This window comes from Heterocephalus glaber, unplaced genomic scaffold (assembly GCF_053883595.1).
Source record: "Heterocephalus glaber isolate CG9 unplaced genomic scaffold, H.glaber_assembly_v1.0 deba00000122, whole genome shotgun sequence".
In the NCBI taxonomy this organism is placed as follows: Eukaryota; Metazoa; Chordata; class Mammalia; order Rodentia; family Bathyergidae; genus Heterocephalus; species Heterocephalus glaber.
In genome coordinates, this window is record NW_028258138.1 from 17,772,217 (window position 1) to 17,916,395 (window position 144,179).

Genomic DNA, 144,179 nt, shown 5'->3' on the forward strand with positions numbered 1-144,179 from the left:
CCCCAAAGACTACCAGAATTTCAGTTAGAATTACACTATTTAGGGATATTTGACATTTATGTTTACATTTTGTAGTATGAAATTTTCAAAATTGAGTCTACCAGTCTACCATTATATCATCTCTCCACTTACATTTTCATTTAACAAGTTCTGATTTTCATTGGATAGGCACAAATTTCATTATATTTCTCCATTATTTCATGTGAATACTATTTTTAGTGGCTTTAAAATTTTATTTCCAATTATAGGTTGCTAGTATGTACAAATAAAATTGAGTTTTATAGACTGACTTTGCTAAACTCAGCGTTTTAATTCATTCTTTAGGATTTTTGACATTTATGATCATCATCCTTTGCAGTCTTATTTCTTACAGTATATATTTTTCCCCTTGTTGCCTTATTTCAACAGGCTAGGATCTTCAGTTCAAGGGTGGATGAAAATGGTGAGAACAGGTATCTCATTGCCTTTTCCCAAATCTTGTTTGGGAGAGAAGACAAACTATGATGTAAAAAGCTGCAGGCTTGTTCCAAATCGAGGAAATTCTGATAGTAGTTTGCTGAGAATTTTTATCATAAATGGTTGCTGAATTTTACTGTATATTTTTCTGCAGCTGTTGAGCATATTCCCTCCCCACTTTAATCTGGTGCACTGTATTTTTAAATTTAGCAATCATTTTAAAAGTTTAATTCAGTTTTACTTTACTTAGAAATAAGTGACTTAGAAATAAGTGTTCCTTCACAGAAAACTTTAAAAGCAATGAGTTTATTAGTAAAAAGCATTTTTAGAAAGTGCCAGTCTTATAAACTAAACTTCAAAGCCATATACAAAAAAACTGAAGTCTTGGGACCACAAATACAGTATCCTAGCTGATGATTTTCATCATTTCAAACTAGAAAATATTAGATTGCATACTTTTAAAGCAATCTATTTCACATAAACATTTCATTTATTTAATCATGTCCAAGTGTGATCACTGCTGATACACAATGGGAAAGGTGTTATCTTCTGCAGAACCATTTCATTCTTCTATACTCTTGTACTGTCTGAAGCACCCTGTGATACTCACCCAACATGGACCCCGCTCCCCCAAAAGGACTGGGCTAAGGAGTTACAGTTTAACAGTCATCAGCCTTTTGAGAAGTATTCAATCTTACCAGGTCACCAGTTACTCTTACGAAACAGTTTAGGTCTGTGGATGGAAGTTCACTAGATTTTTTAGACTAACCTCTCTACGAAGTGTGTAGGGACTGTCAAACTGATAGTTTTTAAGTAAAGAAATAATACAGAAATCAAATGTACACTACATTAAAAGTAGACAGATTTTTACTTAACCAAAAAGCCCAGGAATTTGAGACTTTTCAGGAAAAAACATTCAACACAGGAACATATTGTATAATAATTTTATTTTTCTCATTTTACTATTTTTACATTTTATGCACAAATATTTTTATCTGAATAAAAATAGAAAATAACTGTTTCATGTAAAATTACAAAAAAACCACAAAGAAATACACAGTTTTTGTGATAGTATAAGTGTCTTTATTTAAAGAGTAAAAATGTATGCAAAAATCCTCCTCCCTTTTACAAAAGATTGAGAATGTTTTTTCTGGCAATAAGTGAAACATTGAAGTATTAATATTTTATACCCTTTAGATCTGAAGACATAAAGTCAGAGGTTTGTTTTGCAATCATGAATTTTAAAACATTTTTGTGCTATATCAAAGATATACTAGTTCTTTATAAAAGGCAGTAGCATAAAATAATGAATGCAGAAAACAGACAACCTCAACAAAAGTATTTGGAGGCACAACCCTTTAAAAGAAATACTGTATTTGAGTATTACCATTAATCTGGGGAGAAAACAACTAAACATTTTTTCCTTATTAACTGACATGGATTGATACTAAAATCAATGTGATTTAGTTGGCTCATATGAAGATGAACCATATATTACAATTCTGCCTAATTTGTTTGATTTTTCCAATCCCAACATAAATTTTCAGACTTCAGGCTAGCAAGATAACATATGAAAGTTGGCTCAATGCAAAATTCAGATGGAAAAAACGTTGTAAAACAAAAGTGGGTATTTCATAGTTCTTGTCCTCTAAGGTACAAAAAGATCAATAACTTTGTATTCCTTTAAATATATCCTACATTGTCTTATGAAAAATTCACAACACAGCAAATGAACAGTATGAATTATATTTTCTTTCATAACACAGGTTATTTTTCAATAAAAGAAAAGACTACCTAGCAAACTATCCTCATTAAGAACAAATATTTAAAGGTGAGACAAACTAATGAAATCTTTTTGAATCAATTGGAGAAATTAGTCACATTACCTGTGTTATAGTGCATAAAATGATGGTGAAAGAGATGAAGAAAAATGAAATAGCATCTGATCATGTATGAGAACTGTTTGTTCAAATTATGGAGAATAAAATTTAAAATATTCAAGGAAGAAAACGGATAAAATGTAGTTTTAAAAAAATCTGGGGAATGCTTAAGAGAAAAAAAAAGTTTGATTTTTAGAAACTCAAAAGAAACGTGGGTCTTCCTGCCTTAAAAACATATACACATGTAGAAGACAAAGTCTGTCTTCTTGGCTAAAACTTTTAACATATAAGTATTTTCAATCTAAAAGGCAAGATACTTGAGTGCCTGATAAACCAGAAATTTTAAGTCAACTCCTCAGGCTGTCAGAAGATGGTGCAAAACCTTATTTATAGATACCTATATTTCTTATCTGAAATTAGGACTTCTAAAATATATTATTTCATATTGTTATTCTACTCAGATATTCTTAAAATCAGTGTCCAAACTGTATTAGTAATCTGTCAGTCTACTGTCTGTTTATAAAAAAGTAAAAATGAAAGATATAAACGTTATTCTTGTTAAGTATTTATAGCAGATTAAAGAATTTAATACAGTAAAAATGAACAATACATGCTTATAGTCCTTTAGCCCAGCATTTAAAATTATGACTTCAATTACCAGAAAGAGAGACCAGAGAGCCTTCTTCCTTGTCCTTAGGATCCCTGCCCTCCTCGGACTCACTCCAGATCCTAATATTGGTAGTGCCACCTGGCCTGTACCACTATGGTTCTTTCCTCCTAATAGTCAACAGCATTAACTAAGCTCTTGGAAAGCTGAGCTCTTATAAAGCTGTTCTGGGGAATGAATTTAAAGGAAATGATGAGGGAGAAGATGTATATAGTATTTGAGGAACAACCTTCTGCTAGAAAAGCTATTTGCCAGTCTCTCATATCATGATTCATGTATAATGCCTTGAAACAAACAACAAAAAGAGAAAAGACAAGACATACCTTGTAACTATCTTTGTTTAGTGTTAGCTCATAGTAAGGAATTTTATATAAGAATTACTTAATTTTAAAGATTTTTAAAAATAAATTAATACCCTTTTGAATATCTATGTCTTCACACATAATGTGTATGTGTAAAGTGGTCAATCGGACATGTATACATTTGTATATACATCATATATAATATTCAAAAGGAAAAGTGGGAAGTTTTGTTTTAAAGAGCAGACTGCTTAAAATGGAGGTCAAGTTTTTCCTTTTATAATTATTTGGAAGTAATTTACTAACATCTTGAAAGGTAAAGTATTGCTGTCTGATTTAGTCTTCATCTCATCAGGTCCATGGGAATATATAAGTTGTTCTGCACAATAAACAGATACTACAGACTAGTTAAAGAATAAAAGGAAGTCATACCAAACCAAACAACTTTTATTTTATAGCTGAGGTAAACTTTTTTCAAAAATTTTTAAATCTCTGACAGGAAAAACAGAGATCATTTTAGAATTTTTGTAATACCTGGTTTATTAGAATTAAATGCCTCTCTCAAAATAATTTAAGTCCTTGGCCTGACATAATGAATAATCTATGCAGACAACCCTTAACATGGGCTTGAGTTAAGCCAGATTTAAACCTGGATCTCCTTCTTTAGCACTGCTCCTTTGTTAGTCAACTTCTTATTGTCCTTTACTTGCAAATATATAAATTACTTTAATAACCTGATACTTAGTTTAGTAGTTTATTAATATTATAACTGTATTTGATATGACATTTTAGCTCTGCTTGATTAGATGCAACAGGCACACATGCTTTAGCTGAGAAATTCCATTTTCTGGTTCTATGTAAAGCAACATCTAAAGTAGCAGAGAGGGGAAACAGTTACAGTTTAAAAATAGTTAAACCAGACTGTTTCCTGGGATACTTCATTTATTTTTCATCTTCAGATGCTAATGGCTGTTTTTGGTAGGTCTAGACATTAATACTGACCAGTTTAGCTTTCCTGACTGTTTAACAAACTATCCCACAGTGAAGCTGCTTTCACAGTGCAGACACTGTGCTGATCCTTTAACATACACATATGCTAAAATATATGCTCAAAGTAAAAAGATCCAAGTTCACAAGAGTATGAAATATCTATAAAAAAATCATGCATCAGATTGTACAGTTTAGAAATAAAAGAAGATTCAAATTCAGTAACAAAGGTAAGAGCAATGCTTGCTCTAATGTTTAAGAAAGACCTTAGATTCTCAGAAGCTCCTGAGCTTCAATTATCCTTTTCAGTTTGCAGAGAAGCAGTGGCCAGGGCTACTGCCGTGACGGGCTGGGCAATTCCATGCAGCTGCATCTTTGCAAGTTTCTTCTGTTCACATTCTGTGACCAAGCGGTTGAGTTCTGCAGCACTGTATCCAATAAGAGTCTTCAAGTCACAGACAAACTTGTACACAAATCTCTTGCCTTGAACCTTACAAATCATGTCCCCATCGTAATAATACCTTTAAAAATAGAAAAATACATTAAGGGTATATAAAAAAAATGAAGAATCTGGACTTCTTACATTTCATGGACTATTTCATAAGCAAAAGCCTCGTAGAGTACTGTATCCACCACAGCTGCAGATAACAAACTTACCGAGAATATGAGTATTTAGTGGTACAATCCAAGGAAACTCCAAAACATTATTTGCTAAATTTCAATGCTAAGTACTCCAAAATCTTACTACTTAGGCTTCAAAGAAAATTCTCAACAACTGTAATAAAACACTGACTTAAAAACAGACCTGGTAAATAAAGACAAAATGGAAATCTTGGGAGAGGCACTAGAACCTAACAAGGACTTCTGGGTCAGAAAATCAAGACTCAAAACCTAGCACTTGGACTTCTTACCTTTTAGAGATCATAGGAAAAAATCCCACTTCCTCTAAGCTTTTATTCCTTATCTATAAAATGATGTTAAAACAGTACTTACCCTAACAGATTTACTAAAGATTAAGGGGATAATCTTTGTAAAGTACTTAGCACACAATGACTGGCACAAAATTAGCCCTCTATAAAATATAAGCTATATTAACAAATAATCCAGATAATAAAAATATTTAATATGCATATCCCATAGATTGAAAGATCCACTTTTCTGTCTTGTATAAAATCCTACATGATGTAGATATGCCTTTATCTTTATCGTTGTACCATATACATGCTTTCCAAATTTCAGAGAAACAATCCAAACCCAACAGGGGCTTCAGAAGAGTAAACGGGTTAAAAGAACAAGATACAGAGTAACAGGAAAAGGGCCTTATAAAGAAACAATGTATCTAAACCTTCATAAGCATAGTTGAGAAAAGCACTGTAGAAGGTTTATGTTAACTGCAAAACACTTTATTTACCACTATGCACTAACAGTTCCAACATGGGAAAAAACGTAAGTCAAGCTCTTTTCTAGGCTGGCATATTGTGAAGTATTTATTTCAAAATTGCATTGTCTACTGAAAGAGCTGTTATTAAGCAATGACTATTTGCAAAAGTACCTGTATGTAAATTACCACATTTACCAAGGTTTTATTCTGAAATTCACTCAGCTTAATTATCTATTAATGAACTCTGACTTATAAGCAGGAAATTATGTTATCTTTCTTTAATTCCAGAACAGCAAATTGCAATAGTCATGTTTGATTTCCCAGTCAGAGGCACTTTATACATTGGGTGGTCTTGCGTTTTAATATGGAATTTGAATCTCAGCCCACAAACCAATTGCTTGTCATGCAAATGCTGCAGGGACTCCCAATTTCTCAAGAAAATTTCTATATTAACATACAAGGGTTTAATAAATAAGTTGGTTGGGAGAAAAGGAAAATAGAGAAGGAAAGTAGTTTTACCTTCCTAGGAGGAAAATGGAATTGGTATAATCATGTTTCTTAGTAATAGGTAAAGGAATACACACACAAATTTTAATGTTACTTAATACTTTTCTTCAATTTAGTGGATGCATCTCAGAAGTATATATAGGAGCATTCACTGCATCTGCTCTGTCCCTAAAATGAAGAAAGTAAGCTGGGTGTGGTGGTGCATGCAAGTAATTCCAGAGCAGGAGGATTATAAATTCAAGGCCAGCCTGGCAACTTAGTGAGGCCCTCTCTTACAATAAAAAGGGCTTGGAATGTAGGTCAGTGGCAAAGTGCCATGGATTCAATAATCAATCCCCAGTATCAAACCAACCAACCCCAAACCGAAAGAAAAACAGTAAAAAAGGTACACAGTACTTGTATTTTTATAGATATGATTTCCCTTTCTTCTTCCCTCATTTTTTTTAAACTTGAACTTTTTACATCTTTTTAATTATGAAATATATCACAACCTTCTGAAAAGGCACACATGTTAATTCAGCAACTTACCCCACACCAAACATTCACCTGTTTAAACAGAACAGTGCACAGCACCTAGAATCTCTTCTATGTGCCCTGTCCTGCGAAACAGGTAAACACAAGCTTGCTTCATAACAGTAATTTCACTGTTGCTTTATATTTATCAACCAAATATGTATCCCCAAGTGCTGTAATTTACCTTTCCTGTTTTTTAAAGCTTTATTAAATAAATACACTGATATGCTATGTGGTCTTTTGGATCCCTTCCCTTCCACATCAGTTTGCAGCAGTTCATTTTTATGGATGCACAGCATTGTACTGTATAAATATACCACAACTAATTTACTCCCTGTACTGCTGATAGATATTTGGATGGTTTCTGATTTTTGGATGTCATCAACAAGCTGCTATGTGTGTCGCCATTCATGGATATTTCTGTTTGGTATCTACTTAGCAAAGCAACTGCTGGATTACAGGTTACACACTTCTACTGAAAGTATGGAAGCATTCCCACTGCTCCATGTCCTGGCTAACACTTGGGACTGGCGATCTTTTTCATACTGCAGTTCTGGGAGGTGCGTTGTACCCACGTCATTAAGGTTTCAAACTGCATTTCCCTGATTTCTATGAGATTGTGCACCTTTACATATTTAGCCATCTGGATATCCTCGTACCTGAAGTGTCTCTGCAAGTCTTCTGCCCATTAAAAAATTGTTTTCCTGTCGATTACAAAAGTTCTTCAGATATTTCACATACAATTTTTGTCAGATATGTATGGCTTGCTCTTTACTCTCTTAATGACGGCTTCTGATGACCAGAAGTTCTTAATTTAAATGTGGTCAAATTTATTGATCTTTTCCCTTAGAATTAGTCCTTTTAATTTTGTTTAAATGTATTTACCCATTGTCTGAAGTCTTGAAGTCTCTACGTGTATTACTATTTTTTAGCAGTGGGAGCTAGCTCACAGAACTGATTTTTGGTACAGTACGAGGAAGTGGTCAGTCTCAACCCCCACCTCAGCCTCCAAGACAGACAAGACCCCAGTGCTGCTGATGGAAAAATAAGTCTTTCCCTTGTGCTTTTTTTTTTTTCTCTTGAGACAGGGTCTTACTACATAGTTCAGGCTGGCCTTGACTCACTATGTAGCCCAGGCTGGCCTCAAACTCACGACCATGCTCAGGCCCGGTCATTTCTTTAAGTCAAATGCTTCTACTTTCTTGGTTATACCTGTACTTCCTTTTCAACTCTATTATCTATCTTTAAACAAACAGCATACTATCTTATTATGGACACAGTGACAATTATGAATTTTAAGGGAAACAAAAGGTCATTCAGGAAAAGAAAAATGGTCACAGTAAATTACCTAATGGTCATAATTTTGTAACAGTGAATACCAATCTGCAAAATCTCCATATAATCAAGTTGCAATGAAGGGATGGAAGTAGTATGTATGTACAGTGAAGACAGCAAAATCATCTTGTGTCAAATTTATGTACAATGTTCGGGTGAAATGTGAAGGAGCAATAAAAGCATGTTATTTAGAAATACAGAGATAAAACTGCACAACTATTTCATCATATTCATTCTCCCAAAAGGTTATGAATAATTCTATGAGGTTCTCCCTTCCCAGATACTATGAATTCCCATCACTGTAAGTATAATTTCTGATGGTAAGTTATATCAAAATAAGTTCACATTACTTATGAAAAATTACAATTTTATTCTATCCCACTTTTACTAATGTAAACCCTGGAGATTCAGACTTACGTAGACTGCAGGAGGAGAAAAAAATGCATCAATATTTTGGATCTAATTGTGAAAACAGAAAATAGTATCCACACAGTTGTTAAAACTTACATTCACTCAACTTACCCACGCAAATGACACACACATACACACACTTTCTTTTTTTGTGGTATTGGAGGCTGAACCTAGGGCGTGTGCACTGAGCTACATTCCCGGTATATTTTTTATTTTGAGGCAGGGTCTCACTAACATCACTAAGTTGCCCAAGCTGGGTTTGACCTTGAGATCCTCCTGCCTCAGCCTCCCAGAATCGTGGGATTATAGGAATGTTCCACCTCACCCAGCTAAATAAAGAGTATCTTTATCTGACATGTAAATGATAAAAATCTCAAAGATGAAACATGTTGGTAAAGGCAAATAATCTTTTTTAAAAGCTTAATACCTTGAGATTATTAATAAGATCTTTTGTAAAAGGTAATTTTTAATATATATGTATAAAATTTTACTTTTTTAATATATAAAGAAAACATCTATGAACAAATTGAGTATTTGAGTATGTTATATAACAATGTTTATAACTAGAATAAGAAGTTACTTTTTAGAAAGCTGATAGAAAAAAATCCCCAAAAAAACCCCAAATCCTTACCTTAAAGCACGACTGAGCTTCTCATAGTTCATTGTAGGCTTATTTTTGCGTTGTCCCCATTTTTGTGCAACCAGTTCAGGCTGATTTAGCTTAAACTCGCCTTCATCACCAACCCAAGAAATACAGTCTCGAGCATCCTTGTCAGTAAGAAGTTCTAACAAAAACTGCCATAGTTGGATTTGACCATTGTTTCCTAAATTAACAACAGGGACAAATATTGGCCATAAAGTTATAAACTAACACAGGGCAAAGGCAACACACAGATGCCTTGGTTAAAATCTCAGCCATGGCAAAGATAAACTTCTGTTTTCACAAATCTTGTTTAAATATGGACAGAGGAACAGTCCACATTCACATTTGCATATGGTGAAATAATAATATATGCCTAATTTGACAAATTTTTAAAACACAGTACCAGTTAATACAAAAATACCTGTTCTGTTCCCAGGAGAGCTTCTATCTTCTCCTGAAATCCTTGGAGCTCTTTGTACTTTAGCTGCTTTTGCACTACTATTTATAACTTTGATGGTAGTTGGTGTAGCAGACTGCACCGATGCTGGAATAATTTGCACAGCTACAGGAGAAGAAAAGGGGAATATTTTTTTCTCCTAATACAAGCACTAGAAAAACATTTTGAAAGACATTAAATGCAATCAATTTACACTGGAAATGACTTCTTTATAAAGGTATGGCGTTCCACTGCAACATCTTGCATTGCTAATTCAGATTTATGTCTCAATCTTGGTGAGTAAGAGTTTTCTTGTTTTAAAAATGGCATCTTAGTACTGCATAAATGTTAGACAAAGAATTATAAAAACATGTTCTAAAAACATTTATTTTTAAAAATGGTTTAACAAGTGTTAAGAGAAAAATGTGGTTCAGTAAGAACTCACATCCCATTGCTAATGACAATATGAACTCATTCATCTACTTAAGAAAAATTTTGGCACTACCTACTGAGGTTGAAAGTGCAGAAACCTTATGACACTATCTTATAAATACTCTTTCAATGATGTTCATAGCATTTAAAAAAATACTATTTAGCAGTAAAAATGAATAAAACCAAGTTACATCTGTAAGTCTCACAAATGTTGAATAAAATAAGTTATAAAAGGAAATGCACAATATAGTATAATTTTACCCAAACCTATACCTAGTGCAGAACAATGTCATGTATTTATGGTTACATAGTTGGTAGAAATACAAAATAGGCAGAGAATAATAAACATCAAGTTGAGGTCAGTCAGTTCTCTAGTCAGAGAATGAAAACTGGGATCTATAATAGGTAAATCTGATATGTAAAGTTACTTTTTATGGTGTACACAGCTGTTAGTTATACTTTATTTTTCTGTATATCTAAAATCATGAAGATTTTAAGTTTTTCTTTTTATTATTTTATAGTATCAAATGAAAACATTTCTGATTGATAAATGGACAAATATCATGGGCATGAATACTCACGTTGATCGATTGTAACTATTTCATTCATCTGTTGTTCTTGGCTTGCCAACACATCTGAAGAACACACAAAAAAATTTTGTTTTCACTTAAAACCAGAAATAAAAATCTCAACCCAATAAACTTCAACTTAATAAACATGATCTTTTAAAAGGGAGCTTCACAATTAAAAGTAAACTAATAAACCAAACAAAAACAAACTTATTAAACAACTGAAATTTACTGAGACAAATACTCAAAAATACATGATGACTAATCTTTATGGCAAATATTGCATCTTTAAGAGAAGTGACACTAGGAAAACTCTTAACTAAATGTTCAGAAAAGTTACTCAAAGAACATTTTTTTTTTCCTGGTACCAAGAATCAAACTCAGGACCTTGGACTTCCCAGGCAGGTATGGCACCACTGAGCTATATCCCAGGCCCAAGAACATGGTTTTTCTGAAATATAAATACCTATTAAATCTGTGAGTTATACTATCCAAGGTCCTAATGTAAACCTTTACACAACAACAATATATTTTAAGTCTTTATCTGTCAAATGATAACTGCACATCCCAGCCACTATTATTTCAACCCATTTAGTGTCCATCATAAACTATGTTTCTCTCAAAATTGAACTTATCAGTAATAATTCTGGGTTCTAAAAAGTCCTGGAAACCCTAGAAGACTCTACTAAGGTTGCGATGTCAGGACCCAGTTCCAGACACAGGGCTATAAATGGTTGGGGGACAAAGAAGAATCCTATATTTCAGATGAAAGTTTTCTTTGGTAGAATGGAGTTTGGAGAGTGTAAAGCAACTATATGGGAGTAGCTTCAGACAGATCTGAGTTCCGATTTTAGCTCCCACTATAATTTTGGTAAACTATTGTGCGAATTAAAGGAAAATTTTAAGAGGCACCATGCAAAATTAACTTTTCTGTGAAATGAACATGTTACTATTTTATGCAGATTTCTAGTTCTCAGCATTCACCCCCAGAACTGTTACCTTTTTTGAAGAGCCTTCCATGTCTTATGTTTGCAGTAGATTTTCCCCAGAATTTTGTAAAAGCACCTCAAAGATGAAAAGTGCTAATTAAATTAAAATTGTCCCAACTGTAACTAAATGAATGGAGGTGCCCCAGCCCCAAAGAGGCAAAAGAGAAAATACCCCAGCAATGGTCAAACTAGAAAATCAACTCTGAAGCTTTTCTGGGACAGTTTGGTCTGTTTTCTGGAAATCCCCAAGACAGAAGGCAAAACACAGAAAGAGGGGTTCTGAATGTTTTAGGCCAAGAGCACACAGGTACTCTGAATACCATGTTCCCACACAACTCCTGTTATCTTGGCTATGGCACAGAAGCAGTTTTTAAAGGCAAAGCTGGGGCATGGGGAGTCATTTTGTGAAGAAATATTAGGCACTAAAGGTACAAAGCAATTCTCTTCCCTAAAGAACACCCTTAATAAACTGAGCTTTGCCTTTGGTGACAGAAGGCAGATATTTGTATCAAGAAACATGCTGTAGAACTGACAGTATGGAAAAATTTCCTAATTATCCTCCCCCAGTATACTGGGAATTTCAACATATAAGTGAAGTTTCAACATATGGGGAACTGCAGGCAGGTGATGGCTCAGAAAGTAACTGATCATACATAACTGCAGAAAGAGCTTTACCTCTCCAGTACTGCTTCCCCTGGATCGGTAACAGGATCAACAGATAACAAGCTGGGTCACTAACAGTTCTGGCTCAGCAAAAATTCAGAATTATTCTGCATATTTCTCTTTACAAAAGGGACTGGAGTACTGGACTACTCAAAGCACCCTGTTGTGAAAAGTGAGATTTACAAACTGGGGAAAGAAAGTCTGCTAGAAATAGCCTTACACATCATCCTACCATTCTACAAATTTTGAACTGAGCATGAGATTTCTAAACCAGATGGGATTTCCTGCCAGAAAGGAATGAAGAACCATGGGTAGACAAATAAGGAATTATGTGAGAGCCTTTTGTAGAATGTGGGGCTTTGTTGAAAACAAAGCAACAATTCCAGAGCAGAGCTTTTCTGAGTAAGACTCATTCTACTGCATGGAAATGGAAAAGTACAGATTCTTTCCTTACTAGAAAAGTCTATGAACGAACTTTACAGCTTGAGAAGCATTAGGAGAACCAGAAAGAGACAACCACAACAGAGTTGATCTGGGAGATACTGGAAATAAATTCGGGAAAAGAAGCACTATCTTTGTTGTGTTTTTCAGAATTCCTTTAAGAAAATGTTTCAATAAACATGATTCAATGTAAGAAACTGGAACAATACAGAATTTACCTTATTTGTTTGAAGAGCTCTGCAAAGAAGAAAATGTAAAACCAGTAAAAACAAGAGAATGAACTCATTTATCTATAAGAATTAAAACTAGAAATAAACCCTGTAAATGCGATGAATATAATCAGTTTTCCAGTGTGAGACTTTAATAAAAGTATCTAAATGAATCAATACAAGATTAAAACTATGGATAAACAGTGTAAAATATCCAGAGCTCATTTCTTATTTATTCAACAGCAGAGAAAGCACTTTGGCTGAAAATACTGCACATTAGATTACTGTGGAAAGTCCTTCCACCACAGGTCTCCCTTACTGGAGGTACTGTCGAACAAAATATTAACCATTTTATTTTCATCCGTAAATGTTACATATTTTACCCAAATATCCAAAAAACTGTAGGTCTGGCTTGCATCTCTCATACACAAAACAGTGTTAGGAAATGGGTTGCTGCTAAGAAGTCTTAACAGGTGTCTATGTCTTAATTTAAAGTCACCGAAATATAGGATGAATTAAAATTATAAAAAATAATTTTTATGTTTTATTTGAGCTTGCTTTTTGGGCAGCCAATCTGTTTCTAATTTTTCTACATCATCAGAGAACATAAGTTGTAAGTGGAACATAAGTTGTAATTTTTCTACATAATCAATAGCCAGAGAACCTAAGTTGTAAGTGGAAATACTTATAACCAGTGGCTTCTAATTGAAAAGGGTGAGTTTTAAGATTTCTCTTCTTTCTCAAGACTTTCAATTATTGGTAAAGAAATTAAAAAACATTTCATCCCATTAAGAAAATGGGAGGAAAGCCACCTATCAATAGTCAATCTTAAATTTCCAGAAAATGAACAGTAAAGTGAAGAACAGACTGAAGAAACAGAAGGCAACAAATGGAATACATGAAAAAAAATAGGGTAGAGCACAAGATTTGATTTAAGAATTTGGATTCCAGTGTAAGCCTGGGTTAGGATCCTGGCCCTGTCACTCCCTAGCTCTGTCACTTTGTTGGGGCTATCAAAGACTCACTTTCCTATCTGAAAAATAAAGAAAGTAATAATCTGTGGATTACTACATGGATTAAGAATATATAGAAGAGATCTCACCACTGCCTTATATTATTACTTAATTGCTTGTTATTTAACTGCTTGTTATCAATGAACAATTAAGATAAAAAATTATAAAGAAATAAAATTAAGCTTAAGTTACAAGATAAACAGATAATAACTCTAATTTTATACATTTTCGAAGAAGTTCCAGATGACTCCAGAGAATTTCTCCCCGAGGCACTCGTTGAAAAAAATCTTCTTGGTTGAGACTACATAATTCTCTTCCCGAAATGTTGAGTGTGGTGAGGTCTATATCAGTCATGCTGAACTCCTTCATTACCCAAACCACCCAGTGCAGGACTTGGTCTGTGGACCACTGGATAGGATCTAGAAAGAAAAACAATACCTTGAATTCAATTTTTTTTTTTTTTGGGTATTTGGAATCAAACTCAGGACGACCTTGCACCTTCGAGGCGGGCGCCGGAACCACTGAGCTAAATCCCTGGGCCTAGAAAAACAGTATCTTTAGCCTCATTCCATTGTAGATATTTGTAATTAATTTGTCAATATACATACACAAACACAAAATACCGACAGAATTTTTCCTCAAATTAAGTAAACTCATTATGAAATGGAAAATATTTTTCTGCTGCATTTTCTCCTTAGCTCTTTTTCAATCTCTCATTCTAAATTTCTGATGGAGTCACTTGGTTCTACAGACTGGAATTTTATCAAGGAAAACAAAATGAAAAATTGTTCTCCAGTGGGCCAAGTAGGAAAATATGTGTTTATCTTGGAGAGAACAAATTATCCAAGTTCAAAATATTTTATAGCTTTGTCTGATTTGTTGCACCAAAATAAATTATAATGGGATTTTTTTTTTGGTACCGGAGATCGAACTCGGGACCTTGTACTTGCGAAGCACGGGGTGGAACCACTGAGCTAAATCCCCAGCTATAATGGGATTTTAAGAGCTAGAATTTTTTCTCCAAATGTGAACCATGTACTCTTTCCTCCCTTTGCCTTCCTGTAAAAGGCTTGTTGGTCCTGCATTTACTGTTATCATGGCACTTAAAATGCAATCTGTTAATTACCTCTTTACTCAGATGTGCTGTGACAAGACATTAAGGTCTTAAATATATGGACTGCATTTGTAAACTTTTAGAACCCATCATCGTGCCTTGTACATATGTTAAATCCATAAAGAGTATATTCAAATAATTTCATTTTCTCTATCATTTTTTAGTACCTAATTGAATTCATAAATGGAAGACATATGTATATATATATATATATATAAAAAACATCACTATTTTTCTGGCCTCTACCTGTGAAACTCTTAATAAATTTGAGCTGAATTAAATGCCTTAAAAAGACGATTATCCAAATAGTACTGATTAGGGCCGGGGATTTAGCTCAGTGGGTTTGCCGCCTGCTACGCAAGCACAAGGACCCATGTTCAATCTCTGGTACCAAAAAAAAAAAAAGATTGCTATACAAATAGTATTGATTATACACCCAATGTTATTCAATAAGAAAATAAGTGGAAAAATAGTATTTAGCTATTTATCAAGAGCCAATTTATAGTGAAATGTGAATGAAACATACAAATATAGCATTGATAGCCACAGAGTATTTTTTAAAAAAAATATTTCCACAAAGCAGCAAAGGATTTTAGGAAGACAGTAGTAAAGCTCAATTTCTCTGAATGCACACAGAAAAATAGAAAAAGTAGGGGCCAAAACAAAAAACCTACAGAGGTTTACAATGAAATGAAGTGACATCTCAAGGACCCTACAATGCACAGGGATGAAGACAAAGACAAAAAAAAAAAAAAAAAAAAACCGAGGAAGTAAACACATCTGATCCATTCTGAGCATAGGAAAATCTGAACATGGTTAAGTATCGTTAAACCTACGCATAGTAGCATATGCCTAAATCCCATGAATCTTAGCTACTCGGGAGGACAAGGTGAGAGGATTACAAGTGTGAGGCCAACCTTGGGCAATTTAGTAAAATTCTGTCTCAAAATAAAATAAACAGGCCAGATGCAGCGGTGCATACCTGTGAGGCCAGCTTTTGGGAGGCTGAGGCAGGAAGATTGCCATGAGTTCAAAGCCAGCTTGGACTACATAGCAAGACCCTGTCTCAAAAACAAACAAACAGAAAAACCAGGGCCGGAGACCTAGCTCAGTAGTGGAACACTTGCCCAGCAAGTGTGAGGCTCTGACTTCACTCTCCAGCACTGTGAGGGTGGGGGAAAGGGGAGGGCGCACAAAAGGCCAAGCTGAAAGTAATGGCTGAAAAACAGTTTTGCCTTATTCAACAGCTAAGTACAAGGATCCGTAGTAAGGTTTAAAGGACTGCAGAAGGGTAGCTCTTGAGAGGTTTTCAAACTCAGCCAAGAATTACTTCCAGGAGAGGTGCACATAAATAAGGAAAGCAAGCTGTCTTATTCCAGAATACAGTACTTGAAAACAGGAAGAGGTTCTGTCAAGTTTGAAAAGATACCCAAAAGTACACCTTTCTTAAAAGCCCACGAAATACTGGGCAAGGTGGTGCACACTTGTTTTTTTTTTTTTTTTTGGTACCGGGGATCGAACTCAGGTCCTTGCGCATGCGCAGCAGGCGGTGAAACCACTGAGCTAAATCCCCGGCGGTGCACACTTGTAATACCAGCACTCTGAGAGGCTGAGGCAAGAGGACTGCAAATTTGGTCACAGCCTGGACAACTTCGTGAGATCTTGTCTCAGGAAAAAAAGTGTGTGGGGTAGGCTGGGAGTTCCGCTCAGTGCAGAATCCTGGGTGTAGTCCCCAGCGTCACAAAGAAAAAACCCAAGAAAAAATTTTATATCAAAATGAACAAAAAACTATCAAGATCAAGAAACTCAGGGAAAAACATTTGTTTTTGGATTTGTTTTTTCAATAATGAGGACTTCTGATTTAACACACCAAATTTGTCAGGCATGTTCTGCCTATTTGCTCTAAGACCCTAGTAGAAGAATTTTCTAAACATAAAATCATAGGAACGCGAGTGAAGTGACAGAAATGGGTAGGAAACTTCAACTAGTCTACTGGAGACTACCGTAAAATGAAGTCAGTAGTGACTCACCTCAGTAAAGAAAAGCACACGTGCTGGGCAACAGGACCGAAGTCAGGTCAGCTATTAAGAGAACTGCTTTTTCCTAAGACTTTTCCTTTCTCTGAACTTAAAAGATGTACAATAAATACTAGAGCTTACTCTGGGGGCCAAGGGAGAACTGGATAACTAGTTAAGATATAAATCAAGTATATCTGTAATAGTCTATTTTTTGTGTGAATATAAAGTATTTTAAAATGTTAGTATCTGACAATTCTGAAGTTCAAAAAAGGAGTTGCTTTTTAAAGGAACTAGAAGACAATCTCAGCATGTCTATCTTTTCAAGTCTTAATAAGGGATATGAATATATATTTTGCATTTTAGTCAGTCATTTTAATACTGCTCAGAGTTAGCAAATTAACCAAAGAACAACCCTTAGGTACAGAAAAAGAAACCTGAAACAATACTTTCCTATGAAAATATTAATCATTTCTGAAACTTTCTATTGGGTAATAACAACATGACAAAAAAAGTCACCAGTGATTTTTAAAATATCTTCTTATACCTCCATAAATCTCAAATGGTTTAAAATTAAGAGTTCCACTCTCAAAGAATCACCTCATTTAGGCTAACCTGGACATTATCACTGTTGAATAAAGTACAATAATATGCTCTTGCTTTCTCTCCACCCACTCCATTTGCTGCTCCAACTTACAGCATACATCACTGTCACATTTAGTTTTCAATTATCACTTCCACTGATCCAAAGTAGTTTTATAAAGTTAACAGAACAACTTCTCAGCCACTCAATGTTATCATGACTCATGCAACCTTCTAGCTTAACACTTTGTACCTAATGGTTCCTGTCTGCAGCGTCCACTGCATAATAGTTTTTTCTTTGTCATAAACTCTCCTCCAGTTTTCTCTCAGGCCACTAGGATCCCTCTGAGATTCTAACAGCATATTTCAGTTATACAAATTACTGACATCTTCAATGTTACCTTTATGATTATTTTTGCTTTTCATCTATCTTCTTCTTCAAATTTTGTTTTACACTTCTTTGTATACCTAGCCTCTAGGTACTCATCATATGTGCTTAAGTGTGTCACAGTTTAAAAAAAGAGATAAACATTCTTCCTAAAAATTTTACATTTAAAACAGATTGTAACTCACTCTCTTAGTGCTTTCTATTCAAACTTAATTATTATTCTACCTAATAAATAATCACATCTTTTATTACCATAGGGTATCCCGAGGCGTTCTTGTTCTTTCCTATAACCTTCCAGTGCGGCAGCCCATCTTGTCACTTGCTCTGAAGTTTCGTCTGAAATGGTTGTGATGTGTTTTGTGCCATCAAGAGTTATCACTTGAGCTTCTTCCACAAGATGTGCTTCTGCTTCAGCATGATGAGCATCTGGATCAATAACTACTTCAACAGTTTCCGCAGTTTTCACAATTTCAAGGATGTTTAGCTTCGGCTCAATTCCTTCACAGGGAATTAAATATATATATATATACACACACACACACACACACACACACACATATATATATATAAATTCAACTGAAAACACAAGTCTCAAAAAAAACAATGTTCCCAGATGGTAGAGAAAAACTACCTATTAAATATTTTACCATTATATATAGAAAAGTTAACACCAGCCTATGACAATGAATAAAATTTGATAGAATGTCTGTAACAATATTGCATCAATATTAATTTCCTGATTTTGGTAACTGTATTGTGTTCATATGAAATAATCTTTTTTTTCAAAGAAATACTGATGATACCAAAATTAGTTTAGTTGAGAGCTTAATTCCTTAACTTTAAAAACTGTTCTCTTCTTGGTCAATTCTCTAAATTATCTGGGATTGGGACACTTTCCAATTTGTACCTAAAGATTTTGGTTAAATACACTTGGTAATGGGCCAGGGATTTAGCTCAGTGGTTCCACTGCCTGCCTCGCAAGCACAAGGTCCCGAGTTCAATCCCTGGTACCAAAAAAAAGAAAGAAAAATACACTTGATAATGGTAATCCTACTTACCATTTTTCATCTCTTTTTGATCTGTTGTAAATTAGGGGCAAATGTCTTTATGTTCTACATATAATCTAAGGGACTCTAATTACTTAAAAGCATTTAGATCATAATTAAAATTATTTTCCCCATAAAATACTATGATTGCACACTCATTGTCTGAATTTATGTAAGAGGTATAGCTTGCTTAAAATACATATATACATAAAGTTATATTTTCTTAGAAACATGGATGTTTGCAACCATTACTTTCAAAGAGATTATTGTTGTGTATTCTCATTTTACAGTATGTTTTCATGAAGACTGTCATACCAGAGGCTTCTGATTATCAGTGATAACCAGTTTTAACTGCCTGTATGTACCAGATTTGTGAATTTTTTAAAAAACCACACAAATTATGAATAAAAGGGAGTCTGCAAAAAAACAAACAAAAGAAATACTGATGATATATTTAGAGACAGAAAGGGATGGTGCCTGCAACTTGTCCTTAAAAAGTGGAACAAAATACTGTGTGGCAGAACAAAAGCAAATATATATATATTTTCCCACCCCAGTACTGGGGATTGAATCCAGGGCTTCATTCATGCAAGCCAAGTGTTCTCCCACTGAGCTATATCCACAGGGCCTTTTATTTTTAAGACAGGGCCTAAGTTACCCAGGCTGTCCTCAAACATGCAATCCTCTTGCCTCAGCCTCCCAATTGTTGTAGAGGCATGTGTCACCACACACCATGTTCCAAGAATTCTTTACCTAGTTTTGAAACTTTTCTACGATTATTAAACACACACATATAAACCCTGCCTAAAAAAAGTATTAGGGGGGGAAAAAAGCAGTTTCTATCACAAATAAAAGTACTAACATAGAATAAAAAATAAAATCTAGACAAGGGAGAATATAAATGAGGAGCTACCTATCCTTAAGATTTAAAAAAAAATGAATAAAGAAACTCAATGCCTATTTACCCAGCATCAAAACATTTAAGATATACCATTCAAATAGAATAAACTAGCCCCCTTTATGAAATAATTTCAGATACTAATGACAAAATAACAGCTCTAAGAAAAGCAATAGCTTACTGAATCTGTCACAATCTGTATCAAATCTAATAAATGAAAATTGGAAAGAAAAAGTAACAATTTCATTCTCTCATGAAAACTAGTACAAGAAAATGTACTAATATTCATTAGGTGGTATAATGTTACTTTTTCAAATATACAATGACGAAAAAAATTAAAAACCAGTATTTTCCTAGCATTTATTCCCTGATCCTCCATCCAAATTTCATACTTTTATGGCTTCAAGTCAACTCTACACAACTTGCACTGAGAGGTCACTGGGCTTTTAAAGATAAAACCAATGAATTTCTTTCCTATCTGCAACAATAATCATGGGGGAATTAAGGATCTGAAGCAGATAAATATGGTTTTCAAGGTCCAAAGAAAACTTTGGTTTATTCGTTTCAGCAATACAGTATCTTCAGAGATTAAATTATTTTAAAACTTACTAGAAATCTTAAACAACTGCACTATTTAAAAACTAAAATTCAACCCACCAAAATGGCTTTCTAAATTTATTTTCTGACTTGAGCACTTACATAGGAACAGTAAAACACTGATGGATATACTGACTGGATCACTACATCCTCTGCAAATTCTTCTCTCTGTGCTAACGGATAGACACTCATTTTCCTTGCAGCTGGGGTTCTGCATGTGATTTAGGCTCTAGATTCACTGGTATAAGACTTCTGTTCGGAAATGATTTAAGAGGTGCCAAGCAGGAACATGACATCTATTTTTTGACTAGTGTGGCTCAATGTAAAGGCAGCACAGTGCCAAGTCGACACCTATAGTGGTAGTTTCCAGACGCTGCTTCCTGGATCATGGGAGAGCACCAGCTTTCTCGGGAGTGTAGCTCTGCAGTGTGGCCAAGGCATTCTTAGGAAGTTAGCAAGAACCTGTTCTTCTGGACCACTTTGTGATTCTGTTATTTACTATTGTATAATATATCCCTTTGTTTTAAATTGGGTGGAATACGTTACACTCTGCTTCCTGACATTCAATAACTAAACCAAAAAACATGATTATTTAGCTACACAGCATCTCATTAAATCATTTAACCAAACCTCTAAAATGCTACAACTTAGAAAACTGAATGACTATATCAGAAAAACATGAGCTGAACTTTTAAATAACTCACTAAAAGGAACTTACCTTGGTAAGAAATTACCTGTACACTAAGCTGTACAGTTCCATCTGTCTTTACTCCTTGGTCAAATAAACTTCTTTCTGGATCCAGCTAGACCAGGGCAAAATATAACATAATTTTATCTCAATCATAGTTAAGGCTCTTGTCTCTGGTTTAATGTTAAGTGGATGCACTAAATAAGACTTAATTTTTGTGCATAATAACTAAATTATAAGAACAAATTTAATTATCTAAATTGTCATATATTTTAATTCTTTGCCAAAAATGAAATTAGTTTAACTACTGAGTTAGTAATTTGAGGGGGGCATAAACTACGAAATTGATTTAAAGTGGCAGTTTTCTCTAGCTTTGGAGTCTGGGTTGGACTCTTCACACCAAAAGGCAATTATTCACCCTGTAAATGTATTTAAAGGTGGTAATGTCTATCATCAATAAGTAAGGGTGTTTAATTAGTGGTGACAATTTATCTAAATTCATTAACATATTCAAGTCATTTCTCACTTGTACCCAATGCCACATACTGAAGATCAGGGTTCACTCTAAGTCTCTGATCACAAAGTTAATAAAATTAAAGGATTTATGATCGCTATTACTTTATCTGGCTATGAATATCATTAATTACAATTCTATATTCTTTGAACATTAGAGCTCTTTTTCCTTCAAATCTTCATACTGTGAATGCATTTCACACAATGGCAAATGATAAGAAAAAATAATTCTGACTTCCAGATAGTTTCTGTCACCACCTTGAAAACAAGCTCCCATTATAATTATCTTGAAAAATGTGTATCGGTGTATGTCTGTATATCATATCGATGAAGGTGCAAACCTCTCGCTCTCACTCCCAGGGATTCAGCTGTAGTTTTACTAGTCATGATACAAACACATTTTCTAACATCTAAAATACCATATACAGAGTCTGCCAAAAAAGTTGCGCACACACTTCAGCAGGTCACCATCCTAATAAAATGTCCCTAAACCAATGGCCACCACTTTGAGCAATTACCTCTTGTAATTGTAGAGGCCAAAGGTAACTTGTATTAATCTCATGATGTCTCATGAATTTAGCATTAAAATATTTACACAAATTTTTCTTTTCCTGCTGTATACATTTTTTTGGTAACTCTGTATTTAATCTATAATCTTAAGTGACTATAAACCTAACTTAAGACAGACAAGAAAAACTGTGGGATCTGGTAAGACAAGTCAAATATGGCAGTGCTACTCTTTAATGTAACAGTCTTTGCCTGAAATTTTGTTAAAAATTCTCATAATATCATGTTTTTTCTCCCTGTCTAGTAGACTCTGGTATTAATTCACTAGAAGCTATGGCATGTGTAACTCTGGAACTAAGGTCTCAGCTACTAAATAACATAGTTGACTAAGAGCTGGCACAAGGACAAAATTCAAGCCTGGTATTTAATCTCATGTCACATTTTTCACAGAATGCCAACTCCATGATTGTTGCATCAGCTTTCAAGTTGGCACTCATCTGAAAATACAAAAAGCATTACCAGAAACAGCAAGCTTTCTGACTTCAAAGTGTGTTTGCACTAACTGATATGAAGGACAGAAGTTGTCACCCTTATATTCTTTTTGAAGAGAGAAAGAACAACAGGGAGGAATGCATTATGCCCTCAGATTCAAGGACATAATGAATTCTACAACATTATGACATATACTTACTTCCATTTATCCAACTATGTATTAACAACCTATGACAGGTTGAGTACTTTGCAGGCTGCATTTTCATTACAGATAGGTCAGGTATTAAAAAAAAAAACAAACTAAAACTAAACAAATCAAAATAAAACAACAACCCTGAAAGACAACTAAGAGGTTAAGCCCAGATTCCGCACTATTTTACAATATGAGAAAAATCTATCAGGTAACATTCAGTGCCATTGAGTTATTCCCTACAAACTTTCTTCTTTTTTTTTCTTTTTTGTCTTTCTGTTCTTGTCCTAGCTCTTATTTACTTTTATTTTGAAACCAGGCCTTTCTATATTGCCCTGGCTGGTCTACAATTTATGATCCTCCTGCCTCAACTTCCTGAATAGCTGGGATTGTGGATGTAAGCCAGCACATCCAGCACAAACCTTTAAAATGTCTGCCTCAAACAAGTAAAGAGATATGTGCAGTCACACTGGCCTGGGTTCAAATTCCAGTGCACCCCAACGTAGCTAAAAATTGGGCAAATTATTTAACTCTTTAAATTTCAGTTTCTACACCTGCAAAATGTGATTTAATAATGTTGATTTGAAAGAACAATATAAAGATTAGGTATGATAACTTGGAAGTGTTTTGCAAATATATTTTTTTTTACTCAATACATCTGTCCTTATAAACTGTAGCTTACCAATATTTTTCTTTTTGAGACAGGGTCTCCTAGTTCAGGCTGGCCCTGAACTGACTATATAGCCAAAGCTGGTCTCAAACTCACAGTGATCCTCTTGCTTCAACCTCCCCAGTGGTGAGATTATAGGTATGCACCACCATGACTCACTGGCTAGTTCAGCAATTTTTAATGTCAGTCTTAATTCTGATCTATTTATTGATGGATTTTATTTATTGACACTCCAGATTTTGGAACATTTAAATTGTTTCCAGTCTTGGCAGAACCATGAATAAGCATTTTCATACACATACCTTTGCCCATGCAGGTGAGCATATCTACAAGAACAATTCACACTAACGTTAACAGATACTAAATGCCAGGCTGCCTTCCAAAAAGATGGTGTTAATCTCACTGTTAAGAGGAAACACTTTAAGCACACAAATTTTAGCTTAGCTAGACTCAACCATATCCCCTAGTTTTGTCAGAGCAATAGTCTCTCATCACCACCATTTATGATACATACAACAAGAGGAAAAATTTCACTAACACATTTCAACTTATTGTACAGAAAAATCTTAAAAACAGCAGCATATGATTCAGACTTTTTAAAAAACTAAGCCAAAGTTCTGTAATACATGGAATAACTATATTATGAAGGCTACAATATACATTCATATGTCAGTATAAAAACATAAAATTCTAATACTTACTCTGTTTAACGACGGTCATGGAGAAACTATATAAGCAATTCTATTTAGGCTACTATTTTTTAAACATGAAAATACTATCTTTCTTGAAAGAGTCTCATAAAACATAACTGTGAATATGCTTTAAACATATTACTTTAACACAATGGGTAAAATCCTATTGAAATAAATACCAAGAAACATCAGTTGATATTTACATTCTTATTCAGAGAAAATAGAAGAGAATATGAAAAAGTGTTTACCACATTTTAACTGTAACTGACACACAAAGAAGTTAAAAGCCAGTTAGAAATAATATACTTCTTCAGTCTTCAAGGTCAATGTGCTTCCCACTACCCTACACTGTATATTTAAGCTCTGATTTAATTTAATTTCTCTTTTTTTATTAGTGAAAGTAAAAAGCAAATATCTGACTTAGTACTCAATGTTTTTTTTTTTTTTTTTTTTTTTTGAGCCAGGGTCTAATTATGTAGTCCAGGCTGGCCTGGAACACAGCAAGTAACCTAGGCTGGCCTCAAAGTTGTAACAATCCTCCTGCCTCAGCCTCCCGAGTACTGAGATTACAGGCATGCACCACCATGCCCAGCTCAATCTTTTTTTTGGTACCGGAGATCGAACTTGGGACCTTGTGCTTGTGAGGCAGGTGGCGGAACCACTGAGCTAAATCCCGGGCCCCTACAGCTCAATCTTTTAATTTTAAAGAGAAAAAATTTCCTAAAAGACTTTGATAAAGCATTTTAAATAAATGTTTAAATTTTACCATAATACAGGGAAAATCCATTTATAGAAACAAAAGCCAGAGCTATATATATAAAAGGCTAACAAAAAATAGTCTATGCAGATTGAAATGCTGAAATATGAATCTGAAAAAAAAAATTACCTGGATATCTTGCAGGCAAATTTCATGAGCATCCAAAGAACACTGCAGTCTTGGTTCTAGTAGTTTTTTTAAATTGCCAATTGGTTCATTGATGTCTATGGCCTGGCTTACACATTCAGCTGGGGTGTAAGTTTGTTCTACAATGCTAAATGTTAAAGGGCACAAAGGTTAATAATTCAATCATTTCCTTGGATTTTAAAGTGATAATATGCTCAACACAAAATTTAAAACCAAAGCACATTTATGGTCTTTGAAAACATATTTCTTCTTAGATACTGTGGCAGGTTCATCACTAACCTGCATTGCCAAACTGAATTCTAAATTTCACAGCTAACTTCAAATTTAAAGCATCCATGAAAATATACCTCATTGAACATATATATTAAATGTGTGTGTACACATATACATACTGCCTGTACAATATTTAAGGAAAAATATTTACATTTATTTTATACATAAGTATAAAATAAGATACGAAAGTGTACCTTTCATTTAATCTTAACACTACTCGTTATAATTACCACAGCTCCACATTTAAAAAAAAGTATATTCTTCCTTAAAACTTTCTTAGAGTTCTTTTGTGTTCTTATTTTACACTTTGAATCTAAAGAGATTAAAATGCTTGGTAAGCAATTCTACATATTTCTTGTTAATGTTTATGAGCCTGAACAGAAGCCAGAAACTGCTGGTTATGGGGGTACTTGCCTGTAATCTCAGCTACCTGGGAGGCTGAAGCAAGAGGATCCTAAGGTCAAGACCAGCCTGGGCCAATCTTAAGTGAGACTCTGCCCCCAAACAAAAAATAAAAAGTGCGAGGGGATGTAGCTCAGTAGAACTCCCCTAGGTTCACTTCCCTGCACAACAGGAACAAAGACACCAAGTAACTGCTGAATTGGTGAATGTGAAATTCAATTAAATTCCATAGCATGGTTAATTTGATTTAAATCTTATTTGCAATTGTCAAAAACAGTATGTACTGAAAAAAATTGCCAACTTTCATTCATGTAATTTCTAAGGATAATGAGATATTTCATTCTAAAAATAATGAGATATTTAATAAATGTATGTAGCTCAAATTTTTCCTGAAACATTGAAAATTTATAAAACAGAACACTCATGACTAAAAATACAAACTTATTTTAAAATAATAGTACAATATTTTCATTGTTAAGATGGAAAAATATTCACTCTTTTTTTGGGCTAGGTAAACATTTCTGCCAGAATTTTCAGCTATAGCACAAGAGGTCATCATTTTGTGTTTTTTATAACAATGATTTTTAAAAGATTCTAATGTTGAGCTGGGAATTTAGCTCAGTGGTTTCGCCGCCAGCTGTGCAAGCGCAAGGACCCGAGTTCGATCTCCGGTACCAAAAAAAAAAAAAAAAAAAGATTCTAATGTTGCTTTGAGACAGGTTTTTGAAAGTCCTATATTCTGTATATATTCTGAATATTAAAACTCTTTTGCTATGATTTAAACCATGGGAAATTAAAAAATTTGAATTATCAACTTCTCTTGAAAAAAATATTGGTGATCTCATAACACTAGCCCTCAATTCCTAGAAAGTAACAATCTGCTATAGCTGAAAAGCAACTACTGATTCCTCACACAAGTTACCACAGTAACCACTAATTTTTCTACCTAGACATATGTAAAGGGCCAGTGAGTAAATATTTTAGGCTTTATAGACCAAATGGAGGTATGTGTATTAAACATATTCATGGTAGGCTCCAAGAAAGCTCCCAATGACTGTTATTTCTTAATATTCACACCCTTTTATAGTTGCCTCCCACATTGCACCAGGGTTGGAGTATGTGGCCAAAAAATGAAGGCAAGTGTGATATATGACTTTGTAGATTAGGTTAATCACCTAAAAAGATTGTGGCTTCCATCTTGGTAGCCCCTCTTAGACGATTTACATTAGGGGAAGCCAGTTATCACGCCATGAGCAGCCCTGGAGAGAGGCCCATGTAGTAAGGCAATGAGGGATCCTGCCAAGAGGCTCATGAGTGAGTTTAGAACCAGATACTCTAGTTCCAGTCAAGTTTTTGGATGACTGTGGCCCAGAATGACAACTTAACTGCAAACTCATGCATTATCTGCAAGAGTCAGAACCACCCAGCTAAGCTGTTTCCAGGCTGCTGATCTTATGAGAACAATGCTCGGTATTAATTAAATGTTGGGGGCCAGGGATATAGCTCAATGGTAGAGTGCTTGCCCAGCATGCTTGAAACCCTGAGTTTGCCCCCCAGTACTGCAAAAATGAAATGAAACAAAACAAAACAAAACATGGCAGGTGTTTTAACCTACTAAGTTTTTGGATAATTTGTTACACATATAAATGTTAAATGGAAATCAAGAGAACCTTGCACTGTATTTTCTGCTAAAAAACATAACATAATCAGACATGCTGAAAGCTCTGTTAGACACAAGGTTTTAAACTGCAGCTATACCCTTAACTCAGTACTGGAATTAATCTTTGTTATCCCGTCTTGTCCTTTGCTACTCTATAGTCCCTTTTAATACCAACCTTTCTTCTGTGCACTCCGCTTTCTCAGTTCCATCAATCTCAATTTCTATCAACTCTTCTGCTTCTCTTTTAGTCATGGTTGAAGTATTTTCAGAGCTCAGTCCTGAAAGAGTTAAATTTTCAGTTTTGAAATTATCTGCATAAACAGAAATGATACATAAGATATGCAGAATTCAAATAAAGCAGAAGAGGGGGAAATATTCTTCACATATAAAAGAAAATCCACAATGATGTTCATAAGCTAGTTTTTGTTTAAACTGGTGTTTATTAGCCTTAGTCAAAAAATTAATTGAAGGGACTTCAAAATCCAGTGAAGGTTAACTACATTAAAGCATCCTAGATTCAAACCAGAAGCTTAACATGGAGATGAACTACAACTGATTAGCTAAAAAGTTGTACTTATTAGCAATACTTACTGCAAAGTATAATACTGATAAGTGATATAAATTAACCTAATCACATCTAGAATTTAAAATTATAAATGCAAACACAATGTTTCAAAATAGTAAAATAAAGAAATATGCACACTATTGCCCCATTATATACTAAAAATTTTTAAAGATTTTTTTCAGATGTAGTTGTATTTTAAACAAACTACTTAGTTTTTAATTATCTCACATAAATTACTTACTGTCTTAAAAGACCAAGACAAAAATACAATTTAAAAAATGTCAAATAAAGCATGAAATAGTTAAAAATGTTCGCATTCCTTTGCAAACCAATTCATTTTCAAGATGTTAATGCTACAAGTTTCAGGCTCTGTTATTAACTGCCTTATTGTAGGTCAATGCACATCTTTGGATTCATGTTATCTTAATGCACAGCACCTTCAGACTAGAGTTTCTTAAGTTTATCCCCACATCTAAAACAGATGTATCTCCCTAAATTTGCCCAGTAGTCTTTGCTCCTTACAAGGTTTGACAAAATGAATTCAAATATTCATTATTATTAACCATTACCATTTGTGGTCCAGAGCCAGGTGCTGCCTTTAAATATTTTATACAGAAAAGTCTTAGTTTGAGCCACTGTCATATGAACATTATTCAAAAGTAATGTTCTAGACTAAACTGCCTCTAACTCTACGTTGTCACTGTAAATGTATTATAGATAGGCAAGGTGGCATATGCCTGTAATCACAGTACTTGGGAGGCTGAGGCAGGATGGCTCCAGGTTCAAGCCCTGGAAGACGGCCTTTCGCCTAATCCCTTCTCCCTTTCTCCTCCATAGATTAGAGTCATCCTGGATGGCACAGCCCCAGGACACAGTTACATTATACATCCATGTTCATTTTCTGCACATTTCCCAATCACGAGACAATCACGTTCAGCCTAGGCCACACGTGGCACTAGTTACCCCGCCTTCCTACACTATAAATAAAGAGCACACTGGACGCCAGGCAGCCATTAGCTCATCCCTCCCAGTCCCAGCTATAAAGCTTAATTTTGGAATGTATCTTTCCTTCTTATTAGGCTTCACGTTTCTTCATCTCCCACTGCTCTCCCCGGCTTCGGACTCTACACTGTGCAAGTCTTGGCAAAGTCCCACCTGGGCAATTTAGTGAGATCCTTATTTCAAAATAAAAAATAAAAAGGGCAGGGGAGGTAGCACGGTGTGAAGTCCCTGGATTCAATTCCCAGTACTCCAAAAAGAGCAGGGCGGCAATGGCACATGCCTGTAACCCCACTTTAGAAGGCTTAGGCAGAAGGATCACAAGTTCCAGCCCAGCCTGGGCGACTTAGTGAGACCTTGTCTAGAAGCAAAACAACAACACAACAAGATTAGGGATGTAGCTCAGTGTCAAAGCCCTGGGTCCAACTTTCAGTACTACCAAGAAAAAACAAAAAACAGCAATAGAAAAAGAACAGATGTATCTACCTAAATACACAAGCAGAGCCAACTATGGTTTGTTCAGAGACAGGCTGTATTGCATGTACTAGTACAAAAGTCATCTCTTCCCTGGAACACAGTATCCTAACAGGGTTCAGTGTCTGCCTTGGCTTGAGTCTGTACACTTTCAGTGCAACAGCCAGTGTGATCTTTGTAAAAGCACTTAGATCACAGCACTTCCCTGATGGATTCTAGTCATAGTAAAATCTGAAGACTTTCCAACGGTCAGTAAGGCGCTGCATGATCTTTCCCATCTGTATCCCACTATTGCTGATTCCCTCTCCCACATTAGCTTCTTCGCATCTTCCTGCCCTATGTTCTTTGCTTCTGCCTGAAATTGAGCTGCTCCAAACGTCCTGCCTGAAGCTCAGCTTCTCAGCGAAATTAAATTTACCCTGGCTATCTCTATTTAATTTTGTCTCTTTATGTTTTTTTCCACAGTACTTACCCTTTAATACACTATGTCATTAATTTATTGTCTTTCTTCCTCTGTTGGATCTTCACCAAAGTGCAAAGACTAAAACTGCCTAAAAGTGATGAGCTGGATTTGCCTGGACTAGAACTTCCCCTACTTTTTGCAGTGGGAGGGGCCTTACCAGGTCTTAATTTTTCAAGAGATTGAGGCCTTTGTGGTAGGAATAATAATCCAGAACCAATGAATCTGTAAAATTACATGGCAACGGTGATTCAAGGGGCAGAGGGAATTAGTTATTAATCAGTTTGACTTCAAATTAGAGATTAACTGGGCATGATGGTGCAAACCTGTGAATTCAGCAGTAGAGAGGCTGAGGCAGGAGGACCAGTACGACCAGTAGTTCAGGGCAGCCTGAACTACATAACAAGACCTTGAACCAAAAACAAAAATCAAACCAAATGAAACCAAAACTCAGTCAAACATACACAAAAATAGAGATTATACTAGATTATCCTGATGGACCCAGTGAAATCACAGGCTCCTTAAAAGTAGAAGAGGGAATTGGAAAAGACAGCTAGAGTGATTCAATGTGCAAAAGGACTCAACTGGTCATCTGTGACTGGCTTTGAGAATGGAGAACAGTGGTCAAAGCCAAGGGATGGGGTTCTCCTTTGGAGGCTCCAGGAGAAATGCAGCCTGCCCATACCTGACTCAAACTTAGAGACCTACTTCAGATTTACACCTTCCAGAACTGTAAGATATGAAGTTAGTGGGGCTTACTAGTTACTAGATTTGCAGAAATTTATTATAATCAGAGTAGAAAACTAACAGTCTCCCTTCCAGTTTAGAAAGGGCTGCACCTCTTCTCAGGTCCTATTATCGCTAACTGGTTTTCTGACCGCTTCAGTCTGTAAATAGCTGGCACCTGAATCTAGCCCACCTGGTACAAAACCGCCCTAATTTCTCCCCACATTATTAAAGCCGCACCCAAAGGAGAAAGAATACTAAGGAGTTCGATCCCAGGTACAAAAAAATATACTAAGGAGGCAGAGCTCTACACTGGAGAACACAGGTACCACACATATCGAGCACATACATAGGCTCTAGCACACATCTCTTGGGGATGATGAAAAGATGAGGAACCTTTGTTTTCTGACTGATACTAGACCAGAAAGTCTTCTCTTCCCAATCAACTCTCCTTAACTGGTGCTACGTGAAAAACGGGATTCATCTAATTAATATCATAAAAGCAAGGCTATGTAGTCAGATCTATACAAAGTAAATAGTGTTTCACCCTTGGTACTCCATTAATTTGTGAAGAAAATTAACTTATGTTGAATTTTACGGGGACTATTTCACACCATATACAAAATTCAAAATGCCTGAAGGCTTAAGGGCAAGAGTATAAAGCTAATAAAACACAGGGCATTTCTTTTCTGTAGTCCAAGGACACAAAAGGATTTTTTATAAATTCTCAAAACATAAACATAAAATATTAATCTAATTACACAAAGATTAAGATTTATGTTCAATATATAAATTACAGAGTGAAAAAGATATCTCTAACACCGAAAAGTGACATGGGACTAAAAAATAGAATAGACAAAAATCTCTTGGGAAAAAAAAGCTGAGACAGACTAAGAAAGCAGGAAAAGCATAGGATAAGGAAATTCATGCAAAGGGAAACCTAAATGACTCAGGATACAAGGAAATGCTTAAATTCAAAACTGCAATTTAAAACAAGAAACCAGCACTTTCAGTGTATGGATGCGCACCCACACACGTGTGTGGCCAGTGTTAGAAAGGTGAATAGCAAAAAAAGTAGCAGGCGCATGAAGACATACAACTCTTATCTCAGTTTAGATAGAAGTAGATACTCCAGAGAAAAATCTTGCTGTTCTCAAATCAAGCATACTTATACCTATGACACAGCAATCTCACTGCCAGATAAGCATTCCAGAGAAGTTCTCAAATTAGTTGAGGTTATGTTCCCGGCAGATTCACTGGTGGTAACTGAAAGCTGACACCAAACCAAGCATTAATGGTAGAAAAGTACTCATAAAAGAAAAACACAGAAAAAGGACATAAAACTAACTGTTAGCACCTGTCAAAAATATGGAAAGAATGTCTGCAAAAAATAAATACATTTTATTTCTTTGTCTTTGAGACAGGTTCGCATTATGTTGCCCAAGCTGATCTGGTACTCCCGGGCTAAGAAAATACTCCTGCCTCAGCCTCCTGATTATCTGGTAGTTCTGGGGGTTACTCCACTCCTCCCAGATAATCTTAAAAAAACTGTTATATTCAGAAAAAGTTCAAAACAAAGCTTATAACTGAATAGCACTTAAGATTATCTGCTTTATTTTCAGAGCCTTACATGGAGATTGTTCCTATCACCAGTTTTTTTTAAAAGATTAGAAAATAAGAGGATTTTCTAGGAGTTCTGGAAAAACAGAAAAGTACAGTATATGAAGTGATGGAGGCTGAGAAATGGCCTTAATTGGCTTATCAGCAGGGGTACCAGGGGTTCCCTTTAGCGCAAGCACTAGAAGTTGTTAGAAGAAATTTATCTCTGATCTACCAAAAATATTACAGGAAGAAGCTTTTTTTTTTTTGGTACCGTGGATTGAACTCGGGAACCTGCGCTTGTTAGGCAGGCACTGGAACCACTGAGCTAAATCCCCGGCCCCAAAAATATTACAGAATAGTTCCTAGAAGGTGCAAAGTAACAGGGAAAAAATGACCCTCATTCACTTGTAGAAAAATCATTATCAGTCTCTGAATTGATCTTTCTTGCTCTCAGTTCTACAAACTTAAGCCTAGAAAAGTAATGTAGAGATTTGAGAAACTGTGCAATTCTTTGGAGCGAGACTGTCTTAGCTCTTTTTTTGGAACCTATTCCTCTGAATTTCATGTCATTACTTAAAACGGAGATGAGAACATTACTTGGTGCATCTTCCCCTGACATAAAACAGCTTTACACACGTTGACACTTTAGTTCTCCAAGAGCTTAGGACCTTTTTTTCCGAGTACTGGATAAATAAGTGCAGTCTGGAAGTACCTGCATCATTAACTACACATTTTTCCAAGCTTAACAAGCACTTTTAAGTATCAGAGGAAATGAAAAGACAATTTTTATTTTAAGAAATTAAAGTTGCTGGGCCGGGGATGCAGCTCAATGGCGCCGTCCCTGCCTCATGAGCGCAAGTTCCTGAGTTCGATCTCCAGTACAAAAAAAAAAAAAATTAAAGTTGCTACCTTAACAAAAAGCATTTATATGTGCACGTGGGCGCAAATATGATGAAAAGTGAACAGCTGATGACCCCCAGGTGAAAGATATGTGGATGCTCACTGTGACTTTTTTCAATTTTCCTGTAGATTTAGGGTTTTATAAACATAGAAGACCAAAGTCGTCAGTCTTAATTTAGTTCTCAACCTGTGCATTCTCTAATGACTTGCTTCAACTTAACATGTAGCTCATTATTTGTTACTTCAGGAGTATCAACCTCTCGTGACACACGCTCCTGTATATACAATCCACCCGGGATCGGCATGAAAAGTTTGGATCAAACTGAGGGAGAATCTATTCCCATGAAGTAGGTTCTGAAGCGCTGACCCGTTTCTTGTGACTAAGAATGTTACTACAAACTCTTGTAGATCTGTGCTCCTCCCATCAGACTACTAATAGCAGAAACTACTTATGAAGTGGATTGAATTCTAAATTACTACCCGTCATCTCGCAATGCAACATTGGGCACTGTCCTCCCTGCCAAACTGGGATCCCTACATCCAAATATGTACACCGTAGACCCAGAAAACAAGAAGTTGGCAAACTGCATTAACCCACTGCGGTCTCCGTGGCTGACTTCCTCGTTTAATAAAAGGAATCATATTAATAACTGGGTTTGGAGCAACTGTGAGCCCATTCTACGTAGGACACATGGATTTACAATGAGTGAAGCGTTGAGTCCGCTGGGTTTTGCGTCCTCCTATGAAATCCTGGGGCATCAGGACAATGCCGACCGCGGAGAGAGAAGCTCAACGTGGACGACCCTAGGCGAGGACGGGCCGGGGAGAGAAGGGAGCGGCCCCCGGGCCCGCGCCGCTCGCGCCGCCGCCCTCCCCTCCGCTCCCCACTCAGCCTCTCCCGCCCCTCCCCACCCGGCTCCCTCAAGTCTCCACGAACGGAAATGGGAGTCGCAACGTCGGGGACCAGCGGAAACAAAACACAGAGGCGGCAGCGGGGGGGCCGCTTGGGGGGAAAAGGCCCCGAACGAGGCCGCCGCGCGGGCCCGCGCTCCCCTCCTCCCGCGCGGCCACACTCACCCGCTCCGGATTCGGCCCCGTCGCCCTGGCCCGCGCTCCAGAGCCCCCTGAGAACGGCAGCGGCGCCGACTCCACGTGCAGCGGCTCTCCAGGTAAGACCCGCAGCTGCCCCGACTCCAAGTGTAAGGCCCCCGGTCCCTTCCCGCGGAATCGGCGCCGAGAAACCCCAAGCCCTCTCCCGCCTCCCAGGCACCCCGGGTCCAGGACTACAACTCCCAGCAGGGTGCGCGGCACGAACGCCCGGGGCGACGGAGGCTCACGAGGCACAACGCAATCGGCTTTGCTTGAACTCTCACTTTCCCTGGACCGTACACACTCAACATCCTCAAGAAACCGGACATTGAACCCGAGTGGAGCTTGAACTAGGAGACAGTCCAACGTGCGCATGCATACAAAGCAAAGTGTCCAAGAGGAAAAAGAGTGAGTCAAATTAGGCGAAGGAAAGATGGCGGAATCTTCGCCGGGGACCCGGAAGCACTTACCCTCCACTTCCTCCTCCTCTTTGCCTTCTGTCTCACCTAGAACTGTCCGGTCGCAGACAGTCTCCGAGACGCTTCCTGTCCGGTAAGCGTCGAACGACTGAAACGGTGGCCCACAATGCATTGCGATGGCCGGCTGGCGTGTGGGGGCGGAGCTAGGGCCGGAAGTAGAACGGTAGCGGCGGCGGTGGCTCTGGGAACTCGGGACTGAGTGCAAGGTGACTGGGAGGGTAGTGAGGCCAGCGTGGCCTCTTGGGACTACGATTCTGGGTTTCTTCACAGGGTTCAGGCTGCCTCTCACCCTTGCCCTACTAGGGAGAGCGGCCCAGTGTCCTTGACGCCTTCACGTTCTGTCCCGGGGTTACAGCTGACTTCGGCCTTGGAGTTTGTCGTAGAAGCGATGACTACAACACTGTGTGGGCAAAGGGGGGAGGCAGGGAGGCCGAGGGGTCGTGGCTTGCAGCCCGCCCGGGCAGCCCAAGGTCGGGCCTGCCCAGCCAGAACACTCGGGAATCTTTCGAGCTGGGGGCGCGGGGCGGGGGCAGGTCATGGGTCCTAGAGGGACCAGGGCTGTTTACGCCCCGCTTAGAAGTGATCGTGGTGCTCGGACTTAGATAGTTCCTTGGTTAAGTTTAAGGTCGTGTTCCGAAGAGCCAGCAAGTTGGTTTGGCTGTTCGTTACTGCAGATAGCAGAACCATGCTGTGTCCCACCACATGGACTTTGTCCTTGTTAATGTCGTCCCGTCTTTCTTTTTTTTTTGACAAATTCCTAACAAAGTCTCCTAGAACCTGATTGTATTTGAATAGAGTATTTGTCACAGATGGCATTTTAGTGTGTGCTGATGTGTCTTCTGTGTGATAGTGGATAATCCACACTTTATCTTTGACAAAATGAAAGGGAATACAGGAGAAGCAACAACTTTCGATAAGAAATCATGTGTTCATTGTGTGGATGAGTTTGTAGAATTTAGGATATGAGAGCTGTTAGGGAAAAGAACGGGTTCAGGAAAAAGGCCAAAGTACTGATCTGTTTTTGGGAATTGTTAATATTTAGGTGGTAGATAGTTGAAAACCGAAAATGGATTTTTCCTAAGTTATAGTAGGAATAACATGATCTTTGCAGTCAACTTTAGAGCACTTTAACTTTAGGTATGTGGGCAATTTAATGACCTTTCTGAGACATAATGTTATTATCTGTTTTACAGATAAGAACTTTAACTTCTTAATATTGTTTTAAGGATGCAAGGGGGCTACATTCAGCGCTGAAAAAATGTTAGGTTGGCTTACTGCTGGGTGTTAAGCCTGTCCTTACATTGCCAGAACATTGAGTTGGGCGATATTTTTATGTATTTGTGTTGAGTCAGATTCTACTATGTAATCTTGGACCAGGTATTTATCCTCTAAGCCTGAGTTTCTCTATGTTTAAAAATAGAAAAGGTAAGCTTGGCATGGTGGCGCATGCCTGTAACCCTGTAATCCAGCACTTGGGAGGCTGAGGCAGAAGGATCACTGTACGTTCAAGGCCAATCCGGGCCACACACAGTGAGTTCAAGGCCAGCCTGAACTGCATAGTGAGAGCTTGTCTCAACAAACCAAAGGAAAAAAAAAAGGAAGTTGATAAGGTCATTTGTTGTTTTCTTGTAATCTTTTCTCAAGTATTATTCTCTGATAGGGTGTACAAGGAATATGTGAATTCTGTAATATTTTCAAATGGTTACTTTCTCCCTTGGCCAGTGGAGGATCTCTTGTTGATTGGTTTCCTTTCTAGTTTTTGTACGTTACTCCAGGGTTTGTGATAGTTTGGACAATTGGGCCATGGGTATTTCTTAAAAGCATCCCTGGCCTCTGCCCACTAGAGGCCAGTAGCACTCAACCTAATCAGGACAGCCAAAATGTTTTCAGACACTGCCAAATATTTTCTGGGAAATAAGAATCTCCCCTCTTCCATCTTCTCCCCTATTTGAGAATCATTATGGAATTGCACTGTCTTATAGGTGATGCTTCCCAAGCCTGCAGTGGTAGAAGGCCAGTCTGCCCTCCTCTGTGGATACTTTTGAAGAATATAAAAGTGAATTACCAGAAAAGTGAGGAAAGAAAACAAACTAGGCACACATAATACAAATTCTCATTTTTTATTATTAAGTTCAAGGAAAAAATTACTTTGTTGAATTGCCATAAAAGTTTCTAAATGCTTATCCCCAATTTCTCTATTACTATAGACCAGTAACAGTTTGTATACTTTCACTGGTCCATTCTGATAACTTAATAGAAGTGGAAGGCTGGTGTGATGCTCTTGATGGTAATTTGTGAAGGGATGTGGGAAGCATATTAACATATCTGGTTTTGACTTTAAGGTTCAGAAATGCTCCCAGGCTACACTGAGTGCAGTGGTATGTGCCTGTAATCCCAGCTACTCAGGAAGCTGAGGCAGAGCTATCACTTGAATCTGGGACTTGGAAGTCAACTTGGGCAACATAATGAGACTCTAATTTAAAAAGGGGGGGGGGGAACGGTATTACCAGCTGTATTGAGTTATAAATCTTTTATTGCCATCCGATTTAGGGTTCAATAAGCCCTTTTCATTTATAGACTAATTTTTTAGCTGAGGAACATTTTCTACTAGTAATTATTTATGGCCCCATCTATTTCTTTTTTAAATTTCTATTTTCATGTTTTTGTTGTAGTTCGGAATATTTTATATTTGATCTCTAAATCACTAAATCAGGTCTTAACAGGGATCTTCCCCTTTTGATGTATCTATATTTTACTGACATTTTATAAGTTAGAAAATAATGTATTTCCCCGGGCATGGTGGCTCATGCCTGTAATCCCAGCACTCAGGAGGCTGAGGCAGGAGGAGCAGCAAGAGTTCATGGCCATCCTGGCCTATGTAGTGAGTTCAGGGCCAGCCTGAACTACAAAGCAAGACCCTGTCTCAAAAATAAATAAATAAATAAATAAAGTATTTTAGCTCTAGAAAGTCTTTTAAGTCCATATTTTTAAAATTTGGACTTTCAGGGTTGGGGATGTAGCTCAGTGGTAGAGTACTTACCTAGCATGTATGAAGCCCTGAGTTGGATATCCCAAGCACCAGGGGAAAAAATGGATTTTTATCTTCTTTACAGGTTCTTCTTTTTCATGGATGAGATAGGTGTATTTTCTAATCTTCCCCTGTTTCTGCAGGTGCAGGGTTGGGGTGAGCTGGTGCTATTCTTTTTTTTTTGGTACCAGGGATTGAACTCAGGACCTTGCGCTTGCGACACAGGCACCAGAACCACTGGGCTAAATCCCTGGCCCTTGGTGCTATTCTTTTTCGGTCTTTCTTTTGGATGTTGATTGTAGTTACAATGTTCTTGAATGGCTGGAGTCCTGCAGTTGGAACAGGTGAAGCATTCTTTCTGCTGTGTGTCTCTGAAATGCAAACTTCCAGGGTATCATTCCTGGCTGAAGTAGCTGTCTCTAGTCTGTGCCCTTTGGCCTTTTGAGGGGTCAGAGAAACCTAGCACATTGATTTGGGGGCAAGTTTTCCTTTCCTACTAGGGGTGGACATTGTTCTGCCCTCTACTGTTTCCTCAGGTCCAAGACTAAGTTCGTGGAAAACAAAACTCATCCCAGATTTTGTTCTTTCACGCTTGAGTTTTTCCTAACTGCTCCTAGTTCCTAGGGCCCATAGGTAAGAAGCAGAAAACTTGCAGTAGGGAATGAGAGGAAAGAGGTCTGGTACAGACTCAGTTCCAGTATTATTTAGTTATTCTGTAGCAATTAGAATTAGATTCCCACACTGTGATCTATTGAGAGTGTTTTACAAAAGTATGCTAGCCTTCTGACGCTGTTTTTACTACTATAGAATCACCATGATTCTTCAGAGGCTCTTCAGGTTCTCCGCTGTTGTTCGGTCGGCGGTCTCTGTCCATTTTCGAAGGAACATTGGTGTTACAGCAGTGGCATTTAATAAGCACCTTGATCCTATTCAGAAACTCTTCGTGGACAAGATTAGAGAATACAAGTCAAAGCGACAGTAAGTGGACAACCAACCACAGTATAAATATAAATATTGATAGTATGTGAGCTTCATGATTGAAGTACAAACTTCTTCATAAGGAATCCAAGGGAGAAGTCCATTAAATCTGTTATCATTTAAATACACATCCTTCCTATAAGATCATTATCTTGGAAATCATTTTAGCAGCTATTTTTGAGGAAAGTAAGGCCCTTGACCATGATTAGCCTAAGACCATAAGAACTAATAGGGAGAAAACATAAAGTGTTCTGATTCTCACAATGCCCTTTCTGTGACATCCTGCTTTGGGAGAAGTATGAACAGCATTATTTTTTTCCTTTAAGGCTGTTTTCATAAGAGCAAAAGACTCTAAATGGCATGTATTAACACCAGGAGTATGATGATTACAGAGCCGTACTGTTTTAGAGATGAATGACCACCTTTGTGATCATTAGGTCCATCCTGCAAATCTTAGGAAAAGTAGAGTATGTCAATTTAGAGTTCCATTTTCTTTTCATTTAGCTGTCTACCTTGTACACAGTACTGGGCTGTTAAGTGTGGTGGGCCACACTGTATTTTTATAATCTTAAAATCTGATCAGGGTAGAAAGCTTGTAGATAAGATAAGGTAAATGGTTTAGGGGGTAAGAGAGCGATATACAGTAGTGTGTAGAGAATTCATAGGACAGAATGTACCTATCTGGTTGAAGGCTTAGGCTTCTTGGAACAGTTAATGTTTTATCATGCCTTTGAGGGCAGTGTTTGGGGTTATTCATCCCTCTTGAAAATCTGATAGTGTATGAGTCATCTTCCTAGTTGAAAAAGAAAAAAAAAAAAATTGCAGAATTTGCTTCCATGACTTTGCTTTTAGCTTGAAAAGATTCTCAAACATGCAGTAGACCATTAGCATCACAAACATGTAGAACACACAACTAGGGGTCTACCTCAGGATAAGAATAGTTGATAGGAAGGTTGGACAGGTAAATTAGTGCAGGATTTCTTTTCGGAGGAAAAAAAAATGATGTGAGCTAAAGGATGAAAATTAGGAAGCACAAAATATATTGAAGGACTTGCATAATTCTGTTTCTCTGGAGAATAGGGCATATGAGGAATGGAGTGAGCAGTAAGGATGGATTAAGAATAGGAGAAAGCTGTTAGTGTTAGATTGGCAGTTAGGATAATAAGAATTCAGTTCTTCAGTCACCTTAGCCGTATTTCTAGTTGTCAGTATGCAGATATGGCTAGGTAGAGTGTTTCTGTCACTACAGGAATTTCTGTTGGACAGTGCTGACCAAAAAGAAAGGACCCATAACAAACATGTACTGGTCAACCAGGTGTGGCATGTGCCTATAATCCCAGCTAACCTGGAAGCTGAGGCAGGAGGGTTGCAAGTTTGAGCCCAGTCTAGGCAACTCAATGACTTGGCAACACCTTTTCTTAGAGAAAGAAAAATAAAAAGGACTGGGGATGTAGCTGAGTGCAAAGGCTCTGAGTTTAATCCCCACTACCACACGGACACACACACACACACACACAAAGTTCTTAAGCCAGGCATTGTGGCACATGCCTGTAATCCCTAAACTTGGGAGGCTAAGGCAGGAGGATCACCACAAGGTCAAGGCCAGCCTGAACTGCATAGCGAGACCCCGCCTCAAAAAAACATTTTTCTTAAATTGGAGTGGTCTGTATCTTTTGGTAGAAATTCTCTAACAAATTCTCCAAAGCTTTGATTATAGGCATGTGGGAAAAGAAGGAATTTTCACTTATAAATTTGTTTGGTTTATGATATTCATTGATAGGAAGGCAGTAACATTTATGACACACATGTTCTTCAGTGAATTACTAGATTACTCTTTGGTCCTGCTGCTGCTCCGTGATGCTGTGTTTCTCTTTCCCAAACACAACTTTAATTTTGTCATTTTATTGCTTAGCAAATAAAATACAAACTCTTAGGCTTAACATTCCAGGCATGATCTGGGTTCTGCTGGTTTTTCTGTCAGCATTAGTAGCGTTCCCCATACAGATCCAGTGCTTTACCCCCACCGTGTCTTTGTTTTTTCAGTCTCAAATTGAGATTTGGCCAAATTGCATGGCTTGTCTCAAATCCCACCTTTGCTAAATGAAGTTTTCTTGATTAGCTCAGCAAAGTGGTCTTTCCTCTTCAACTTGGATTTTTATTAAGCTATGTCTTTAAAGCTTAACGTTTAATTCCCTTGCAGCATAAGTGTTTGTAAATGTCATTTTTTCCCTTCTAAATTACAAAATTTCTGAGGGTTTAAAATAATTTACTTCTTTGATAGACTTATAGAGACATAAAACTACAATATTTTTTTCTTATTACTTTTAGATTTTAATTTGTTGCATTTTGAGATGGGGTCTCACTGTAGTTCAGACTGCCCAGGAACTCTTAGTCTCCCAAATGTTGGGACTACCAGCTTGTTTTCTTTTTTTTGGTGCTGGGGATCAACAAAGGGCCTGGAGCATACTAAGCGTGTGCGGTGCCACTGAGCCCTAGGTCTTTTTAAGGCCACTTTGAAGGCTGATATAATAATCTCAGATGATAATAATAGATAACACTGACTGTTCACTGACTCAATTTTTTTTTTTTTTTAGATCTGAAAGCTAAAGTTTGGACTGCTTCACCCCTTGCTCTGGGTTGCAGGTTTTTGGGGGTTTTTTTGGTACCGGGGTTCGAACTCCGGTCCTTGCGCTTGCACAGTAGGTGACGAAACCACTGAGCTAAATCCTCGGCCCTGGGTTGCAGTTTTACTAAATGGTAGCACTGACATTCAAATAGACCCAGCCCTTTATGCCAGATCCCACAGATACCTCATTAAACTCAAGACCCTGAGAAACTCGAAGTATGTATCTTTGACACTAACAAACCTTATGTGTTAGAGATTTGTTTAAAGTTAGCTTATTTATGTGACACCTCATCATGTTAAAATAATCTAATTGAAATTCAAGTGGAAATAACATTTTTGTTCTGAAAGTCTACTTTTCCCTACATGAATACCTTTAAAAGGTCTGTTGACATTTGATGGTGAAGAGTAATTTTGCTTTTTTAAACTAGTGCATGAAATTAGCTTTTATTTGCTCCTTTACCCAACAGGACGTCTGGAGGACCTGTAGACACTGGTCCAGAGTATCAGCAAGATATGGAGAGAGAGCTTTTTAAGCTTAAGCAAATGTATGGTAAAGCAGACATGAACACATTCCCTAGCTTCAAATTTGAAGGTACGTTTCTGATCAGATTCATTCTTACAGGGAACTATTTTAAATGGTGGTGAATATTCTTTTTTTTGATTATTTAGAGGATTAAATGACAATTACATGTGAAATTTATTAGGAGCACAATATGTACAAGATATGAGATAAAAATATCATAAATAATAGATATTAGATAAATGTTTGCCATTAGTATAGGAAATTATGTAACACATAGGTTGAATGGTAGGATTCTGAAGTCCACATGCTTGACCTTGAATCCTGACACTTACTAGCTGTGTGATCTTCATCTGACACTTGGGGAGAGTTTCTTTCTCATGTAATACTTGTAGTTAAAACACATTTGATATGAAGTCAATAGAGCCTCACTCATATAAAGTGTTGAATAAGTGTTTAGCTATTGTATTTCTGTGTGGATGTTTAGAAACAAATGTTCACTAAAAAAAATTCAGAACATCGATGAGTTAAACCTTCATGCTAGATAATGTATTTTGTTGCAGTATGGCTAACCTTAATTGGAGATTTTTTTTTCCCTCTTAGATCCCAAATTTGAAGTCATCGATAAACCTCAGTCCTGAAGAAATAATGTAAAATTAATCTGGTAGTTTGCTATGGATTTGTTGTACAACTAATGAGAAGTATCAGAATAAACATACATTTTACAACTGTCCAATGTTCTTTTAATTCTGATTGCAAATAAATTATTTGATGATGCTGAACCTACACTTGACTGTATTGACCTCTGTGTTTTAGGGTTGTTTTTAAATCCTTTTGCTTGGTTTTAATGAAGCAGATGAAGACATTGAGTAAATTGGGTACCGCTTCCCCATAGCCCTACCACACTCTTCTCAGTGTGCAGCAAATCTTGCTTCAGTAGTGCAAACTTACTACCTATGGTGAGCCGCCGTATCTAAGGGAATGCTTGCTGTGGAGAGATGTTACGTCCTTACCCAGAATATGAAGAAACGATTGATTGATTGATTGATTTTTTTCTGGTACTTGGTATTGAACTTAGGACCTTGCACTTGCAAGGCAAGTGCAGTGCCACTGAGCTAAATCCCTGGCCCTGAAATGATTTATTTTTATTTACTTATTTTAAACATTTTTTGTTTTGCATTTTTGAAATGGGCTCATTATGTAGTTTAGGCTGGCTTTGAACTTGTGATACTCTTGCCTTAGCTTCCCAAATGCTGGAAGAAATGATAAATTTTTTTGTCATAGCTTTCTCAGAAACTCAAGTGTAGTTTTATAGTTCTGTCTGGATTGAAGAAAAGTTTTGGGATGAGGCTACGAGTAGGGCTCTATAAAGCCACTTTTAAAAGATTAAGGGCTGAGGGTATAGTTTAAAACAGTTCTCTGTCTCCCTCCTCTTCTTCCTTTTCTTCTTTGTCTCTCCCTCTCCCCCCCCCCCCCCCCTCTGTCTCTCAGAAGTTGGCAGGCCTCCAAACTGAGATGTGATGAGATTCTAATAAGCAGCTAAAGAGCTAGCCTTGTACCTACGGATGGTAAGGGTGTAGTTTCCTGGGTTTTATTGAACAATAGGTGAGTGACTCTTACTGTGTACTGTTAAATGGATCTAAAAAGTTTAACCAGTTCAGCTATTTTTATTAATGTAGATTTTTAACAAAGCCAGCTGTTGGATGAAGGAAGTTCTTAGCAAAGTTATATTGAAAAACAGTCATTCCAGATTTAGGTTAAAATCCCAAGTAAAAATAAATCGAATCTGGTTACAAACACCAATGATATTAAAACAGAACTTGTTATTAAAGATTCTTGAGCCTTAATCTTTATACAACACAATTTCACTGCAGGAAAATAAAATCAAAATCCTCAAAGAATTACAATGGGATTTTACCAATTGTTATTCAAGTGCTTCGAATAAAAGAGCAAATGGAAACACGTTATCTGGACACCAGTGACCCACAGATAGATACAGTTTTAATAATTGGAACATTAGTGTTCATACTTTATGTAGAAGAAAGCATTCTTTACACAATGATTTTCTTACTTGGGTGTATACAATATTTTAAGATGGATGTATGATATATATTTGGCACAAAAACTGTTAGATGTTTATACTGTGTAAAATAAATCCTCTAGACTTTGATGTCTTAAGCTGTTAGTGAAATTAAGGCACCGCATCATTTTCCTCTTAAAATAGATTCCTGTAAATTGAAGCAGTTGATCTTATGTGATATGTATGCCAGAAGAGGCATCCTTGAGAGTCATAAGCAAGAAGAAAACATTGCTCAAATCAAAGCAAAGTCTGTCAGTTAAACCATAGGCAACATTTAGTGAGATTTTTACAAAAGCTTCTAGATGGGTGTTTTTTTATGTCATTTGCTGTCGGCTTGAGAAACTGCCTGTGAGCTAAATCCTGACTCTGCCTGCTGTTTGTGTAAATAAAGTTTTATTGGAAAACATGTACATTTGCTTTCTTGTCTGTGGCTCCTTTTGCAATGACAGACTCAAGTAGTTACAGGAACCATATCGCTTAAAATACTAGTATCTTGCTCTTTACAGAAAGTGCCGACCTGTGACTAATAGAGTGATAATTTGCCTTTTGGGATGGAGCCATGTTACAGAAGCCAGACTTCCAGGAAGGAGTCCTGTTGAGAAGCAGTGAATGACAGAGACAAGTCAAAGGGGAACAGGCTGACAACATGCATCTTCCTAGGGACGTGAAGCCAGGCGCACGCTAGGCGTTCAGTTTGTTCTGGGAATTCTGGGGATCTGCTTTGCCTACTGGGTAAAAGAGCAGATTCCTCTGAAAGCAAATTAACTGTTCTTGATGTTGTCAAAGATAGTAAGTGACCTTTTCATTCAGATTTGTCCAGAACCGGGAGTGCCTTTGGTATTTTGTTTTTAGTATTGACTGAATAATCAAAATCAGTTCTAAAAGATAATGCTTTTAAAACATAGCTTTAGGCTGGATGTGGTGGCACATGCCAGTGGTCCCAGCACTCAGGAGTCAGGAGGATGAAATGAGCTTAAACTGAGCCTGGACTGCATAGTGAGTTCAAGGCCAGTCTGAACTACATAGGGAGACCCTGTTTCAAAAAACAAAAAGCAAAAAAAGCATAGCCTTATTATTATTGCTTTTATTATTAAATGAACCATTGGAATTTCTCATAACATTAGCCAGAGGCTTCTTTAAATCAGAAAATACATGATTAGACCTTTTTTAAAAAAAATTTCAGGCATAGTGTCTCATGGGCCTCTTTTGTATCAAGCAGGTGTCGGATGTAGGGAGTCACAGTGAGCTCATTTATCCATATTTTATTCATCAGACAAACATTTCTCCTCTCCATAATCCTTACCATAAGGATTGGCAACCTCTTGACCATAACCATGCAGGCAGGACAGCTTAGAATTTCTTTGACTGGTTTTTAAGGTCCGAATTGTGAAGTCAGCACTCAGGCAGAGAAAGGTATCTGCAAAGGTGGGCAGGCTCTAGGGCAAATTCTGATGTCAAGCTCACTGAGCCCCTTCAGAGATGACTTGGGGAAAGCGGAGAGGGGTGAGTAAGTCACATGGGTTTGTGTTTGACTCTCAGAATTACATCATCCTGTGAGTAGCTGTGTGAGCTCCAATCAGTAGCTATTTCTCTTCATGTTCTTGGTTCTCAGATATAAAAGTAAACAAAGTGCAAATCCAGCCCTACTGCCCCTCTTCTGTGGATACATTAGTGACAAATGAGCAATGCAGTAAGGATTATATTAGGGGAGGCCAGGATTCTGGTAGGAATGAAGGAGGTTTCCTTTTGCAGGTCTGAACCTCTTTCTGAAGCCTCCTAAATCAGACTCTTGCACAGAGCATATGTGCAGTTCATAATTCCTGGATTAACTTCACAAGCAGTATGCAGCAGTGCTTCCTCCAGAAGTTAGGACATGTGTTAATATTTCACAGACCCCATGTTACTACAAAGTATTTTGGCTATTTTTCTTTAGTCCAGACACAAGAAGTCAGATTGTATTTTAGGTGATGACAGAACCATTTGCTTAAAATAATTTCTGGTGAGTTAAAGTTCATAAAAATTACAGTAAAATGCCAATTTCACTTCCTCATGTACATCTTCCCAAATGTAAGACCACAAAGGATTTTATAATACTTTAATAACTTGGGTAACAGCTGTAGTTTTGGTGGTATCTCAAAAGTGGAATTCTTAAATTATAAAGGATTTTGTGTGCTTGAAATCCTAGGTAAAGAAAGAAAAAACAAGTTCAAAAAACAAATACTAATTCATATTTAAAGAAACATGTTAAGTCATATCAAAATATATCCACTATAAAAATCTTAGAGGTACAAACCAGTATGTAATTAAATCTGTTTTATTGGGAATTAAATAGGTAAATACTGGAAGACATGATACTTGAAATTAAGTTGAGAGAATAAAAAGGCCAACAGGTAGTTAGAGCAAGGGAAGTGCTGTTTATTAGGGATATGGTAGTGCACACCCTACAGTGCATGGGACAGCCCCCCACGACAGTGTGGCTCAAAATTAGGGTGACAAGCTCTGCTGTAAGGCGGAACAGAACTGAAGGCGACGTAGCTCTGAGCTGTTGAATCAGCTGAGAGGAAGGCAAAGAAAAAGGCCTTTTTTCTTTCAATTTCGACGCAAAGTGCCTCTTACTATTTGGTGGTGGGATTATTTTATTCCATGCACAAGGAGTTCTTTCTATAAATTCTAAGAATAAATATGACTTACAGTAGTAACACATTGCCTGTTCCCCAGCCTAAGAACAGGATGCTCTCAGTGTAGTAAGCTACAAAACTTGGTGGCTTCTGCGATAGGTTTTAAAAACCAGATTTTTACAGAAAAAACTTCATGTTAACTACTAGTTCATTAGAATCATTCCAGTATTAAAAATACTAATGTCCACTGATGTACCATGCTCTACTGAAGGGAAATCTGAGACTCTGCTCTAAAGCACTAAGGAAACAACTTCATTTCTCAAGAAAGGATTTAGGCCTCTAAAACACTGGAAACTTCTCTCATCATATTCCTGAAAAAATAATTCAGAAGGTTGAATATCCACCAAGCGATGGTGTTATTTACAGCTTCCTCGTAGTATTTACAAATATAAGCATTCATAAAGGCCCAAATATCTTTCTAAACCATCGGAGTTACATGACTATTGCTTTTCCGGCATTTTGGAAATATTCTTTTGAGCAACAGCAGAGGATATTTCATATTCTTAAAATCTCCAAGTGCTTTGAATAACCAAAGGTAAGTCTTAGAACCACAGATCCGAATGGTCAGCTTGCCAGGAAGCAAGGTACCTGGCTGGGTTTTGGCTCCACAACTGTTATCCTGTGAGAATTTGTGACTTAATCTCCTCATCTATCAAATGGAGCTAAAAATGACAGTCCCGCTGATACTAAAGAAGTAGACTAGTAATAGAATATGCCATTAGAGAAAAAAAACGCTATAAAGATCACTTCCTGTAATTGTTCTACAAATGACAGGTATAGTACCTTTATCATGCCATCCCAGGCAGGGGAAGGAAGTTAACATTTATTTGGATCCTTCTGAATACCAGTAGTTGACACTAATACAAAGTTTATTAAAAGTGAAATACTATATCCCATATATTTGTGTCATTGCCCTGCCTTATTCCCTAAACACACCTATTTTATAAACCTGCTTTAGTAATACTCACATTTTCACTCACTGTAGTGGCTTTTGATGTAGCACTCCCCTTCCTGTTTGTGGAAGACAAAAGATAGTATTTACTACATTGTCACCTCCAATTCTGAAACACTCTCATTTAGGGTATTCCATATCTCAGCTGGAAGATATATATTTATCATAGCCAGGTTAAAAAAAAAGCCAACAATCTTAACTGAACTTCATAGATTTATAGACAGTATTCACAGAGAAGACCATGCAAGAGAATAATACAATGGGCCCTCAAATTACAACTGGCTTGACATAAGGACAACTTGGGTTAATTAGGTCAATGGAAGATTCATCTGCCTCTTGTTATACATAGCATGTTCCCAGGTAAACATCCAGATCTCAGCTGTATTGACTTACAACCAACTTGAGTTACACCAGCCTTCAGGAACTAATTGAATTCGTAAGTCAAAGGTCGATTGTATTAGGGTATGTGAAGATTTGTGCCCCTAAATGTAGCCTAAAGCTAATATACTAACAATTTTTGTGGAATACACAAACCAGAGACTAACTTTGAACATACTAACATTAAATATTTTGTTTTGTTATTTTTTGAGACAGGCTCTCACTTTGTAGAGCTCAGGCTGGCCTTGACCTCATTTTGTAGTCCAGGCTGTTCCTGAACTCACAATGATATGGGACTATGGGCATGCACCAGCATTCCTGGCAACATTAAACATTTTGAAAGTTTAATTATTTGCACAATTCATTTCGGTCCATGGAAAGTTTCATGTGGTAATTAGAATTCAGTAGAAGTTGAACAAATTTTGAAGGCTATAGATTTAACAAATGAGAGGAAAGTTATCGAAGAATAAAAACACTCCTTTCCAGGTTACTACCTAGTTTGATAAGGTATTAATGGGAGGAAGCATAAGCCTTCATCACTTATGTAAGATGATAACTTTCCTCTGCTCAAAACCCTCCAGTTACCACGGTACTCAATAAAAGTGGAAGTCTCGCAATTGCCGGGGGTCTAGGGCTGGGTTGAGTTGAGGTGGTGGCTACATATCTAGCTGCCCTGCTCTTCTGAATGCATCTCTTTTGCTACTGTTAATCTTGATAACTGAAACTTCACTCTGCTTTTGTACTGAGATTATTAGAGGACTGAGAGACCAATGTTGAACAGGAAATCCATATAGGAACGGGGGGCAGGGGGTTTGGCTCAGTGGTTCTGCCGCCTGCCTTGCAAGTGCAGGGTCCTGAGTTTGATCCCCGGTACCCCCCCACACACCCCCAAAAAACAATGTTCCTTTGGGCCTGGGATTTAGCTCAGTGGTTTTGCCACCTGCTGCGCAAGCGCAAGGACCCGAGTTCAATCCCCGGTACCAAAAAATAAATAAATTAATTAATTAAATAAACAACAAGAACAACAACAAACAAACATATAGGAACAGGAAATCAATGACAGCTAAGTCTTCAAAGGATTTAGATGACAAAGTGTCTGATGCCGTGGCAGCTGGAGTAGAGGCAAATGCCCTTAGGCCCACAGCTCGGTCTGCGCGGTCCATTTGTACAGCAAGGACTGTCTTAAATTAATGCACATAATCTTGGGTTTGGTGAGCTCATCCATATCTTATGCACCATTGACTCCCACATTTCTACTTCCTGCTGTTTCCCCCAACTCCAGATGCATCCATTCAGATGCTTGTTGGTTGTCCCTACTTGAAAGTCTAATAAGCTCACTGACTATGAAAATTCCAAACACTGCAGACCTCGCCGCCTTCCCCCTTCTCTGTTCCCAAGCCTGCTCCTTCTGAAATCTTCCATGCTTTTGCAAATGGAATTTCTGGTTTTAACCCATCTGTCTTAGAACCTTGGAGGCACCTTCCATTTCTTGCTTCTTCTCACAGCACGCATCCAGCAGATCAGCAAACTGTTAAAATTACATCCAGAACCCTATCACTCCTCAACATCTCCAATTTACACTTTGATACCAGCCATTTGATACCATTTTCTCTTGTCTCAATCATTGCAGTAGTTTCCTAACTGGTCTGCCTGTTTCCACCCTTTGCATCTCCATTACTCCTATTAGAGCAGCCAGCTTGAGCTTTGAAGAATTAAGGTGATGCTACTTCTCCACTTAGAGCCCTCCAGTGTCTTCCTACTTAACTCGGACCCAAGGCCAAATGCTGCGAAGCTGCCTAGCACAATCTGCATGTAATCTGGCCCTTCAACTTTTGTGTGCTCATCTCTTCTTTCTTTCCTACACTGTCCCTGTTACCCCTTTTTGTCCTTCAGATATTCTAGGCATCCTGCCCCTGAGCGATTTCCATTTGTTCTCACCCCACTGCGTGAACACTCTTCTCATGGATGTCTGCGTAACTTGCTTCATGATTTCCTCCAGGTACTTCTCAGTGAAGCTCCTCTCCACCATCTATTTAAAAATGATAAGCTAGGGCCGGGGATTTAGCTCAGTGGTTTCTCTGCCTGCTGCTCAAGCGCAGGGACCCGAGTTCAATCCCCGGTACCTAAAAAGGATAAGCTCCACTCCAACTCTGCAGGTTCCTTCTCTTACTTACTTTGTTTTTTTCCCCATAGCACTCCCCCTCCCCTTTCCTCTTTTCTCCTCTCCCTTCTTCCTTTCCCTCTCCGTCTCTCGATCTCGGTCTCTATCTCTGTCTGGGGATGGGGGGGGTCGTCTCACTATGTTGCCAAGGCTGGCCTTGAACTTGAAATCCTCCTGCCTCAGCTTTCTGAGTAGCTGGTCTCCGTAGAACTTATCACAATCTGACATCTCTATAGTATACGTATTTGTGTATTTTCTGACTTTTTTGACTAGACTATAAGTTGTAAAAAGCAGCATTCTGTGATTTTTTTTTTTTTAGCTTGTTGTGTTCACCGCTGTATTACCAATCCCTATAATAGTGTTGGGCACAAAATCATCATTCAATTAAATGTAAAAAATGACTAAAATTTCTTCAAATTTTTAGGTTTATACAAATACAATTACTACATATTTTAAAGTCAGAACTATGGAAAGACCTACAAAGTAAAAATAGAGGCCATGTTTCTTCTCTAGTTAATCATCATTTACACATAGGCCTGAGGCATGAGGCATGTGGTAGGATGTATTTCATGATGAATTGAGAACTTCCCACAGTATTAAATCTACATTAAAACCTTATATTCTACTTTTGACTTTAAATATGTGATAGCCAACCTGACTCCATTTGTGTAAAGTCGGGTGATTCAGGGGGTCACCTTCCCCTTCCCCCTTGGGAGTCCCCTCAGTTAATGCATAACAGACCACTGCATCCTGTGTGAGTCTGCAGCTATGTTATCTTTACTACCTTGTAAACAGAAGACTCCAGTACCTATGTGATACTTTGTTTTAACTAAACTGTGTAAAACTTTCCCAAACCCCACTAGTTTAGCAAATTCTGCTCCTCCAAAGTTCTGTTTGTCCTCCCCCACTCCCTGAGCCCTCCTCAAATAAAAGAGCCCTTAAAAGGACCCTACAAACTGCCTTTCCTTTGTCCAGAGTCTTTTTGGCATGAACCACTCTGGATCAGCCGGCTATGACAATAAAGATTCCATTTAATTCAGAGTGTGGCGCATCTCTATAGTTCCAACTCGCCTGGCCCTATTACAAATGGACAATTATCAGAATATTAGGTGATATGATAAAAAACAGCATTCTTTTAAAAGTGTATACTTACTTGTAGGAGGTTTCTTCTACAAAAGAAAAAGTGCATATCATTATTGCAAGAATTAATACGATGTGACAGATTCATTTAAAAATGAATTTTGGCTTAATTTCTTTTTAATCTTCAACCTTACTTGCTGACATCTGTACCTTCTAAATGAAGGGTTGGTAAACATTTTCTATAAAAAGCCACACAGCAAGTATTTTCAGTTTTGTGGACACCGAGGCAAAATCAAGGATACTACATAAGCACTTAACTAGAGAGAAAACAAATTTATAAAATTATATAGATAAAATTCAAAATATAATCAAACATTTATAATGCAAGTTTACTAATTAGAAGAATGGAATTCTTTTTTGTTGAGCTAGCACTTATTTTAGTTGGGCTTCAAAGTTAGTATTCCCTATCATCAATAACTACAATTTCTCCTGTGTACAAATGATTCTTAGCTTTTGAACCATATAAAATCAGGTAGGACATTGGGTTTGGGCCATTGGTTATTGTTTGCCAACCCATGTCCCAAACCAAAGTTCAAAACTATGGTTCTCTTGGATAGATTTTCTGCCAGATGAAAATGAGAGCAGTATTCTTAGTGAATTGCTAACATCTGACAAGTCATCTCTTTAACTCAATATTTTAAGAAAAATGTGTTTAGCCTTCATTAAAAATAGGTATTCTTGGGGTTGGGGATTTAGCTCAGTGGTTTCGCCACCTACTGCGAAGCGCAAGGACCCCAGTTCGATACCCGGTACCAAAAAAAAAAAAAGGTATTCTTTGCAACTATAGATAAGAATGACAAAAATTTTGGAGTATAATCTTATTTGTCTGTACTTTCACTGGTGACCAGCAGGGGGACACAGCTAGATTCCATTCATCAAATTATGTCGCCTTGGTCTAAATACAACTCTATACTGTATACCCGTGATGGCAAACCTTTTAGAGGTTTCAATGATAACAAACAGCCAGCTGTGGCATGAGTGCTACAGGTTCACCACCACTGCCAGAACAATACTATTACTGTGATTCACAGAACAGTTATTCTTTTTTTTATTCATTAAGTTTCTTGGTACATTTTAGATATACAATATGATGACATTCATCACTGGGAACTTGTACCTTTACACGATGTATCTTGGTTCTTATTTTCCCCATTCCCCTGCCCTCCCTTCAATTCCTCCACCCCTCCCTATTTACAAAGACTTTGTTTCCATTTTTTCCTTTTCTCACATTTATTCTTTTCCCTTCTTTTCTTTCCTATTGTAGGGAATCTCCTTGAATCTATGTTCATGGAAACATTTTATGATATGTAAGGTCTATTTATAGATATTATCATAAACTCCTTTTAAATTCATTTTATTTTGTTATATTTTAAAACCTAAATTCCAAAGTTAATACCCATTATAAAACAATGGGTTTAAAATTTTTTATGCTATAAATTTATTCATTGCTCCATGTAAAAACTCAACTTTATACATTATTGCCAATGGACTTAATGGAGTTCTGTGGCTTTGTGCTCTCAGAATATTTAAAAACCGGAAATGAAAAAATGCATTAAAAGGATGAAATATTTTAAAATATCAACATTTACATCAAACTTATTATTACCTCATAAGATGGAGTTTGAAGTTATGAAAGGCCTAAACTTCAAGAACTAAAACCCTTGCTTAGAAGTATTTCTAATAAAATTATTTATTTATTAGTACTGGGGATTGAATCCAGGGCATTTGCACTGAGCTCCATGGCAACCGTTCTCATGTGTTTTGAATCTTATTTTGATCCTCCTGCCTCAGCCTCCCAGAGCACTGGGATTACAGACAGGCACTACCATGCTTGGCTGGTTTCTGGCTTTGATTAAACAATTCCCTTCTATAGTTATGCTAAATTTGACATTCAACATTCCACTCCTCACTAATAAAACATTTCCCAGGTAGATTTCAATGAAATTGTTCCTAAAACTAGAAAGCAATATATATCCTTTTTTTTTTTTTTTGGAATACATATCTTGAGGCATAAAAATTCCTGGGTTGGGCATGTAGCTCAATGGTAGAGCCCTTGCCCTGAGTGCATGGCCCCAGATTTGACCTCAGCACCTCCAAAACAGAAAACAAAGAAGGGAAGGAATGGAGAGAAGGAGGGAATAAACAATCCCTAACTTTAAAGGATCTTATGTATATATATATACGTGATTACGCTATAAATATCTGTCTACTTTGAATATCTGCCTTTTACAAATCGTATGGTGTTGTTTGGAATTCTGCAGCTAAGGCACTCGTTTTTCTCTATGGCTACCTAGGTGCTTTATAACCTACTTGCACGCTATCTTGGACATTATCTTTTTTTTTTTTTTTTTGTACCGGGGATCGAATTCGGGTCCTTGCACTTGCACAGCAGGCGGCGAAACCACTGAGCTAAATCCCCAGCCCGATCTTGGACATTATCTATAACAGAAAAATCAGTGAAAAATCACACTCCAAAGTTTGTTAGAAGCTGTTAGGGGAAACAGTGTCTCGCAAGAAAATTCTATCTACAGGAGATCATGTATCAAAGAAAAGTGAAATTCACTTACTTGAAAAGTAGCCCTTTCTCTGAGCGTAGCACACACCGAGACCACAGGCACAGATCACTAAGGCCACAACTGCCACAGCTGCTATGATGCCACTTAGGCTGAGGTCATCTGTGAAGTGAGATAAATTGTGCACAAATTCACATCTAATAAATGGACAGATGCTGTCCTTAAATGGAAATTGCTCAAAAGGGCTCCCCTTTGTAGCTATGCCAAAAAGTATAGTTTTGTGCTTTTGCAGCCTGTTCAATTAACTTAATTCCAAGACATGGCATAAAATTGATTGAAAGTATTAACAGAACTAAGCTGAGCAAGAACCTTAGATTTAAAAACCTTTGTAAGAATCTTGTATTTTAAAAAGTTCTGTGATCCAGAAATAAAATGTATAGTATTTTCTTGCATTTGTTTGAAGATGTATTAACTCACAGATTTAAATATTAGGTTGGAAGACGTCTTTTGAAGTTCAGTGAATTCAAGTATTCTATCACCTTCCTTCTGTCCTAGATTTTACTTAAAATTATTCTACCTTATTATCTGTGTCAGTTCCATAAATACCGGGCACAGCCTCAAAGAAAGAATACGCCACTGTTATTCTATAAAACTAAATGTCAGAAACATCTTTCTCTTTGAATTTATATAGGTTGTGTGTGTGTGTATCTATCTATCTATCTATCTATCTATCTATCTATCTATATATCACTAAACTTTAACCCCATTGAGTTTTCTTTGTTTTTTGGTACCGGGGATTGAACTCAGGACCTTGCACTTGCCAGGCAGGCAGTGGAACCACTGAGCTAAATCCTAGGCCCTAACCCCACTGAGTTTTAAATGAATTTCAATTAATTAAGCAAGCTTTTCCTCATTTCTATTAAGTTATTTCTCCTTTAAGTAATGCATCTAGATTTTTTGGACCCAAGTTTAGAATGACTATCATGTTTTTAACCTATGAGATATTTTTCCTGGATTGATTCTATTGCTTAATAATTACATTATTAACTTTTCAGGGTGAATATTTCTGCAAATTGGGAACTGTATCAATGATACCTTCATTCAAGTCATTAATAAAATGAGGAACATGACTTTGCTAAAGAAAGAACCATGTGACAGTCTACTAGGCACCTCCACTCATGACACAATCTGTTAGCATGACCTGAAGGTGCAACTCAACTACGCGTAATTCCATCTAAACGTTACTTGGGGTCACATTTCTCCACCTCGTACACAGAGGTTTCATGAGCTACACTCTGTTTCCATTTAGATAATTATATATTAAAGGAGCAATTCCTCAAAGGGTTCCCCTCTCCCTTGTGGTGGTAGGGCTTGAACTCATGGCCATACTGAACGACACCCTTGGCCTTGGGGTCTATGTATGTATGTATATATGCTCTGTGGCTCCTAAGGCCTTATGCATGTAGGCAAGCATTGTGCTACGTTCCCAGCCTTTTTAAAAAAAATATTAAAAATGTGTTTATTTTGAGATAGGCTCTAAGTTGCCCAGGTTAATCTCAAAGTTTGGGTCCTCCTGCCTTAGTCAGAGTAGCTGGGACTACAGGCATGCATGACCACACCTGGCCTGGGTTCCCCTTTTTTCAAAGCAGGTATTAATTAATAATGATTAAATAACTTGGAGAAAATATTAGCATTTTTCTTTTCTTTTCTTTTCTTTTTGGTATGGGGGTGGGGATTGAACTTGGGACCTTGCACTTTCGAGGCAGGAGCCGGAACCACTGAGCTAAATCCCCAGCCTGGGGAAGACTTTTTCTTTATGAAACTGGGTATTGAACCCTAGGAGCACTGAGTTACATCCCTGACTCATTTTTTTGTTTTGTTTTGTTTTGTTTTCTTGAGAACAGGTTTCACTACTTTGCTCAAACTAGCCTTGAACTGGCAATGATTCTCCTGCCTCAGCCTCCTGAGTACCTTGGATTACAGCCATGTGCCATCATACCCAATATTTTTGAAAGGCCTTTTAAAAAGTATTGTTTAGGTCTGCTTACTATAGAAAGTTCTGGCCTTAAAATTCTTCCCTAATGCTAAGTGTGTGGTTAATTTTCTCAGATACTTCTGAAATATTAACTGATTTTTTTTTTTTTTGTAAAAGAAGGCATGGTTAAGGAAAGGCTGAGTAATTTGACTAGAGTTAAAAAATGAATTAATTCATTAATGCTTAGTATAAAATCAATTCATAGTGGCTTGAACACTGAAATTGAGAAGCCAATGAGATTTTTTGCTATTTCCTTGGATAAGAAAGAGCAGAGATGCAAAAATCCCCACAGTAATCATACTCCAGGATAAAATTAAATCCATAGCTGAATGAAAACTCCTGAGAACCAAACTGTGCCTACTATTTTTTCTGTGGGAGTCAACAAATGACATCTAGATTGTGTTTAATCTAAGTGTTATTGTTGACAAAAAAAACCTGTCCTATAGATGGCAATGAATTTGACATCTATAAGTCATGGAATAAAATTTGTTATTTTCTTCAATGGAATGAAAGAGTAGTTTGAGGTAAGTTTTATCTATCCACTCGCCATTTTCTGTAAGATGCTGAGCAAGTCACACAATCATGCTTCAGTGAAGAGACAATGTAGCAATATGAAAATGGTTTTTATTCTTTCTTTGAATCAAAATTTAAAAAGAAGGCTGCTATGAAGGGAAGTTATAACTGGAAGGAAAAGAATCAGACTGTTAAAAGGCTAAGTAGGATTGGCATCTGCTGCAGTCTCATAAGGTACACTGGGAATCCACCAACCCATACTTTATTTTGTATATTTAAAAAATGAATGTCTTTTGGATGGTTAACAGATTCTAATTTTTGTTGCAAGTTATCAGTGATAATTTACAAAGAATATGAATTCATGAATTTTTATTTATTTCAAAAGATGTAAATTTCTTTTTTTAAAATTTTATCTTATTGCTACATTTTAGGTATACAATACAGTGACATTCATCATTGGAGATTTGCACCTTTACATACTCTCTCTTGGTTCCTATTTTCCCCCCTTCCCCTGCCCTCCCTTCAACCCCTCCATCCCTCTCTATTTATAAAGACTTTGTTCTCATTTTTTTCATTTTCTCATATTAATTCCATTCCCTTCTTTCTTTTCCCTACCCCTCCCAGTTCCCCTTCCCCTTTGCCCCTTTTCTTCCTACTTCACATTATTATACCTTTTAGTCCTTATTGACACTTTCAGTTTCTCATGTCAGAGAAACTATTCAGTATTTACACGTGTGTCCTATTTATTTCACTTAAGAGTATTGCCTCGATGTGCATCCATTTAGCTATAAATGTCTCTAATTTCTCATTTTTTATGGCTGAGTAGTACTCCATTTTATAAACAAACCACATTTCTTTATCCAGTCTCCAGTTGATGGGCATTTGGGCTGTTTCCAAATTTTAGCTATTACAAACTGTGCTGCTATGAACATGGGTGCACATATATCACTGTGGTGTGTTCTTTTAATTCTTTGGGGAAGATACCCAGCAGGGGAGTAGCTGGGTCAAATGGGACTTCCAGTCCTAGTTTTTTGAGGTATCTCCATATTGATTTCCACAATGGTTGCACCAGTCTACACTCCCACCAGCAGTGGAGCAGGGTTCCTCTTTCCCCACAGCCCCACCAGCATTTGTTATTGATTTCAAGATAGCAGCCAATCTTTCTGGGGTGAGGTGGAATCTCAGAAAAGATGTAAATTTCTAACCAAGGTCATGAAACACCTAGGTTCTGTGGGTGAATGAATGAGCATGAAACTAATTTTAACTTTTAAACTAGTTTAGAAAGAGTAGATACATAGAAATTATGTTCAAATTAAAGTGGTCTCACTAGGGTAACAAACTGATCCATTTTATAAATACATGACTGGGGGTTTAGCTCAGCGGTTCCGCTGCCTGCCTCACAAGTGCAAGGTCCCAAGTTCGATCCCCAGTACCAAAAAAAAAAAAAAAAAAAAAAGAAAGAAAAATATATTTGGGCCGGGGATTTAGCTCAGTGGTTTCACCACCTGCTGCGCAAGTGCAAGGTCCCGAGTTCGATCCCTGGTACCAAAAAAAAAAACCAAAAAAACATTTTATAAATACAAGTATACAAACTTACACATTTTATTTGGTGTGGTTTATTTAGTGTGATGTACTAGGAAAAAAAGAAACTGTTACATCAAAACTATGAGCTCAGGGCTGGGGATTTAGTTCAGTGGTGCTGGGCCTGCCTTGCAAGCACAAGGTCCTGAGATCGATCCCTGGTACTGGAAAAAACAAAAACAAAAATAAAAACAAAAAACTATGACCTCACAGATACGATTTCTTAAGATGAAATTAAAGTAGGCATTTAAATTTAGCAGAACAATTAAAACAGAAAGGGAATTAGAAATACTGCAGTGGTATAAGATTAGCTGAAAATCATGAAGATAGTATGTAAATAAATGAAGTTGGAAAAACACTTCATTAATGCATACATGTTCAGACATGTGCTAATACATTTTAAAAATGATAATTTGAAAGCAGTATTGAGAGGGATTTTTTGTTTTGTTTTGATTTCGGTTTTGTTTTGTTTTCTTTTTTTTTTTTTCGTACCAGGGATTGAACTCAGGTCCTTGCGCTTGTGCAGCAGGTGGTGGAACCACTGAGCTAAATCCCCAGCCCTGGTTTTGTTTTCTTTGCTGTAAGGAACAAGTTTATTCAATTCACTGGAGGTCCATTTTGACATGAAAGGAAGCCCCAAACCATAATGTAAGCAATTACACAAACCATTTTGAGATTGCAAGATCCTATACTAAATGATTTATTATTTTTTAAAAAAATTTCATTTTGATTAGTACATGTTTGCTGTACCTAGTAATTGCATTCATTGTGGGGAACTGGCACATGTACATAACACATCTCAGTCTTTTTTTTCCCCTTCCCCTCCATCCACCCTTTAAAAAATATTTTTTGCCACCATCAGATTCGCTAATTTGTTGTTGTTGATATTTATTTATTTATTTATTTATTTATTTATTTTGGTACTGAGGATCAAGCTCGGGTCTGTGGGCTTGCGAGGCAGGTGGCGAAACCACTGAGCTAAATGCCCGGCCCCAGATTCACTAATTTATAAGTCCTTATCAAGTTAGTTACAACAATACAGATTAATATCCAGATTAATAGGCCAAAAACATATAAAATGCATAAGATAATTATATTAAATCAAGGTATTCTTTTAGATACATTGACCATGCTTGATTACAATAACTTTTTTCCTCTTTTTTTTCCTATTGTCTATCTTTTAGTTTGCACTTTGTTTATATATTGTGTTTCTCATACAAGAGAAAACATGATATTTAAGCTTGTGTGTCCCATCTACTTCATTTAGCGTTATGGTCTCAAGGTACATCCATTTTCCTACAAATGACTTGAGTTTATCTTGTATTTTTTTCTTTTGGAGATGGTGTTGCTATTCCAGGCTGGCCTTGAACTCACTATGTAATTTAGGCTTGCCTCAAACTCACTGCAATCCTCCTCCCTCAACCTCCCAGGAGCTGGGATTACAGGCATGCACCATCATGCCCAGCTTTAAGTTTGTCCTTTATGGCAAAGTAGTACTTCATTATGTATAAATACCACATTTTCATTATCCATTCATCTGTTGAGGGACATATAGGCTGCTTCCAAGATTTAGCTGCTATGAATTGTGCCATTATAAACATGGGTATACATACATCACTATAAGATAATGTCTTTACCTTTTTTGGAAAAAATACCAAGAAGTGGAGTAGTTAAGTCAAATAAAATTTCTAGTTTTAGTTTTTTTAGGGCATTTCCATACTGATTTCCATAGTGGTTATATCAGTTTACACTCCCACCAACAATGAAGAAAGGTTCCTCTCCCTGCCCCACACCCTCTCCAGCATTTGTTATTGTTTGATTTCTTGATAGTAGCCATTCTTTGTGGAGATGGAATTTCAATGTTGTTTTAATTTGCGTTTCTTGAATGGCCAGTGATGTTTATCTGAGGAGTAGCTGGTAAATTTTTTTCCCTATTCTGTAGGTAATCTCTTCACTCTGTTGGTGGTTCCCTTTGCTGTGCAAAAATATTTTTAATTTGATGTGATCCCATTTGTTGATTCTTGGTATTATTTTTTGTGTAACTGAGGTTCTGTTCAGAAAGCTGTGCCTATGCCTATCCCTTCAAGAGTTTTGCCTAATTTGTCTTCCAGTAGATTAAGTGTTTCTGTTTTAATACTTAGATCTGAGAGGAATACTTTTTGGTTATTTAATTAACTGCTTATATGTGAGTATAAATGTCAGCAGGTTTGGTGGACAATATCAATTGTCCTGTATACCTGAATTTTTAAAAGAAAAGACCAGAAACTCAAACTTATGCATGGAAATTAGAATATATATTGAGAGGGGCCGGGGATTTAGCTCAGTGGTTCCAGTGCCTGCCTTGCAAGCACAAGGTCCCAAGTTTGATCCCCGGTACCAAAAAAAAAAAAAAAAAAAGAATATATATTGAGTATCTCATACTATAGGATATCTTGACATTTAATACAATTGTATTTTTAAAAAAATAATCCTAAAATAGAAATAGATATGGCATATTTGTGCACCTATATCCATAGTCCTCTAAGTGCATTGAAAATATGAATTTCTGACCCCACAAAGCTGAAGACGGGCTCCCGAAACGAAGAGCATCCTCAGAATTCTGTTTTGGGGTACAGTGACATTAGCCCCTCAGGTGCCATTTCCATCGCATCTCTCTCATTCTACAACTATATTCAAAACACATGGCTTTGCACCAAAAGGAATAATGAAGTCAAATTATTAAAAATGAATTTTGAAAAAGAAATAATATGAAATGGATATAACCTAGAAAATCCTCTTAAACTCTGATTTTGTTGGATTCTAAGAAGCTCATTTTGTGAAATAAATATAATACATGGCAGATATGTTTTATAGCAACCTAGACAAATAACTATTCCACATGTCTTTTTTCAGGATAAGTATAGGTTTATTATTTCAGAATATTGAAAAAGCTGTCAGTAACAACTGGATAACAACAACTGAGATAGCTAATAGGTGTATAATGCTCATAAATGTAACGGTGCAGTTCTGACACTTGCAAAAATTGATTATTTTAACCTTTGAAGCAACTCTAGGAGGGAGGTATATTATTACTTGCAGTTTGGGGTTACTGAGACATAGAAGTTGAATAGCTTGCCTAAGGGGATGTAGCTAGTAAATGGCAGAGATGTAAATGAAATGTCCACTCAGACTCCTGGACCCTCAGCAATTTACACATTATAAGGTATTTAGTTTTTGTTTGAAAGATTACTCAGAATTTCATATTGTAAAAATCCTAATTTAAAAAATTTAAAAATGTGTTAACCGTGATGCTAAATATTCTTAGGTTCATTGGAAAATGGATTAAAAGCATAATAGCTGCTCCTTCACACTATCGAGCTAATTTAAAATATTCTTTTCTATTTATCCTTCAAATTACTCAAACTTTTCCTTTCCACTGCTTCTTCCAAATACATGCACACTCTAATTGAAAACCATTTGTTCTTCCAATATTTCATGCTTACCTACTTGCATTCGTTTCTGGGGGCACCTGCGAGATCCAACAGAGTTACGGGCTTCACAGGAATATTCTCCACTGTCCAGCCTGGACACAGTGTTAAATTTCTATTTGTAGAAGAAACAGTAAAAGCATTTTAAAATAATAAACCTCTGAGTAAGCTGCTAAAATTACCATGTCCTTTGAAATTTATCAATTAGTTGGTTTTTACTTTTTAACAAGTCAGGACTTCTTTATTGTGAACTCAAAAATCTACCATGACTTTAACTAGTAAAGAGCTAGACCTCCTGTTTAATTTGACAGAAAAGATATAAATAAGGGGAAGTTTCTTTTCCCCTCCCCCTAATCCTACCCAGTCCCGGTATTTCTCATTCCTAGAGAAGCTCTGTTTATAAATGAAAGCCTCCTGATGGCAAGGGTTAACGTACTTTGGTAAGTCAAAAACAAGTTCACTACAGCAGCAAATAATACTTTCTCTAGGAGATCTTAATCGGTATCATTTATAGGATTATAAATTGTATCAAGGCCAGAATTTTTTTAAATTCTGAAAAGATAAAGTCCAGCACTTGCTCCTTCTACTCCCTGCCAAAGCAAATTAAAGGTAAAACCTCGATATAATAGAATTCCTCACTGGTACCACTACTTTTGTCCCCTTGGAGAATTTCTGGAAAGAGTGAATTCAGATAGAAAGGGAAGAAAGAAGGAAAGGGAGGGAGGGAGGAGGGAAAGAAAGAGGAGAGGAATGGAGGGAGGGAATTCAGGCCTGGCCACCTTGAAGGTTCCTGCCACAACCAGAGGCTGAGAGGGATGCTCAGGGACCTTCTTTCACTTCTCTCCTGGTCACGTTCTCAGTTCCACAGCAGTCACAGCTGACCTCATCCGTGCCAGCCATGAACTTCTGAGGAGCATGTCCTCATTGCATTGGATCCCCCCAAACATATGTTTCTAAAATAGTCAGGGCTTTGATCTAACTAACTTCTTTTCCTCTTTCACTTTTCTTTGCCCTCTACCTACCTCCCCCACCTTTCTGTGTACTTCAGCATGGTTTGGTAGAAAACCTTTCCTGGTTGTTTTCGCTCTGTGAAACCATCTCTCCTTCCCCACAAAGCCAGAGTACTATTACAGTATCCACCATAAACTCAGGGCTGAGGTAACAGATAAACAGCAAGTTGGACCAAAACCCTAGACGATCTTCCAGCCCATTACAACTGGCAAGTAAGAAGTCCCTGGCATCCATACACTGGAGCCCTCACCAAGGAACCTATGCTCCTTCGCCTCAGTGCACACCTTTGACCTTACAAGGCGTTTCAAGGCGGAGGCTCGCTGAGGGAAGTGAATCTGTACCATCTCAGATGTGCCTTAGGCTTTTATCACCTACTCTGAGAAAAAAAAAAAAGGAAAAGTAAATATAGCAGAGTGTGACGGCAGGTTTTCTGCCCAGTTTCTCAGTGTAAAATCACTCGGACCTGCTGACTGCTGCTGCTGACTGCTGAAGGGCCAATGCATGGCCTTATTCCAGGTAGCCCTATCTTCCGGAAGCTGTCTTATTCTGCTACTGCATCAATGGACTTATTATGTATCAGAAGATCTAATTTTTTATTGGAAATTTGAACCTTTACATATTCTCTTGGTTCTTATTTTTTCGCCATTCTCCTGCCCTCCCTTCAACCCCTCCATCCTTCCCTATTTACAAAGACTTTGTTTCCACTCAGAAGATCACATTTTTAAATTTTTTGTGGGGGTTCTGCGGTACTGGGGATGGAACCCAATGAAATCACACTGACCTACATCATCAGACCTTTTTATTTCTTTGAAAAAGGGTCTTGATTGTGCAGTCTTCCTGCCTCAGCCTCTCTGAGTGCTGGGATCACAGCTGTGCACCACCATGTCTGATTAGGAGGTCTAGTTTTTAATGTTATTTTACATTAATAAAGGGAATGAAAGGACCCATTACTCACTCCTTTCAAAAATCCATTAAAATTGTTATTCCAGTATTGCTTTACCTTTAAATAATGGTTGTAGCAGTGGTTCTCCCACATTAGTTTTCTTCTTGCTGGAAATTAGATATTTTTAAATTGACCCAAAAGCTTCAAACTCAATGGCCTCTTTTTTCACACCCACCTCTACCCCCAAAAAGTCGCAAAAGAAAAAAAATAAAAATAGTTTTTTAATCTTAAAATATCATTAGCTTTAAAGAGCTGATGTAAGCCAGGTGTAGTGGTTCACACCAGTAATCCTAGCGCTCTGGGTGTCTGACGCAGGAGGATCCCATGTTTAGACTCGGTTTGGGCAATTTAGTGAGACCCTATCTCAAAAACTAAAAAGGGCTGGGATATAGATCAGTATAAAGGCCCTGGGTACAAGCTTCAGTACTGAAGGGAAAAAAAGGGCTGATTTATAGGCTCCCATAAGTAATATTTTCAAGGAGGAAATAATAAGAAAATCTAGACTAAATTTAAATCACAGAAGCAACTGCTGACAATCTAGAGTCATGGAAAAATGTAATGACAGAGGCATCCTACCATGGCCCATAGGTTTGCTGGTCACTATTGTCACCTGGTGAGCACTGGGCTCCAGTATCCTCGAGTGAGCTTTCATGTGTCTCCCTGGTGTTGTTGAGATGGCACTTACTACTTTGCCAAGCCAGAAAGGTAGCTGTAGAGACCTTCTTGATCCATCATCATAAACCAGGTGCGGCCTGCCTCTGATGCCCGGCTGGACCCCTGCACATTCAGCTCTGTGGTTTCCTGTCCTGTCTTCCACCTCACATTGCAGCCCTTCCCATCACATCTCTGTACCAGTACCAACATCTTTCCTTCTATTCCTCCTCTCTCCACTTAGCACACAATGGCATCAGTACCCTGTTCTCCACCATTTCAAGCTCTAATAATCTTTTCATCCAAATGCCAGTTATTAGGCCAAAACTTGAAATGAACTTACCAGAGTACCAGACTTTGTATTCATTGTGTATGAACTGTTGGTGCTCCGGGAGTCAAGTTTTCGATTCTCTAGCAAACGACTGCCATCCTTAAACCATATGTATTCAGGAGCTGGATTACCTTCCTTATCTTGACATAGTAGCTCAACCACACTTCCACTCAGAGCAAAAGAAGGTATTTCACATGATGGAACTGCTGGAGCCACTGGACAAAGGAAGTCAAATAGTCGGTTACTGGAAAGCTAAATATGAGTTTTAATATCCAGTAAAGATGTGCTTACAGGACACCTGCAATAGAGACGGCACCAGTTCAACAGATCCATTTCCCTCCTTCTTAGGGACATAGTAGACCACAATAGCCCCTTGCTGCTGAGTGGGGGTCATATGCATGAATACTGGGCAACAGAACTGGGTAAATGTGATATAGCCATTCCCAAGCCTGACCTATAAAAAGTCCCTTCATGATTGTCCATTCATTCATTCCCCTGTCCCTTCCCACTACCAAGTAGCTGTTAACACCCACAGTAATCTTGGAAGGCCATGGATTGAAATATCAGACCTACATTAGGCTGAGTCTGTAATAATCTCATGAAGTAGAGTAATATTGCTCCACTACCAGCCCTGTCCCAGCTATTTAGGCTTTACTTAATTGAAAATGAAACTTCTATCATATGAAGCCATTCACTGAGAGTTCAAGGCTTATCTGCTGTAATAGCAAACATTATCTTACCCAGTACAACTGTTATTCTTTTTCTTTTATCTCAACTGTTTTCTTCACCAATAGTTTTAATGGTTCTTGTCAACTGCGTTCAAAAGAAGTCAAATGTGAGGATACTTTTAGGGATGGTACCAAACCAAAATCCTATTCTGTCTATACCTGACCAAGTTGGAAAGTATTGACTCCAGGAATTAATTATTCTGCTCTCAGGGACTTGAAAAGTAAAGCAAAGTGGTAAGGTACATGTGAGTGGCCTCTAAGAACTGATTGTGCCCACCAGCTGGTAAACAGCATGGAATGGGATCTCAGTCCTACAAACACAAGGAAGTAAAATCTCCCAATACCAAGAATGAGCCTAGAAATGGATTTTCCCCAGAGCCTTGGGCCAAGAATTCAGCCCATCCAACACCTGACTTCAACTCTGTGATGTCCTGAGTAGAACCCGGCCTGATTGCTGGACTTCTGATATGTAGAACAGTAAGTTAGCAAGCAAGTGTTCTTTCAAGCTGCTGAACTTGTAATACTTTGTTACACAGCAACAGAAAATGAATGTACCAGCTGAATCTGCTGCTAAGTTTCCTGAATTATATTTTGTTTATACTAGTGCTTTACTAGTATTTCAAGGAATGTCTGGACAACATGAACAAGGGAAAAGGAATTATTTTCTTTCCTTTACTTGGCAGTTTATGCTAATGCTAATGAAGGAGAAGAGATCATGTTCCTCTACTGATTACCCAATCCTCTCTGTCGCGATTCTTGTAGCAATTACACATACCAGGTTTGCAGCTACCCCATCCGGATCCATATAATTTAATGTCTATTTCTTCATCTATGAAAATCAGGTTGTCGGTGAAAATGAAGTAAAGTTATACAGGTAAAGGTCCTAACACACACTAGCTGCAAAATAAATGCTAATTTTTTAAACAAATACCTTTTAATCCTTCCCATGGTCTACTCTGTAGGTTTGTTTTGTTTTCCTATCATGCGATACCATTTTAGATGATAGGAGAAAAAGTATGTTATACTGAAAGCTATTAAAAAGTGAAATATTGAGGAAAATGCTCCTATGGACACAGTAAGACCACTAGGAATTACATCAATCTTAAGGAAAGGTTTTCTGATAATGAGTTAGCAAGAATAACATTTCAGCACACATAATAAGATGGTAGGAAGAAACACTCTAGATCTTGTTCCTGCAGCTTTATTGGCTGGGGTCCTAGTTAGTGCTGGTGTGTCCACGGGCTGGGGGTGAAGACAGGGCGGGGGCAGTGGCACCACATATACATGTACTTTACCTAATACTTCCAGAATGAGTGTATCCTCTGCCAGGTTTTGGCCTTGCTCAGACGGGGCACTAATTTCACAACGATATTTCCCAGCATCCTTTCTTGTGACATTTTTGATCCGGATACTGAAATCTATTATCTCAGCTCGATCTTTCAAATCACCTTCAGAAAAAGAAGATAATAATAGAAATAACTTTCCATGGAATATCTCCCACAAGGCGTTCTAATAACTAAGCATTCGTTTTCCTCCTGGTAAACTCAATTTTAAACCTTCAATTGCTGAGCATGGTGATGTATGCTTGTGATTACAGCACTCAGAGGCTGAGGCAGGAGGAATGCAAGATCCAGCCCAGCCTGGATAACTTAGTGATTAGAGAGATTCTGTTTTTAAAAAACAGCAAAGGGATGAGGCAGTGCACATGTCTACCTATCTATATCTATATAATTACTTTAAAAAGTCTTTTTAAAAGAATAATTTCACATTCCCATATCTATTTTTTAAAAACTCAACCCAATTGTGTGTCTTATCATTTTCTTCAGACCTAGCAATATTCTTGCTTTCAAAAAGCACTGGCAAGCCCGGTTTAACCGGCCAGAGTGGTAACTTTGTGTGTGGTGGTCTCCATGACAATACTAGAGAGGAAAAGGGTTAGGAGTGGAGAGGGGCTGTCTTAAAAACATTCTTCTAGGGCCGGGTTAGCTCAGTGGTTTCGCTACCTGCTGCGCAAGCGCAAGGACCCAAGTTTGATCCCCAGTACCCCCCCCCAAACATTCTTCTGGTTTTAGTTTTTATAATAATGTGTATGGAATTAAAGTACAGTTGTGTAACATGCACATGCTAAGATTGGAAACTACAGAAAATTCAAGTGAAGAGGACTGTGCTATTAGCACTTTACAGCCTATAGTCTTATCTTGAGACATAAGAACCTGAATGGATATTTTAAATTTTCTATGGACTGTAAAGATATTTCCCTTTAGTTCTTTAAAGTAAATAATATATAGTATTTTAAAATAACATGCTTATTATCCTTGTTAAATTGTATTTACATAAAAATATTTATAATGGAAAAATTCAAACATCTAATAAGAGAATAGATGCACATAAACCTCAGTATACTCATTTTCAAGCTGTCAACAGTAATCACTGTATGTTCTATCTTATTTTATTGGTACCCTTAACCACTGGATAATTTTTAAGCACACTAATATTGTAACATTTCATCCACTGTTATCACATTTGTAATTGAAACCACACTGCATATTCAACAGGAAGAGTAGAAAGTGGAAAGAAATGTATAATAAATATAAAACCCTTGCTAATGGTCACTGTAATTACTTGTCCTTAGGTCCTAACTCCCTGAGCATCTCAGTGGTGGCAGCAATCTTCCATCTCAAACTCACCATTTTCCCCTCCTTTTTCTCAAGAGTTTAATCTATCAGGCCAGTGAAAACAATTGCATTTTGCATCTTTTAGGCCTGAGCCGAGACATGAAGGGTCCAGAGGCCCAATGGGATGCACTTACTTCTCTTCTCTGGCCTCTGTTTCTGTGGCTGTTGTGTTTTAGTTCAGATACTGTTGGTTTCACCTCACACTTACAAAAACACTTTTTCAGTAACCAATCATGTCTTGTTCTTATCTATTAAATGACCGAGGAGGCTGTACTTGGAATTCTCTTGTTTTCATCCCATCAAGTCTTCAGCTTCTTACCTTGGAAAGCCTGCTGATAGTAGACAAAGGAGACACTCCGTCCCAGTTTCTTCCACTCCAATCTGGAGGAAATGGGCTTCTTAGGGTTTTTACAGGCTAAAATCGCCTCTAAGAACAACAACAAAAATATTTGTTTTCTATCTGTCCCTTTTAATTTATATTGTGCTAAATTAATAAATTTTAAACATCTTTAAGTTGCTCCTTTACGTGTCTACTCATTCAACTCACTTATTCATTCATTCATAACTTACATCAAGTGGTACCATGTTGGCTCAGCCCAAAAAAGAACTAGAAGTATCACAACTTTTCCATATCATAATTATGTGACACTGTTCTGCTTTCTCTAGTTATTGAGCCTGACTTTCCATCAGTAAAATGGCATGGTGCCTCTTAGAGTTGTGAGTCTTCAAACACAATAATATATGTAGAGCACACAGGCCTAAATATAATGACTCAACAATTGGGAGCTACAATTAATTTTTTATTATTCCCAGTATCAGCCTTGAAGGAGTCACAGTCTGGTATAAGAGGCAAATAAGGTAATATCATTTCAGTCCAACACTGATGAGTACCAGGACAGAGGCCTGGGGAGGTAGGTGGGCACCACACAAAAGGCGCTTAGTCCAGGCCAAGCCATGCTACTAGGGGAACCCAGAGAAATTTCCCCAGCAGGCTCACTGTCACTTGGATACCTTCTTTGCTGATTTTCTCTACAATTATATTAATATAAACCCAATGTGGGCCTCTAACAGATAGTTGATTTGTACATTCAGATGACTCCCTATAACCTTGCCTCAAAGCAAATAAACTATTAAAAGATTTAATCTTGGCATCAAACTTAACAATCTCAATGAGGTTCAGTTCATTTAATTATAGGAAATCTACTGCAATTGCATCATTGAAGAATTCATGGAGCCTCTTAAGGAGCCATGTCTTTCAACTGATCAAACAAGATGACTGAGAGGAGGAAAATTTAGTGCTGGTCTGCAAACAGCTTAGTTGATAAAAGAAACCTACAGTTGGAAATATTTTCAAGGTATGTTTCAACCAGGCTCTCTAAATGTCAAATTCATAATTCTGAGAGATTTTGTTCCCACAGGGCAAATTATTTGACTGTAAAAAAGCAAGTTGTCTTTGATTAGAAGACAAATTACATTAAGATCTTTTCCATAACTTTGATTTTGACAGTAAGCGAATTTAGCGCTGTTTAAAAATATTATCCTAGGGGCCGGGGATTTAGCTCAGTGGTGCCGCCACCTGCCTTGCAAGTGCAAGGACCCGAGTTTGATCCCAGGTACCAAAACCAAAATAGAACAAAATAAAAATATATCCCAGACTTTATTAAAGATACACACATTGATCAGTTGCCAAAAGCCTGGAAGTATTTGTATGCCTGAAAATTGTAACCCGGTCACGATTTCTCTGGGAGAGAACTGTGATTGTTTTCTTTTTTTTATACATAGTTTCTATTATTTTTAAATACACTCATTACTAGAAATAAAGAAATAGAATAAAAAGTAGTAGAAAATAGGGCAGAGAAAAGAAAGGCAAGAAAAAAAAGAATCAAAAGTCATTTTGAAGGATGTTTAAAGTTTCTAAAACAGGTTTTACATCACAAAGAAATATCATCTTACAGAGGTGTTTACAGCTACGCTACAAAGACAAATGTGTGCTAAGGGACCTGTCTGAGGAAACACAGTTCTGCTCTGTTGATTAAGGAGAATGGGTGGTGACCTTCCGGATCTTGAGTTTTAGATAGGTTTCCTTCCCGTATTTTGTTGACTTTCCCAACAATTAAACCCACACCCACACTCATTTTTTGCTCATTCTCCATGTCTTATTCCTACATCTTAGGAATGATTTTATACTCAATCACATTGTTTCATGTATGTTTTGACACACATACACACACACACACAAGCAAATGCACATGCACAAACACACCTACCCCACACACCCATCTTGGTAAATTCTTCATGATTTGTGTCCTTACTGTTCTGTGGGGAAAACTCTGAGGAAATTATATTAGAAATTGTAACCAACGATTTTCCTCCACCCAGTAACTTTAGTCCAGCCCTTCTTCTCTCTCACTCGGACCATGTGAAATGTGGAGAAATGGCCTACCTAATTTTTCCAAAGTATGTTAAATATTTACCATATGTCTGACATTGTTCTAGCGCTATACCAATGAACATAGCAAAGAACTCCTGCCCTTTGGGATTTTACAATCTAACTGGGGAAGTCAGGCAAACAGCGACACCATAAAGTGAACCCTACAGTACCTTAGAAGGTGATGAGGGCTGTGGGGGTGAGGACAGTACAGCAGAGAGTGTGAGATTGGGCAGTGCTGGGAACGAGGGTGTAATTTAAAAAAACAGGGTAGTATGTCATATGGTTCTTTGAGAGTGTCCACAGTAAGGGAACAGCCAGAACCTAGAACTGAGGGTGCCAGTATCTTGAACTTTTTGCCTCCAGAACTGTGAGAGAATAAATCTTTGTTATTTTAATCTACCTAGTTTGCAGTATTTTGTTATGGCAACCATAGGAAATGAATACAGATAATAAAAATACTGGAATCATGGGGGCAACATGAGGATAAAAGAGTCAAGTGAACCAAGAAGTGAACTCTCACGGACTTCTTTATCTCTTTAGCCAAAATTCAACACTCACAGCCAGCATAGTATCCTGATCTAGCTTCATGGGTATTATGACATAACATGGCAATCCACAGCACGGGGTTTGGAGTCAGGCCTCTGCCATACACTGGGTATGTGATAAAGGGAAAATTACTTTCCTTTTTTAAACATTATATCCAAATTCAAACAATGGTAAAATAATAGTACTCATCCTACACAGTTGTTATAAAGATTAAATGAGATGATGAACAATTTTGGTGCACATGCTATCTTGTACACAGTATATGCTCCAGAAATGGTTATTAGTATTTTCACCCATGGGGAACTTCTCTTTGATTACAAATTTGATAGAAACCTGTACTTTACACTACCACAAATTTACTTATAAATCTCAAATTTGAATTAAAATGTTACCTGTTTTAAACATCAAAGAAAATATCAACTCAGTTCATTATGTTCTCAACACAGGCATATTAAAACAAAAATGTGCCAAGTTTTTTCGATTAAGGTGATTAATTCATTGAGAAAACATCTGTGTCATTTAGACTGCGAGAAGATAATCATTTAGAAAAAGCATAAGTAGGAGCATGTAGCAAAATAATCCCTTGTAGGAATAAGAGAATCATTCTGAATTTTAATCTTTCTAGGATTCTGTACTGCTATCTTTTGATTTTAGTCTCTGTGTGCAAGTTAAAAATGCTGCATAACAGGAAAAGAATTGATCCTACCAAAGCAGTTCTGAAGAATTAGCAGAAATTACTTCTGGAAAGAAATGCTTGCTATTAAGCAAACTCTGATGAACAGTTTTCGGGGTTGGACACCCTGTGCCGGGCTGTTCATGTCATTTGCAAGCCTGGCAGAGCTGTCCTGAAGCCTTTGCTCCCCCCGGGAGGTGATACAGACCAGCAGCACTGAAATGAAGGAATTAATTCACACAGTTTTGACCTCGGAGAAACAAGAGACTAACAACTGCATGAAACGAGTAGAACACATGTACGTAAATATACAAATCACAAAATATTATACACTTTAAGCAGAATTAAGTTACTGTGAAAAATATCCTAAAAGTAAAATACGAAAGAAGGTAAAAATTTATTTTTGCTTTATGGAGAGTCAAGTTGGAATAGGTGGGCACAAATAAATTGGAATTAAACTGAAATTTTCAATTAAAAAGCAGAGAGATTAAACAAGAAAATAGCAAACACTTATTTTGGAGGGGGACCAACTTTTTTTTTGAAGTGACTGGGGATTAGACCCAGGTCCTTGAACGTGCTAAGCATGTACTCTACTATTGAGCTATATCCCCAGCCCTGAGACTAAGATTTGATTGCAATAAATTACAGAGAACTTTCTACATTAAAAATAAAACGTGTTTAAAAGTAATGTAACTAGGTAGAAGGTTTCATTTTGGAGTGGTAGAAATGTTCTGGAAGTAGGTAGAAGTGCCGGTTGCATAATGTGGTGAATACACTGAATGCCGCTAAATTGTTCATTTTAAAATGATAGATTTTATGTAATGTGAATTTTACCTCAATATGTTTTTAAAGTAATGTGAGACTAAAGAATATCATTTTGATATCCTAATTCAGACCTGACGGTGCAGAGGGATGTACACCCAGCCGGACCCAGCTACTGAACCTCCAGTGAAAAGTAGGAAAGTTCTTCACTTCCTGTGTCCCTCAGGGACATTCTGTTCCATTTTCCTCTCCTACTGTGCTCATTCTTTTAGCCTTTCCAGGCTCCTTTCTGGGATCTGGCCCAGCCCTGTTTATCCTCCCGTTAAGTACTTCACAGTCCAAATTACTCCCAAATGTTAATCTCCTCTTCCCACCTCTCCTCATTGAAAGCTAACCCACAATAGAATGTGTCTCATTAGCTAAATCATATAAACTATCAGAACTTCAAAGGACCTAGTTAACCTAAATAATGATTTAAGTGATTTATTATGCAGTGATTTGTCATTTTTGAGTGATGGACTCATTCTTATTTTAACATAGATTTACCTAAGGAACACACGTAGCACTTACTGTGTACTAGGCCCAACTGTAAGAACTGTATGAATATTAACTTGTTTAATTCCCTGCATCAGTCTTCTTTAATCTTTGTCTCTTTCTTTCAAACCTATTAGCCTAACTCTGGGAACTGAAAACATATTTGAAGATGAAAACTCAGACGTTTGTTTGTCCTGGCTGAGCTTGAACTTTGGCCTCAGACTCCCAGAGTGTGCCACCATCCCCAGCCATGGGACCTGGTTATTAAAAATTTACAATCTCCAGCCTAAATAAGCATTATATTTAAGGAATGACAATTATCCTGGTAACTATGTATTATTAATTGTAGTCTAAGTAAAGGATCTTTTGGAAAAGGATGTCAATATTTGAAGTAAACTCGTAAGAGCCTTTAAGCACTACTTTTTTGTTCATTAGTTTCCTTCAATAATTTTTTTGGTTGCTTCTGTTTTTTGAGACAGGATCTTGCTGGCCTTGAACTCATTGTGTAGCCCAAGCTGGCCTCAAACTTGTGGTGATCCTCCTGCCTCAGCCTCCCCAGTGCTGAGATTACAGGCATGTGCCACCGTGCCCAGCTACTTTTATTAACTGTGGCAAAATATATATAACTAAAATTTATCATCTTAATCATTTTTAAATAATGTTAAGTATATTCACACTGTTGTGCATTTAACAATTTCCAGAATTGTTTCAGCTTACAAAACTTAAAGTTTATACTCATTAACAAACCTTCTTAAAAGTATTTTTAAGGTGCTACAACTGCCAGTTCAAATTAGGATACATTAATGTCACCTCAAATGCTTAGAGTGGGGTTGAGGTATTATTTCTATTTACCATCTTTAACTAACTAGAAACTTTTTAAGATCTCTATCTCCCTGTTTCACAAATTAGATTTTCTTCATGGCAGATACTTTACATAAGAGGAGACCGGTGTATATTTAGTCTTTTATTGATTGTCCAAAATTTCTACTGATATGAAGAAAGAGTTGTCAAGATGGAATCAGCATAGAGGATTTCAGGCAAAAGAATTAATGTGAATAATGTGGGGTGAGGCAGAAGATCCCAACAAACAGAAATATAGTTTCACATATGTCACTCTCATGAGGTATTTAAACAATGCAGCCCATAAAAATCATAGGACACTGTACCTTGGTACTCTATTGCTGTGACCACTTGATGGCGTTTGGGGGCAGATAATCCATAATAGGCCTTATGATCTGAAAGATTAAAAGAGACAGGATCATTAAAATAGCACAAGAGTCTATCTTAAAATATTTGTATGGGATGCAATATTCAGGAAAACTAGCCTAAGTTGGGGAACAGGTTTATGCACTTCATAACACATAGGTTTTAAAGTACCAAAATAGGAAAATCAAACTTGGTGTGTCACTACCGTTTTATGTATCACGGCTTGGGTCTTTAAGCACTTCCCAAAGAAAAACCAATGCATGTTTTCTGGCCCCACCACAGATAACACACTCTCACCAGCCCTACTGAAAACAAGAACTTACATCCTTAATTCACTTTAATATGCAACATTGGTGTCTGTCCATATGTTCGTCCATCCATCCATCCAGAAACTGCTTTTCTGATTTAACTGTTCCTTTCTATATAGTATTTTATCCAGACACTGACTCAATTACCATTTGTTTTCCAAAAGGTAATAAATCTGTATCTTCAGCTCTAGTTTCTCCTCTGAGATTAAATCCATACCCACGCACACAGACATACACACGCCCGTGATGTATCCATCCTCTCATCCATTCACTTATCAGTTTCTAATCTATGGATGGAGAATTATGTGTCATCCAGGAAAATGTCTTGAAATATTTGTCCTTTTTTACATTGTCCTCTTGTACCTTCCTAAGCACTCTTTCCTCAAGGAGGGCATCTAGACAGCCAAAACCCTTGCCATATTTTAAAACTCTGGTCACTGGGAAATGGGAAAATTTATGGCTTAGGTTAAGATTTATGACAAACCATTTTGACTAAAATATACCTGTTCCTCAGATCTGAGGTAGTGAGGAGAAGGGAGGTGGAGAATGCAGATCTTGGCAGGCTACTGAGAAGGAACAATAATAGCTAATGTTTAAAGCACTTAGGTATAAGGCAACATCCCCAGTGCTTTGAAAGTATTAACTTGTTTAACTCTTACAAGAACTCTCCTTCAGGGTGTCATTTTGATCCACATTTTTTATACAAAATATAAAAATATATATTTATACAAATAATAAATGGTGGAGCTGGGTTTGAATTCAGCCAAACTATACCCAAAGCCCACATGGTCAATTTCGATACTGTGCTATACTGGGCACCACACTCAGTTTCCCTCAAGCTGAACTATGAGCAAGGGCAGCTGATGGGCAAAGATGCCAGGTGGAATGGTCCATTGATCCAAAGCATATAATAGAGGCTGAAAGATTGGTTATAGTGAAGGCAACAGACTGGCTCAGAAGTGCAACAGGAAGGCGGAAGCAAAGAGGCTGTGACTAGGGCATCTCAGAGGCAAGGAGACCACGGTTTCTCAGTCTTGATACTGTTGATCTTGGAGGTTTAATCATTCCTGCTAGGAGGCTGTTCTGTGCCTGCATTAATATTTTGCAGTATTCCTGGTTTCTATGTCTACATGCTGGTAGCACCACTCACTCCCAAATCACAACATCTACAAATATCTCTAGACATTGGCAAATTAAGGTCCCTGAGGGTGGGGCATGGAAATCACTCCTGTTCCTCACTTCTGATTAAGCTAGTTTGAAGAACCAGTCATAGAAATAAAACAATAGACTAAAAGAAAGCAAAGAAGGAGTTCAAGGAGTTTGAAACTTCCTATAGAGTCAGAATGTCATAACTAAGAAAGATATTTTGTTATATTTCCTAGAAAAAATATTTCATATGAGACAGCATTTTCTTTAACTTATTTTTCTATAGTACATCGACGTGCAAATTAGACTTTATCATTCCTAGAGGACATGTGCTACTCTGGAGAAGTTTTCTTTGTTCCTTTCCTCTTCCTTACAAGGCAGGACGGAAACTCTAAAGTGTGAAATTAAAACTCTCAAAAGTCTGTAGTTCTCACATGCCCATCTCCCTGGTCTAAGCACGCAGGTTCTGTACCTCTACACTGCACCCATCTTTGCTAGAGAAACTGGTAACCCTGGTGCTGACGTGAACAATGTAGGACTGAACTGATCTTTGTTAGTAACAGCTGCAAACAAGTCTGTGGAAAGCAGCGGCCCATCCTACAGAGGAGTCAGGGCCAAAAACCAGTAATTTAGAAATAATTCTTTTGTTTCTATATTTCAAGAACCATGAAAGGGGTCCAAGGAATCTCTTTCAATAAACTTTTCCCCATTTTCCATACAATTCAGTCATATGCCAGCTGTTCTTTTTATCTTCTTCAATGCATTACTGAAACCTCCTACCCTCTTCCCCCTAATATCTTTCTTTCCCACCTTCTGCCCTCTTCCTCTAATTTTTTGTGGCATCCAAAGGCCCAGCCTGAATCTTCAGAGGGCAGAAGAAGGGTTAAGACTATGTTGGCCAAGCCAGAATCTTCAGAAGTGAATTGAGGAAATGATAGAACTTTATATGTTCTTATATTATCCTAAATTTAGTGACAAAAGCTCTAGACATTTTTGCAAGAATTATGATTCCAAAACATTATTCTGTGAAACTCTCAAAAGACTCTTTGGAAAAAGTCTGTTTCCCCCATAATAATGTGTCGATGAGTACAATTACAGACGTACTAGTTATAGCTGATAGTTCTTGTGATTTTGAAGTACTTAGTTTACACATTTTAGACAAAACAATGAAGACATGTTCCCTGGAAACCAGTTGGGAGAAAAATCTTTGTTCTCTCCACATCATCATATCTTTGAACTTTTCAAACATCATGCTGCCTATTGAGAATATTTCTTTCCCTCATTTGAGCCAAACTTTAGTATATTTGAGATTAGAAAATTTAGGAGGTAGGTTTCAGGAATCATTGAGAAAATCTTTTCCCTCTTTCTCAATTCCAGTTTTTCACTTGCTAAAATTTCTTTTGAGAAATGCTTTAAATACTTCAAAAATCACTAGAAGTGCTATGGAAAGCTACATGGAATTTGAGAGATTGTATTTACTCCCTTATAAATTTGACAAGCATATATTTGAACAGAAAAAAAAGGTTTCCCAGACACTACAAAATTTGAATTGACAAAGCTATAAAGGAGTGGTTTTTTTTTTTTGGTTTTGAATATATTTTTATTTACTTATTTTAATCTGACATATAAAAACATAAAAATAGTACATGTTAGTGGGGTACCATACAATGTATATGTGTAATGTCTAACTCAGGCTAAACATATTTGTCTCCTCAAATGTGTATCATTGCTTTACGATGACAACTTCCAAATTCTTTTCTTCTGGCATTTTGAAATACCTGGCACATTACTCTTATCTATAGTCACCATGTTGTGCGTTTGTACACCAGAACTTCTTACTCCTATCTAGCTGCATCTCCATACCCATTAAGCAACCTTTCCCTTTCCTTTCCCCTCCTCTGCTCTCGCCAGCCTCTGGTGACCACCGTTCTAGTCTCACCTTCCATGGGAACTGCTAGGCTTGATCTGGCCATGACCTGGTTAATGGATACATTGTCTAATTCCAAGCTGCAGTTTTAGCAGATGCAAGGAAGCGCAGCCCTCAGCAAAAACATGCCCCTTTTTCGGGTGACTAAAGATCAGAAGCAGGCTGTGCTGTATCTGCCCAGATGCAGGTTGTGCTGTCTCCAAGCAGATAGAACACAGAACAAGATGTTACAGAAGACAGATAAGTTTACAAAGTACAGAAGACATCTTCCTGGCACCAAGTCACCTGATAACTTCCATACTGCCTTGACTGTTGCGTGGACACTGACCACAGATATTTGCTCCAACCCCTGTATGTGCCAGACTACAGATGTGCCAGACCCCTTCCCCAATCCCCTATAAAGCTCCCTGCTTTTTGTTTGTTTGTTTGTCAGTGATGGCCTTCTGTTGACCTGCACCCAGGTGAATAAAGTCTGTGCCTGGTTGCCTTCCGCTAGCCTGCTCGGGTGGTCTCATTCCTCTGCTGTTTGTCACAAGAACAACTTTTTTAGATTCCACATATGAGTGAGATCAGATGTTATTTGTCTTTCTGTGCCTGACTAATGTCACTTGTAACAATGTCCTCCAGTTCCATCCATGTTATCACAAATGAGAGTTCGCTTTTTATGGCTGAATACTATTCTGTTGTGTATATGTTCCATATTTTCTTTATCTTCAGTTGACGGACACTTGGGTTGTTTGCATTTCTTGACTATTGTAAATGGTGCTACAGTAAATGTGGGAATGCAGATGTCTCCTTGACATGCTGATTTAATTTGTTTTGGATATATACCCAGCATTGAAAGGGATTCATTTTAATAAATTAATGAACAGGTAATATTTCTTGATGCCTATAAGTTTATTTCTGTGATTCTAAGCACCTCTTCTTCTTGCTTCCTCTAATTCTATTTAAGGGTTTGCTTATAAATTAAGTAAAGATATTTAGAATGTATGGTCACTTGTGTAGAACTTATTTAAATAGAAAATTCTGAATCTTAATATTAAAAAATATCTATTTATTGTAAGACTTCTACTTTCTTTCTAGTCTTAAAATTCACTTTTTAAAAACTTGTACTGAATAACTCTTTTTGTGAAAACAAAGTGTTGGATTTTATATCAACATTTCACTAACAGATGTTACGAATGGCCTCTGTTGGCTGCTTTCTCGGAGCAATTTTTTCTTCACTTTTCCAGAAAAAACTAAATAGGAAAATAAACAAAAGGATTGCCATGCAGGCCTAATGTTGAGATCAACAATTGTTTTAAAATTAGGTACAAAACATCTTTAATAGTTACAGATATATTCCAAAATCACTGGCAGAAGTTCATAAAATGAAGTGAACAGATGATTATTTCTATAACTGCTAATGACTCCAAGTGAAATAATTTCTCGTCAAATAAAACCTTTCTGTTTCTTTACCCTCAACTCCAAAAATAAAAGTTCTCATATTTTTCCATTACTTATCTAATATAATCTGATTTGGTTAAGAATAAATACTTATTTTACACCACAACAATTTTTAAATTACTATTAAATATTGTTTAAATTAATACTTTTAATTGATAACATGATTGGGAAACTCAAAGTGTTACAGAGATTTTTATCTTAAAATACAGTACTTACAATGTCATGTATAAAAACTATGGACACAGCTGAGGGTGGTGATGTATGCTTGTAACTCCTGCACTCTGGGAGGCTGAAGCAGGGTGACCACAGGTTCAAACCCAGCTTGGGCAATTTAAGTGATTTAGTGAGACCCTGTCTCTCAAAAACATAAAATGAAATAAAACAACAAAGAGCTGGGATGTAGCAAAAAAAAATATGGGCATAAGTTATTTTGTATATTTTAAGCAATAAATATAAATAACCAAGTGCTTTTGACTGTCACTGATATATAATTATTTTGCTCACAAATATAAAAAGTTGCACAGGATTAGAAGTAACAAAATAACCACACTGAGAATTTATTATAACTATTTATAAATATAAGTAACTATTTATATGGGATAGAAGTTACCAGTTAGGTAGGAATTAGACGGTAGATAATATATTAACCTCTTTCATAATCATTCAGCCATTCTAGATCTAGAAAGTAGAGAAGAACTAGAGAAACTAATAGACAGACGTCCTTCTAATCTCTCAAACTAGATATTCTGGACCTTCTGGTTAATGAAGTATTGATATTGTTAGAGAAATATTAATACTGTTAGAGAAATATTAATACTGTCAGAGAAAGGGAAGCCACACTAAAGGGAAAGGAGAATAGAAGATGCACTTGTCATGGCTAATGCCCTAGTAAGTCAACAAAGCACTAAAGAATGAAAGGATGATACTGACTATGAATGAATTTTACCCTTAAGAACCTAACATCCAACTAAGACATGACTATACTGTGTTATCATCTTCATGTGGGAGATGTGACAATTGAGAGAGATTAATTATGTTGCTCAATGTCACCATACTTTAAAGAGCCAGGAAACCAGGATGTGTATCCAGTGCCGTTACAGTCCCCTGTTGTCTCGCTCTCAAATCAGTCTACAGTATTGTGAGAAAACAGCACCTAATACCATGCTACCAGTCACTGTGAAAGGCCTCACATCCATTTTCAAGCTTCATGGTTCCAAAGATATTCAGAGAGTATATAACAGCTCACCATTTAACAGAACCAGTGCTAACAGCTATGTATGGTGAACAGGGTCATTTAAATAAAGCATGTGTATTTAGTATATTCTGCATAAAAGTTGTACACATACCCCCTTTTTTGGATCTTTACCAACTTGAGTACAACAGGGACTGCTGGTGTTTCAGGAATGAGTATAAAGTTGTTTTCAGCCAAGTGTACGCCTGCAATCCCAGCACTCTGAGAGCCTGAGGCAGGAGGATCACATGTTCCACCATAATCTGGGTAATTTAAGAATTTAGGGAGACCCTGTCTCAACATATAAAATGAAAAGGGATAGAAATGTAGTTCAGTGTGAAGGCTCTGGGCTCAATTCCCAATACCACACAGATAGACAATGATAGATAGATACATAGATAGATTGATTTCATTCACCTTATATGCATTAGTAAATTCCAAAAACTTTCACAACATTCCACTGCCCTGAAAAACTGGACTATTAAAATTTTCAAGTGACATTAGAAAGAAATGAAGTAAATATGTTTATTTCTTAAAGTAAATTAAATTCTTAAAATTTTCAGAAGAATATTATTTGGTACATCTTCAAATGTCTAATGGTAGTCCCTGGCATAGGAAAGCCATCGGTGACTGATTCTTACCAGGGATTAGCCATCAGGACATGAAAGAAGTTATTTCAGGATTTTGCAGTCTTTCTTTGATAGTCCCCACATGAAAAATCTCAGCCAAACACAATTTTCTCACCAGTGACATTATCTATAGATTCTGGATAGACGGCAGCAGTCAAATCCAATAGACTTAAGATGAGATGAAGAAATTTCATCTTCTGAAAGTGATGCTAATAAGAATCATAGACTTGGGCCAGGGATTTAGCACAGTGGTTCCACTGCCTGACTCGCAAGCAGAAGGATCCAAGTTCGATCCCCGGTACCAAAAAAAAAAAGAATCATAGACTTAATGGGAGCCACAATTGTTGACCATTCTGTGTTCTAATTGGTGCTCTGTAAGATTAAGGTCACAGGAAGAAATGGCCCTAAAACTTTATTTGAGTAAAATAGGAAATTATTAAAATGTCAAATATCAACATAGGCACATGAGGGGACGGTAAAAGATAAAGAATAACAAGCCTGAGTGTCCTCCTCACCAATGACACAGGTGGTCTGGGCTGAATCGCAAGCACATCTCTTCAGGGGAAATTTGAGATCTGTATTCATTGCCCTTTATCCCCTCAAATTGTAGTGACCTGACTCTTGGACCTTGATATGGTTATAAAAAACTAAAAGTCCAGAACCATCATCAGCATTTGGTAGCTGTACTTCTCAGTAAAAAATTAATTTACTAATATAATTGTTACATAAATAAATGTTGTGTTTTTTTGGCACCGGGGATCATACTCGGGACCTTGCACTTGCGAGGCAGGCGGTGGCACCACTGAGCTAAATCCCTGGCACATAAATCAGTTTTGAGATCAAATATTGTACTTCGCTTCTCCGGAGTCTGATGAGCTCTGAGAAAATTTCCTAAAACGGAATTCAGAACCATAGTTTTGAACTCTGGGTCTGAATCAATAATTCTGGTCCTAAAATTCTGTGAGAATGTGGAAATGTTTACACAAAATGTCCTAAAAGCAGACTCGCACTGATTTTTCAGGTCCTCTTCAGATCAGGAATAGGGAACGGTTATTTCACAATTATGTGCCATTTATAAAACCATTTAAGCAACACGCATTAGAAGGTAACACTGCCATCCACTAAACTTTCTTCACCCCTCCCATCTAACATGGATCTTTAGTATTCTTTCAAACTTTTTTATATGTTTGAAGTTTCACTTCTCTGCATGAATGAGTAAATTTCAGGAATCACTAACTAAAATAACTGGTTAATGCTTCAGATATTTTCACTTTTTTGAAAGCAATTACAAACTATATTTTGTGAGAATTACCATAAATGTCAAAAGGATTCTCTAACATCATGAATCTGTTAAATGTATATCCAGTGATGAGGTTATCTTTATATTTCTCAGTGTTTTCAATCTTTTGATGAATAAGAATATTTATAAAATATAATGAATAGGCACATAAGGGAGACAGATTGACTATGGATTTAATGAAACTTAAGCTCAGGGCCAGTCTTAGCATAAGCATCACACTGCACAAGGCCCTGGTAGAGGGGAGGGCCTAGAAACATGTGACTATTTTGCAAAATTTAGAAGAATAAGATATTTCTTGTATTATTTTTCTTATGTACAATACTACTAATCCAATCCTACACATAATTATGGGCTTCTCCTTATTAGTACATTTATTTAGCTTCCCACATTTGATTACTCATAGTACCTAGATAAAGAAAGTGGTGTCCAAGGGCCATGATCTAATAATTCAACCTTTAAAATACTAAAATTTGACACAACTAATGACAGCATACTTATGTTCTCTCCATGAACTCTGATTTTCAAAATGTAAGAGTTGTATGAATTTTATTTTTCCAAGTCTCCTGCTGGTTAATGACTCAAAGAAGATCTCAGTCCTTACACTTCATACATGTTCTTTTTTTTTTTTTTTGGTCCTGAGTTTGATCCTCAGTACGAAAAAAAAAGATAAATCCTTGGCCCACATATGTTCTTAATTACATTCAATTACCACAAATACAGAAGAAACTTGAAAACCAAAGGAAACCTTCCTGCATATTTTTGCTTCATGTTTCCTTTCATTAGTCTTCAGGAAGCCAAAAGAATAAGAACCATTTATTTTTAATGGCAGAACATGGAAACAATGGCTTGGCATTGCTTTATTGTCATATTTATAATCATCAGGGAAGATCACTCAGAATTAGCAGCTCTAACTTTTTGTGTGCTCTAATTCCAAGGACTATAATTTTCTTTTTCTTTTGGTAAAAGCAGTTTTCTGATTCACTCTTTTATTTTAAAATTGATCCTACTCACCCAAATGAAAGCTCACACAAACATACATGTTAAGGATCAGTTAACCAGGCTTTAAATCTTTAAAAAGATTTAAAGAAAATCCATACACATTTAAATTAGTGGGACTGTTGGAACTACCTCCTGGAGCAGTCTGGAAATAAGTGTAGACTGAGCTATTAGGGAAAGGTCCAATTTTTGAAACTCATTCAAATCATTTATTAAAAGAGAGGGATAGTGCTATTTGTGCCCAAAATGGTATGTGAAAGTCTAATTGTCATAATAAAATTCAGGTGAAATAGCGGTTGACATCCTGTATAGCATGAGGATGGCTGAATTTGTCACAGAATCAAACAGATATTCTGGAATTCTGGAGAGTCAGCCTTGGCACTGGAGTTTTGTTTTGTTTTTTGAAAAGAAAATAGTTTTAATCAAATTCACAGAGGAAAGAAGCATGTGATTCTCAGCACTAGGTTCACAACATATAAACTTTTCCCCTAGAAAAGAATCAAATAAATTGTCTGTTTTTATATTGTAGAGATGCAGTGAAAAACAGGTTAAAATAAGTGAAGGAAAAACATACAAGAATATATTGATGTAGGTATATAAAATTATAAAATTGAAAGAATTGAAGTTTAGGCATGCATTATTTTCTTTCAAATAGCTATATTGTCATGTAAAATTACAGAATAGTAAATACAGAATATATTTTTCTACACTTTCATTTTGTTCTTTACTGGTGAAATAAGTTTGTTGTGGGCAGTATATTGTTGGGTCTTTTTTTTTAAAAAAAACAAATCTATTCAGCCAATCTGTATCTTTTAACTGAAAATTTTCATCCATTTACATTCAAGTCGACTATTGATACTAAAGCCACTCCTGTCACTTTGTTAATTTTTTCTAATTGTTTTAAATATCCTTTCTTCTTTCCTTCCTCTTTTGTTCATCTCTGTGGTTTGATGGTTTACTCTATCAATAAGGTTTCAGACTTCTCTATTTCTCTTTTATGTATCAGCTCTTGCGCTGCATTTCATCCACTAGGGCCACCCTTTCAAATGCTAAGTCAGATCACGGTGCTGTTTTGCTCATACTATCGGGCCAGTTCTCCACTTCCCCAAAGCAGAGGACATGGGTTTGGAAGGCCCTGCACAATCTGGCCAGTTGCCTTTGGACCTCATTTCCTCTACTCTCCCTTCTCTGTTTCAGGAACACCTGCTTCTTTGTTCATCCTCAAACAAGCCCGGCTCCAACTGCTTCCTCTGAGAGCCCCTTCCTCCACATGTCCAGAACTCCCTCTCTCCTTCCAGCCTTTCCTTAAAGGGCATCTCCTTAAGGAGAGCTACTCTGCTCCTCAATGCCACCTTCAGCCCACCTTTCATCCTCCACCTTCCTGATTCCCTGGATCTGCCTTCAATTTTTCTCCTTTTTGTCAGACATATTATCTTCTAACATAATTACATAATATATTTATGCACAGGGCAGGGTCCTTATTTTCTTTATTATTGTCAAGAGCAAAGAACAATGTTCCATATATAAAGATACCAGTAAATATTTGCTAAATGAATATAAGTATGGAAAAGATAAAATAAAATATAGAATACATAGCATTATTTTTTTAAATTCAGGAATGAACTTAAACAATGAAAGATTTCTGAAGCAGTCAAGTTTGAAACTGAAAATATGTATTATATTACAGAAATCAATTTTTAAAAAAAATCTCACCCTTCTCCCACAGTACCAGGAATTGAGCACAGGGCCTAGCGCTTACTAGTGCTCTACCACCAAGTTACATTGTCAGTCACTTTTTAGTTTGAAGCAAGGTCTTGCTAAGTTGTCCAGGCTGGCCTTGAACTTCCAATCCTTCTGCCCCAGCCTCCCAAGCAGCTGGGAATATTTGGGCCAGCACATCCACCTGGAATCAATTTTCATATTCTGCTGCATCAATTTTGTGCTGAGACTTTATCTAGAACAGTGATGGTGAACCTCTTAGAGCTTTCAGATACAAGCAGCCTGCTGTGGCACACATGCTGTAGGTTTGCCGCCACTGATCTAGCACAACCCTAGCTAGTTAACCACTCTCCTTGAAACCTTACCAAACACCTCCTCACAGCCATGCCTACACCCTCAAAAGCAAAGAGCACGTTCATTTGGTCTTCCCTATCCTTTTTCCCAGTTTTCCCTTGGAGAAGAGTTGCAGGAAGAGGTGGAAACACTGTCTCTTCTCCATTAAAATTCTCTCCAACATTCAGGATCCCTCTTAAATGAAGTTTAAGAAGGAACCATGGAAGCAACTGAGAAGAGACAATTGGAGAAATAAAGAGAAAGTAGGGCAGTGTGAAGTCATAGAAGTTAAGGATAGGCAGACTTCTAAGGAGAAAGTGCCAACAATGTTTGATGCCCCTGAGTGGTCAAGTAAGGTTTTGAGCAAAATAAGCCATGGATTAGGATCTAGTAAATTTATTGGTGACACGTTGGTAGAAATTTCAATAGCATGGCAAAGGGCCAGTCTTAAGTGAGTTGAATGGTCAGTAAAAAGAAAACAGAGGTAGTAAAATACAGTTGTGCCTTGGTTCATGAACTTAGTTCTTTCTACAATTCTGGTTGCTAAATTTGATCCATGATTCTGGTTGCATAGTATATGCTTGAAATTCGGTTGCAACCATAATCATGGAACAGATTCTGCAACCAGAATCATGGAAAGAATTAAGTTCATGAACCGAGGTACCACTATAGATCATTATTTCAAGAAATTTGACTAGCAAATCATAGTGAGTTATTTTCCCATGTAGAATTGGAGAGACTTGCATGTGATTTGAGCCTGTGATAAGAGACTGGTAATGAAAATAAGTTTGAAAATGAATAGCTGCTAAAGCAGAGGACCCAAAGGAATGGGAAAAATAAGAACACAAGCACAGATGAAAAATTAGATTTGGAGCCAGGCATGGTGGTGTGTGTCTGTAAACCCAGCACTCGGGGAGTTCAGGCAAGGAGGATCACAAATTCAAGCTCAGCTTGGATAACTTAACCATTTAGCAAGATCATGTCTCAAAATTAAAAATTAATTTATAAATGATTTTGATTATATTAGAAGGCATAAAGAAGAAATCAGATACTAGGCTATACAATAGTACCTCAGTTCATGAACTTAATTCTTTCCATGATTTTGGTTGCAAACTGAGTTGGACAAGAACTGAATCAAATTCAATGTTTAGGTTCAATGTTGACCTTATGGAGAAATTTGATTCAGTTCTTGTCCAGTTCAGTTTGTGACCAGAATCATAGAGAGAATTGAGTTCATGAACCAAGGTACTACTCTACTTATAATGTTAAATTGGATTTAAAATCAGAAACGACCTCAAATTGGGCTGGGGATTTAGCTCAGTGGTGCCACTACCTGCCTCGGAAGTGCAAGGTCCTGAGTTCGATCCCCAGTATCAAAAAAACAAAAACAAAAAAACTACCTCAAGTAGGACAGAAAAATGAAGACTATTGCAGCGTGGGGAATTGGAATAGGAATTTGTATATTTAGTTATATAATAAGACCACAAAAATAGCATACTTGACTTGCTCAGATAATTATAAAGTTTTCACCTATATGAACACGCAAGTAGTACTTTGGATAGCCATGAAGACTCAAGGGCAGGCAGTAGCATGGGGAAATTTATTTTGCAAGACTGCCTAGTATAATACAGGCTATGTAATAGCCCTACTACCTTTCCAGTAAATGTACAAAATCTACTTATCATTATGACACTCAAGTACATACCACAAAATTCACAACATTCTCTCTTCTTCTTTTTTTTTTGTGGTACTAGGAATTGAACTCAGGACCTTGCATTTGCCAGGCAGGCACAGTGCCACTGAGCCACATCCCTGGCCCCATAACATCCTCTCTTGTTGATAGTTCCTGACTTAATTCCTTGATCATATGCTCATCTAACAGAAACACGAAAGCTGTTTTATAAGTTGAGTTTTTTTTCTATTTATATCACTAATGTGACGTGGTCATGAAGTTATTTTTTAAAGTAAATCCTATGATATACATTCCATTCCATTTGTCATACTTGTTCTTACAATTATAAAAGATGTATTGGAGAGGACAGATTTATTCAAGACCTTTTTATTTTTTTAAACCGATGAGGAGGATTTTCAGTTCCATCATTTTCTATCTGACCTCTCCAGACTTTTAATTATTCACTGCTCCAAATCAAAGACCAACATCATTCCTCCTACTCAAAATGTGCTGATTTCAAAGGCTCACATTTTCAGCTAAGAAAATTTTAACTAACTTTGATATACTTAACTGGAATAATTCATGTATCTTAAATTTTCTTATTTGTCAAGAACAGTACGCCCAAAAATATTCGATTTCTTTCAAACATGCACAGTATGAACATTTTAAATGATCCTAAAGCTCTTTGCTCCAAACTTTTAATAAATCTCTGAATATGCAAACATCATGAAATCATTACCAGCTAAGCAAAGATAAAGGTTAAATGATTAAACAGCAAGTGCCGGGCGGAGAGAACAAATAACCGTGCTCCCCCAGAGTCTGGCTCCTTGGACCGCCGTGGTTTGCGGGTGTTGCCCCAGGGACACCCAAGGAATGGCTTTGTCCCACTGCAGAGCGACATCGTCAGGAAGCGATGCAGGTCTGCAAGAAGGGATGTGCTGAGGTCTTCACAGACTGCCACCTGTCCTCGTCCTGGACCACAGTGAGGGGCCAGTGCCTCCTGGGGCCTTCTCCAGAGCTGTGTGGAGCCACCTGCCACCGCGTGCCAGCCAGGGAGGCCAGCCACAGGGAGAGCAGGCCAGCTGGCTGGGAGGAGCCAAGCGCAGTCTGTCGTGCACTTGAAGACGGACAGCTCTGCCACTCACACCGCAGGACCGAAGGTATTTACCCAAAGGCAAAGCGACCAACACTAATGTGCCTCTGCAGGGGCTCCAGGGAGCCACTAGAGTCCGGACGCCCCCCACAGCCCCCTGTGCCTGGGCCTGGAGCCAACAGCACCCCATGGGTCCTGCAGCAGATCCAGCTAACAGATTCTCAGCCAGGTGAACATGGGGGCTGCGCGTGCCCCAACTCAGGTGTGGCAGGGACTGATACCCTGAAGACCTTAGGCAGCCACATGTCCCAACAAGTGTCTGCCTCGGTGGCCTTGCTCACCTAAAGGTCCCTGGATGTGTTGAAACAAGTCAATCTAGCTCACGCCAACATCCCTGCCACCACTGGGTCCCAGTTCCCAGGGCTGACGTGCTTTGCCCTGAAGCCAGACACTTGGGTGCTCCCAAATGTCAAGTCTGGCCTCCCCCGTGCTTGGCTACCTCAGCCACCAGCTCGGTGGTCCTCCAGAGCCCTTTCTCACTGTGGTGCTAGATTCATCCAAGAAATGGAAAGAGGCAGGCTTCTACAAGGTCCTTGCAGATCCACCTCTGTTCCATACTGAAGAGAGATCCTTCCTGTGCTCTGTGTGCAGTCCCATCACTTCACCACCAAGGGCAGCCTCGAGGTGCACTTTCACAGACTCTTTCCTAGCTGTTTGCTAAATTCCGGGACAAAGTGGAGGCAGGCAATAGTGCCCTCTGTGCCCTCTATGTCCTTGCCACCATTGATGAACCCAGTCTCTCTATAGACAGAGGATGTGTCCTTGTAACAGGGACCCCTCCTGTAGGGCCACCTCAAAATATCCCCTCAGGGACCAACCACAAGGACCTCACAGGTGGCCCACTGCCCAGCAATCTGCTGCCTGCGCCTTCTGCAGAAAGTGAAGGTTGACCCACACTACCTGGATTGGGGCCAAACCGTAATCCCACAATGGTTGGTTCCCTCCTGGGGAGTAGGACCCCCGAGCCAAGGTCAGATACCCTAAAATTGCAGCAGCTCAAGGAGAACATCAACAAGGCCACCACTGAATATATCATTTGCCGCTGAGTTTTAAGCTGCCACAACTCCCTCAATATACATTACTGCACCCACACTTGGGAAAGGTTGTTCCAGTGTATGATCTGTGGCCGAGACTTTTCCACCAAAGGCAACTTGAAGACGCAGCTCGAGGTCCGCTGAGCCAACATGTCCATGAAGATGCAGCATTTGTACCCTGTCTGCCAGAAGTTCACCAGTGCAGTCATGCTGATGCCATATATTCATACGGACATGGGTGGCCAGATTCCCAACACACCCCTACTGGAGAATCCCTGTTACTTTATGGGTCCTGAGCCCATGATGGTCAATGAGAACTGCAGTGCAGGTGCCATCTGCGATGACTGTTGTCAAAAGCATTGGTGTACCTGAAATCAGCTCCCAAGATGCCCCCAGTAGCTCCTCAAAGGTGTCTGCACTGTTTCCCAGCACCCATGTGGCATAGCCCATTCTAGGATTTACCATGATGTCTTCCCAAAATGCCGCAGGGTAAGTGGGTCCTGCCCTTTGGGCCTGTAGTGCCAGAGAAGCTGAGGAAAAGGCTCAGTAGAGAGTGACAGCCTGCCCAACAACTCATCCTCACTTATAGGCAACAACCAGGGGTATGACAGCCAAAGCCCAGATACCATGGAAACCATGTCTTTCCAGGCGCTGCCCCTAGCCAATAGCCAAGCAGAATGCACCAAGTCAAGATCCCCATCCAATACTGGGATCAAAGCTGAGAGCTCCAAGGCCAGCCACACTGAGCTAGGAGGTCAGAGTAGGGTCCCATCAATGTTTATCCAAGCACAGCCCACCTATGTCAAAGTTGAAGTTCCCGGCACATCTGTTGAACCCTCCACCATGTCTGCAGGTGTGACACCTCTGTTAGCGGCCCAGCCACTCTGACAAGACAAGCAACACAGCTGCACACAGTGTGGGATGAACCTCTTGTCTGGCAGTGCCCTTCAGATTCACAGGTGGATACAAACTGGAGAGAAGCCTTTCATGTGTAACATATTCAGGGGAGTATTTACCACCAAAGGCAACCTGAAGGTCCACTACATGACACCCAGGGCCAACAATAACTCGGTTCACCGTGGGAGGAAGCTGGCCATGGAGAACACAATGGCTCTGTTGGGTACAGATGGAAAGAGAGTCTCAGAAATGTTTCCCAAGGAGATCCTGTCCCCCTTGGGGAGTGTGGGCTCAGTGGAATGGACCCAGTACACTACCATGCTCAGTGGGTGGTGGCCTGACCATGAAGATGGATAAAGCTCATGTAGTTGTACTGCTAATGCTGTCTATCTATTAGAAATTAAAATTTGAATGCCTCCCAAAAAACAATAAATGCCCAAACTCAAATTAAAAATCCTGGGCTTAACATCTTAAAAAAGTCCCAGGTACTTTCTGATTGACCCTGTTCTCATAGAAACTAAAGTCAGGCAGTAGTAAAAGACAAAAATTACAAAACAGTACCGAAGAAATTAGCTAAAGAGTTATTCTTTATTTCAAAGGAAAGGAAAAATCACATGCTTGTGTCCTTTAGCTGGCATATACCAACTTTAAAAATAACATATAAATTTAAGAAAATTTAGGAAAGGATATATATAACTATTTCTTTTTGCTTAAAAATATTACTGTTTTTCTATTAACATTAATTTTTTTTTTGTATCAGGGACCGAGCTCAGGACATTGTGCTTGAGAGGCAGTCGCAGTGCCACTGAGCTAAGTCCCTGGCCCTATTAACATTAATTTTTAGGAAAGAGGCCAGAAGATAATGGGGACTTCGTCCATTTCCTTTTTAAATGATCTATGCTGGGTGACTAAGTCAGATAATAAATCCCTCACAATACTGGGAATTCCTTCTATTTAATTAATAATTTCAGATCATGAAAAATTCATTTCAGGCTTATGGCTTACACGTCAGGTTAATATTGCTCTGAATTTAAATTGAGTTGTAAATGTGGAAAGCATTTATATATGTTAAGAGGAGCCACATTTTGAATATACAAAATTCAAAACGTATTTTAATGACACAATAAGGTATTTATTTAGACTAGTTACCACATTCTAAACAGAGTATGCAAACTGTTTTTTTTTTAATGACAGGAGTTAGTCATTCTCAGTGTCCCCGGGGGACCCCATGTGCTGATTCTGAATGTGTAAAGGAGACAGAGGTTTCCCCCCTCTCCTCCTGCCTTTACACTGCTGGAGTGAGCATCAGAGAAAGACACTTACAGTCCCTCCACAACCTCCTCTGTCTCGTGCGTTTCCTTACACTTTCCAGCATATTCTTAGTATCCATCTGGAAGAGAAAGTTAGGCTAGGGGTCAGCAGCCCACAGTCAGATTCAAGTCCTGCTACTGTACATCCCTAGAAACATTCTAAGCCTCTTTGTTTCTGATTTATGAAACTGATAAAAAATAGTTCTGTCTTCCTCTCAGGGATATTGACATGAGGATAAAGTAAGATAATTCCCACGAAAGTATTCTGTCAGTTGTAAAGTTCCGCTCAAATGCTAATGTGTTGTTTTCTTTATTTTTTAGTCCCCAGATTACCCACACTTCATTCACTCTGCTCTTTTCCCCTTGACTCTTCCCAGCCTGCAGGTGAGAACTGACTTCACAGAATTCCTCTCTGCTACCATCACACTGCCTCTGTTGCTTGTTTATTTTCTCTTCAGGGAATTTTTGTTCATTGTTTCCATTTTTTTAATATTCTTTAGCCAAGCGTATCTCCAGAATTTGGTCGTTGGCCTGCTACCAATCTTCTTCATGTTTTCTTCCACCGTCTCAACATTTCTGTTTTCATTTTCATTAATTAAATACCATTATTTCTCTGGTTCTGCAGGTTTACAACTTTAGAATTATCACTTTTATTTCTTTGATGTTCCCCATATTTAATGAACACTAAATCTCAGCAATCACTATTTTCAATGTCTTTTGGATTTCACTCATCCTAAGTAATTTTGAGAGCGGCCACTTTCATCCCTGATCCTCTTACCTCAAGGTAATGCCCGAGCTCTGATTACTTTTTCCTCTCACATTTCTCTATAAAGGGGGTCAAAGTTTTGTTTACTCCAAATGACAGTTTTTTGACATATTGCTTCACCCTCTAAAACCTCCAGTAACTTCTTATTGCCTAGTGCATCAAATAGAAACTTCATAGCATAATATATAATCAAATTCACGGATAACAAGCCATTTCTGGAGCTTAGTTTTTTGCTTCCTTCCAAAATAGACTGTTCCATAAAAACTCTCAAGGAGTCAATTTTAGAATTAAAGCATGTTCTCAACTACATATGAAGTAATTTTATCATCACAGGCTAAGTATGCTACATTTTTTCCATTTAAAGCCACAAAATGTTAAACTATAAAAAACACTAATCATCCATCATTAAATCAAACCCTTTCATTTTACAAATAAGGAAAATAAGACCCAAATATAATAAACTGGCTAATCAGTTCTTTGGAATGATAATTAGGTAGGTATATATTTTTCAGTGTTTTGAGACAGGGTCTTGGTATGTAGTTCAGGCTGGCCTTGAATTCACTAGGTAGCATGGGCTGGCATACAGCTCATGGCAATTCTCTTGCCTTGGCCTCCCTAGTGCTGGGATTACTGGAATGCACCACCACACCTGGCTCCATTTTATTCATATGCTTTTTGCTTGTGAACAAATTTGACCACTACAATTAAGATATAAGGACCTTTAACATCTATTAGAGACATTTCTCAAAGACCTTTAACTTATGAATGTAATAATGCATCACAGGCAAGTATATATTAGAAATATAATTATAAAATTGTAATTTAAAAAGTACAGTTGATTCTGCCCATTATGCCTGTCAATATGAACCTGTCCCTGAGTTGTCATGTCACAGATGGTGACTAATATTGTTTCAGGTAAAGTATGGAAGTCTACTGACCTCTGAAAAGAAACATCTGTATTCAACAGAAATCAGTGACACAATTTTGCCCTAGGGAAGGAAGTATTCTATAGCCCATTTCCAAAATTATGTGAACTTTTATTTTCTTTCTTTCTTTCTTTCTTTCTTTCTTTCTTTCTTTCTTTCTTTCTTTCTTTCTTTCGGTACTGAGGATCGAACTTAGGTCCTTGCGCTTGCACAGCAGGCAGCGAAACCACTGAGCTAAATCCCCAGCCCTAACTTTTGTTTTCTAATAATAAGAAATGAGAGTCTTCAAACATTCTTGCCCACGTAATTAAAAAGGCTGGTTTTGAGGAACAATTTTTTTTTTGGTACTGGGGATTGAACTCGGGACCTTGCGCTTGTGAGGCAGGTGGTGGTACCACTGAGCTAAATCCCCAGGCCATATAATAAGTTTTGTTGTTGTTGTTGTTTTATTTGTTTCTTTGGTACCACGGATTGAACTCAGGACCTTGCGCTTGCAAGGCAGGCAACGGAACCACTGAGCTAAATCCCGGCCCACTAAAAGGCTGGTTTTGACTGCTTTCATAATAACTTACAAGATTTTGTTATCTCATCACTAAAGATAGAGTTAGCATAGAAAATGGTAGTAGCAAGAGATACGACTGTTCATTCAAATAATGAGGATTGAATATATCTTCTGTTAAAGGGCTGTGATGTGTTCTTGTTTCCACTAAAACTGAGATGTAATTGGGGAGGAGGTGAAGTGGAACTTCTTCCCCTATTAACATCTATCCTACATTCCCTTGCTCACAAATCCATAGTGTATTTGGGGAAAATATTATCCTGCATGGAAATAACATCTGACACAAAAAACTAGATGACAGTGTGCATTCTGCTGCTGACACAGCACCAGGCTAAATGCTTTAATGACTAAATACTTCTACTTCTTCAATTCTTCCCCGCAGTGTCTTCTCTATAGCATTCTTGGAGCTTGGGTGTCTTCAAGGTTAAAGGAATTATGGTAAATTAAATCATAAAAGGGCACATATGGAACCTGACATTAAGTTACAATGACAAGGATTTGGCTATTAAATGAATATTTCAAAACCTATGAGTAATTTGAAGAAGTGCTCGAGTTGACATGTCAAATGCTGGCTGCCCTGACTTTGTAAAAGGGCTGGAAATACCCTTTTGTGTTATTTAGAAAAGCCAGAGGATTGACCAGAAAGTCTTGCTCAAACTAGTATCCATTAAGCAAATGCAAAATGAAAGTTTGATTTTTAAAAAATTTAATCAACTCATTTTTTATATTCACACTTTCTCTGTATCAGTCTATAAATGTGACATGCATTATCTAATGGGTATTTTTACATCCTAGAAGATAAACTACTAAAGTCTCTTTCCAAAGAAATGCACTGAAAGGTCCATGTTACATCATGATATAAGAAATGTAGCTGTTAAACAGTGATTTGCTATATAACCCAGGATGTTGGAGTTCTAATTGATGATTAGGTTGGGTTTGTTTTTAAGAAATTTTATTTTGCTATCTGTTAGTGTAAAGTGGCCTGGACAGATTTAAAAGGGGCTACTGAAGTATGTTTATTTTCTTACATAGGCCACCATCATTCAGATGTAGAGTTTAAGAGAACAGATGTCTAAAGTAGACTCACTATCTTACTGCATTCTTGTTGCTATTACAAATATTCTTAGACTGAGAAAATTATAAACAACAGAAATCTGCTGCTTACATTCTGGAAATTGGGAAAACCAAGACAGAGGAGCTGGCGGATTTGGTGTCTGCTGTGGGTTTGTTCTTCAAGGATGAGGAGAGATAGCATCTTTTATGTCCTGACGTGGCAGAAGGAGTGGACAAGCTCCTCAGCCCTCCTTCACAGGGCGCTAATCCTGTTTTTTTTTTTTTTTTTACAGGAAATGAACAAGATTTATTTATTCTTTTTTCCCCATTAAGTTTATTGGTGCATTTTAGGTATAAAATACAGTTACATTCATTATTGGGATCTTGTACCATTACATGAGTATCTTGGTTCTTATTTTTTTTCCCCTTCCCCTGCCCTCCCTCCCTGCCCCTTCCCTATTTGCAAAGACTTTGTTTCCATTTTTTTCCTCTTCTCATATTTTTTCCTTTCCCTTTTTTCCCTTCCCCTACCCCTCCTGCTTACCCTGCTCCTTTAGACCTTTTCTTCCTGTTACACAATATCAATTATACATTTTTTAAATTACAATATCAAGATCAAGGAGACATTACCACAGATTTTACAGAATTTAAAAGGATATAGAAAGCATATTTCAAAAATCTTTTTTGAAATAAATTTGACAACTTCTAAGAAGTACCTTGGAAGACAAATTAATGAAGCTAACTCTGGAGGAAATATAAAATTTGAATAGCACCCATTAAAGAAAGTATATTCCTAGCTTGAAAACCTACCTATATGACAACAGCAGGCTCACATACATTTTAACTGATAAATTATTTCTTTTTTTTTTTTTTGGTACCAGGGATTGAACTCGGGTCTTTGTGCTTGCGTAGCAGGTGGTGAAACCACTGAGCTAAATCCCCGGCCCTTTAACTGATCAATTATATCAACCAATTAAAGCAGAAAAAAGAAGGAACACTTCTCCCCTCATTTTAGGAACTCAACATTGTGCTAATCCTAAAACTGGACAAAGATAATAGAAGAAAAAAGTATGAACATAGATAGAAATTTGTTTAACAAAACAAACTATTAGAAGTGAGATCTGGCAGTATGTAGAAAGTGGTTTTATTATAGGGATGGCAGTGTTGGTTCAGCACTGGAAGATCCACCCCCAAAAGTCATCATTTTGACAGAGGAAAGGAAAAAGCCGTATGATCCTGTCACTAGTTGGAGAAAAAGTATTGGACTAAATTCTACAGCTCTTTATGGTAAAAGCTATCAGGAGACTAGAAGTAGAACAGAACCTTCTCAACAGATTAAAGACATGTACTCCATACTTCCAGTGAGAATGCCATATATGAATGGAGAAGATACAATGCTTTCTCCTTAAGGTGGGGAACAAGGGAAGATATGGCTACTCTTTATCTGTCTATTAAACTTTGAAACCTAGGCCCCTCCAAAATAGTCTGGCAATAAAATGACACAATTAGGATAGGATTGGCAAGATAGAAGCAAAATCTTTATATGTAGATGAAATGATCATCTTCAGAGAAAATACTGAGAAATCTCTAGGAGTCCCTAGAACTTGTGTTTGAATTCAGCAGGATTAGAAAACTCAAGGTGTGAGAGCTCTGTCCTCAGTACTGCATCATCCCCTAAAGGCCCACCTCCTGACACTGCTGCACTAGGATAGGTATCAACAATGAATTCTGGAGACATACAAATATCCAGACTGCAGCACTCACTTCAGTTGATTTATCTTCTCCTTAACCCAGTATAGACCTTAAGGTGGAATATATAAGAAAACCCAGAGGGCTGCAGAAAATATTCAGATTCCTGTATATTTATCAGATTTTTTTTTTTTTTTTTGCTTTTTAATTTTTCAGTACCAGGGATCAAACTCAGGACCTTGCGCTTGTTGGGCAGGCATGGCACCACTGAGCTAAATCCCTTGGCCCTTTTGTTTGTTTTTTCACATACTTTTTGTTTGTTGTTCTGCACCAGTGTGTGGGGGTGTGTGTGGTCAGACCCAGGACCTTGTGTATGCTAGGGAAATGATGCTACCTTTGTGATGGTTTCATTTGCATTTTAAGTTATAGTCAGTAGAGCTTCGTCTTTGGAGAACCATTTAAGACTTTTCTTCTGAATACTCTCTAGGATATTTTAATGCTGTTTAAAAAATGTTTATATTTAACTTTATTTTTAACTTTTAAGGGCTCTTATTATGAGTGACAATAGATCTTTGAGACTTAAATTACAAATATCTTTTTCCTATTCATCATTTATCTTTTGATTAGTTGTGGTGCTTTATTTTTCCCATGCAAATGCCATATATATATATATATATATATATATATATATATATATGAAGAATTTTAGGAGAAGAATAGAAGAATAGATCCCTGCTTTATTAGGGGAGGTGGTTTTTGTTTATTTATTTACATTTAGAGGTCTGATCCATTTGGAACTTATTTTCATGTACACTGTCAGGTTCAGATCTATTTTCTCTTCAAATAGCTACCCAGTTATTGTAACAATATTTATTAAGCATTTTCCTGGTTTCAGATGTTACCATGTAAATGTACATAGTTACGCAGACTTTTCAAAAGAGGATGGGCTAATGTCAAGACTTCATATTGTGTTCATTGGTCTGTCTGTCTGTTCATGTACCAATCCCACGGTGTTTTAATTCTAGAAGCTTTATTAAGTGCTGTAATATGGGGCTGTCATCACCTAATTTATACCTCAGCAGGTATTTGTGTTTACTTTTTCATTATCTCATTCATTTGGTATTTATGCTAAATACGTTTTAATCATTAAAATATTTATATAGAACTACATGTATATAATTTATAACCAAAAGTCTATGCCCGTTTTAAAAGAAGTAAGAAAAAAAGTTTGAAGACCACTATCCCAGTAAGTGTTCTTTGAACATTCCAACACCTTCAGATAGCTTTACTGGGGGAACAGTACAGCAGCTGAGATTCTCAGGACGTATTTAACCTTGGCACCTGCCTGCTGCTGAACTGGGAGATGACACCCTTGGACTAAGAACATGAGTCACCTGGATGGAGAGGAAGTTCTTTCCATACTAATGAGCAGGTGTCACCTTTGCTCCAGAAGATGTTATAAATACTAGCCAAGAATGCCCAAGAAAATAACCTTTGGTTTGGAAATAAAGACGACTTTTTCAGGCTCTATCTTCTCATTTCTCTTAAGGAACTTTTGACCATGATGTGACATGGATTGTTGTGATCCCAACAGAGCGGAAAAGAGATTTGATCACGAGAAGGGAATTTGGAGTCCTCTGATCCAGAAAATACTTTACGACTCTCTAACATTTCCTGCTCTGTTTTATTTCAGGCAACATTTGAGGGTTGTATTGTTTGATTCATCTGAGTTTTTAATCAAGGAAGCATCAGGCAATTAGCAAAACATCTTAAAACTCTTTAGGCAAAGCCGTCAATTTATTTCCTTGTAACTGTAGGAAGGTCATAGTTAATAAGGAGAGGGAAGAGTCTAGAAATAGTAAAATTATTCATTATGGTTATTAATTTTATAAGTGCTCTGGGACTTTTATTATTATAAGTTGTAATTGTATAAAGCCCAGAAGCAAGCAAACTCCAGGTTATCTATTATTTAATATTTAAAACCATTATGGGCCAGGCACTATTCTAGGTGCAAGGGGACAAAGATGTGTTGTCTTTGGTCTCAACAACCTGACATCCAGAGAGATGCACATGTAAAAATTTTAACAATACAGTCCACTAAGTGCCATAAGAGAAGCAAGAGCTGAAGTATAACATGTAGTAGATTTCAGCTTTGAGGAATGGATAGTTTGGAAAGTCTTAAGGGCTACAGAATTCTGGAGTCAGGCATTCAGGGCAGAAACTGCATTTGACCACTTGGAGACTATTACAACAATGACAACAACAAGTACAGGAGAGAATAATATAAGTTGTCAAGGAGAAGCACTGTACTTAGGTCAATAGCATAGATGTTCACACACATAGAGCACAAAAGAATCTGATTTGTTCTGGGACCAAAAACATTATATGGGTCACACTACAATGATCCTACAACTCTAATACATTTATGTAAATTTTTAATGACATAACTGGCTGTGTTTAGATGACTGGGCAAATAGATACTTGAGCCATAGTTTATCCCACTATGTCATTTCTGCTCCTGTTCAGAATCCATTCCTATTTTAAAAAGAATGCCTCTAGAGCATTTTAAAAAACGCATAAACACCATGCTTCCTTTTCAAAATTAGCAGTTTCCTAGTAGTTCAACATGTTCCCTTTTTATTTGTGGTCATTACTTCTTCTTTGGTCTCCTCTAAAAATAGCATCTGTCTGTACTTGTCTATAAATCTGAGCTGGTGCTAGTGTCTCTGTCTTTTCTTGATTTGGCCCAAACACTCTTCTCTTTGGATATTCTAACTGGATCTGGGTTGACATTTTTCCCTCCTTAGATTTGGTCTCTGCTTTGGAAGTTTATTTTCCTCTGTTTTTGTTAATCACTTTGTTCCACTATTTATTTTTGGTAGTTTCTGCTGCAAAGTAGCTTCTGCTGGATTTTGTCACAATAGTTCTAAAGGCTTCTATAAAATGTTATCATGAGTCCTGTTTGTAATAACTAGCTTTGGGTTATGCATAATCACTAGCAAAAATAATTTTTGGTAGGAAGGTGGAGAACATTAGTATGTACAATATAGTTTGATTTGCTGGAAGATATAAAACAGTAAGTATAGTGAATTTTGCTTCTTATTTTTTTTTGTTTTTATTTTTGGTACCAGGGATCAAACTTTTGAGGCAAGCCATGGCACCACTGAGCTAAATCCCCAGTCCTGATTCTTACTTTTAAAGAAACTATGCAGATATGATCATGTATAATAGAACTCTCCCCACTCAATTCCCTGGAGTTTAAGAGTGGATTATCTGTGAGATACACAATAGAAATCAGAAGGGCTGCAAAGGAGATCTATTTTTTATTTTATAACCTTTCTGCACCGTTTGAATTTACTGCATGCACATATTATTTTTAGTTAAACATCTAAATGAATGCATTTAACAATTATTTATCTTTGGTTTGCCCATAGTAAATATCCTTTTTGCTCCTGTTCAGAATCTGTTCCTATAGTAAAGTAGGGAATTCTTACTTTGTGAAGTAAAGCTAACACTAAAGCTTTGTGAAGCTTTATTGTGAAGAAAGCTAACAATAAAAACAGCAGGTGACTGCTTTAATAAAATGAGAGCAAGCAAACTGGACACGTTTAGCAAGAGAAGACAAGGGATAGGGCAGTTGATGTGTTTTTTAAACTTGTTATAGTTCGAATGTCTCTTATCCAAAATGCTTGGGGCCAAAAGAGTTTCAGCTTTCAGATGCTGGAATATTTCCATAGACATATTATAGTATCCTGGAGATAACTGGACCTAAGTTCAAACATGAAATTTATGTTTGATATACACCTTAGCCTAAGGTAATTTTATGTGACATTTTTAGTGTACCTGTGTTTTGACTGTGACCTGTCACACAAGGTGTCAGGCATACAATTTCCCACTTGTGGCATAATGTTGGTATTCAAAGTTTGAATTTTCAGATTAGGGATGCTCAACTTAATTTTTTTTTCTAAGTTCTTTTATTGCTACATTTTAGGTATGCAATTCATTTACATTTATCATTGGGTATTTGTACCTGTACATGATGTATTTTGTTTATTTTTTTCCCCATTACCTGTGCACCCTTTACCCCCTCCACCCTTCCCTATTTACACAGACATCATTTCCATTTTTTTTCTTTTCTCATAGTTTTTCCTTTCCCTCCTTTCCTTTCCCCTTCCCCTCCCTTCACCCCTTCATCTTTGGACCTTTTTTCCTATTTCAAATTATCCAATATTCATTTTAATCATTTTAACCCTTGTTTACACTATCAGTTTCTCACACTAGTGAAACTATTTGGTATTTACACATGTGTGTCCTGTTTATTTCACTTAAGAGTATGGCCTCTATATGCATCCATTTAGCTATAAATGACTCTAGTTTTTCATTCTTTATGGCTGAGTAGTACTCCATTTTATAAAAAAACCACATCTTCTTTATCCGGTTTCCAGATGATGGGCACTTGGGTTGCTTCCAAGTTTTAGCTATTACAAACTGTGGCGCTATGAACATGGGTGCACATATATCACTGTGGTATGATTCTTTTAATTCTCTGCTCAACGTAATTTTGATGTCCCAAATTATTACTGCAGGAAATTCTGAAAGTGAAAACAAAATTGAATAAAACAAATAAAAACTAGATGCTCATGATGAGGTAGTGGAAGTGGCAGGAAGGTATGGAGGGAGAAAGGATGAGAGAGAGAGAGAGAGAGAGAGAGAGAGAGAGAGAGAGAGAGAGAGAGAGAGAAACACAGAGAATGAATATGAGAATCATAGAAGCAGGACTCTTCAGGAAAGAACCAAAATTTCTCTCTGTTGAGTTCACAAGAATTCATGCTCAGGACTTTTTAAGCCAATACAGTGGACAACTAAAAGTGTGGCTCTTGAAATATTTTTACAGGGCTAGGTCCAGTACAGTCCTCTGCTCACTAGCCTAAAGATCCAGGGTAGGGTTTTGTGTTACTGCCAGCAGACATTCATTTAAAAACAGTTTCTCTCTCTCTCTCTCTCTCTCTCTCTCTCTCTCTCTCTCTCTCACACACACACACACACACACACACACACACACGCACACACTTAGGAACACAGAATGCCATTCTTCAATCCATCAAATCAAATCAAATAACCCTCCTCACAGTGTTAAATCAGGGAAATCCTGAAAACACTTGAAACACTTCTCAAGGAAGATAAACCCAGGAGTGAAAAAGGGAATGAGCCTGACAGAAGATGAATAATGAGCAGAAGAACTACTGTTTCATGTTTTATGTTAGGAGCTGACAGAAAGATGGAAACACTTGCAGTACACATTATTTTTAAAAATTCCTTAAGGGGCTGGGGGAGCAGCTCAGCAGTAGGGTGAGTACTCAGCAGGCTTGATGCCCTGGGTATAATACAGGCAGGGGAGGGAGGGAGGGAGAGAGGAGGTGGGGCAGGGAGCGAAGAGGAGTCCTTAAAAATCCAAGAACAATTTTCTCCAGTCTCTGTTTAGATTTAGCTACATTTCAAATACAAAACAAGTCTCATGTGTAACTATGTGTCGGTATTTCAATGAAATATATCAGAAAAATACTTAGAAAAAAGCAATTGCCAACTCTCTAATTACTCCAATTGTCCACTTTCCATAGTCCACAAAATAGGTTCTCTTTGAATGCAAATCTGACTGATATTCTGTGTTGAAAGTGTCCAGTATATCTCCACCTTTCTAAGTGTGTTACACATGTCAACACACTTAATTCTCCCTAAACTGCTATGAGGTCAGCATCATTATTGGTATTATAACCATTGCAGATGAGTCAGCTGTCACACAGAAGTTAAATAACTGGTACAAGGTGACACAGCCAGGGAGTAAGCAGAGTTCGTCATCAGAGTGCAAGTTGTTTACCACTACATTGTGAAGTCTGAAGTGCACTGAAAAAAAAGAAACCTTTATATCATTGTGAATTATAATCTAAAGGTAAAAGTTATGGTTGCTTCATGGGATCTAGAATATTCTTGACTACATTACTATTTGCACTGCTGCTTTGCCCATCTTCTCTTTGGTTAATGTGGGACCCAGAAAAATGACCTTCCCTCCAAGATGTCCACATCCTATTACCTAGCACCTAGTAATACGTTTACATAGTAAACAGGTGATAAGGGGCGAGGTGTAGCACAGTGAGAGAGTATGTTCCCAGCACTCATTTAAAAGCCCACGTTATTATTAAATGAATAAATAGTGTCATGGCTTATATCTATATATTCTCATTAGCCTCATGTTCATAGGTGGGGCTTTTAGAAGGAGATTGTATTTTGGGGGATTCTAGAGATAGAGTCTGGTCAAAAGTGAAGAGATAGGGCCTGGTCAGAAGTGGCAGGTCACTAGGACATGGCCTGGAAAGGTTCATCTCCCTCCCTAACCCCACCTTTCTCAGTCTCTGCTTCCTGTCTGCCATGAGATGAAGAGATATTCCTCTGCCATGTTCTTGTGCCATGCCAGCCAACTTGGAGCCAGCCAACTATGGACTGAAACGTTAGCCAAAATAAACATCTCCTTTAACTTATGAGTGCCAGGTATTGTGTCTCAGTGACGAAAAAGTAATAAGACAGAATTTGGGGTTACTGCTGTGAAACTACCTGATTCTGTGGTTCAGAAACCTTTGGAAGTGGTTCACCAGAGGAGTTTGGAAAGCTTTTGAGAGGGGCAACTGGAGAAGCAGCCCTAGAATGTTATGAGCCAAGACTAATGAAAATTTTTGGTCTGAGCTCAGAAGACCACAATGTCAATAGAAATGCAGATAGATATAATGCAGAATAGGAAGAAAAGTTCCAAAGGGGTAGGGATAGTGGGAAGGGCAGGGGAAAGGAAAGAAGGGAAAGGAAAAATGATGAGAAATGGAAAAAATGGAAATAAAGTCTTTGTAAATAGGGAAGGGTGGAGGGGGTGAAGGGAGGGCTAGGAATGGGGAAAAAGTAAGAACAAAGATGCATCATGTAAAGGTACAAGTTCCCAATGAGAAAAGTAATTGTGTTGTATACCTAAAATGTACCAATAAAAGAATTTTTTTTAAAAAAGAAATGCAGATAGATAGTAAAGGCTAGGCTCAAAAGAATTCAATTGGAAAGAAGGACTTCACTGGCAGTTGAACTTTAGCCCATGTGCCTTATATTCTGGCAAAACTTTTGCCTACATTTTGCTCTTGTCCGGAGACTTTGTAGAATATTGAAATTAAGGCAGCATGGGTATGTTGGGCACTTTTAGTGAGCTCTACATTGAAAATCAAGAGCAAATGGCAGGGCTGAATGATTTTAAAAGTTTTGAGTTTGGCCAGAAAGGAAGCTCAAGTAAAGTTGGGGAGTGCAAAATTGGAACAGAGAAGACCTTGGTTGCTAAAAAGAGCCCAAGTACTTCACAATAGAACAGCAGAAAAGATGGTGTGAGGACATCAAAGGAGCCAGCAATACCTCACCCTTCACAGACTCAAGGTGGTCAAAGTGAAGATTTTGCTTGAGAAGAAAGCTCCCGGGCACCCTGCTCTAGAACAGCTGCCTAGGGAATTTATTTCCCCAGATTCAGCTCACAGTGCTCATCAAGTACTCAGAGGCCCCTAAAGTCATGATTCAAGGGGGCCAGGCTACTGCTCAAGCTGGTGGCAGACTGTGGTGTCCATATGGTGCTGGTTTTATAGACATGAAGAGTGCAAGAGTTAAGGGGTTATGTAGGCCTCCACTTAGATTTCAGAAGAAGGCCTGGGAGGCCAGGTGGTATCCCTCTGAGAGTGCAGTTTCATGAAGCTGTGAGAGTGAAACTAAAATTGAAGTAGAGGCCCCAGGAAGTTGGAAAAGCCAGGAATGTGGAATATCTGTGGAAAGCCACAAGGAGTGAGCAAAGCCAGACCAAGAGAGAAGGCACGAGGGCTACAACCACTAGGAATGCTGTAGGGGCAGAGCTACTCAAGCTGTTTGCAGTTCACATCTTCCCATAGCTTGCCCTAGGTGCTGGATATGGGACTACAGGATTTAATGTTTGCCCTGCTCAGTTTTGGTCTTGCCTTGGTCCCATTGGTTTTCACCCTGCCTATTTCTCCCTTTATGAATGGGAAAATTTATTCTGTGCCTTTGTAAGTAGGGCATGACATAACTTCTTTTTGACATTTCCAGGAGCTCACTTCTACGAGTTTGCTTTATGTCTCAAAAGAGACTTTGGATTTGGACTTTTTAGCAATGCTGGAACTTTTAAAATTTTGACAACTCTTTGAGATGAAATAAATGCACTTTGCATAAAGAGATGTGCATGAGTGGCCTGGGGACCAGGAGAGGAATACTATGGTTTATATCTAGATATCCACCAGGGGTGCAATATCATGTGGGCATAGCTGGAGCTTTTGGAAGGTGATCAGATTATGGGAATTTATAGCTAACGTGTTGCTGGGACGTAGGGCCTGGTCAGAAGTGGCAGGTTATCAGCACCCACCCCTCCATTCTGCCTGCCATCTTTCATTCCAACCCTGGCTGTGGAAGTGATATCACAGGTTCCACGTGAACAGATTACAACACATGCAGCTGCCTGGAGAGAAGGATCTGGTGACCTATGTCAAAGCTGCTGACCAGGATTGGTCCCTTAGAGAGGAGGAGATGAGAAAATGGTAGACTGACAGGAATGTGGAGATCTGGAGATCAAGAAGCTCATTAAGAGCCTGGAGCAGCTTGAGGCAATGGCACCAACATGATATCATCATCATTACTCCCTAAGACCAGATTTCATGAGTGGTAAAAATGTTAGCAGATGAGACTGGAACTGGAACTGACATTAAGTCACAAGTTAAACCATCTTTCAGTCCTGGAAGCCATCACATCTGTATAATCAAGAATCAGATCTGTAAGTGTGTGCAGATCTCAGCAAGAAACCCATGTAGGCCAGAGCAGAGAGATTGTGGGCAGGTCCTAAACAGGGCCCTCACGTGACCCCAGCCACTTGGGCCCACAGGACCCAGCCTAAGACCCACCTGGAAAAGAGCTGCACTGGCACACAGCATCAGCCAGAGGCCCGCCCAGATACCATTAGTAAGTATGTGCAGACCCCAGGCAGAGGCCCACTCAGAAACCAGCAACTGAGGTGCACAGCCCCCAGCCAAAAGCCCTCCCAGATAACAGCTACTAGAGGGGCAGGGCCCAGCCAGAGGTACACTCAGATACCATCCCCAGTATGCACAGACCCCAGCCAGAACCCTGCCTGGATAACAGGGAAGCACAGGGATCCAGAAGGTCACAACTCTGAACCCAGGAATTGGCACAGGGACAGCAGCAGAGAAAAGGGCTCTTGGCAGCTTGCTGAGAATTGAAGACCACTGGGTGAACAAAAAGTCACCTCAACAAAGGCACAGCAGGCTGCATCTGTTGAAATGAGAACACATGCAAACAAGTCTCAAAAACAGACTTCCAGATCACCTAAGGCAACCCCAAAGGGAAACCAGAGGGAACAATCTGATACTCAACCACCTGGACTCCCTGAACTGGCAATGAAAGGGGACTTGGAAAAAATAAAATCAGAAATAATTTCTCAGATAACAGCAGAGATTGTGCCTATAGTACAAGACATGATTAATAAATCTAGAGTGGACACAGATTAGAAAAAAAAAGAGAGAAGCTGAGGAACGTGATGGAATCTCAACATAGGAAACAAATGGAATCCATAAAACAGATGCAAACAGATTTCCAGGAGATTAAAAACTCCATTGAAAGGTTACGCAGCAGAATGAGCTAATGTGAGGACAGAATTTCACATATAGAAGATAGGATGACAATTACTGAACAGGAAAAGAAAAATTTTTTAAAAATAGTAAGGGACCATGGGAAATCAATCCACCAGCTGCTAGACAATGCAAAGAATAATAACATCAGATTGATTGGAGTCAGTGAAGAAATAGGAGAAAGTACAGATGATATAAAAGAACTGTTCACAGAAGTAATGGCAGAAAACTTCCCAAATAGGGGGAAAGAACTTGACATAGAGATAAGGGAGGCATATAGAACTCCAACTAGCTGTGATAAAAAAAAATCTACACCAAGACATATAGTAGTCAAGAATCCAGAAACCCACCAGAAGAACAAAATTCTATAAGCAGTTAGAGAGAAAAGAAACAAATCACATATAAGGGAAAGCCCATCAGAATCACAGCAGACTTCTCAACAGATACCCTCAAGGCAAGAGAGCATGGAGTGACATAAAGGAAAATAGCCTGCAAACAAGATTGATGTACCCTGCAAAACTATCTTTCAAAATTAATGGAGAAATAAGATACTTTCATGACAAAGAGCATATTGGGAACTTCATGAATAACAAACCAGCACTCCAAAAATTTTTAAACAATATCCTCAGAAAAGACATTGAGGACTACAACTGCAGGAAGCCCAGCAGAATGAATCCATCAGGCACAACAAGAAATTAAACACAAAGCGGCTGAGTCCAACAAAAAGAAAAAGTTATGACAAGGATAAGTCAATACACATCAGTTATAACCATCACTGTTATTGGTCTCAATTCACCAATTAAAAGAAATAGACTGGCAGAATGGGTCAAGAAGCAAGATCCAACAATATGCTACATACAAGAAACACACTTACTTCAAAAAGAAACTCAGACTGAAAGTTAAAGGGTGGAAAACAATACTCCATGCAAGAGGAACAAAAGAAAAAAAGCAGGAGTAGCTATCCTCTTTGCAGATCAAGTGGATTTCAAACCAACACTGATTAAGAGGGACAAAGGAGGACACTACATCCTTATAAAGGGAATAAACCAAGAGGAAGAGACGACAATCAATATATATGCACCAAACACTAGTGCATCCAACTATATAAAACAAATTCTAATGGACATGAAAAATCAATTAAGCACTAATACAATAGTAGTGGGGGACCTCAATACCCCGTTGTCACAAATAGATAGATCAACTAAAGAAAAAATAAACAATGAAATACTAGACCTCAATCAAACTCTTGAACAAATGAACTTAACAGATGTTTGCAGAGTGTTCCACTCCACAAAATCAGAATATACATTCTTTTCAGCTGCACATGGGTCATTTTCTAAAATAGACCACATATGGGCCAGGGATTTAGCTCAGTAGTTCTGGCGCCTGCCTTGCAAGCACAAGGTCCTGAGTTCGATCCCCAGTACCAAAAAAATAAAAATAAATAAAAAAATAAAATAGACCACATACTTGCTAATAGAACATGTTTAAGTAAGTGCAAAGGAATTGAAGTTATCCCCTGTATATTATCAGACCATAGTGCAATGGAATTGGAGATCAATAGCAACAGAAACTGCAAGAATTTCATAAACACATGGAAATCGAAAAACACACTTCTGAATTATAGTGGGTCACAAAAGAAATTAAAGAAGTAATCAGACAATTCCTAAAATTAAATGACAATGACAATACAACATATTGAAATCTATGGGACACAATGAAGCAATCTTACTAGGGAAATTCATAGCAGTGAACTCACATTAGGAAAACAGAGAGAGCTCAATTACACAACCTGATCCTGAACCTCAAGCTTCTAGAAAAAGAAGAGCAGGACAACTCCAAAGCTCATACAAGGGTGGAAATTATAAAGATCAGGGCAGAAATCAATGCAATGGAGACCAAGAGAACAATACAAAAAAATCAATGAAGCCAAGAGTTGGTTCTTCTAAAGAATCAACAAAATTGACAAACCCTTAGCCAACCTAGTCAAAAAAAGGAAAGAAAAAGCCCAAATCCTTGCAATTAGGAATGAAAAGGGTAAAATTACAACAGACCCAGCAGAAATCCAGAGGATCATCAATACTTACTTTGAGAACCTATATGCCAATAAGATGGAAAATACAGAAGAAATGGACAGATTCCTAGATATGTGTGAATTACCAAAGTTGAATGAAGATGACCTAAAAATTCTAAATGACCCAATATCAATCAATGAAATTGAAAATGTAATTAAAAACTTACCAACTAAGAAAAGCCCGGGCCCTGATGGCTTCACTGCTGAATTCTACAAGACATTTAGAGAGGAATTACTGCCACTATTGTTTAAACTGTTCAATGAAACCGAAAGGGAAGCAATACTCCCAAATTCATTCCCGGAAGCAAGCATCACCTTGATTCCCAAAGCAGAGAAAGACCCAACTGAAAAAGAGAAGTATAGGCCAATCTCACTAATGAACAAGATACAAAAATCCTTAATAAGATATTGGCAAATACAATGCAGAAGATCATCAAGAAGATTATACACTCTGACCAAGTGGGATTCATCCCATGGATGCAAGGATGGTTCAACATATGCAAATCAATAAATGTAATACACTATATTAATAGAGCCAAGGACAAAACCACATTTGACAAAATCCATGTATTCATGATAAAAACTCTACAAAAAATTGGAATAGATGGTCTCTGCCTCAATCTAATAAAAGCTATCTATGAAAAACCAAGAGCCAATTTCATGCTAAACAGTCAAAAACTGAAATCCTTCACAGTAAAATCAGAAACAAGAAAAGGATATCCACTATCACCACTCCTGCTCAGTACAGTTTTGCAAACATTAGCCACAGCCATTAGATAAGAGAAAGAAATAAAAGGAATAAAGATAGGAAATGAAGAAGTCAAATTGTCATTATTTTAAGATGACATGATACTTCACATAGAAGACCCCAACAACTCCACCAAAAGTCTTCTAGACTTAATAACCAAATTCAGTAGAGTAGCTGGAGACAAGGTCAACACACAAAAATCAATAGCTTTTCTGAAAATGAAAACCAGAGTCACTGAGAGACAAATGGGGCAATCAATTCCTTTCACAATAGCATCCAAAAAGTTGAAATAACTAGCAATCAAGCTAACAAATTAAATCAAAGACATCCACTCTGAAAACTGCAGTACTCTGAAAAAAGAGATTGAAGAGGATATCAGGAAATGGAAAGAGATCCCTTGCTCCTGGGTAGGAAGAAGCAACACAGTGAAAATGGCCATAATTCCAAACACTGCTATATAGATTCAATGCAGTCGCAATTGAAATCCCAGCAGCATACTTCATGGACCCGGAGAACACAATCCAAAACTTCATTTGGAACAAGAAGAGATCTAGAATAGCAAAAGCAATGCTAGGCAATAAAGACAAGATAGGGCATTTCACAATCCCCAACTTGAAACTATACTACAAAGCTACTGTGACAAAAACAGCATGGTACTGGCAAAGAAGCAGACCTGAGGACCAGTGGAACAGATTAGAAGATGCAGAAACAACTCTATACACACTCAGTCACCTCATCTTTGTCAAAGGAGCCAAACACCCTCCCTGGGGGAAACAGCCTCTTTAATAAATGGTGCTGGAAAAACTGGGTTTCAATTTGCCAAAGATTAAAACTAGACCTATATCTCTCACCATGCACTAAACTAAAATCAAAATGGATTAAAGATCTAAATATTAAAACAGAAACGCTGAAGTGGCTGGAACAGAGGCTAGTAGAACTCTTCAAGACATCTGTGTAAGAAAAGATTTTATTAACAATCTTCAGTTGTCCATGAACTAGCATAAACAATCAACAAGCAGGATCTCTTCTTACTAAAAACTTCTGCACAGCAAGAGAAATGATCAACAGTGTGAAGAGACAACCCATAATGTGGGAAAAAATTTTCACCAGCCGTCCCTCAGACAAAGGTCTACTATCTAGAATATATAAAGAACTTTAAAAAATCAGACCTCCCAAATTTAAAGACCCAATCCAAAAATGGGCATCTGAAGTGAGCAGACATTTCTCAGACAAAGAAGTAGAAATAGCAAATAAACATATGAAAAAATGTTCAACATCACTGGTCATTTGAGTGATTCAGATGAAAGTAACACTGAAATTCCATCTCACCCCAGAAAGAATGGCTGCTATCATGACATCAACCAATTATAAGTTGGCAGGGCTGTGGGGAAAGAGGAACCCTGCTCCACTGCTAGTGGGAATGTCCACTGGTGCAACCACTGTGGAAATCAGCATGGAGATACCTCAAAGAACTACGACTGGAAGTCCCATTTGACCTACCTATTCCCCTGCTGGGTATCTTCCCCCCAAAATTAAAAGAATCATACCACAGTGAAATATGTGCACCCAAGTTCATAGCAGCACAATTTGTAATAGCTAAAACTTGGAAGCAGCCCAATTGCCCATCACCTGGAGACTGCATAAAGAAAATGTGTTTTTTTATATAAAATGGAGTACTACTCAGACATAAAAAATGAGAAATTAGAGATATTTATAGCTAAATGGATAGAGGCAATACTCTTAAGTGAAATAAATAGGACACGTGTAAATACCAAATAGTTTCTCTAGTGTGAGAAACTGAAAGTGTAAATAAGGGACTAAAAGGTATAATAGATAATGTGTAATAGGAAGAAAAGGTCCAAGGGGAAGGGGAAGTGGGTGGGGTAGGAAAAAGAAAGAAGGGAATGGAATTAATATGAGAAAAAGAAAAAATGGAAATGAAGTCTTTGTAGATAGGAAGGCATGGAGGATTTGAAGGGAGGACAGCGGAATGGGGAAAAAATAAGAACCAAGATGGATTATGTAAAGGTGCAAATTTCCAGTGATGAATGTCATTATGGTGTATACCTAAAATGTACCAATAAAATTAATTTTTTTTAAAAATTCAAGCTTTATAGCAAGGTACGTCCAAATGGTCTGGTGGTTTACTGTGGACCAAGAAGGAAAGGAAAAGAAAGCTGACACTGACTTTGAGCCCCTCAAACCAATTAATGCAGTATTTTACTTGTATGCCAACAAATTCCATACAGAAGCTCTTACAGCTGCACTACTTTCAGACTACAGCAAGTGTGGCTTCGTTGTAACAGATGACAGTGGTGCACTTTTTGGCACACTCCAAGGGAAGACAAGAGAAGTCATGCATAAATTCACTGTGGATCTCCCAAAGAAACACGGTCAGTCAGTCTTGTATTTTGCCCATTTAAGACGGGAAAACTTATCTATGTTTAGAAAGTAGCAGAGAGTGTCACTCGGCTATTTCTGGGGACAAAGTGAATGTCGCTGGTCTTGTTTTAGCTAGGTCAGCTCATTTTAAAACTGAACTAAGTCAATCTGGTACATTTTACCAGAGGTTGCAATTGACAGTTTTAAAGTTAGTTGATAAACCCTGTGGTTGTGAAGTGGATTCAATCAAGCTATTGAATCATCTACTGAAGTCTTCTCCAATGTGAAATTCATTCAAGAGAAAAAATCAATAGGACAATATGTTGATGAAACTTGCCAAAATATAGGCAAGTACTATTTCAGAGTAAAAGATACATTGACAGCTTTGGAAATGGGAGCTGTAGCAGTTTTAATAGTCTATGAAAATCTGGCTATCATGAAATAGGTTCTTCATTGCCAAGGCATAGAAGAGGAGAAAATTTTCTAATTCCAGAACAAGAAAAGAATAAATCTCATTTCACAGACAAAGAGGTACCTTGCCATGCCAAATAGATTTCCAGGGAATGGAAAATGAAGGAGGAGATGATAAATTTTTTGACCTTGATGACAACAAAGTAGTCAACACAGTTCTGGCTAAACATGCCTCACCCTCCAACATCCCAACTTGTGGATCACACCTGTGGTAGAAGCCAAGCAGAACCCTGTCTTATAACTGGAACATTTCCAGAACTTAATCCACGAGCACTGGATACTAAAAAGAAAACCAAAGCAAAACCAGACCTAGCCCTACACTTAGTTTGTCATGGTGTCAGCACAGTACCCTACAACTAAGTTCCTAAATGACACTTTTGATTAATTTTATAAGAGTCCCTGCGTTTACTTTTACTTGATGGTGAAGGTAGTTTTTCTTATATTTTATGAAAAAAATATTTTAAAAACTTTCATACATAGAAGCAAAAATACTTTAACTGTTGTAAACCTTTAAAAGTTAATACAAGTTAATAGAAATGAGATTATTTAAAAAAGAAAAAAACAGGTAGGTCACTGCAGGTATAGCCTAGAAAGGTTTATCTCCCTCCTCAGCTACTCCATGCTCAATCTCTGCTTCCTGTCTGCCGTAAGGTGAGCAGCTATTGCCATCCTGCCTTGCAGCCACTGAAACAAGAAGCAAAATAAAATTTTCCTCTTTTAATTTGCAGGTGGCACATACTGTGTCTCAGCAGCAAGAAAGTAACTAAAAGAATAGGAATTAAGATTGTCGATGGAATTAAAGTTGCCATTGGGCTGATCTTGAAATGGGTAGCAGATTCTGGATTACCTAGCTGGGTAATTACATGGGTCCTCATCCATGGAAGTGAAAGAGGCAGATAAGCACGAACCAGAGAGATGGCAGCATGGTATCACTGGCTTTGGAGCTAAAGGAATAAGCCATGGTAGTTGCTTTTAGAAGCTGGACAAAGCCTGGAAACAGATTCTTCCCTAGCACCCTCTAGAAAGAATGCTACCTGCCATTACCTTGAATTTATCCCAGTGAGACCTGTTTCAGATGTCTGACCTCAAGAACTTTAAGATAATATATCTAGGTTGTGTGGGTTGTGGTCATTTGTTTCCACAGGAACAGAACCTTAATCCTGTTGGGTATTTTTCTGAGTTCTAGCCTTGTTAATAATAACACCTTCTAAGAAACCAATGTCTAGCTTTAACTTTTCTTTTTCTGTGTTTGCCAAAAGAAGCTGTACTTGATTCAAGTTTTAATTTCCCTTTTCCATTCTCATCCTCTCTTCCTCTAAACAAAAGTATGGCAATAGGGTATCCTGAAGTAAGGGCTCAGCAGTGCCGCCACTATGGGATGTCACTGTGGGATGAAAAAGATGTTACTTCAAATAATGAATGACTTGCACAGGAGTCTGGTCTTTGACTTCAGCAGACAGCAGCTGTTGCTACAGTCCAACACACTTTCTCCACTAAAAAGGGCCACAGGAGGAAACCAATGCAATGGAAACCATGGGTAGCAAGCATTTCCCAACTCTGTTGGGCTCAGATTGAAGAATAAAGGAGCGTTCTCAGTCAAAAAGAACTCATTGTTCTCTTTAGGCTGAAAGTTTTGTGTTTTTCCTTTTTTTTTTTTTTTTTAAACATCATTTCTGTCATAGTCTTGCAATAATTATCAGGTCTACCACAAGCCCCTTTGGCCTCTCTGTTCCTTCGATGACTGGGACTACGACAGGATGGAACGATTCTCTTCAGTAACTTCATTATTATCCTTTGTTCTTAATGTTTACGGAGGCAGATTTTTCCTGGAATTGGGCCCTTGGAGTGCTGTTTTCAGTCAGCTCTGCCTTGGAGGTAGAACCTTGCGATTTTATGAATGATCCAGATGTTTCTCTCTTACCAAAATCCTTATTGGTTTATGAGAGATTACAGGCCCAGGTCAAGTAGCTGACTTGTGTTCCGTTTCAGATCTGAAGACCAGTTGCTGCTACCAGCCACATCGCAGCAAGTACTGCTCTCACTCATACTAAATTTCTTGGCTCTGAGGGATCCCCAAAAGAAGGAAGTCCCCACTAACCAACAGTGAATACTCATTTCTGTTTTTTTTATTTTGAAATAGCTTAAATGCCAACTCTGAAAATCTTAAACTTAACGTATGAACATGCAGTTGGTGCTTCATAATTTATATTGTCATTAATTCCATGTGTACATGTTGCCTACCTCCATAACACCTATTATGGTCCAAAACAGAGAGGTGATTTCATCATGAGAGGGTTGTTGAGAGGTGATTAGATCATGAGAGGAATGCCTCATAAATAGATTAGTGCCCTTATACAAAAGAGGCCCCAGAAAACTGCTTAACCCTTCCCAACTCATGAGGCTACTGTGAGAAGAAGCCATTTATAAACTAGAAAGTGGGCCATCACCAGACACTTAAACTTCCCATGCCTTGACTGTGGACTTCCCAGGCTCCAGAACTATGAGGAACACACTTCTGTTGTTTGTAACTTACCTAGTTTACATTTGTTACAGCAACCTGAGGAAAACACACTATCTAATCATCACGTGTGTGTTTGCATCTATTGTTAACCGGATACTTTGGTCACCACACTGGTGAGCAAATATAGAGAAACTCCTGGCTTGAGACAGAGTTGGGTGATCAGTCACAATGATAAGAATTAAAATAAGAATAAACAATGAACTAGGACCTTGGAGCAAGAAGAACTTTCTCAGGTAACAGAGAACGCAGCTCCCTCCCTACTAAAGGGAGTTGCAGCCACTATCTACTAACCTCCTTAATTTAAGAAACTAAAATGCAAAATAATCAGGTTTTTTCCTCTAAAATACCTGTTTCCTTTAAACTCTACATGTTGAAGAACTGGGTTAGAGAGTCTGAGTTCCAATAGGTCATTTTAAATCCACAGAGACACCCATGATAGGGGACCATTAAATAACTGAGCAATTCCTGAGCTCTGCTTATCTATAATTAGTTCTGGGAGGAGTCTGGATAGAGTGGCATTCAGGCACCCACTTAGGACCCCTCCTGGAAACAGGAGCTATTATTCTTCTTAATTCCAATACAACTCTCCTAATATGCGAGAGAGGGGGAGGGGGCGGGAAGGGACTGGATGAGACAAGATGAGATGAGATGAGACCAGATTCCTTCCAAACTGGCGTGGTGGTGCATGCCTATAATCCCAGTACTCTGGCAGGGTGAGGGAGGAGGAAAACAAATTTGAGCCCAGCTTGCACAAATTAGCAAGATTCAGCCTAAAAAAATTTTTTTAAATGACTAAGGATATAGTTCAGTGTGAAGGCTTTGGATTCAATCACTAGTAATACACATACATCATTATATAATGAAGTGAGAAAAATTATACAGTAACTCAGCCAGTGTGGTTTGGATAAAGGCCCATGTGTCAGGTTTGGTCCCTAGCCTATGCTATTGTTGGGAATAACAGAACCTTTATGAAGTGGGATGTGTTCTGGTCACTGGGAGAGTTCTCTAAGAGGAGACAGTGGGATTCTTCCCCTCTCTGTCTCTGTTTTGTATCTTGGCCATAAGGTGAGGAGCTTTGCTCCACCATGTGCTCCCCCCTATTATGTGCTGCATTCCCATAGGCCCAAAAGCAAAGGGGCCAACTAACCATGGACTGCAACCTCTGAAATCATGAGCTTATAAACCTTTCCTCTTTTAAGTTGATTGTCTCAGGTATTTTGTTACAATAAATGAAAGCTGACCAATACACAAACTAAACACAAAAGTAAATGTCCATATATCAACAGAGACACTGATCTTCTACTTTAACAGAAAAATCCTTCACGCTACTAAGAATGATATTAAAAATTGACAAATACTAGAAAGAATGGTATAAGCATGAAATTATACATGATAAGATTGGGAAAAAGAAGCAATAAAGTTATATTTCAGAGTATGACGAAAATGAGTGCGTAATTATAGGAAAAATCTAAGTCTCTGATAAATAAATAGTATTATATTATCAACCAAAGTATAAAATAAATATGAGCCTATGCTGATATAAAAATAAGTGGCTAAATAGCTATGTAAATAAATAAATGGCAGATATATCTTCCATGTATAATAATTCTGAATAATTTGTTAACCTATTTCACTCCAAGGAAGGAAAGTGTGAGTTGCAAAGTGACTTCCTTGTAAAAAAAAAAAAAAACAGTCTGGAAATGAGAAAAGAGTAAATAACCTATGGAGAAAACAGGCATACACTTTACTCAGGTGATCAAGGTGAACATGAACAGTGATGTCACATCTACAGTACATTCCCTGGATATGACAGGATGAAAAGGTCACTTTACCTCTGTGACCTTCCTCTGACCTTCCTCCAAAAGGCCCACAAGTACATTCTAGGCATGAGGAAAATATCAGAGAAGTACTATTTGAGGAGTAATTTACAAAATACTTGACCAGTACCCCTCAGACCTGTCCAGGTAATAGACAACAAGGGGAGTCTGAAAAAACGGCCATCGTCAAGAGGAACCACAAGGAGACATGACCACTAACTGCAATGTGGTATCTTGAGTGGGATTCTGGAATAGAAAAGGACATTAAGAGTGAGGAAAATCCAAACAAAGGGCACCGTACTAACATAAGATATTAATAATAGGGGAAACTGCATGTGGAGTACATGGGAATTCCATACTAACACTGAGTTTTCTTTATACTGTTCTCAAATTTTTAAAAGTTCATTGAAAAGAAAACATTCTTGCAATGCCAGACTTTTTGACATCCCAGGAACAATACAGAAAAGGACTCCACAATCCTCCCAAGTTAATCCCCTATAGGAACTAGGGTTAGCAGAGGCCATGCAATGTATTTACCCGAAACTTGAAGAAGAGATCATTCTGCCCATTTGACTAAGCAATTGTTGCCTCTTGCTCGTTTCTTACTACAGTTTCAAGCTTACTGCATTGCTTCTATTTTGGCGACTGAACAGGATTAGCAGCCAAACAATTTTCTCTGCTTTTACTTAGTGACAATTCTACAGTAAAGTCAGAATCTCTGCTAAAATTTAATATGTCAGCGAATGCATAACTTTCCCAGGAATCTGTTACAATCCCTCTGGCCTGCCCGTTATCACCTTTCAGCGTTAGCACTTAACTTTCTGTGTGTTCACTATGATACCCATCGGTATTTCAAAACTGCATACAGGTTTTATTGTGAAACTCTGCCTTCTTAGTTTGACAGGTTCCTTCTCTGAAACAATTGGAGCCTCTCTAAGGGGCTCTGTCACATCACCTTGGCCTGAGCAACGACTGCGTGGCGGGAAATGAGACCAGCGTGAGAGAAAGTGCCTCAGAGTTTGAGACACTAAGTAACGTATTTCCAGAACTTGAAGAGCAGCGAAAGTTCACTTTACTACCAAAAAAAAAAAAAAAGAAAAAGAAAAAAGAAAAAAGAAAAAAAAAGGAAAGAAAGAAAGAAAAAAAAGGAAAAAAAAAGGAGAACAAAAGAGAAACAAGAAAAAGGGGGGAAAGCAAAAGAAAAAGATCACAATGCTTAAAGATCTATTGTAATTTGTTCCATTTTCCCAAAATGTTAATTGCAACAAAACAAAACAAAAGGAAACGTTCCTAGGATTTTAAATCTCCTGAGTTCGAAATCCGTGAAAATCCGCTTAAAATCACCCCGGGAAATTGGCTCCGCGACAGCCTCCGCTGCGCTGCTCCCTGTCCGCGCCTGCACCTCCCGGGACCCGGCCGCTGGCCGAGGGGCTGAGTCCAGCGGGGAACGCGAGGGCCGGCCGAGGAGCGGATAAAAGGCATTTCGGCTCGGCCGCCGCGAACTCCGCCACCCGGCCTCAAGCGCTCGCATTTCAGCAGCACAGCTGGCACTCGAGAAGCCGACCCCACCCTGCCAGGGCCCCGCGGTCCCCTCCCACCGAGAGGGGCCGTCGCCTGCGCCCCGTGACGCCCCCGCCTCCCCTCAGCATCTTCAGGGTGGCCCTGTGCATTCTGATCACGGGCCTGGGTCTGAAAACTTAGCCAACTTTGCCAGAAGACAAGAACCTGCTAGTGGGCGCCCTCGGTGTTCCCGGACCAGCACTGACGGAGTGGGGACCCCGAGCCCTCCGGGCCCCGCGCCTGCCACACCCGGGAGCCCGCGCCGCTCGTGGGGCGCAAACTCCGCGGCCCGCGCGAGCAGCGCCCGGGCTGGAGGTCTGAGCGAGGGGTCCCGGCAGGAGGGGCGGCCCGGGGGCAGGGTAGAGGTAGCCAGACTTACAGCCCAGGGCGACCACCAGGTAGCGCAGGAGCAGCAGGAGGAGGCGGTGGCGGCTCCTCCTCGCCATCTTCCGGGCCGAGGTCTTGGGGTCCCGGGGAAGGGAGCGCGGGGTCGCTGAATTCGGGCGGCGCGGGACCACGAGGAGGGCGGGTCTTGGTGCGGGTCAGTTTCTCTTCCAGGGACGCCTTCCCGGGGCTTGCCCGGAGGCAGGTCTGCCAGCCGAGGGATGGGGCTGTGGGCTGCCCCCCCTTTAAAGGGTGGGTGGGTTCGAGGGGAGGACGTGGAAGAGGACGAGGTGTCCGCCGGGTCCTAAGGAGGGGGCGGCGGAGGCCAGCGCGGAAGGGACAGCCCTGCGGGTCGCCCCCGCCCGCGCGCCGCGCTGATCGGCTTTGTCCGTCCCGCGCGGGCTGCCAGCTGTCCCCGGGCTCGGGGCCGGGCGGCCCGGGGGGGAGGGGGGTGGCCTCGCTCCAACTCCTTTCTGTCCTTAGGCACAAAACTTTTTCTCCCTCCTCTCCGATTTTCACCTTGGCGCTGGAGCTTTGGTAATTTTCTGCCCAAATGTGCAGAGCCCCGAGGAAGCGCTCCGAGGCAGTGCAGTTCGTGAGCTTCGCCTCGGATGCGAGAGGGGAAATTTGAAAACAAACAAAACGCAAAGCGAAGGGATCCTGTTTCGTGCTGGAAGTCAGGTCTTGACTTTAGCTACACCCTTGGCCTCGTCTCAATATAAGCTTTTTGCTTCTTAGAGGGCCAAGGTGTGTTTTGTGTTCTTCGCCTTCGCTTTTTCATGGGTCAAGAGTTGGAATCGCATCTAACGGTGTGAGATGTTCATCGTGTTTCTTTCCAGTTATGTAACTGCTGCCTGTGGAGTTTTCCACACGTTACAACTCCACAGCTGCCCTTTGTTGGGTTTATTTTTGGTCCACGGTGCTTTTAAAAAGGAAACGCATTATGAATGCTCTGTTGCTTGCTTTAAAATTGACCTGCACTTAAGTTGCACGCACTTAACAAAGGCTAAACAGGCGATTTGAACATTTGGTTCTGGGGACCAAAAATGTCTGGTAGGAGCAAGAGGATTGAAAGGTCTGGAGAGAGGCCATCCTCGGGAAAGAAATTGTTATGCATCAGCTTTTTAAAAGGGTAGAATAATGTGTGCAGTCCGGGGTAGAAGGTAGCTGAGTTAAGAGCGTACGTATAAAGAATCCAGCCAGCTCTCTGGACAAAGCCGACCAGAGTTTAGAGAGGCAGAGCTGTGAGGAATGCGGCATCCCTGCTGTTGCCTTGGCGACAGTGAGGAAAGCTTAGTCCCTAAGGGGAGGAGAGAGGGAGGCAGAGGACCCAGGGGCCCAGAAAGGAAAGTCAAAATAGCAAAATCTTAGGGCTCACACTCCAGGCAAGCAAGAAGAGGGGAAACAGACTGAGGGGCAGAGTTATGCCAGAATTACTGAGCAGTAACAAGAAAGGTTTAATACTCAAAAGGAAAGTGGTTGGTGTCCTGGTTCCTCGGCCCTACTATAACTTTGTCTTTGTTTTTCCTCCTCCCTAAAGATACACAACAAAGGGCATACTTAAAAACTTTATTTTGTGCCATCCTACATAAGTAATTGGCTCATTCATTTATCTGCCACCCAGATGGCTGCAGTGCCGAATACCGGAGGGCAATAACGAATAAGACTGAGGCTTTGCTGCCAAAAAAGTCACAGTCTTGAACGGAGACAGTGTTACAGGGAGACAGTAATATCAACTGTTTTTATTGCGTGCTTTTTCTGTGGTGGTGCCTGAAAAATATAATATTTAATCTTCCAACAACCCAGAAGGTAGGAAATGCTCCCATTCCCATGTTTCAGAAAAGAAAACTGTGCAAGACATGCTAAGTGGCTTGTCCAAGGTGGCTAAGAGAACGGCCCTCTGGTAGAGTGGGTTAAGGCTTTTTAATCAGCCCCTGAAAACTGGGTAACATTTTAAAAGGAAGGACATGAGGGATGGGCACTCTACAGAGCAAAGAATAAGATCAAAACCCAAGAGATCTTAAAATTATGGCTTCTTTAGGACAAGCATGTGCAGCAGTAGAATACATGTGGAAGGGAGGTAAAGGTGATTGTGGTAGAAGAGGAAAGGGAGGATGGGGTATGAAGGCCTTTTAGGGTCGTACTACAGACTCTAAAACTTATTATGCAGATGGTGAACTATTTATTTATTTATTTATTTATTTGGTACTGGGGATGGAACTTGGGACCTTCCGCTTTCCAGGCAGGCAGAGGAACCACTGAGCTAAATCCCCAGCCCAATACTGAACTTTTTTTAAAGCAACAGGATAGGATACTAAAAGATCCATCTCTTAGAACATATTGTCTACTGTGGTGGCATCTAGATCTGAGTGACTACATATGTTTGAATTTACTTATATTTAAAATTCAGTTATTTGGCCCTCTAGCCACATTTATAGCTCTCAATAGGCACAGGGGGTAAGTGCTACCATATTGGATAAAGGTAGGTATAGAGCATTTCCATTACCACTGAGAGTGGTACCAGCTGCTGTAGTATGACGATTGATATGGAAATGTAAAGGATAGATTGGAGATAAGAGGCAAATCTAAAACTATTATGAGATTCTAAGCAAGGGATGAAAGTCCAAAGTAAATGGCCACAGTGCATTAGGTGAAAAGCCAGGTATATTCAGAAACCTGGTTAGCAGGATTATGTCATCAGTTAGATGTAGGGGTGAGAGAGAAGCTGTAGGTAATTGAGGTTTCTAGCCTGGATGGTGTTTATAACTGGTATCATTAACCAAATAAGAACTATAGGGAGCATACATAGTTTGGGATAAGCTGATTAAGGGACATATAGCTAAGGCAGTGACAAGTGTCTGTTAGAATGATGGGGGTAGACCTCAGGAAACTCTCTGGATTGACAAAAGACATAAATGCAAATATTATCAGTATCCCATAGAATAACACACTCTCTGCTTCTCAGAATCCTGTGAAGATCCATAAATAGGATCATCTCCTTGGGGTGTTTCTGTAAGGCAGGAGAAGCCATGAGAGCACATTAGATCAGTCAGAAAAAAGTAGATATTTATCTACAGGTGAAGCTAAAAAAATAACTTCAATAAGAGGAAGAAGATGCAGAAAAAGAACACAAGAAAGAGCAATTTTAAAAAGTATGAGAGGACAGGGAGCGAACTAGCAGCCACAGATGGACATGTTTACCAAGTTAACGTTGAAAAAGGATTGGGAATTGTCTCCTATATTTAGTAATTATGATGGCATTGTACGGTTGGGCAAAGAGAAAGCAAGCTTCCAAAAAACTTGTAGCAAAACATGTAGACATATGTTCCATACTCAGTAAACCAACTAATGCACAGGTTAAAGAAAAAATTAAAGATTACTCATGACAGGGCCAGGGATTTAGCTCAGTGGCACTGTGCTTGCCTCACAGGAGCAAGGTCCTGAGTTCAATTTCCGGTACCGAAAAAAAAAGTACTCACGACACTTGTTAAAGATGGTAAGGCAAACTTTCTTCAAGGGGACAGGCCATAGTAATTGATATAGGGACCACTACAGTGGGTTTTATGGCGGAGGAGAGAAACTGGACTTTAACTCCAATAGAGTCAAACAGATTTATAACTAAGGTAGGGGTAGGGGTCAGAAGATGGAAGATTGCTAAGGGGAAACATCAAGAATAAGAGTCTTTTTACTTGAACTGACTTGGCAGGATTATTACTGAAGAAGGCCAGGGTCATCAGATATCAAGAGTGGGGATTGCCACTAAATTGACTTAACAGGATTCTTGCTGAAACTGGATTTTACCAGAACAGAGAGGGAATCCCAAAGCTAGGGCTAGTTCAAGGAGAGGACTCAGAGAAGTATAACTAAAATTTGGTCCAATGAGACAGTCTTTGTCAGAAAAAAAACCCAACACTAAAATAGTTAACAAAAGATTGGCAGCAGCATGGTGAAGGGAATGGCAGTGGTTAACACTGCTTCATTACTAAATGGCTGGGGTTGGTTTCATTATTGTTTTGCTTGTAAGAATCCCTGTGCCAAGAAGCACAGAGTAACTTGTAGGGAGGAACACGACATAGAAGTCACTCTAAAACAAAAAAAAAGTCACTCTAAATTTTATTCTGTCCTCCACATCCCCTATCTGTCATAGTCACTTTCACTCTGATATTATGAACAGGATTTTCAGGTAAACATTAACTGGAGATTTAGTATTTTGGGACATCTTCACATTTTGTATTCTTTCCACCCACTCTAATTCTGAATTTAAAATAACATGGAGAAAGTGTGGAGGCACTTTTCTAAAAGAAGCCATGAACGAAAGGGCTGGGTTTAAATTGAGTGACTTCTCACACCTCATGTTTGGTGTTTCTGTGTTGGATGGGTTATTTTCCCTCATGGAAGTGGAGAAGGTGCTGGAAAGTGTACCCACAAGCTGTAATTTAGAGAAAAGGGAAAGAAATCTTCCATTTTCAGAACTATATAAATTCTCTATTTTTGTTCTTTTTTGTTTGTTTGTTTGTTTTTGAGACAGGGTCTCACTAGGCAATTCAGGGTGTCCGTAACTCACTGTGTAATCCAGGCTGGCCTTCTCGAAGTAATCCTCAGCCTTCCGGAGTGCTGGGATTACAGGCATGCGCCACCACGCCCAGCTAAATTCTCTCATTTACCAAATACAATTTTCAGCTACAATGGATAAACTTCTAAGAGTTTAGTTAATGAATTCCTTATTACATAGCGCTCCTCTCTGACCATCATCCCCTCAGATGGTTTGCTGGAATATGCTCAATTTCAACACTCTTTATTTGTGTGTGCCCATAGACAGGCACACTCATGCTTGTATTACCCTATTTGGCCCTTGTGAAAATGCTTGGTCTCCGGGGTAGTGGTTCTGGGAGGTGCTGTGGATCTTTGGGAGGTGGGGCCTAGAGGAAAGTCCTTACGTCACTGGAAGTGTACCCTGGAAGGGGATCATGGGAGCCCAGGCCCTCTCTCAGTCTCTGCTCCTAATTGGAGATGTAATTACTAGCTTGTTCCTGACATGCATTGCTGCCACTGCTCTCTGCACCATGAATTGATGCAGCCCAGCGTCGCCAGCAAGCCAATCCATGTGGACTTTCAGCTTTCAAAACTGTTTATTTACCATTTGCTTTTAATTTAGCTGCTTCACATATTGTAGCAACATGACGTGAGTGCTTACCCCTACCCTCCTTTTCAGCCAACTATACCTGCTCAAGAGAACTCCATGGCGTTTCAGGCATGCAGCTTATGATACTCTGCCAAAGTGACACCTTTTTCCAGGTGCATTATAACAATAGGGTGCCCCAACTTAGTCTCAAGGAGGGGGCAATTTACTAGTGTCCCTTTGTTTTCATTACTGCAAGCGGGAACATTCCTTCATGTCCTCTGCTCCTAAATTTTTTAACATCGTTAAGTGACTTCTATCTTCTAATTAAGTAAAGTTCACTAGCAATCAACAAACAAGTTATTGGTGCTTTCTTTTTTTCAAAAAAGTGTATTTATTATCAACTGAATAGTTGGTTCCTTCATAGAAAGATAATTACTACTTCACAGAGAATTAAGTGATATGAAAATTATTTTTAGAGAGTTTTCTTAAGGGAAGAACTAGTATTTAACAGTCATTTGTCAGTGTCAAGCAATGAGTGGACAGGCATCACATAATCTATAGGCATGGAATCTTGATGTCAACCTCTTGAGGAGAACCTTGATAAAATTTTGAAACACACTCCTCCTCGGCACTATCTCCCCTGTCTTGTTGCATAGCTAATGATAAAAAAGGCCCAAAGTGGTGATCACATGGCAAAATAAGCAAAGAGCCAAACCTGGATTGAATACTGATTAGATTACATCTTTCTTGTCTGTCTAGCCCACAGAATGCTCTTTCTTGAAATCCTCAATGGCTTCCGGCAGCTTTTAGACTCAAAGCAGAAAATACTATAGGACTTCTTTCCTTTTTTTTCATCAAGTTCCTGGGGACCTCTGCATGTACTATTCCTGCTTTGCGTTTATTTTCCTTAGTATTTTGTAGGATTTATTGAATATTTGTTATTTGTTAGGCATAATGCTAATATCTTTTCATATCATCTAAATTTAATCCTCCCAACATTCATAATGGATAGAGAGGTTGAGCAGTGGGCCAGTCACAACAACTTGTAGGTGTTCATTGTGGACTGAATGTTTGTGTTTCCCCAAATTCACATATTGAACTCCTAACCTGCAGTGATGGTATTAGGAGGCAGAGCCTGTGCTGAGTACTTACATCACAAGGGTAGAGTCCACATGAATAAAACTGGTACCTTTCTAAGAAGAGACTGAGAGCTTGGTGCCTCCCTCTGTTTTCTCCACATGGTGAGAATGCAAGAAGAAAATGCCCATTTATTAACCGGAAAGTGAAGTCCTACCAGATGCCTGCCCACACCTGGACTTCACACCCTCCAAAACTGTGAGAAATAACCATTTATTGTTTAAGTCATTCAGTCTAGTTTTCTGTTTTAGTAGCTTGAACTTAGTGTAGAGTGAAGTTTGGGTCCACAGCTGACTGATTCCAAACTCAGTGTAGGTAACATCTTGTACACTGCTTCCCACTTCTGTGCATGTATGCTATCAAGGCCTACTCATCTTCCTGTCTCTGTGTAACTGCCATTTTCTTAGGAAACATCTCCTCACTTCCCAACAGAACCAACCCCTACTTTTCCAAGTCCTCATTACCCCCTCTCTTTCTTGAACCAAAACTGGATCTTATGGTTATTTTCACATCCGTCACAAGCAGTGGACTGTGGACTCCATAAAGGCACGTATTGACAATTTTTGGTTCATTGGTAATATTCTCTTTGCCTAACAAAGTGCTTTGTAGTCAGTAAATGCTCAGTAAATATTTGGCTATTGGATGGTATTATGGTTTAGATCTGTGATGTCCCCAAAAGTCTCATATGTTTGGATGATGATTGGATCATGGCATGATACTGAATGTGTAAATGTCCTGGTAGGAGGTGGTCCTTGAATGTGTAAATGTGCTGGTAGGGGGTGGGGCCTGGTTGGAGCTGGGTTACTAGGAGCATGACCTGAAAGGGTAGATCTGCCTCCCTTTGCTCCTCCTTCATGCTCAGCTCCCTGGCTGCCATGATGTGAGCAGCTTCCCTCCCCAGGCTCTTCCACCATGACATATCTGCCTTGAAGCCTGCCAACTATTGACTGAAACTTCTCATAAGCCAAAATAAACCTCTTCTCCTTTATGTTATGGGTGTTGAGTATTTTGTCTCAGTGATGAGAAAGTGATTAAGACAGATGGATACATAGATCATACATCTTTGGGAAAAATGTGACTGTACTCTTTTTTAAAACTTAATATTGCTTTTTTAAGCCAATAGTCTCTTTAGGTTTCATTATCTCTGTATGGAAAACTTATTGCTAATTGTTCTATTTTCATTACCTTCTCTGATTCCACACATGAAGGAACTGAGGGTGGGTTTAGGCTACCCATCTGACTGGTGTTGAAGATTGGTGCACTTCCATGTCTGTATCTGAAGGTTTTCCTCTGCAACTTTGCTGTTACTGCCACTCTTTCAACCTTCTTTCCAAGTCAATCAGTCTACTGAAACATCATGGCACCATTGTGATTACTGTAGAAGCTTAATAATTTATTTGAAAGACTCTTTTTAAATGTATTTTAAAGTTGTTTTTATTTTTTATGATTTTTTATTTTTATTTTATTATTTTTATTTTTTATTATTTTTATAAGCTATGATGTACCTCCTTATGTACTTCTACCTGTGTCTATTTCCTCAGGGCCCTTGGAATATGACATATCACATCTTCTGCTGAATATCACAGGTAATTTATAAAGGTTTATTTCACTCATGGTTCTGGATGTTGGAAAGTCGATGTAGAAAGTCCACATTGGTGGTGAAAGTCCTCTTTCCAGTGAAGACTTTACTGAGTCCTGAGGTAATACAGGGCATCAGAAGGCTAGAGGGGCACATAGAGAGATACAAGGGACAGAATCAAAGTGGCTTTGTGTTGGGAGCGGGTGGGGGCTGGTATTAGGAATCAAACATAGGGCTTCATGCACATTAGGCAAACATTGGACCACTAGGTACACCTACAACCTCAAATTGGTTTTCACTCTGCTAAATTACCCGTTAATCCATGAATTGATTAATCCATTAAAAAAGGAGGCACCTATGTCCTAATTGCTTTTTAAAGTTCTCACCTCCAAATATTTCACAATGGGGATTAAGTTTCAACTTGAGTTTTGGTGAAAACGTTTGAAACATAGCAGTGAGTAAAAAAGTGAGGCAGTTCTAAAAGTTTCTGATGCATGTGGCCAAATTAACAACACTAATACCTGAGGTTTTAGTAGTAACTTCTATTACCTTGCCTATTTGCTGCTATTGTACCAACAAAGAAAATCCTGAAGTCAAAAAAAATTCTAGGCAGTTTTTTGTTAATTTGTCTTGGAGGAAGTAAAAAAAAAAATTAATCTGAAGTTTTGTTAATCTATTTTGGAGAGAGAGAGAAAGAGAGAGAATAAAGGAAAGAAAGGAATGAATGAAGGAAGGAAAGAAGGAAAGGCAAGGGAAGGGAGGAAAAGGGAAGGAAAAGGAAGTGAAGAAAAAGGAAGAGAAGGGAAAGGAATCGGGGATTGAACCCACCTTAGCCCCTTTCCTTTGGGCCTAGCCCTCCTTTGAAGTACGGAATTGTTCATTCCAATTTAAGGAAGATGGAGAAGGGGATAAATAAGTTCATGTGGAAAAAGTAGATGGCTTGTGATTTATTTGCTGTGTACAGTATCTTAAACACATTTTTTCTAATATATCTGTATAAACCTTTTTAAAATAAAGATTTTAATGCTGATACAATTCTACACCTAAAACAATTTTGCTTACCAGCTTTTCAATTGGATTCTTTCATCTTTAGATATCTTCAGGAAGGCATTAGAGAGTGTGGATTACTTGATCTACCTTGCTACAGGGAAAATGGATGAAGGGGATGTGGAACAGAATGGTACCTTTCACTCCCAAAGATTTAGGAATTCTGTTCTTGGATCTGTTCATTCTAAACCAGGTGGATAGTTTTAGCCTTTCTGTAGTGCACTTTTTGGCTCTGATTGAAAGTAGCTGACTGGAATAGCAGCAAAAGAGCAACAATTTAGCTTCAGACTGATAACGCTGTTCAATGACAATGTTCTGCCCATCCTACAAGCCACATTTTCTGTTTTTCTGGAGAAAACACAAAAGGGGATATTTCTCCGTATTATATACTTGCAAATCCTTTTGTTGTTTCACTATATTTTAAGGCCTGCCTTATGCCTTATAGACATTAGTGCTTTTAAGAGTTAGAACAGGGCTGGGGATTTAGCTCAGAGGTTCTACTGCCTGCCCTGCAAACACAAGGACCTGAGTTTGATCCCTGGTACAAAAAAAAAAAAAAAGTTAGAACAGTTCTTAAAAGTATTTTTACCTGCAAGGGTGGCATTATATAGAAGCCCAGGCTGTTGGTTCCTTGAAGAGCTAACAGTCATCACAAAGACAGACATTCAAGTGCTGATCTGTTGACTTGGAGCCAGGGGACAAAATAGCAAGAAAGAGTGAGGACTTTGATCATCGAGTGGATGATGTTTAAAGCAGGATGCAGGCTAGAGTCTATGGGGGAATTAGCCATTCTTGCCATTCCTTCTCAGACAGGGACTAAACATACTGGAGTACTGAAAAAAATCAAAGGTGAAAGGACAGGCCATTCCAGAAGCAACACATGTTTTTCTTGTCACATCCTTAAATATGACACCTAACATTTTCCTGGAAATTTGGTTCCTCATATTTAAAAAATGGAACTGAGATATGGAATTTTAAAAACATTTTCTACTGTGAAACTAGACTGCTCATAGATTTGAGTCTTCAAATTCAGAAATAAAGGGAAATAAATTCTTCTTATAACAAAACCATATTATTAGACTGGAAAATTGTCAATATGATAAATGACTTGTACTCAACTACTGCCGATATTTTCTGTCTCTCTCTCCTCTTACCTGCAGCCATTGAAAACACATACACTTTCTCACACACACATACTCTCTCCCGTCTCCCTCCCCTCCTTGCATACACAAAGAAACACACACACACACACCCCACATATCATACACACACATACTATTTAACATACACCTCGGCCCAGATTCCATCCATAAGTGTGCACAGATCTCAGGGAGAAGCCCAAGGGGACCAGGGCTGTGGTTGCAGATAGGTCCTAGCCAGGGCCCTCCCCCAACCCCAGCAGCTCAGACCCACAGGCCCAGCCAAAGGCCCACCTGGAAAAGAGCTTCATAGGTGCACAAGCAACAGCCAGAGGGCTGCCAAGGTACATTGGTGAGTGCATAGAGACACCAGCAAGAAGCCCGCTCACACACCAGTGACTGGGGTGCACAGCCCCAGCCAAAGGCCATCCCAGACAACAACTACATAGGGGGGCAGGGCCCAGCCAGATGAATAACCAGATACACTCAAGAATGCACAGGCCCCAGCCAGAACCCTGCTTGGACAACAGGGCAGTCCAGGGATCCAGAAGTCCACCATTCTGAACCCAGGAATTGGCACGGGGTGACCAGCAGAGAAAAGGCCTCTTGGTGGCTTGCTGAGAATTGAAGAGCACTGGGTGAGCAAAAAGTCGCTTCAACAAAAGCACAGCAGGCTGCATCTGTTGAAATGAGAACACACGTAAACAAGTCTCAGAAACAGACTTCCAGATCTCCTAAGGCAACCCCAAAGGGAAACCAGATGGAACAATCTGATACTCAACCACCTGGATTCCCTGAACTGGCAATGAAAGAGCATCTGGAAAAAAATGAATCAGAAATAATTTCTCAGGTAACAACAGAGATTGTACCCATAATGCAAGACGTGATTAATAAATCTACAGCAGACACAGATAAAAAAAATAGGGGAGCTGAGGAACATGATTTAATCCCAACATAGGAAACAAATGGAATCCATAAAACAGATGCAAATAGATTAAAAACTCCAATGAAAGTTTACATAGCAAAATGAGCCAATGTGAGGACAGGATTTCAGATGTGGAAGACAGGATTGCAATTAGTGACCAGGAAAAGAAAAATTTCTTAAAAATAGTAAGGGACCATGAGAAGTCAATCCAGCAGCTGTTAGATGGTGCAAAGAAGAATAACACAATGAAGAAACAGGAGAGAGTGCAAATGACATAACAAAACTATTCACAGAAGTAATGGCAGAAAACATTCCAAGCAGGGGAAAAGAACTTGACATATAGATAAGTGAGGCATATAGGACTCCAACTAGCTGTGATTAAAAAAAAACTACACCTAGGCATATAATAGTTAAGATTCCAGAACCCTAACAAAAGAACAAAATTCTACAAGCAGTTAAGAGAAAAGAAACAAATCACATACAAAGGAAAGCCCATCAGAATCACAGCAGACTTCTCAACACAAACCCTCAAGTCAAGAAGAGCCTACAGTGAAATATTCCAAGCCCTAAAGGAAAACACCCTCCAACCCAGATTGATATACCCTGCAAAATTATCTTTCAAAATTGATGGAGAAAAAAGATACTTTCACGACAAAGAGTACCTGAGGAACTTCATAAATACCAAACCAGCAATCCAAAACATTTTAAACAGTATCCTAGGAAAAGACAATGAAGATCACAATCCCAGGAAGCCCAGAACAATGAATCCACCAGGCAGGACAAGAAATTAAATGCAAAGGAGGAGAATCCAACAAAAAGAAAAAGTTATGACAAGGATAAATCAATATATATTAGTTATAGCCATCAATGTTAATGGTCTCAGTTCACTAATCACAAGAAATACACTGGCAGAATGGGTCACAAAGCAAGATCCAACAATATGCTGCATAGAAGAAACATGCTTAATTCAAATAGAAACTCAGAGACTGAAAGTTAAAGGGTGGAAAACAATACTCCATGTGACAGGAACCTGAAAAAAAGCAAGAGCAGCTATCCTCTTTGCAGATCAAATGGACTTCAAACCAACACTGATTAAGGGAGACAAACAAGGACACTACATCCTTGTAAATGGAAAAATCCAAGAGGAAGAGATGACAATCATAAATATTTATGCACCAAATACTAGTGTGCCCAAAGATCAACTAGACAGATAATAAACAATGAAATACTAGAACTCAATCAAACTCTTGAACAAATGAACTTAACAGAAGTTTACAGAATGTTCCAGCCCACAAAATCAGAATACACATTCTTTTTAGCTGCACATGGGTAATTCTCCAAAATCAGCCACATACTTGCTCATAGAACATATTTAAGTAAGTACAAAGAAATTGAAGTTATCCCCTCTATATTATCAGACCATAGTGCAATGAAATTGGCTATCAATAGCAAAAGAAAGCACAAGAATTTAATAAACACATGGAAATTGAATAGCACACCTCTGAATAACCAATGGGTCACAGAGGAAATTAGAGAAGAAAACAGACAGTTTCTACAGTCAAATGTCAATACAACGTATCAGAACCTATGGGACACAATGAAAGCAGTCTTATGAGGGAAATTCATAGCAGTAAATCTCATTTTAGGAAAACAGACTGAGCTGAAATAAACAATCTGATGCTAGACCTCAAGCTTCTAGAAAAAGAAGAGCAGGACAAACCCAAAGCTCATACAAGGGAAGAAATTATAAAGATCAGGACAGAAATCAATGCAATGAAGACTAAGAGAACAATACAAAAAAAATCAATGAAGCAAAGAGTTGGTTCTTTGAAAGAATCAACAAAATTGACAAACCCTCAGCCAACCTCATTAGAAAAAGGAAAGAAAGGCCCAAATCCTTGCAATTAGGAATGAAAAGGGTGAAATTACAAAGGACCCAGCAAGAATCCAGAGGATCATCAATACCTACTTTGAGAAACTATATGCAAATAAGATGGAAAACAGAAGAGATGGACAGATTCCTAGATACGTATGAATTACCAAAGTTGAATGAAGATGACCTAAAAATTCTAAACAACCCAATATAAATCAATGAAATTGATTAAAATTAATTAAAAACTTACCAACTAAGAAAAGCCCAGGTCCTGATGGTTTCACTGCTGAATTCTACAAGGCATTTAGAGAAGAACTATTGCCACTTCTGTTTAAACTCTTCAATGAAATTGAAAATGAAGCGATACTCCCAAATTCATTCCTGGAAGCAAGCATAACCTTGATCCCAAAAGCAGAGAAAGATTCAACCAAAAAGAGAACAACAGGCCAGTCTTGCTAATGAACATAGATGCAAAAATCCTCAATAAGATTCTGGCAAATAGAATACAGAAGATCATCAAGAAAATCAAACACCCTGACCAAGTGGGATTCATCCCAGGGATGTAGGGATGGTTCAACATACACAAATCAATAAATGTAATACACTATATTAATAGAGCCAAGCACATACGATCATCTCAATAGATCTAGAAAGAGCCTTTGACAAAATCCAACACCCATTCGTGATAAAAACCCTACAAAAAATTGAAATAGAAGGTTTCTACCTCAATCTGATAAAAACCACCTATGAAAAAATCAACAGCCTATATTATACTAAATGGTCAAAAACTGAAATCCTTCACACTAAAATCAGGAACAAGACAAGGATGCCCCCTATTACCACTCCTGTTCAATATAGTTTTGCAAACATTAGCCATAGCAATTAGACAAGAGAAAGAAGTAAAAGGAGTAAAGATAGGAAATGAAGAAGTCAAATTGTCATTATTTGCAGATGACATGATACTCTATATAGAAGACCCCAAGAACTCCACCAAAAGTCTTGTAGACTTAATAACCAAATTCAGTAGAGTAGCTGGATACAAGGTCAACACACAAAAATCAATAGCTTTCCTGTACACGAACAACAGACTCACTGAAAAAGGAACTGGAGAAACAACTCCCTTCACAATAGCATCCCAAAAAATGAAATACCTAGGAATCAACCTAACAAAAGAAATCAAAGACCTCTATTCTGAAAACTATAGCACTCTGAAAAAATAGATAGAAAATGTTATCAGAAAATGGAAAGTCATCCCTTGCTCCTGGGTAGGAAGAATCAACATAGAGAAAATGGCCATACTTCCAAAAATCCTATATAGATTCAATGCAGTCCCAATTGAAACCCCAGCAGCATGCTTCACAGACCTGGAGAAAGCAATCCAAAAATTCATTTGGAATAAAAAGAGATCTAGAATAGCAAAAGCAATTCTAGGCAACAAAGACAAGGTAGGGGGTATCACAATCTCTAACTTGAAACTATACTACAAAGCTACTATGGTAAAAACAGCATGGTACTGGCAAAGAAACAGAACCAAGGATCAGTGGAACTGATTACAAGATGCAGAAACAACTCCAGACATACTCAGCCACCTCATCTTCAACAAAGGAACCAAACACCCTCACTGGAGGAAAGATAGCCTCTATAATAAATGGTGCTGGAAAAATTGGGTTTCAACTTGCCAAAGATTAAAAATAGACCTATATCTCTCACCATGCATTAAACTGAAATCGAAACGGATTAAAGATGTAAATATTAAAACAGAAACACTAAACAGGCTGGAAGAGGGGTTAGGTAGAACTCTTGAAGACACTGGCGGAGGAAAATATTTCATGAACAAAACTTCAGTTGCACGTGAACTAGCAAAAAGAATCAAGAAGTGGGATCTCTTCTTCTTAAAACCTCCTGCACTGCAAGAGAAACCACCAACAGTGTGCAGAGACAACCCACAATGTGGGAAAAAGTTTCCACCAGCCATCCCTCAGACAAAGGTCTACTATCTAGAATCTATAAAGAACTTAAAAAAATCAGACCTCCCAAATTTACAAAGCCAATCTAAAAATGGGCATCTGAAATGAACAGACATTTCTCAGACAAAGAAGTAGAAGTAGCAAATAAACATATGAAAAAATGTTCAACATCACTGGTCATTTGAGAAATGCAAATGAAAACAATGCTAAGATACCACCTCATCCCAGAAAGAATGGCTGCTATCATGAAATTAACCAATAACAAATGCTGTTGGGGTTGTGGGGAAAAAGGAACACTTCTCCGCTGATGGTAGGAGTGCAGACTGGTGCAAGTATTGTGGAAATCAGTATGGAGATACCTCAAAGAACTAGGATTAGAGGTTCCATTTGACCCAGCTATTCCCCTGCTGGGTATCTTCCCAAAAGAAATAAAAGAATCATACCACAGCAATGTAAGTGCACCCATGTTCATAGCAGCACAATTTGTAATAGCTAAAACTTGGAAACAGCCCAGTTGCCCATCAGTTCGAGACTGTATAATGAAAATGTGATTTTTTTCATAAAATGGAGTACTACTCACTGATAAAGAGTGAGAAATTAGAGTTTTATAGCTAAATGGATGCACGTTGAAGTGATACTCTTAAGTGAAATAAATAGGACACACAGGTGTAAAGCAAATAGTTTCTCTGGTGTGAGAAACTGAAAGTGTAAATAAGGATTAAAATGTATAATAGATAATGTGAAATAGGAAGAAAAGGGGGAAAGGGGAATGGGAAGTGGGAGAGGTAGGGGAAAGGAAAGAAGGGAATAGAATTAATATGAGAAAATGAAAAAATGGAAACAAAGTCTTTGTAAATAGAGAGAGGTGGAGGCATTGAAGGGAGGGATGGTGAATGGTGAAAAAATAAGAATGAAGATGTATTATGTAAAGGTTCAAATCTTCAATGATGAAGGTCATTCTATTGTCTACCTAAAATGTACCAATAAAATTAATTAAAAATACACCTAATTTTATCCTAATCCATCCAGAATGCTGGAAGACAAAGGGATGTAGGGAGATAGAAGAGATGCCCTGATTGTGGCATGTGAGTTGGGATTTATAGGATAATGTTTCTTCTCTTCTCTCTTCTGATTGTTTTTTAAATTGTTGTTTCTATACTCCATTTCCTTTTTTCCTGTACTCAAAAACTTCAACATATTGACTGAGATTCTTAGCTAAGAAAAAGCTTCTGGTATTTAGCCAAATCTTTCCTCAATGCTTTTCAGTAAGAAGAGCTTTTACTTCTGGCCTAATTTGACTAGAGTCTTCAGTCAAGAGTTCAGTTTAAGATTAGAGAGAACTTTGCTTTCTGCTGTCAGGACACTCTGGAAACACCAAAATATAAAGCCTCAGCTGGTGTTTGGATCTACTCTAAGAAGTCCAACTTTTTTCTTCACCTCCTGCTAGTAGGAGAAAAAGTGATTGGAATGATAATGGAAGTTTTTGGTATACTGGAAATGTCTCATTTTAACCTCAGAAGTTTTAGTTAAGTAAAATTAAATTTTTATGTAATAAAATGTTACTTTTAAAAAGGTATACACAGAAGAATCAGAGGAGGTGAAACGTCATATTGTCTGTAACATTAAAGTGCTTCTGCAAAATAAACAAGTAGAAAAGTGTGACAAATTGTGAATCTAAATTCTTTCATTTGTTCAGACTACTATAAAAAACACCTTAAACTGTGAGCTTTATAAACACTAGAAATTTATTTCTCAGAGTTCCAGATGCTGGGAAATCAAGGCATGGGAAATATTGGTGTCTAGTGAATGCCTACTTTCTGGTTCTTGGTTCTTTTCATGGTTTTCTCATAAGGTAGAAGGAAATCGGGCCAGGGATTTAGCTCAGTGGTGCTGCCACCTGCCTTGCAAGCACAAGGTCCCCGAGTTCGATCCCTGGTACCAAAAAAAAAAAAAAAATCTAAGTAGACGGAAATTAAGGCTCTACCCACATAACCTAACCACATCCTGATGGTCCCATTCCCAACACATTGGGGATCAGGCTTTCACATAATGATTATGAGGGTCACAAAAATTCATACCTCCACACTGGAGGTGGGTATGTGGCATTCACCACAATGTTTTTTCTTCTTTTCTGTATGATTGTAATGCTTCATACATATAAAAGATTAATAAGAAGCCAGGCATGGTGATGCATCCCTATATTCCTGGATACCCAGGAGGTTGAGGCAGGAAGATTGCAGGTTGAAGGTCAGCCTTATGCATTTAGTAAGACTCTGTTTCAAAATAAAATGAAAGGGTCAGGAGTGTAAGCTCAGTGACAGTATGTTTGCCTAGCATGTATGAGACCCCAGCTTCAATACCCAGGACTACAAATAAATAGATAAATAAATAAATAAAATACTCACCTCAACTTTATGAATAAGGAACCAAAGGATACTGAATTATTTTGTACCCTCTTCTCCTATGCTAACTTGCTGGCTTTTCAAAATTGTAAAGCTGAAGTTTTCTGAAGAAGCTGCATCTATATAAAGGATCCTGCAAATTACTTGACCTTGGCTGAGTGGAACATCGTGGTTGTGGAGAGACGGAATTTTGCAAGTTGAAAGCCAAAATTATCTGGCCTGTCTTAGGCTTTTTAAAAGCTATTTTACTTTAACTTTTGTAACTGACTTCATATTCTCATGATTATTAGATAAACCTCCCTGAATGGACCACCAAATTTAGCAGACCTCTAGCCTTCATCAACTCTAAAGCTGAGAAACCTATAGAACAGTTTTTCCCAGTTTGCTATAGCTCATCTACCTGATGCCCACCAATGTATTTGTGTAATGTATTGATTTATGGTGTTGCTTCAGGGAAAAGTAAAAACACTGGAGATTCTGTTGTTTATCCAGACAAATAACATGGAGGGAGGGAAACAGATGAAACCTGTGTAACTCTAATTGCTTGTGCCCATGTCTGAGTAAATAAATCTAAGGTGCACCAGTCACTTAGGGCTCTATGTCAAAGGGAGACAAGAGCCCCTTGGCCATCCATATTTTAACCTGATTCTGTGTCTCTTTGTTTTTCAATCTCATCACCCCTTGGTCAGGTTCAAGCTCCTAGGCTGGTTCCAACAGGTGGCACCTGAAAGGGGACCTGGTCAGAGGAGAACTGTAGTGAATCAGCAATGAAGACTTTCACAGCAAAGAAATGCCAAGCGGTAAAAGAAAATGACAAAAAGAAAACAACAAATGGAAAAGAAAGAAAAATGAACATAAGTGTGCACAATAGAGTCAGCCAGGGCAAGGGGGCAGAGTTCATCAGTTGAAGTACAGTGTTATATCCCTTTGCCGGAAATTCTGTTGCATCAAATTCTGTTGCTCAAGTTAGTATCCAGTTAATTTCTCAGGTGTTGCAAGATGTTATCAAACAGAATCCTTGGTTACTTCAGACAGGCACATTTGATGTAGAGAGTTGGGACTGAGTAAGAGAGGGTTTGGAACATGCTTGTATATCCCTTATATCTCTGCTATATCCCTTAAATTTCTCCCCATGGAGCTTGGTCTGTCCAATTCCTTGCCCTTTAACTGCAGGGAAACATCCTAGACCTAGTTGACCCTTGAAAGAAGATGAAGATGAGGGTGAAGAGCCTTGGTCCCCTTCTCTTTCTTCTCCTCTTCCTCCATCTGTGATTGAGACAGATGCAGTGTCTCCTTATCAGAGATCGGTTAGACAGGCTGAGCTTAATGGAGAGCTCTTTGAGATATGTGCATATCTAATTAATATTCCTCCCGACTCTAACAATCCACAACAAAATGTTCATGAGCTCAATCCTTTGGAGTATAAGTTGCTCAAAGAATTAAAATCCAGTGCAATGAACAACAAGGTTCAAGGACCTTTCACGTTAGGCTTACTGGAGTCTGTACTAGGAACTTTGTGCTTGCTTCCTTTAGACATTAAGCATTTAGCTAGGTCATACCTCTCTGGAGGGCTATACTTAACTTTTCACGTTAACTTTCAGGAGACAGCAGCTGAGCAAACTGCTCAGAATCAGATGGCAGGACACCCAGAGATTATGGAAGAAACGCTGCTGGGAACAGAAACTCAAAGGGCTTTGGTACAACGTGGGTTATGTGTATCCCCAGAGAAAATTCAAACTGTCTCTTTATAGTTACTTGAGAACCTTGGTAATGGAAAGAGCAGTTTGAGTTCAGAAATTCACATTAAGAAGGGACTCATTATGGACACAGAATGATTTCCAGTGATTATTGGGGGACATTAATTGGATTTAGCCCAAATTAGGAATAGCTACACACCAGTTCGTTAAGCAATCTATATAAAACATTACAAGGAGATCCAGATTTGAGTCCTCATACCCTCACACCTGAGGCCCTTCAAGAGCTCCAGTTTATAGAGGCCGCTTTGGCAGATAGACAGGTGTTTCAAATTAGTCTCACTGTGCCTTTTATGCTGATTATATTGCCTACTTCTCACACTCCTACTGGACTCTGGTCAAATAGTGAAAAATAAATGTTAACCTATTGAATGCTTTATCTTCCTAACCAGCTTACAAAAAGTCTTCAGACATATACAGATCAAATGGCCAAGCCAATTCAGCAGGGCTGCCACTGAAGCATGCAGCTTTTAGGATTTGATTCTGACTGTATTGTGCTTCCAGTTAACCTCCCACAACATACTCATTTATTACTAACTTCCTTAGTTTGGCAGATAGGCTTTGCAGATAAAAAGGATTAGTTGATAATCATTATCCTTTGGATAAGTTTGTACAGCTGTATTGTCATTATTCATTTATTTTACCTAGAAATACTCAGACAACTCCCCTTATGAATGCTTCAACTTATTTTATAGATGGATCCTCTCAAGGTTTTGCTACTTACTAGACTATGCAAAATAACCAGAAAGTTGCTACCCCTGGACTTTTGGCTCAAATGTCCGAATTGGTTGCTGTGATTATTGTATTAGAATGTACTTTGGCAGAACCTGTTAACATCTTTTGTGATTTTGCCTATGTAGTTAATATCACTAATCATTTAGAGTCAGCCACTATAAAAAGTATTTTAGTGTTAGTCTAATTCAGTATAAAAATATTTTTGTTTCATTTGTTTTTGCGATCGCAGGCAGCCATTCAGACTAGGACTGCCTCCTTCTATATAGGTCATGTGCTCTCACATTCTGATTTTCCTGGACCAATCACAAAAGGACATTGTCATGCCTATAGACTCATCACTTCAATTTTTCAACAGGTGAGGCTTTCTCACTCTTATTTCCATCAAAGTACATGAGGCCTTACCTCTAGCTTTAAACTTTCCAGATCACAGACATACAACATTGTACAATCTTGTCCAACATGCCAATCTTTACCTACAACAGTTCCGTCAGAAGGCTGTAATCCCTGAGGCCTCCAGGTAAATGAGCTATGGCAAACAGACATAATGATACAGGGCACCAAATAATGTAAATAATCCAAATAAGGGAAATATTATAAGTCCCAATCTGATAGATATCCAAAATGCTGAGTGCATGTTTTCTAAAATTGAAGAATGAATTCTAGGAACAACGGAGGTTAAGAGTAGGAAATATTTATTGAAGGAAGCCAGTTTCTGTCTAAGAGAGACAGAAAGGGGACCAGAAAGTGGGTTGCCCACACACCCCACTTCTCAAAGATGTTTTATTGAGCAAAACCGTGAAGTGAGGCAGGTGCGAGGTGGGACAAAATTACAGTTAACTAATAAGATTACAAGTACAGTTTCTCAGGTAATATTGATCCATTGGGAAATCATGAGGTGGGACAAAACTTTGATCAATTAATATGATTACAACAAGTATAGTTGCTTAGGTAATATTGATTAAATGGGGATCAAAAGGGGTAAGACAGGCTGTAGGCTCATTCCTACTCTAATGAACTCACCAGCTGGTTAACCAACTTGATGAAGCTAGAAACTTCATGATTCAGTCACTTCCCCAAAGCCCATCAGCTATGAACACATGAATATTTTATGAACATTTTAGATCTAAACTATAACATGGGCATACATCCAAGGGATATGAAATCAATATGTCAAAAAGATATCTTTACTCTTATGTTATTGCAGTATTATTCACAGTTGTCACGATATAGAATCAGTCTAAGTGACAATCACCAGATAAATGGATAAAGAAAATATGGGATATTTATAATATATAATATTATCCAGTCATATAAGTGATGTAAGATATATAAGTGATATAAATGACTGGATAATGGTGTAAAATTACAGCTAGATAGGATGAAACAATTCTGATATATTATTACACAGAAAGTTCATTGGCATTAAAAATATTGTATTATATATTTCAAAATAATTGAAGAGAGGATTTTGAATGTTCTCACACAAATAAATGATGCTAGTTTTAGATGATGGATAACCTAAATATTTGAAATTCATTTTTAATGTGCAAGTGCACTGGAACATTGTATTATACCCTATAAAAATGTGCAGTTATTACATCAATTTAAAAATAAATACATGATTTTTGAAAAACCAACAAGGTGAAATATGAATCAAAATTTGGCCAACTGTGAGTGAGTTGGAGATGCCCAATCTCCCTTGGTTTAATGTAGAGGAAAGGATTCAAAGGCCTAGGAAGATTGGATTGTTAGAGTAGATCATTTAAGACTTACTCACCCACGCTTAGATGGTCCAGAAGAAACACCTTTCACCACAACTGTGAGAAATAAGTTCGTGAGGGTAGCTGTAGCACCTTTCAAGATGGAAATATCAGTCACTACATTGAGAAATATACATGCAATGGGAATTGGTCCCTGAATGGCAGAGGCTGAATAGCAACTGAACCACCAAGGACAAGATAGGTCAAAGCAGCAATCAGAATAGCCTCATTTGCACAGACCTATGGGCTTGCTAATTGATTGTGGTGTTCTTAGAAATGAAATAGATAGGAATCTGTCTCAATTCTTACTTGATCTATATAAACAGAAGATTTCTAGGTCAAGTGAATGAAAGTCTAACATGAATCATAAGAACAGCGTAACAGCCCTTCAATCACTTCCCAGACAGTTACAAACCCACAACCTTTGAATGAAGAGGAGCCTGAGGCCCCTTCATGAAGGATCCCATACATTACCAAAAATTTTATATTGTTATATTTCTTCCAACCTTCCTGGAAAGGACCTATTGCTTTTACCAGGATACATGTGCATTGTCAAAAAAGAAATGCTCAGATCTCTTGGTAACTACTGGACTGGACACTAATTCTACTGTGGCTCATCAGTTAGAACACGGGCTTATGGAGTTCAGGTGACCAATAGAATTTTAGCTCAAGTCCATCTTACAGTTGACCTGGTTCATTTGCCAATCCATTTCCCCAGCTCCAGGATATATAATTGGAATACATATGTTCAGTAGTTAGCAGAATCCCATTAGTTTCTTAACCTTTGAAGTGAGGACTTGGGAAAGGCCAGATAAAAGCCACAAGAACTGCTTCTATCTAGGAAATAGTAAACCAAAAACAATTCCACATTTCTAGAGGGATTGAACAGATTAGTGCCACCATCAAAGTTCTGAAGAATGCATGGCTGAGGATTCTCACCACATCTCCTTTAAGTTTGCCTATTTGGCCTGTGCAGAGACAGATGGGTCTTGGAGAATGACAGTGGATTACCATAAGGTTGGCCAGGTGGTCACTGCAATTGCAGCTGCCATATCAGATGTCATTTCACTGCTTGAGCAAATTAATATATCATCTGGAACATGATAGGCAGCTATAGCTCTAGAAAATGCTTTTATTCTATCAAGTTCAAATAAGAGTATATAGAGCTGAATCTCCAAAGGATTTATTTGGAAATAATGAAGAAAAAGCAGAAAAACAATCTGAGACATACCCATAGACCAAGGTGGTTTCTGTTATGTCTGGGGAACACAGAAAAAGGTTATGGGTTTATTGTGAAAGGAGAGGTTATGAAAGTTGTTTTGAAAAGAAAATTCACTGATGCCAGCACTGTCTCCCTATGTCTGGTGATTTCTGTTTGAGGAATGTCAGTAATTGCTAGGTGAGACTTGCAATGTTGGAGTTACGTTTAGGCCTTTGTGGTTTTAGATGGGGCTTCTGATACAGTTTTGGAAAAGGCATAAGTGACCTGAGTGTTTTCTCCCGTGGCCTCTTTGACTCCATTTTGAGTATGACAAAAATGACTCACTTTTGTTCAATATACTTTCAAATTTATTAATACCTGTTAGTAAAGACAAGCAGCAGCAGTTTGCTTTCAGCTGACAAGGCCAGCAGTGCACATGCACTGTCCTACTTCAAGGGCATACCAACTCTGGGGCTATGCCATCATTTGGTTCTCAGAGATCTTGATTACCTTTTTCTCCCACAGAGTATCATACTAGCCCATTACATTGATGACATTGTGCTGCCTGGATGTAATGAGCAAGAAGTAGCAAATACTCTAGACTTGTTTGTAAGAAATTTGCATGCCAGAGGATGGGAAATATGTATGACAAAAATTCAGAGCCCTTCTACCTCAGTGAAATTTCTAGGGGTCCATCCAGCGGAATTGGTATATTGAGCTTTGTGTTCTGAGGTGAATGCTACATCGGATCCATCCTACAGTGAAAAATGAGGCACAGTGCTTAATGGACCTCTTCAGATTTTCAAGGCAACATACTGTTCATTCAGGTATCTTACTCTGGCCCATTTATCAAGTGACCCAAAAATCTACTAGTTTTCAGTGGTGCCTAGAGCAAGAGAAGTCCCTGCAACAGCTGCAGGCTCTGTGCAAGCTGCTCTGGTGCTTGGACCATAGGACTGGGCAAATCCAACAATACTTGGAGACTCAGTGGTAGAGAGGGATGCTGTTTTAAACCATTGGCAGGCTCCTATAGGTAAATCACAGAGCAGGCCCCTAGGATTTTAGAGCAAAGCCTGTCATTCTCCACAGATAACTACTTTCTTTTTGAGAAACAGCTCTTGGTCTGCTATTCAGCTTTAGTGGAGACTAAACACTCAACCATGGGTCACCAAATTACCATGAAACTTGAACTGCCAATCATGAGCTATGTGTGATCTGACCCAGAAAGTTATAAATTTTGTTAGGTACAACAGCATTCCATCATTATGTAGCAGCGGTACAAACACATTTCATAAAGAAGTGGTCCAGATACCCATGATCCCCACTCCTGCTATGCTGTCTTCTCTCTCAGCTTGTATCTATAGCATCAGAGGGAGTTAGCTATTATCAGCTGACACAGAAAGAAAAGAGTGGGGCCAAATTTACACATGTATATTACAATGCAATATACAGATATTACCCAAAAGTAGAGAGTAGATAGTGCAGCACTACAGCTTCTTTCTGAGACATTCTTGAAGGACAATGATGAGGGGTGATCATCTCAAAAGGTGTAACTTTAAATAGCGCACGTGGCTGTTCACTTTTCTTGGAAAGAAAAATGGCCCAAACATGAGATTATGTATTGATTCATGGTCTGTGGCTGATGATTTGACCAGACAGACTTGGATAGAATGTGATTGGAGAACTTGTAACCAGGTAATTTGGAGAAGAGGTGTGTGAATAGACCTCTCTGAATGAGTAAAAGTTGTGAACATTTACACAATGGGTAACACTAGGGATCAGAAGCAGAAGAGGATTTTAGTAATCAGGTGAATAAATTGTCCTTTTCTGTATGACAACATTGGCTCACGAACAAAGTGGTCATTGTGGCAGGGATGGAATTCTCAGCAAAAATGAACTTCCACTCACCAAGGCCAACCTGGCTATGACCACTACTTAATGTCCTATCTGCCAGCAGCAGAGACCAATATTGAGTCCACCATTTCTCAGAGTGGTCAGTAAGCTACCTGACTGCTTCTCTCATGGAAAGGGTAGCATTTTTTTCTTAATTGGATAGACATTTTGATAGATTTATCTGCCCTTCATACAATACTTCTGCCAAAACTACAACCTATGGACCCATAGAACACCTTATCCACCATAATGGTATTCTGTACCACATTGCTTCCAATCGAGCAACTCATTTCACAATAAAAGAAGTGTGGCAATGTGCCCATGCTCATGGAATTTACTGGTCTTCCCATGTTCCCCATTATTCTGAAGCAACTGGCTAAACAGTACAGTAGAATGGCTTTTTATAGACTCAGTTACAGCACCAGAGAGGTGGCAGTACTTGTGGGACCAAGCCGAGGTTCTGTAGAAGCTGTACATGGTCCAAAACTGTATCCATGCATTGCTCTGCTTCATAGCTGGAATTCATGGGTTCGGAAATCAAAGAATGAAAATGGAATGGGCACCTCTTACTATTACCATCCATGATCCATTTACCAAAATTTTCCTTCCTGTTCCCATGACCATAAGTTCTTTTTAAAAAATAATTCTCAATAAGTTTATTGGTACATTTTAGGTATGCAATACAATGACATTCATCATTGGGAACTTGTACCTTTACATGATATATATTGGTTCTTATATTTTCCCCATTCCTTTGTCCTCCCTTCAACCCCTCCACTCCTCCCTATTTACAGAGACTGTTTCCATTTTTTTCCTTTCTTCATATTTTTTCCTTTCCCTTCTTTCCTTTCCCCTACCCCTCCCATTTCCCCTTCCCTTTTAGACCTTTTGTTCCTATTTCACATTATCAATTATATATTTTGATCCTTATTTACACTTTCAGTTTCTTACACCAGAGAAACTATTCAGTATTTACACGTGTGTCCTATTTATTTCACTTAAGAGTATGGATTCAATGTACATCCATTAACTATAAATGTCTAGTTTCTCATTCTTTATGGCTGAATAGTACTCCATTTTATAAAAAAAACCCCACATCTTCATCCAGTCTCCAGTTGATGGGCAATTTGGCTGTTTCCAAGTTTTAGCTGTTACAAACTGTGCTGCTATAAACATGGGTATGCATATATCACTGTGGCATGATTCTTTTAATTCTTTTGGGAAGATACCCAGCAGAGGAATAGCTGGGTCAAATTGGACCTTTAATCCTACTTTTTTGAGGTATTACCATATTGATTTCCACAGTGGTTGCAACAGTCTACACTCCCACCAACAATGGAGAAGGGTTCGTTTCTCCCCACAACCCTGCCAGCATTTGTTATTGGTTGATTTCTTGATAGCAGCCATCCTTTCTGGGGTGAGGTAGAATCTCACCATTGTTTTCATCTGCATCTTTCAAATGACCAGTGATGCTGACCTTTTTTCATATGTTTATTTTCTGCTTTTACTTCTTTGAGAAATGTCTGTTTATTTCAGATGCCCATTTTTGAATTGAGTCTTTAAATTTGGGAGGTCTGATTTTTTTAAGTTCTTTACATATTCTAGAGAGTAGTCCTTTGTTTGAGGAACAGCTGGTAGAAATTTTTTCCCACCTTGTAGGTTGTCCCTTATTTCTGTTGGTTGTTTCTCTTGCAGTGCAGAAGCTTTTAATAGGATGAGATCCCAGTTGTTGATTCTGTGCTAGTTCCTGTACTACTGAGGTTTTAGTCATAAAGTCTTTTCCTATAGCAATGGCGTGACCATAAGTTCTGCTGGCCTAGAAGTCTTATTTCCAGAGGTGGGAATGCTTCCACTAGGAGACACAACAGCGATTCCATTAAACTGGAATTTAAGAGTGCCATCTGGCCATTTTGGGCTTTTCATATTTCTGGGTGTATCTCTGAGGATGTATCTGGAAGAGACTAGAATTTGAATCAGT

At 38.3% G+C, this 144,179-nt stretch overlaps 3 protein-coding genes and 2 pseudogenes across 7 annotated transcripts; 3 read left to right on the top strand and 2 right to left on the bottom strand.

Moving 5' to 3' along the window:
• Positions 1 to 1,386: 1,386 nt before the first annotated feature.
• Gabpa (GA binding protein transcription factor subunit alpha) lies at positions 1,387 to 34,916 on the bottom strand. 3 transcript variants are annotated; one of them, XM_004842223.4, is made up of 10 exons: positions 34,748 to 34,916; positions 27,638 to 27,740; positions 25,110 to 25,254; positions 21,190 to 21,274; positions 18,183 to 18,428; positions 14,056 to 14,250; positions 10,529 to 10,582; positions 9,501 to 9,641; positions 9,068 to 9,260; positions 1,387 to 4,810 (listed from the first exon to the last, which is right to left on the bottom strand). In XM_004842223.4, the coding sequence occupies exons 1-10, from the start codon at positions 34,866 to 34,868 to the stop codon at positions 4,582 to 4,584; spliced, it is 1,512 nt and encodes a 503-aa protein (XP_004842280.3). In that variant the 5' UTR covers positions 34,869 to 34,916; the 3' UTR covers positions 1,387 to 4,581. The 3 variants fall into 3 exon arrangements, with proteins under 3 accessions (XP_004842280.3, XP_004842281.1, XP_004842282.1); XM_004842224.4 differs by lacking the exon at positions 34,748 to 34,916 and adding an exon at positions 34,266 to 34,427; XM_004842225.4 differs by lacking the exon at positions 34,748 to 34,916 and adding an exon at positions 33,890 to 34,041.
• Positions 34,779 to 42,694, top strand: Atp5pf (ATP synthase peripheral stalk subunit F6). Its single transcript, XM_004842226.3, has 4 exons — positions 34,779 to 34,962; positions 38,592 to 38,762; positions 41,856 to 41,980; positions 42,512 to 42,694. The coding sequence occupies exons 2-4, from the start codon at positions 38,599 to 38,601 to the stop codon at positions 42,547 to 42,549; spliced, it is 327 nt and encodes a 108-aa protein (XP_004842283.2). The 5' UTR covers positions 34,779 to 34,962; positions 38,592 to 38,598; the 3' UTR covers positions 42,550 to 42,694.
• Positions 42,695 to 43,364: 670 nt separating this feature from the next.
• On the bottom strand, positions 43,365 to 118,475 carry Jam2 (junctional adhesion molecule 2). Of its 3 annotated transcripts, XM_087213592.1 has the most exons (11): positions 117,663 to 118,475; positions 73,858 to 73,926; positions 68,065 to 68,172; positions 66,366 to 66,518; positions 64,355 to 64,557; positions 61,422 to 61,521; positions 53,865 to 53,972; positions 53,653 to 53,736; positions 51,311 to 51,326; positions 47,635 to 47,677; positions 43,365 to 46,169 (listed from the first exon to the last, which is right to left on the bottom strand). In XM_087213592.1, the coding sequence occupies exons 1-11, from the start codon at positions 117,727 to 117,729 to the stop codon at positions 46,137 to 46,139; spliced, it is 984 nt and encodes a 327-aa protein (XP_087069718.1). In that variant the 5' UTR covers positions 117,730 to 118,475; the 3' UTR covers positions 43,365 to 46,136. The 3 variants fall into 3 exon arrangements, with proteins under 3 accessions (XP_087069718.1, XP_004842277.1, XP_004842278.1); XM_004842220.3 differs by lacking the exon at positions 53,653 to 53,736; XM_004842221.3 differs by lacking the exons at positions 51,311 to 51,326; positions 53,653 to 53,736.
• Positions 87,518 to 90,045, top strand: LOC106009217 (sal-like protein 4 pseudogene; annotated as a pseudogene).
• On the top strand, positions 104,518 to 117,604 carry LOC106009216 (eukaryotic peptide chain release factor subunit 1-like; annotated as a pseudogene).
• Positions 118,476 to 144,179: the final 25,704 nt, after the last annotated feature.

Coding starts and splice junctions, on each gene's coding strand:
- Jam2 (XM_087213592.1), bottom strand. CDS start 117,729: ATGGCGAGGAGGAGCCGCCACCGCCTCCTCCTGCTGCTCCTGCGCTAC. Junction 61,522..64,354: donor ATACAAAGTCTGGTACTCTG/GTAAGTTCATTT, acceptor TTCTACAAATAG/AAATTTAACACTGTGTCCAG. Junction 46,170..47,634: donor CCACTACAGTGAGTGAAAAT/GTGAGTATTACT, acceptor TTCTTTACCTAG/GATTTCAAGCACACAAAATC.
- Gabpa (XM_004842223.4), bottom strand. CDS start 34,868: ATGCATTGTGGGCCACCGTTTCAGTCGTTCGACGCTTACCGGACAGGA. Junction 14,251..18,182: donor ACGCCTCGGGATACCCTATG/GTAATAAAAGAT, acceptor TTTTCTTTCTAG/ATCCTATCCAGTGGTCCACA. Junction 9,261..9,500: donor CTCTCCTGGGAACAGAACAG/GTATTTTTGTAT, acceptor TTGTTAATTTAG/GAAACAATGGTCAAATCCAA.
- Atp5pf (XM_004842226.3), top strand. CDS start 38,599: ATGATTCTTCAGAGGCTCTTCAGGTTCTCCGCTGTTGTTCGGTCGGCG. Junction 38,763..41,855: donor GAATACAAGTCAAAGCGACA/GTAAGTGGACAA, acceptor TTTACCCAACAG/GACGTCTGGAGGACCTGTAG. Junction 41,981..42,511: donor CCCTAGCTTCAAATTTGAAG/GTACGTTTCTGA, acceptor TTTCCCTCTTAG/ATCCCAAATTTGAAGTCATC.